The sequence below is a fragment of the Caloenas nicobarica genome, chromosome 1 (genome assembly GCF_036013445.1).
Source record: "Caloenas nicobarica isolate bCalNic1 chromosome 1, bCalNic1.hap1, whole genome shotgun sequence".
Lineage (NCBI taxonomy): Eukaryota > Metazoa > Chordata > Aves > Columbiformes > Columbidae > Caloenas > Caloenas nicobarica.
In genome coordinates this window covers 27,505,014-27,649,192 of record NC_088245.1, presented here as the reverse complement: position 1 = coordinate 27,649,192, position 144,179 = coordinate 27,505,014, and the positions used below count along the sequence as shown (strand labels likewise).

The following is a 144,179-nucleotide window of genomic DNA, read 5'->3' as shown; positions in this document are numbered from 1 at the left end:
AGGCAATTAGTTTGATCCTGCTGAAGCCCGTCATTTAATTATCAAAACACCCACCATGCGATGTTCTACTATGCTCCCTCTGACTTACAGAAAGGGTTAAGGATGCAGTTGGAATTATGTGTCAGCTTGCGTTACGTCTGGGATAAAAATGCTTCAGTGAGTAGAGGCGATATTCTGATATGAGAAATCAATTCTAAACATCAGAAATCCAAATAAGCAGACCGTGACACACCGGCCCCAGGAACCAAATTTGTAAAAGTACGTTAGCGAAGTTACTTCCACTTATATTTCATCTGTTTGTTGACCACTTTATCAGTGGAAATGTACCACTGCTTTCATTCTAACAGAAGTGTTTCAAAAAGTCATCTGTTACTGTAAGTGTGGAGGGGAGAGTAACTCAATAAAACTCTCCCTTGAGGACAGCAAAAATTCTGCTTTGACTGAAATCAGTACCAGGCCTTTCACACCAGGAAAGTGCAGTCAAAAAGAAAACAGGGAAAGCACAAAATTAGACAAGCCGACCTCCCACCATCAAGCCAGAGCAATCTTCAAAAGATTTTTTTTTTTTTTCTGCCTGTCTTCTCTGGAAATTTTGGCTGGGACTGAGCTGAGCCAGAGGCTCCAGAAACACCAGGTGCTGCAGTAATGGCAAAGTACTGGGTGAACCCACTTTAGTCCTGTGCTGTGCTTACCAGCACAGCATAAAGCAGCCACCCTTGTGAGTCCTATGGAGCTTATAAAATAAGTTCCCCAAGGGAGAAGATAATTTTACCTGTAAACACTTTTTTCCTTTTTTTTTTTTTTCCGAGAATGAGTGATCTTCTAAGGGAATAAGAGCGTCCTGAGAAGCTCCGTCCTCATTGTCAGAAGCAGCAGTGCAGGCGAGCTTAGGCAGGACCACAGTTGCTGGAGTTTCAGAGGAGTACCAGGCAAAGCCTGTTGTTTCTGGTTAACACCGAGCTTGAGTTGTTGCTGGTAAACATCTGGCTGTTTTGTGCTGCTTCCAATATCACAAAGCAGCCCTAGGCCTCAGCTCACCGGCTGGGTTAAATCAAGCAGGCAGATCCTCTCTTTTCAGAGCAGCACTAGGAATCAGGAGCAGATTGATGACTCTGGCACAATATCTATTAATAAATAAAAGCATCAGGCTTTGCATTTGAATAGGCCCTTTTCTTTGGCAGATCTCAAAGTAATTTCTGAAGAAAGGCAAAGGTTGTTACCTCCATTATGGGGCTGGGTTATATGACAAGTTCACAGTTGGGGACTGGGCAAGATCTTGGCTCTACAAAAAGCAACAGCTGCTCTCCTTGGTTAAATGCCACACACCAGAAGTCCAGAAAGTTGTAATGTCCTGGCCAACCGCACAAAGCTCCTTAGCCAGATGGGCAAGAGCAAGCGCTGGAAAGCTGGTCCCATTACCCAGTCAGTTCTCGAGGTAACTAAAACTTCACAAAAGGCTTGTCCAGAATTGCAATCAAGCAGAGATTTTTTAACACAGCCTGCCTTTTGTTTAGTTTCTCTTGCTTCCTTGTACTCAGTTTTGAAATAGTCCTCACCTTTCTGTAGGCAGGAGTCCAAACTGACCTGCTGCAGGGAATACATACCCTTTTTTATTTGAAAATGTCCTATTGGGGAAGTTTTGAACATGTTTCCATTTTGTGGGTTTTCTACAGGCTTTTGGATGCTTTTAAAACTCCCGACAACACGGCATCCTTGCAGAGAGACCACCCTGCAGGTAACCTGCTTCAATGCCTGCTTCCTCTGTAAACATCATATATAAACACCACAGATGATGTTTTAAGTATTGGGTCACATTACATGTTAAAGGAAGGACTCATCACAGTCATTTCTGATCCTTAGTCAAGATGTCAAGCCAGCATCTCTCCCAAATCCCTTTGCAAAATATAAATAAAATATATTTCTAGTTCACAGTTCATTAAATTACTTTGACACATACACATTAACTTGACCTTTTAGCCAGTGAGCCAGAGCAATGCAAACTATGGTTTGCAAACCATGGTTTGCAAACCACAGCACAGGGTAATATTCACCTTTACAATCGAGGAGAAGAAAGCTGCTTCCCAGCACAGAGGTAGTTTGGAAGTTACACACACACGACACAAACATGTGCACACAAAGAAAACAGGCTCCTGCTGTTGAATACTGGCATTTGTTACCATCTGACAGCTGCTCTGAACCAGATGGGAAACAGCCATTCCAGTTCTGCTGTAAGTCACATCCCAACACCAGCATCACCGCACACTCCCAGGCTGGCATCTCAACTGCAAGGCAGAAGGGCAAGTGGGCAAACGAGCCAAATCCTCCCGCCCCTCACCGCCAATGCCATCCCTTCAGGAAAGGAATGAGGCATATTTGGTGTGGAGAGAAGCAGGGAGCAGCAGACTTTCAGATGCTGCACTTAGAAAGCTCTGGCCACATTCGTTCTGTACACAGGGAATGTCTGGGTCCAGTGTTGACAATTCGGCAGCAATTGAAAGCTGTTGAGTTAGCTCAGATGTGATAAACAGAAGAAAAACAAGTAACAAGTCATCACCAAAAGCAGTAGTTCCCAACCATGAGTCAAGCCTTCTTAGTGAGGCATGACAGCATTAAAGATAAGATACAGAAGAGAGAGCAGAGATACTGCTGAGACTGAAGAACAGAAGAGAGACAACTGTTAAGTTTTTGATGTTTCTTCTTTATTTTCTTTTTCACTCCCAGGTTCACATCTCAGAGAAAAACAACATGCTGCTTGGTAGTAAGGGAGTATAGTGCTATAGATTTCAGAAGGCAGGGACATGGAGGAGTCATGGGTCATGGAATGGTGGAGGAAAAGAGGAAAAGATAGTATAATGGCAAGGAAAAGCTACAGCTATAAGGCGTGCCTAAGACAGATTGGGCATTACTGCTGTAAAAAACCAACCAACCAAAAGTATTAATCTGAAGCATTTCCACATTTCGAGTAGTACAATCAGACAAATCCAAAACATTCTTATTAAAACATGGATCTGGATTCAGTTCCACCCAAAGTACAGTGAAATACTCACCAAAAGAAAAAAAAATTATCAGCCCTTAAAAATAAGTACTGGCAGTTACTTCTCCCAAATTATACCATTCTGGTACCCTGCACAAAAATAAACTGTAATGTGATCATATATAAAAAAAACCTACTTAAACAGAGAGATTTAAAACATAAAAAGTGTTCACTTCTATAATTTTTATGTATATCAGCAACCTGATGCTCATTAAAAAAACCTTCTGTTTTATAAACAAGTGTGCTTCCCCTAGTCCATCAAGTTTCTGATTGTCTCAAGTTCATCAAAGCAAAAAAGGAAAAGCTCATCTCTTTCCCTTTTGTTTGAATTCAATAATCCTATTAGACTTCCAAGACTCTTTCGGTATTCCAGTTCCACTGGATAATAAACATCTTGTAGTTTTGCTTAGTCCAAATCTGTGTCTGTTTTATGTCTTAACAGGTTTTGCCTGGGATTTCTATCTTTCACAAATACTCTGGGGAAATCATAAAAAAATTGGGTATTAATTGTTCATTTCCTGGACTCTTATTACTTTTACTGAGCATCTTCATACTCCTTCGGGGATAGCTGCTTTACGTTCCCTGTCAGGCTTACCAGTGTTGCAGCACTGATGTCCCGTTTGTCTGCTCAGCAGTTCCAGCCTGATACAAACATTAGCTGTTGGCCTTGCCCCTGTACTAAAAATGATTTCATTATTTGCAAGTTAATCATCATTCACCTGTAGGATCGGATGCAAGCCCATAAATTCAAGGGGACTGTATTTCATTGGCTTTGGGGTTAGTCTTGTGTCCACAGTTCCTCTGTTGAAACTTCCATCCAGATTCTGTGCTATTAAATGCCTGAGCTGTTTACAGTTCACATATTCTAGTCAACTCCCTTTAATGCCTTCCATCCAATGTCGGCCGTGTCTAGACTTGAAAAACCTGCGTGCAAGGATAATTGTGGTCATTAAACATAAAGAGAAAGGCTGCTAGTTCAGTTTAGCTGTTTTTGCTTTTCTGGAGTCCCAGGACTCACCTCAGCAGATAGAGGTGAGTAGAGCTCTCCTCCTACATAAGCAGAGCAAAAACCAGCAAGCTCCAGTGGCCTACTACAAACATCTGTCCTTAGATAGCTGTCCTCCCAACTGCTTTAGGCATCTGTTGTAGGATGGGATGACTACGGAGGGAGTCTCCAGATCTGTATTTTTTTCACTGACTACAGAAAGAGCCACAATGACCAGCCTGACACTACGATGGCCAACAATAGATTAAATGGATCCCATCCACTGGATCTAGAGATCTTCTTCAGTGCTACATGTGACATGGCTTCCAATACGAATAAATACTTCAGTCAGGCAAACATTTTTTTTCTTTCAGAATGATGGAGTATCATCTTGAATTCATTTCTGAAGAAGAAAACCTAAAATAAATATTCTCCACTGGGAAACAGTGCTGCCTTCCTTACATAATGTATGATTCAAATGACAGTCTGCTGAGAAGTATTAACACGCAGATGGAGGCATACTGCATGCAGAAGAACAAACCACATTAGCTCATCATCATCTAACACTGGCAGGAACATGCTGCACATGTATGAAGAGATGAATACATTAACCTACTTGTATGCACACAGGCACACAAACCACGATTGTACAAGGATAAATGATATCACCCTCAATATGCAAATAAATACACAAACTTGCATATGGCCCAGACAGGAATGAACAATTAAAATAAATGGCCTGGATGCATAGTCATACAAACAGAACACACATAGAAAAGTAACAATCTATAGTTGTTTCAAATGCTGGTAACTAAAGAAACTATCCTCAGACACAGATAATAGCCAGTGAAATTTTCTCTGCCCGGGTGACTGATGTGGCAATGGTTTGGGTCTCAGCAGAAAGGAGAAATCAACAAATGGCATAAGAAAATGCAGTTGTCGAAGGTATCACTCTGATGTGTATCAGACATGACAGCCGTGCACTGACCGAAAACCTCGGGCGGCTTCTTCTGCCTCAGAAGTCATAAGAGCAAAGAGGGCACGTGGGATGGTGGCTCTGGCAGGGCGGAGGCACCAAGCAAGCTTCCCTGGGATTGCCGGGTCACAGGGCTTGTGACAGGTATGGAAATTATTACTTGTGCAGCCGGAACTGCCAGATGTAGGGACTAGAGACACCAAATATCAGCCAGAACAAAACAAAACAAAACAAAATCCAAAAATCGTTATCATACACCCACAACTCCTGGGGCAGATGCAGGTGTTGGGTCCCTCTGCACCATTCCCCGCTGCTGGGGGAAGCTCGGCTCTCACAGCCCAGCAAGAGGAGGGATGTGGGCAATAAAATCAGGGGTGATAGAATTAGAAAGTGAAGCTGTGCACAACAATCTCTGTTGCCGATTGGCTTTGCACACACGGGGAGGAGCAGGTGGTGGAGCTGCTGTGGTCTGCAGAAGGATGTTCTCCCTGGGGCAGTACCGCTGCAGGGAATGTAGCAGGGTCCCTGAGGGGCGTCCCTGAAGCTGCAGGAAAAGACCACATCGGTCTGAGAAGATGGGTGATCATGGTAAGCTGTATTCATGCAAAATTATTGTATTCAAAAGTTAGATGCAAAGAAAGTGCTGTGAGCCAGTGTAAATTCAGCTATTTGAGGGGGATGGAAAACTGTCCCAGGTTGCCCAGAGAGGTGGGAGATGCCCCATCCCTGGCGACATTCAAGGCCAGGCTGGACGGGGCTCTGAGCAACCTGATCTAGTTGAAGATGTCCCTGCAATGAGCAGGGGTTGGACTCAATGACCTTTGAAGCTCCCTTCCAACCCAGACTATTCCACGATTCCATATGGAAAAACACTTGAATGCCACAAAATAACCGTGGATGGGATTTCTAGAACCAGAACAAGGAAGACTTAAGGGGATATATCAAGGAAAAGTGACAGATGTTTGTGGCCTGAAAAACAATGGAGAAGTAATATTTTCCACATCAATAATAAAAACCGTTTGCTCTGTGCTTTTACCTGAGCAGATCAATAAAGGTTACAAATGTTCTGGATAAAGCAATATATTCTAGCTTAAGTTGACTGTTCAAAATGCCAAGAATTTAGGCAGAGAGCCAAGTTTAATACAAATGAAATAGAAGCCATGGTTTGACTAAATCATTCTTTTGGATTTCTAGACATTATAAAGTGTCAGTGGCTACAGTAAAGAGCACGTCGAGGGCATGATTCATGGGTGTTTTCCTCCAGTTGTACACTGCCTGAACACCCCTGGACTCAATAAACACCACAGTGAATCAGACATGAAATCTGTCAAAGGAAAGGAAACACAAAATGCAATGATCTTTATCACTAATCTGACTATTATCACAGTACACAGATTCTCAAATCGTGATGAAGGACCTTTGTGTCAGGCACATGATTGCCAGTCTTGAGATTTGATTGCAATTTTTGTTTTCCTTGTCATTCTCCCTGAAGCTCCCTGATTCTAGAGTCATATGATTAAATAAAAACTGGTAGGTTTGTGATGGTGTTTTCAAAAGGGACTCTTATAGGACTGCTGGCAAAACCTGAATAATGAGGTTCAGAACTGCAAGAGACAAATAAAAAGACACCACAGTTTTGTTTTCACTGTTTTCAAATGCTCCTGATTTTAAGCTACTGCAATCTTAGAGGCCTTGATACATCATCCTGTAGAGCCTGGAGCACCCAGTGACCTGCCATGTATGTGGTCAAGATTTAATATTTCAGAGTTAGATATTGCCTGTTAGACTCCGAAACAGTTAAAGTTAAGGGAGCATGACCTAAATAAAAGTAATAGAGGTCGACATGGGAAATAACAAGACAAACCAGTAGCACAGATCTACCTCAACGATTTAAAACCTCACTTTGCTGTATTTATTGCTGAGGCCATTAACCACTATGGCCAACTACAAAAACTAATGAGACCATTAAGGGGAAAACTAAGGAAAGACAGAGACAACTTGACTTCTTTTGTAGCCTACTGCTTGTAACTAGATTGTTAAATTGTTAACATTGCCATTTAGTACACATTTACTGGATTTGGGTAACCTCATTGTCTGGACTTTGGAGCTATTAATATAATGTAATGGAGGGATCTCCTTGTTAACACAGCAGATAGCTCAGTCTACTGGGAAGAAATAAGAGCTTGATTCTCTTGATAAGAATTGTGCTAAAGGCTGTGATTCCCATGTTGAAAGAAATGATAGGAAATGTTTGGCTAATTAAATTCAGAACAGTGAGCTATCAACAGACAGTTTTGGAAGTCGCTTGTTGTTAAGTTGAAAACACATTTGACAAAAAGTTGTCATCAGCATTGATTCACGATGCCATCTGCAGCTTGTGACCAGTCCTTTTGCTCATATCATACTCATCTTCTGTTCTGCAATATCTTGAAACAGTTCAATGCAAATCGTAGTTTCCAGGATGGGTTCGTGCCTAGAGGCTTTTCGGTAATGTTGTTTGAAAGAGGTCTGCTTGGGACACCAGCAGCCTGGGGCCCTGAAGAATGGATGGAGATTCTGCAGGTGCCTTAAGAGCCTGGTGACCTGGCAATATGGGTGCCATAGAGGGTGAGCCCTGATCTAATGTTGATTCTGATCCAGTAGTTTTTCTTTTAATTGTTGCATTCAGTTACACAACCAGAGACCTGTTCAGTGCAAACACTATACACTTAGTGCACACATTTCTAGGTGTGTGTGAATCAGAGCATCAATATTCTCACATGAGACTAGATATCCATTTTAAAGTCTTGTTATATATTTTTCAGATTAATTTTAAAGCCAATCTTCAGTCCAAAGCTATGCCTGTATGCTTCGGTGAGATTTATTTTGCACTCGCTGGCAGCAAAAAGTGACAGTAAGTAGTTCTGTGTTGGGGTTGTTCTTTTGTTAGTTGTTAGCCGCAAGGTTTGGAAAGGTTACAGTGGAGCTTCCAGATCATGGGGTATGTAATGACTCTTTTCAACAAAGCAAAAATGGGAGCTTGTGTTGCAAAGATATAATCATCACAAAGATATAATCATCACAGAAGAACTTAACACAAAAACGTAGATGTTGAAAAGTGAAGGAGCAGGCATGGACCTGTGGTAAACCTTCTCTAGCACATCCAGGTGTGCATTCTAGCTCAGAAGGCTTCAACTTAGATGGCTGCTCACCAGTGTAGCTAGTAGTGTACAAAAGAGCTGGGTGATGCTGAAAGCTGTGCAGCTCTGTGTTCCTCCAGGCAGCTAAATTAATCAGTCCTATTCTGGTCATTAGGGGAGTACAACGTGTCTAATAAAAACAAAATCTTGCCTATACGATTTTAACCCCATTCGGAACAGGCCTATTCCTTCAGCAAGGTAGTTCTGATCTTTCTGGTGGGACCAGGCAGAAAAACTTCCTCTATGAGTTTATGGATTGCCAATAGGAAAGCTATTAGAATAGGAGTAATATGACTTGGTGGCTTTCCACGTTTGAGACAATCAAAGTTCTCTGCCCTTTTTGAGTATATCAGTGAGAAAGATCTAGCACCTTCCAGCAGTGAATGCATCTATCAGACATATTCACACTGCAACTACAATTTTTTTGAGAAGTGAGTCCCAAATTCTTATATCTTGGGTCCCAAATTCTTGTATCCTCTGTGGCAGGTAGGGAGAATAACAATACCAAGCTCTGTCAGACAGTCAGAAGGCATCCTTCCTGGACCTTCTCTACAGTGAGTTTTTACTTTTGGTCCCTGAGCTGCAGAGAAGATAAGAGGTGACAGGAGCAGCTATCACTTTTGGTTGACAGTGCTTTGCCAGGTCAGCGCCTTCCAGCTCACAGGGGAGCGCTCAGGCTCTGCAGGTGCCGTGCGCGAAGTCAAGGCTCTTTGCTGTCTCATTCCATCTCTTCAGTAGAGCAGGGTTCAGCTACTCTGGTGAAGATTTTGCTGCATCTGAATCACTGTTCACATACTTTTAAGGGTACTTGTACCTCCAGGTGTCAGTGGGAACCGTAGACCTCCTGTAGCCAAAGGGAGTACATCTCAGCAAAATTGTGCCATGGTTGTGTTACAAGAGTCAACAACATTATCATAGTTTCTGGGACATGCACATCATATTTTTAACTTCTGTTATACACAACCCAGTGTTGTTTTGCTGTTGACACAGTTGGCAGACCTTCACAAAGTGTTGTGCAAAATGGAAAGCTTACGAGAAAATTTCTATGTTCACAAGGCTTGCAAAGGAACATTTTGCTTCTGTGTTTCATTAAAAGTCAAAGGTCCAGAAAGTCATCCATACAGCTAGGATAAGCCTCATGTACTTTAGAGACAAGGGCAGGAGAAGTTTTGAGAGGGACCACTCTGTGAGGTACTTCCCAGCTGTATCCCCATAGCTGGCTGGGGAGGAGCGGGCTGTTGATCTTTAATGCTCCAGAGTTTGTAAGTCTGTAGATGTCCCTTATGGTCAGTTACCTTCTTCTGGTCGTTGTAGTAGAGATTCACAGCCTTCAGTCTCTCCAGAAAAAAAAAGTACTTCCAGGCCAGCTCTGGTCTATAATTTTGCATTTCGTAACATTCAATAGGTAAATAGCAAAAAATGTAGCTTTCTTCGGACCTCAACAGTTTTCATAAAGCAACAACATCAATGTTACTTATTACCTTCAGAAAGCTATTTCAGGTTAACAGGTAACAGACTTGTACATTCAGTTAGAAAAACTGCAGTTTTTCAGCAGTGCTCCACATGTGGACTCCTGGCAAATGTGGTCCTCACTTCATTCTGGGCAGAGTAACCTTTTATCAGCTCACTTCCAGCGGATATGTAGCACCTATGTTTAAAACGGATTTTTTATCTTTCAAGCATGGCTGTGTAGTAACCCTGTAAATCTGGGTCTGCTTGTCTTCTTAAAGAGCCAAGATTCTTTTTTCCCAAGCAATTAAGTGTCACTTAGCAGTCAAGATGTTCTTTCTGCCACACAATATCCTCTGCTACCTTCCTGATCATCTCCTTCCTACTGCAAATATTGATTATGTGGAGTTGAGGAAAAACCGTAGTTAAATGTTTTATTTACATCTTGGAGCTCCTAAATTAGGTGCCCATGTGTGCGGGCTGTCCTTCTTAGGCACCCTGCCAGGGGGAGAAAGGGTCGACTGGAGCACAATGCTGAACTTTCCTTCCAAACTGTTGGGTGTATTACCTGCACCAAACAACCCCTCCACAAAAAAAAGAGGTATTTTTAAGAAAGGAGATGCAAAGCCAAAGAGCCTCAAGAATCACCAGCAGGATTCAGTATTGCTATTGTATTTTTTTTTTTTCCCCTGGAAACAAAGTTTCAGATAAATCAAAATATTCACCAGCAACTTTTTCATTTCATTGGAATTGTAAATTAAAAAGCTAGCTTCAAATTAATATCTTCAGTATTCAAACAATTCACTGTTATCATTTCAGCTTTTCTACTTCATAAAACATGCATCCTCAAATATTACACTGTGATCAGTTGACTAGAATATAGGGATTTCTGCAGAGCAGGACTTCCCTTTTCCAGCCTGCTTTAGAGCTGGCTCTAAAAATGTATAGGTTTGAGAGGAAATCTTTGCACAGATCCGTCTCTCCAGAAGGCACTTCTTCAGGGAACCTTGTGTAAACAAAGCTTATATCTACTAGGCAGTGTCAGGACTGAAAACAGAGAAAAAAGACCTGGAAGATGGTATATTAGAATATGCTTTATGTATTTATGAAATCCTGGTTGCCATAATTTCACTGACTTTGGCTAGAGCAGGTTTAAAATTTATCTGACTGTATGCAGCCTGTACCTCATGCCCAGCTTTGGAGAACTGAGCATCCTCCATGAGGCACTGAGCACTATCCTCAGGGATCCTTTGCAGGAAAAAATTGTAGGCATCCTGGACCAAACACTAGGACGTGTCTGGTAGAAAATTCACCTTTGAAAATGTGGATGTTTCTTTGGAAAACTTAAGTAATGTAGCAAAGCTTTTAAATCTCCAGAAGAGGACAAACTCTAGCTGCTGCCTGCGTCTGTGACTGTCTTTTCATTGCCCTGTGGGGGAGTTATTGTATATCTCAGCACATCTACCCCGCTGCACCCTCCCCTGATGCCTTTGCTAGAGGCACAGGGCTCTCTGGTGTCCCCCGGTCCCCTGGTCCCACCTGAGCCACTCAAAGATGCTACAGGAGGTGAGAATAAGGCCTGATGCTAAACATTTCTGGTCAACACCTGGCTGATGCAAATGCATCTGACCCATTTCAGGAGTCACTGGAAATAGGCAATAACTTTAACTGAGGATGAAGAGAGAAGAAAATCCAGGCTTTATTGTTAGGAAAGGTTTATATCATGGGGGTTGGGGAGGGTGGCTTATAAATGAATGGCTGCTCTCTCAGAAATCATTAAATTGTTGTAGAAAGCTGCTGGCAGCACTGTGTACTGAGATGGATAAAAATCAGAGTCGGAGCTGGGATGTGTTATAAAGAATTAAATTACAAAATCTCTGACTACCAATGTCAGAATTTTTATAGGCTTGTCAATGGAAAAAATAATGTTATTGCTGTAGAATTAATGTTGTTTTAATTAGAAATAATGCTTTAATTAAAAATTATTATTAATTTCTTATTGTAAAGTTGCCATGATTGTTATACTCCTTTAAAATATTTACATTTGAAAGTGAATAATGTTATAATAATATTTGGGTTTTACCTCTTATCATTAGATCTTATTAGTGTGACCCACTGTGAATTGAATGATCTTACAAACGCCTTTGAAAGTATTTATGAAACATTAATGAGTTCTGTCCACAATGCTTGGGGGCAAAAATGTGCTCTTCTAACAATTTAACAGCTGGATAAGCTAAGGCAGGTGGTTTACGCAAATTATTAGAGGTCAACACAGAAAAATAACACCTCTTGAATCCCAAATGCTCTTGTCCTCAATGAACAGCTTCCAAGCTCTTTCTGTGTGTATTTACTTTATTTAATTACAGTTTAAAAGACTCTTCTAAAAGGCTGCTGCCATAGCTGCAGGCAACGTATTATCTGGAAAAATACACAATCATACCCTGATTAAATATGAATGCATTCAAACAGACAAAATACTAGGCAGATGTCACAGTTCTGTAAGAAGTTCATCTTCAGAGCCACTGGATGTGGGACGTCAGTTTTAAAGTGGAAAGGTGAATTAGCCAGCGATAAAAGAAACTTCAGTTCCACAACCACCTCCTTATTTAATCCCATATTCTTCCTTTTGTTTTTTGTATTTAAAAAATCACCATATTAATGGAAAAGGATAGTCTGTCACCCAAGCTTAAATAGGAGGGTATTAGTGATTAATCTACTGCCCAGTCGATTGCATCTGGAATCTGATTATAAATCAGAGCCACGGGCAGTTATCCCATTTTGCTGTTATACAACAATATGGGTAGAAAAGCTCTTAGATTATTATTTTTTAATAAATAGGAAGAGGCAGAGCATGTGGATGTCTGTGTATTTATCTAACTAGAAAAAACCCTCCCCGAGGAGCAGCTCATCAGAGTGCTGTCAGTCACGGCAGGGAGGCAGAGGGGTTGTGGCGGTGGAATCGCAGAGGGTCGTCTTCTGAGTCACACCACTGGTCCTCCTGGCTTTTCTGAGAGCATCCATGTGCCTGGCAGATTGTTTAATGGTTTATAAAACCACCCTGACAGAAATTTAAAGTCTCTTCCAATCTGTAAATGAAGATATACCTTTGGAGCCAGTATTTAAGCTGAGCTAACAAGTCACATTGCTATCGGCCAGTTTATAAATGTGCTGAAGAGCCTTTTGACATGCAGGAGTGATCACATTTCTGAAAGATTGTCACAACATTGGTTATTTAATACTGTACTGAAGTCAAAGACACTTGCCTGCGCAGGGATGTGTTTTTATCACAGATCCAGCATACTAAGTACTGAGTGTTGGCTGGATTGCTAACAGCTGAAAGTAAGAATTAATTTATGCTTCAGGCACTAAAGTAAGAGTCTAGAAAGAAAATCTTGCCCATATTTTGTTGAATATTCAGTCATAGATGCTAGGCCTAGAACATAACCAGCAAGTGATTAAAAAGATAAATACTGTTCAATTATAGTCTCAGTAGTTATGTTTTCTGGTTATTTTTAAATCTACCTTAGGAGTAAAGATACATGTCGTGATTTTTAAAACACAGTTCAATTAAACATAAACTGATTAATTTAAATCTTCAAGAAGCTTTAGGTAATTGTTTGGAAAAGATGAAATAAACATGTAAAATACCTAGAGGTTTGCAATCACTGCAGTCCTCTTCTCTGGGAAGCAAGAATCAACATTCATATCCATGTTGGACAGAACAGACTAATAAAGGAAACCCATCTGAAAGGTTCATTCGTTCTCCAAGCTATGTCTGCACAGCAACTAATCTTTTTATCCAGAAGGTGTCGTGGTCCATTTAATAGGTGGATACCTGCTTATTTTCTAATCACGATGTCTTTACTACTTTTTACTGCACACGGTTCTGCGGAACCATCATAGACACCTACAGGGACACCCAACAGCAACTGCTGCTAGTGATGCAGGAGCTGCAGCATCGTCTGACAGGTTACACAGACACAATCCATGAGGCAGGGAGCAGAAAACTTGACTTGTCCGTGCAGACAAAACACATTTCAGCCTTTAAAAAAACTGCGTCTTTGAGTTTGAGATTTGATGACATCCTAAAGAGTCAGCAAACACGGGAGCTAACGCTGCAGTTTGGATACTCACATTTCAGAGTGGGACTGCCAGTTTGGTTATCTCCCCTCAGCTAATTCTAGCTCCTTCTAGCTCTAGCTCCCAAGGTAGATCTTACATGATATACTCATATATAACAAAGGAAGCCAGACTGACTGCGTGATAGGTAAACTAACAGGTTTACCTATCAGATTAGCAATCAAAATGAATATTGTAGAAGAGCAGCCTCCAGAAATATCCTGAAGGCATAGAAGGATATTTTTTTCCTGGGCACAATACAATTACGTAATACCACAATAAGAAAGACAATTGTTGCATTAAAATTATCCTGGCAGCTGTAGATTTGCTACAGTAGCTTTATGAAGGCAATCAGAAAATGATACACCAAGTCATCTTGAAAGCCCGTAGCCCAATTTGGCCATGGCTTTCATCCTATTGACATCAAAGGAGTCAGTCAGTGAATCGTGTCTGCTCCACCACTCTCACCAGATCAGGAGAAGGGAGAAACCAAAAGACATAAGGTATCTCGGAAGACACAATAGTTTGTTTTCAGGATAAAATCAACTAACATGCCCAAATCTCACCAACTTTCTGTGAATTTGCTGTTCCTCAGAGCTTGTTACTTTTGAAGTAGTACGAAAGTCCTTAATTGACCTGAAAATCTGAAAATTTTATGCTCAACTTCCACTAGCCAAAGAATGCCTTTTTGCTGCTGTGTGGTTAAAAAGGAGCGGAATGGGAATGGGTGTAGAAAGAAATGAATGCAGGGAAGCTAGGAAATGAGAATATCCCACCAAGCAGTTCAGTTTACAGGAAAAACACAAGCTTAACAGAGATCATAAATGCACAAAGCATTTTAGACAAAGCCATAAGGCTCAGCAAATCATTTTGTTATAGGTGGGAAATCTTTGATTCTCACAAAGAAAGCAAAGTTGGCACTAAGCATACCATAAACCCATGGATTTTAAATCCACACTTTGGAGAGAAGGAAACTTCTTCCCAACTTGCTCTTTTTAGCATTGCAAAACCTGGCTGAGGTAGCCTATTGCAACAAACCAAAAAATCCTCAGAGATGAACTCAAGTAATTGAGACATCTGTGACAAAGTGCACAAAAGCGTGAGAAAGCCCCACCTGTGCAAACAGTAACACGAGGGACCTGAAGAGCTGGTTGAAATGGGGACAGGAAGGTGTTTGAGAACATAATGCCAGGACCTGCTGCTGCCATAGGGAAGTCCAAACAACATGCCAGTTCTGAGTTAAATAGACAATATACTATTAAAAAAAATATATAAGACCATATAACAAGAATGAGAACAGAGACAGGAAAATAGACGATGTTTAGGAGGCAGTCAGGCCAAGTCTGAACAAAATAGTACCCAAGCAAGTTAAAAAAACCTCCCATGCAAGGCCTTCTGATCCAGATACCTGAAAATCAGCCTGAAATTATATGAATGCAGTTGTGGCTAATGTAAAATGCTCAGTATTTTCAAACAGCGAAGTGCTTATACTACAGGTTCATTATGCAGCAGATGAGTTTGATCACCCAAGTGCATGTGGTCAGTTCATGTTTTCCAGTTTCTATTGTGTTCATTACTTTGTGTATGTATATCTCAAGCGTGGCCGTTTATAATTTCATCAAGCATAAGTCTTATAGACCTTTCTCTAGTGCAGCACAGAACAGCTGTTTGACAGAATTAGCATTATTACTTAAAAAAAGAAAACTAGTAAATGATATGCAAATCCTTTTAATCACACTGTTTTCTGAAAAGTTTTCACCTAGATTAACTTATTAGTGAGAACTAGCTATTTACTGGACAAAATTTCATGTTTTTCAAAAAGCAGATTACCAGAAATCTAAAGCATAGTGCCGGAAATCTAAATAATCTTTTTTTTTTTTCTTTTTTTCTTGAAAACCCCAAACATTTCAGGATTGTCCCTGTGGTGCTGTGGTGGTTCATGAAAGCTGTAGCTGTCTTCAGTCCCTTCTGTTGCCCAAGTTTTCTAGCTGGACTGGATATCATATAACGAGTCCTACAGCCGGGAAGTCCTACAGCAGGTCAAGGGAGGAGCAGTTTGTTTAAGAAGCTCAAACAGCTGAAAGCTTTGGAGTATAAAGAATGCAGACTACTGCTCCCATGAGATGCTTGAGGTATCAAAACAAAACCATTTTCAACTGAAAACATGAGCTTCATTTTTCATCATAAGGCATAATTTTCATTAAGAAAAATAATTTCTGAGCAGCTCCAAAAACAACAGTCCAGTGGCATACACAGTTCAATGGCTTATTAAAACTGAAGTGAGGAATTTGCATGTTATGGAATTGGGGCATGGCCAGGATATTCTCGGAAAAAAAAGAACCAAGGGACCTTTGCTAATCATCAACAGTCACGGATGCCAATGATAACACCTCATCCAAAACCTGTTACATCCAAAGTCCTGCACCTCCCTAAGACCTTGCGAAGGAGGTAATCGGGAAGGATTCAGGGGAAACTTAGTAACTAATAGATACCTATTTTTGCCAAAGCTGAGTACAACTCCTTTCTTTTGCCAACAAGCAAATGATTCAGCACGTGTACCTCTTTTTCTGTCTGTATTAAGACGGAACAGTCTTTCCTACATTTGATTGCTGGTATTATTAGAGATACTGAATCAACAGTCAAGATGCATATTAGCAGGAAAAGCATCCGACATTTTCAGCACAAACTGAAGCAACTTCCCCAAGTGCATTTTTGAAAACCCAGCTGAGTGCAGCACAGCAAGTCAAAGTACTTTAAGATTACTAAAAAGCTCTTGTACCTTCAACATCAAGTAGCCAAGGTTGTTTACCACTGTGGAATTTATTGGCAGCCATGAACTTGTAAAGGCTCTCAGAAAGTGGGTACTACCTTAGGGTCATATTGCAGCATCTTAATGAAGCTTTTCCAGCAAAATATTTGCTGCCCAATGGCTCTAACGGTCAGGACCTTTCTTTTCTCTCAATGATTTTTAAGCACCCTCAGAGACTATGCAAGAGGCAGGACGAAAGGAAACCGCACAACCCTGAAGAACATCGCCAAAAGTGGGTGACTGTCTCAAGAGCAATCTCCAGCCCCGTGGGCTGGCACCCTGCCCAAGAGCTGCCTTCGTCAGGGAGGTGCTCAGGACGGGTGACCAGGATGGACAGGCGGCCACGAAGCAGCCAGGGAGTCTGTCACTAATTACCACAACAGTCCTAATGCTTCAGCAGCACTGGGATGGAGAAAGGCTGACCGAGGTATATTAAGGAAGGGTTAGATAACAAAGATGGTGGCTTGCCAAGAGTAGAAGCCCAATCCAAAGAGGAAAGCCTATAATAGCTGGTCAAATCTATAGAATAGGTCAAAAGTCTGCAGGGCAATTCCCTCATTAAAGGATTATAGTCACAGACCTGTCTGAAAGAGGGGAATATTTGAGCCTTCCTACATTGCCATTCACTGTAAACTTCCTATTACATTTTCTGGCCCATTCAAACTTTCAAGACAGATTTTTTTTACAGAAATCTGTACTTGCAGAAATAAAAAGCAAACCCAACCAAACAAAAAGGTTAGAATGATCATTTCCAAGCTGTCTAGTGTTTGCTGAGTTGCATTTTTTAAGCAAAATTTATGAAGAGACTATCACATTTATAGTTCATAGTGTTTAGGACTATCTTTCTATATATATTCTGCCTTGGACTCTAAAAGATCTGTTGGAGTCAGACTCCTTTCTTAAATATTTTCTGTCTTCACTGATTAACATTCCCAGCGTTCTTTCAGGTAAGAGAAAGTTCTAAAATACAACCCTCTCTTCCTCAGAAGCTACATTTGAAATTATATCTGCACACTGTTCCCTAAATCCCGCTTGTAAGCGTTCAGTCCTTTAATTTAATTATTTGCTGACAGATGAGAAACACATCAAACCACACACTGTTTATGAATTCATAAACCAGTGTTTGGTCTCTGCTTACGCCATGAGATCAAGACAGGCTTGCAGAGAAGCGTGAGGACATTGATCCTCATGTCATGCTCTCCATCCATGGATGGATGCTTTCCATACACATCCCTGCCTATTAGTTTCACTCAAAGCACTTATGCGCAGGGCAACCCATGAATAAGCTCTGGCCATAGGCTGGTCCAGGGAACCTGACCTTCTCCAGGCTCATCTGTTCGGGTCACTCAAGAGGGCACAGGTGCCAAAGCAGTGATCAGATCCAAGCTTTCCTCCCCAGGTGTATCTGTCTGAGCCCACAGCAAGGCACATACCTGCTCATAAACAACATGGAGGCTGGGTTGAGCAAGGGCTTGAAGCTGAAACAGTGAGTTAGACATGTCAGTGGTTCTTCTTCTATAGACGGCTGCAGCAGGGTATGGCATGTCACTCATCCATGCCTACCATTATTTCCTCAGGAAAGAGCAGGACTCTGTAAAATTCACTTTATTTGCAAATGTATACAAAGAAGATCAGTCAGGTACAGTAGAGAAAAGTATTACTTGGATGCAAACTGTGCTGCTTCTATCTGCCTACGATAACAATAAAAAATACAACACTTAGGTGAAATTGCTGACTCCCTAGTCCTTTGGTTTTAAAATATAATATTGATATTGACTTTAGATCTTGCCTGATTTACTTTAATTTGAGCCAGGCCTCTACAGAAACCTGTTGCCTAGGTAACAAATGTTGTGCACCATAATAAGGCAAATTGCTGTTGAAATAAATAGTAATTATGGCCCTGGTTTCAAAAGTATTATCTTTCTCTTTATTTTAAACTATTCTTGGGTAAAGCTGTAAGCACCGTCTTTGTTCATTCGTATCATCTCATTGTGCAGCGGCTGGGGGAAGGGAAAGCACACACTTGCCTCTGCATCTGCCCTCTGCTCCCCTAGCAGCTCTAATCGTGTACGTATAGATATTTTCAAATAGTATTTATTTCCTCAAGAGTGCATCAATTCGAAGCGTAAAATTCCCGTTAGGAAAGAGCAGGGGTTGATATTATTCCTGTTCAGCATCTCTTACAAGAATTGCTTACAGACAAGCGCCGTAAGTGAGCTTTGGTTTACTGAGGGCTCACAGCCTTTGCCACGCACCCTGCGGAGTCCTGCCCCCACCTGGGGCCTGGCGTACCCCTTCACATCCATCAGGCGCAGGATATGTTCAGCATATATGACTCTTCATCTAACAGTTTGGTGATTCACAGACAAGTATGAGCTCGAAGGAATGAATAATGTCATGCCTAACATTCATCTATTTGTACTCATAAAGTATTTGCACTGGACAAACAAATGTGGAAGGGAATACAGATGACTGCTTTCATTTTTTCCCTTCATCAGTTTTTGGTTGAGTGTGGTGGTGTCAGCTCTCACAATGTACCACGACAAGCTGTAGTGCAGCTGCCCTGTGGGTACCTCAGATTGGCCGTGACAGAGCGGTGACCGTGGGGAGCACTGGTTCACATGCATCCTGGGGCTCCTGTCACAGCACACAGCCAAGCCAAAGTCACATCCCACCTTTCTCCATGGAAAACTATTGCCAAGTAGATACGTGAGGAGTAAACTGCAGCAAAATCACAAGAGACTCTATAACCCCATCACACGTGGGAGTCATCCATCAACACATTCATGGGAAAGGGCTTTACAGCCTCCGTGCTTGGACCTATCACCCACACGGTAGAAGAAGGATGCTCAGGTTATCACTCCACACAACAGCTCCTCTGCAGTCTGCAGATAGGAACTGATGCTCTCCACCTTTGCCTCTGCAGGGAGTGGAGTGCAGAGGACAAACTTATTTGGCTGTAGAAGACATCTGTCTGGAAGGAGTGACAGCAAGTCCATCCCTAGATACACTTTCTACTGACACTGAATTTAATGGCTTGTAAGGAACTAACAAAGCTAAGCTGTGGTCCTTCCAGGCTGCTAGACCTCTGGAGTGGTGGCACTGTCTTTAAAACATTCTTCACCTTTCTTGTGATTTCCCTGGTGTTTCTACCTCTGCCATATGTTTGCTTCCCAGAGCTTTCGGGCATTCTGCCTGATAAACTACCATAGATCCCAATTTAATAGTATCGATGTGACAGCAGCCAGGGAAGTGAGAGGATATGAATAAAAGAAATGTTCAAAATGCCACGTTGCTCAGAAAGATGTCTTCTTCCCATTAGGATGAGCTAAGCCCTGGGGTGAGGGCGGACTTGGCTTTGGGCAGAAGGGCTAAGGCCAGTTCTCCTCTTGGCTTCTGCTGCAGTCTTGGAAGGAACTGCAGCCCACAGGGACATCCTTTGCATCAGGTTTTTCCAGCATAGGTCAGATTTGGTCAAGGCTCCTTTCAAATGGGGCCAGGAGTATATTGCGGGTATCCTTATATGCCTGTTTATGGTAAGCTTTGCACACCTCTTTGGAAATTCCATAGGAGTTTCAAAAGTAAACTGAACTGAACTGAAGCAGCAATTGTGGTGTAAGCTCTGGGACACTACCCAGGCAGTGGGTGCTTAGTCAGGCTTTAATAGCTCCATGCTGAGAATAAAAGGATCAGCCATGGAAAGTGAATTTTCACCTACTTTGGCTACTTTTTGAGACTTCCAAAAATATGCAGAGTATAGATTCATTGCCCCATTGAGAAATAATGACATTTTCTAGAGCTATCAGTCCACATTATTTAGTGAGCCCTGAAACTACTTGAAAAGTACATGTGTGTGCATGCATGCATGTATGTATGTACTGGAGGGCAGGAAGGCAGAGGGAATCAGAGACACCTTATCGGTAAGCATGATCTGTTTTTTACGGAGTTTGACACACACAATCTTGTCTAATTATTCAGAACATTTAACATCACCTAACTCCAGATAAAAATCTCTTTCCTCCTCCCCTGCCCCCTCTTTGTTGAAACTTAATACACAGAGACTAATATGGCACAAAACCGTCTCATAGAGCTTTAAGATGTAAGACGACAACTCGTGACCTTTGCCATTGATTGCCAGCCAAGTTACATACGTCTCAGAGCCTCAGTGGGCTACCATTTGTCACCATGCTGACAGTGACATACGGCTCAGCCTATTGTTCTGCAGAAGTAACCTCAGCCTGGGCTGCTGGTGACGGGGGGCAATTTGCAGGATGCTGTGCTGTGTTCCCTGGGAGACCTTGTTGTGCTGTGTACCCTGGATAATCTGTGGGGTTTGGGAGAGGCCACAGCCATCAGGATGATGAGAGAGCTATTCCTTGGAACAGCTTTGGAAACCAGGAGTGCCGGCATTGCCAGCTCAGAAAGGGTGAACAAACATCATACTTTGGGAAAGGTCATTACATCTTGGATGAAAAAAGGAAAAATAAATAAATAAATAAATAAATAAATAAATAAATAAATAAATAAATGAATGAATGAATGAATGAATGAATGAATGAAATAAAAGCCTTCCTTACCGGCACAGTGTGTTTGTGCGGTAAGATGCTGTTTATGAATCCTGTGTTCTCCAAACTGAGGGCTGCCGAGTCCCTCCTATGCACATTTCATTTAGCCAAAGGAAAGAAACTCTGAATCAGGCTGTTTACTTGGGTGTTGCTGCTCTCCCAGTGTGCTGGCCAAATTTGCCTTGTAGGCTTAGAAAAATAGCTAAAGGCCAAACAGACTGTCACACAGCTATTCTTTGTCATTTGCTGCCCACAATTGAATGGACACAATTGCGAGGATGCTTTGCATTTTGTGAAACTGGAGTGCACACAGTCCAAGGAAATGGGTGCTTAATCTGACTTCTGCTGTGTGGGAAAGTTCTCAGCCTCCAATTACTATCTTCACAACAGTGACTGAGTTTCCTAACTGACTCCTGAAGTCCCAAATTAATGTCCTTCAAACCTCCATTTAACACTTAGAGATACACACACACAAAGTCCTGCCTTTCTGCAGATGAGTATACCAGAACCACCTGTATTTTAGCAACACTGAACTGTTGGAGCACACATCTTTCTTTTAAATCCTAGTAACTCCATACCTAGCATCACAATATTGTGGTCTTTGCCCATCCTTTGAAAACTGACTTGATAACTAGGAATGAATTTAATCCCAAAGAAACCACACTGTGGTGAAGATGCTGGTATACCGATTGATGTCCTGGTTAAGACTTTGCACCTATTTGGGATGGTAGAGGTACTTTCCTGCCAACTGAAGTAAAAGTGCAAGAAAGCCATGTGCAGCCAGATCAATGGTCCAGTGCCACCAGTGTTGTCCCCAGCAGTGGCCACCTCTGATCTTCCAACTCTACCAACCAGCCTGGTGGGTCATCTAAATAAAGGTACTCTCAGTTCTTCCCAGCTGAGGATGCACCTGATCACATGCATAAAATATTCAGAGGAGGCAGAGACTGTCCTCCTACGGTCTATGTGAAAGCTCTAACTGCTGATCTTACAATGCAAATATTTATGCAATGCCCAACAGGAGCAAAAGCAAAAGAGCAAGAACAGACAGAAACACCTTGGAAATGGGAGATCTGGAATCCCATCCCACTGGGCAGTGGAAGGATTTCAGTGCTGAACCCCCTCCCCTCAGGTGAGACCCCAGACTGCCAAGCTACCAGAAAAAAGAGAAGGAAAGCTCTCCAGATTGATTATGAGAAACGAGGTGGAGGGAGCCCACCTCCCAACTTGGCCAAGGTTTCCAGTCTTCCAGCCCATAGAGCAGTACCCCAGACATGGTACCTTCCTATCTTTTAGCATCCTAGGCTGCCAAGTTTGTCTCACATGTGATTCTATATTTTAAAATGTACAAGCACATACACTTTGGTAAAAGAATAAAAGCCTTAATTCTAAGTGCAAATATTTGTACTTCTGCTTCTAAGCACTATGGTATTTGATACTGCTCAAATTAAAGTCCCAAATGTTAATCTGAGGCTCTAGTAGCAGCAACATGAATACAAGATTTCTTCTTTGTTTTCCCAGTGACCTTAACCGTTCCCTCTAGAAACAAAAATTCTTCCCTAGGATGCTTCTGTGATTTCTGGCTCGTCAAAGGAGTATTGCTGTGATAAATCCAGTAGGAACTCTCTTGTCACATGTAAAAAGACTGACCATTTCTCTTTCTTGTGTTTAGCCATCTGTCATTGCAGAGTGAGGAAGGGAGCTTGGTGGGGTTTTTTCTATTTTGCTCATTGGCCTTTTACTAGGGAAAAACCCCATAATTATTAATTATTCTGAGTTTTGTTATCCATGTTAGTATTTTCAAACTCTAAAAATAGCTTAATTAGCTTAGTCTCCCTAAGAGAGGCTTCAAATATTTTAACAGTAGAGTAGCAATCAGAAGAATACAATAAAGGCTGTACCATGTCAGACAGATAGGTTGGTCCATCTCAGTATCTATCTGACAACAAGCTAACATCGGAGGCCTGTGAAAGGGTATTGAAATAGGGTTAGCACCCAGTGACACCCCCTCAGCCTCCAACAATTTGCAGGTGCTGAGATTCAGTTTGCACATAGTAAACCTTGGTGGGTTTTTCCTCCTTCGTTTTTTTCAGGAGAGAAAAGTCATGCGTAAGACTCAGAAATACACTGAGGAAATGAGACAAATATCAGAACTCTGTTAAAGTCAATAGATTTACATTTGAATAAAGCTGGTACTACAGAAAAAAATAAAGGTACATTTTCAAATAGACTATGGAAAGGCAGAAGAAATTGTCTTGACTGGAATCAACAGGAATATGTCATGGTATTGTTTTATCCATCTTCAGGCTGACTCCCAGCTTCAGAATGTAAACTCGAAGTACTCTATAGTTTTTCTATATGCTGTTGAACATCTGCAGCCTTCCATTTGATTTTATTTCAATGTATTTGGGGTGTTTTTATCAGATAAATAGTGAGATCTATAGCAGTACAATTGGCTTTTTCATTTCTGTTCGAAATCAAGCTAACACCTTCTGTATATAATGCACATCCTTCAAAAAAAAAATACTGCCACTCATGTGCATTAGATAGGGGTTATAGTAGAAAAGCCAAACCATCTCAAAGAAGACAGTCAACTGATTTCTGCCTCCCCTGTGCACGGAGATGCACCAGCGGTAACACCCCTAACCAGGGTGCTGGACACTTCTGAAGAGGGGGTGTGATGGCCCCACTATCTGCACCCTCCATTCCCTACTCCCAGAAAGCAGGGAAGCAGTGAGTGTGCCTGGCTTGTGACTCAGCCTTGAGTGCCTTGCAGAAGTCCAGAGGGGCAGGTAAGAAGCCTGGCAGCCACAGATGGGACAATCTGGAAAGTGGCCCTACAGTACTGGCTGGGTCTCTGCTACTCCTCTGCCAAGCATCTCAGGAGGATTATCTACAATCCATCTACTTCTGATGATATGATTGGTTATTGTGTTGCCCTTTCTCTTGAGAATTATCCAAAGCAGACCTATACCAGCAAGAACGGATGATCATGTTGAGATGGATATGACAGAGAAATGCATATTTTTACTGTCACAATACAAAATCAAACTGTGCTGTCCTCCTAAGACTCATTGTATACGTGATAAAACTAAAAAAAACATCCTGAGAAAGGAGAAGATTTGACTTCTGAATGTCTTGGTGATGCCATAATCCTAGGATACATCTCCACTATAATCACTTTGAGTGTTTCCAGTCCTGAGAGATGTTTCCAAGCCAGTTTTATCTTAGTTATGCTGAGTACTGACAACAACAGAGCTAAGAAGGCATGGACTATAACAGGTCAAAATGCTTAAGGCTTCTGGCAATTTTACAGTTCATAATGAAGCTCATTACAAGAAGGGCAGTTCCTTCTTGCTGAGAACACTGATCATTAAGTTGTGTTGTGTAAAACATGAAGCAGAGGTTCAGTCCTGGGTATAACCATCCATCAACTGCTGTCTTCTGAAACCATTTCAAGAGTCTTAGCCCAGTTCCAAGTGAACATGTTCAGACCACTGGAACACTGTCACACCTTGTACCTTCTCACATTTCCCTTGAGCAGTTCCAGACTGGCCATCGTTTTTCTCTGAGAAAAAGTTTCTCTGTCAGAGCATCACAGTTCACTGGTGCAGCAGTGTTAGGGAGAATGTAATTATGTTCTTCAGAAAGAAAGAAAAATTCATACTTACGGTGACATTGCTTCAGCGAGTAAAACTTTAAACAAACCCTCCCTGGTTTAAGACTATAAATAACTCAAATATCTAAACTTCTTATGCTATGACTGCCTGAAATAATTTTGTTTATCTCCTGTATTTTTTAAAGTAAAAAGAGCTTTTGTGAAAAGCAAGACAGGGTAGCCAGTAGCAAAGCCTTATCCATGAGCTTAACTGCATCCTTAGAGCTGAAATGTAATCAGAACTTTAGCTATACAGAAAGTCAATAAATAATAATGGTAGGATTAGATTATGTACCTACATAACATGAGGTTCTCTAGTCTTCACATTCAAACAAAGGTAAATTACTTAAGCAGCCATCTACTGAATACCGTTCCCTTCATCAGGAAAAAATAAGTGTGTGTAAATATATACATTTTGGATATATTTATAGTATGCATAAAGGTAATTTCAAATGAAGAGATGCTGGCAAGTAAATGTGCTGATGACAATCCCTCTTGTCCCAAACTGTGTCTTACAACACCCTCTATGAACCTTTTTATGGAATACCTGTGTACAGGTCTCTTGGTGATATTTCAGAGGAACTAATTAAAAAAATATTCTTTTTAAAATGGTATGTCTTTCCTGTGATAAAGGAAAGATTGGATTCAGTAGTGAGCATAGTGGTGGCTCTTCATGCAAGTGTCTTGAAAGAGAAGTCCTGCAGGTAGTTCTATCTGATTGTATAAACCAGTTACAACTCATACTGCATCATTTTATTCTGCACATGTTTTCCTGCATTTTCTGGAGCACAAGTTAGAATGTATCATGGAAGATGTCAGTTATAAATGCATAATTATTACTTGGAACTTCTTTCTAAAACAGAACATCAAAATGGCAAGATCAGACTCGAGATGACAGTCAAGTCTCCTTGTTTATTTCAAGTAATAAAAAATCAGCTAATACTTAAGCTAATTAAAAAATGAGCAGTGCTAAGCTCAAGGTATCCATCCTTCTCACATTTGCATCATCTTTGCAGAAAACAATACTCTTTTTAGGAAATCAGGAAAGTTTACTTGGCAGACAGTGTATTTTCCTCCAGAAAACCATTATTTTTATACGAAAAGGCGAGTCACAAAAAAAATTACTAAATCATTCCTCAAAACTCACTTTAAAAAATTATTCTGTTTATTCAAATTTACAAGCCTTCATTTCTAAATTGAAGTATTGCAATGTATAGCAAAAACCACACTGCCGACTTCCATGAAGCAAGATTACGAAATATCTAATGCACTTCCAAAATTATTTCCAGCTCTCTGATTTCTCAAAAATACTGTTTAAAGCCTAGTTATTGATCATGAAAATTTTTCTTTGTTATCAAAGCCTGCAACAAACTATTTTTATGGTTGCCTAATCATATAAGTCCTTACTGCTTTCATAAAAAATATTGTGCCTCTTCAAATACTTAATTACAGTTGTAAGATTCAAAATATTCTTGCAGTTATTACAGTTTGGTTGGACTTCCACTTTTGCCTGCAGTGTTTTATTTATTTTCTTAGTTTCTTTCTCTATTTTTTGCCCTGCAAGGTTCTTTCTGGAATTTATGGTGTCATCCTGCCTCCAGACAGACTTTTACAGCATGTTCCCACTCTCTGAAGCATTATGCTAGTTTCTTCAGTTGATGTGAAGCGTTGCATTAACCAGTGTGTTTCTAACCTGCAGTGCTGGGAGTCAGCCTTGACACAGCCCCTGCCCTAAGGAGAAATTAGCCCCACAAAGGCTGTTTTATTTATCGTGAAGCCTTGCAGCACAGCTTTGCAGTCTCCAAGCACCCTGGACCAAACCTGCTTGTTAAGAGGTAAAGTGTGCCCCCGGGGGGAAGTGATGAAGACGAAAACTTGAAGCCGTCTGAGGATGCTGCTAGTGGCTCCTCACTTCATCCCACCTCTGAACTCAGTCACCCAGAGCAGAGGTCCACACGTCCACTTGCAGAGCTGTCAGGAAGTAAATACCAATTCTGGAAAATGCCACAGGAAAGCTGAAGCCGCAAGACAGCTATGTACCATGTCTGATATCTGTTCTCGGAGAGTCATTGCTGACTTATCTTTTTATTTACATTTTTCTGAGTTGGATCTTTTTTTAGGACTTGGAGTTATGACCATCCTGCCACTCCTAGACTTCACACTTTGAGTGAGGAGTGCATTACAAGCTGACTCCATCTCTCTTAAGGAGAATCATGGGACCAGCCAGGTTATGTCTCAGGTTTTCCCTTGCTTATCTCATATGCTGTAGACTTGTCCCTTTTCAAATAAATTTGTTTTCCATTTGAGTGTTAGTCTATGATGGCTCTCAGGACGGGAATCAGCACCAACACTAACTTTCTAAGGCAGCTTTCCAGTTGTTGTCTGGGCTGCTGAGAGCATGATAAAAGTGAAGTCAAAAGTAGGCAGAATGGTTGCTCTCCAGATGGATCCATCTCTCTTCATTGACTACAGACAGGATTTGACTAGTTTACATTACATACCAGGCTTTCACACTCTCGAAATTAGGTGCGGTGAATCTCATTTTCAGCAATTACAGGAGCTTGAGTTTTATGTTTTGAATTCTGAGGTGATGAGGTCTGTGAAAAGCAGCTCATCAATGAAATCCAGGGATCTATGTCAGCTTAACAGCTCTGGTGGGTATAAACAGGAGGCAGATCCAAGCACCTGGTTCCTTCCAAGCTCCTTGCTCTGTACAGAGGTGTTGACCCAACACCTTTTGTCTTTACCCCAGGTTTTAATCCAAGCACACTCTGGGCAATCTTCTCACTGTAAGTATTTCAAATCCTGATCACAGGAAGGATAGTAATAGCAGTGGTTTTGAATGGTTAGTAAAAGTCTTCACCAAAATAGCCTACGAAGACACACCAGTATAAACCAAAGCTCTTATTCAAATTTTAGCCCTTAAGCCCACCTACACACACAAACAAAAAATTTTACTCTCCTTTGGAAGTGCCTTGAGAATAATGAAATTATCTCACTGCAGACTAACAAGTAGACCAATTTTTTTTTTAACCTGGTATTTTGCAGTGAGGATGCTGACTAACCCAGTCGAAAGCTGATAGCGTGCCAGTACTTTCCCATAATTTCCCTTGAGGGATAAACAGATTCTCCCCAAATTGACTGAGAAAGCATAAGGGCTAGGAATTACACAGCCAGATACATGCAATATATTGTATAAACAATGAAGAAACAACTGTGTACATGTGGGTGTGCAGTTCACACCCAGCTTGCATTAATTTCTCTTTTGAGACCCAGGTGACGAACTCTCAGACTAACTGTGAATGAAAACATACTCCAAAACAAATCTGTATATTCTCAAAATCTGAAATGTTTTATTACTATTAAGGAAAGTTTATTTGTTCAGAAAATAATTGTTTTCATGGACTTCTGGGACTGACATTAAAACATGATGGAACTAGAAAAAGGTTTTGGATATAGTGACAAGGATTATGTTCAAAAAGAGGCTGAGCTGATTAGGATTTGCCGGCTTGGAAAAGTGGCAATGAGGGGAAAATGTAAGAGGTACAAAGAAATGAAAGTATCACAAAGGAAAAGAAAATGTTCTGTATTTCCAAAAACACAGGTGAAGAGATCAAACAAAGTTGAAAGACAGCAGGATTAAAAAATACAGGAGGAAGTGTTGGAGGTTTTTTCCACACATATTCTAGTTAAATGGTGGAACTCATTGACAGAAAACACTGAAGGCCAGAAGTATAATCAAGTACAAAATGTGACAGGAAAATTGATGGAAGAAATGTCCACCAAGAGCAAGAAAACAAAAGCCTGAGGAACCAGCAGCTGGCTCAGGAAGTCTTCCAGCCACAGAGTATTGGAAAATGGTCAAGAAAACTGGGGAAAACCTCCCTGTATGTTTTCCTTGTTCTTGTGCTTCTTCCCCAAACATACACTGTAGGTGACTGCCAGAAGCTTGATATTTTTTGAGGGACTTTTGTCCTGATCTAATATAGCAATTTTTATATACTTACATAGTTGGTGTCTCTCCCTGGACCTCTGCTTTGTTGCTATGGCTATAAATATTTTCTGAAGTTTCCCAGTGTAACCATACCTTCAAAGTGCATTTTGTCAAAGCTAGTGAATCTTCTAATATTTCCCAGGTCTATTCTTCGCAAGTTATCTATCAGTCCTTTTGTCTCCACAAATTCACTGACTTTGTCATTTTGAGGACTCTGATCTATATTTCTTGATACAAGCTTTTGGATATAATGAGACTTCCTCTTCACATGTGTTCTTTCTTAAACCTAGTCAAAATAGAACGAATATTTTTTGGTGAGAGAAATAGAAAAAATATATTTAGTGATATTCTTGCCAATATTAAATAATTAAATTGCAGTAATGAGTAGGCATTTTATGAATAACAAGTAAGGCAAAAGCAATGATTAAAATAAATAAACAGAAAACTCCTTTCAGCAATTTGAGGACCATGTTTGATGCAATACATTTTTTTAACTAGCCAGCAATGTGTGAGTATGAGTAAGATGCAAGAGCTAAAACCAAAACAATAAGCCAGTGTTCAGACTTACAGAAGAAGGAAGTATGAGCAACTTCAAAAGCAACTGAGAAGTGGTAAATAGAGAAAATAGTAAATGCAAATAAATCACAGCTGCAGAGGGAATTACAGAAAGTTAAATGTTTGATGATGTGAAATCTAAGTAGTTTAATTCTAAGTGCTAATTATTTCAAGTGCCTTTTGCAGCATGCTGAGTCTAGTGAAACAGTATGAATCACTGTCTAGCCTTAAATATGAACCATAATGGAGCTTATGCCAGTTATAGTGTCTGTTTTCCCATTTTTCTACTAAAGCAGTCTTCAGGCATTGTTTATTTAAGGGATTCAAGACCCTTCCCCTAGCTTCTGCTTTGTCTTTGTACAGCACAACAGCTTTTCTTTCACAAATGTCTTCATAGCTGTCTTCCAAATATGCAGAAGTGCTATTTTTCGTTCCCCTACAGGTAAGAGCTGTCTTGATTCAAATATTGATATCACTGGCTTATTACAGCTGCCAATAGTTTGGTCTCAGAACAGATTCATGCCACACATCAAGCTGCAGCAATGTTTTACAAGAGGCTCTGCTTCAGACATCTGCTCCCACATGTATGGGATTTGGGCATCCTGGTGCCATTCTTGGTAAACTCAAAAAGCAAGGACAACATGGAAATTGCCATAATATGGATATTTTTTTTTCTCATGCCATGATTCATTAGGCAGTAACTGATGGCGTGCTGGAAGAATGGTTCAGATCCTTCAGGAAAAAAGAGATTCCGCTGTTTTTTTTCCCTTCTTCATGATTCATTTAGTCCAACAGAACAAAACACTTCTCAGTCCAGATTATTTATACACCAGAATACCAGACGTGAAAGGATTCTTGAGATGCACATATCTCAGACTTTCTCAGAGGTGAATTATAAAATTCAGTTTATATTACAATGAAAAATTAGACATGGGCAAGTCTTTTACTCCCGATATTAGGCAGCCTTCAACAATTTTTAGAATAATTTAATCCCAAGCACAATTAGCAAGCATTGCTGCATCTCAGTATAGCATTAGCTTTTGTGGATACTATAGAGGAACTGTGTAAGTGGCAAATTTAGACAAATACTGCTTTTGAAGCACAGCTTATGTGAGAATATGCCTCCTGGCTTTCAAACAGAAAGAGTCAGGAACTGAACTTATGTAGTTGCTTATATAAATCACACTAAGATGCTCATCTATATCGTTAAAAGCTTAAATATTTACAAAAATATGGATTTTATATTTCAAAATTCTGTGGGTAAGAAGTGAGATATTACCTAGCCATGAAGTATGACACACGTTTATGCCACTGTGCAAATAATGATGGTAAAATATGATCTAGATATTAACTCAGAATCCACGAGGTGGCAGTGTCATAGTTTTCTTACTACCGCACCCTGAAGCATTAATTTTCTTTTAAAATATCCTAATGTCACCGTGATATTTATCACCTCAGCTTTGAAAAATATGGGGAAGTATTTGAAACATCTCCCTCATCTCCAAAACCTGACAATGAAAAAGTATTTTCCTAAGAAAAAGCAGAAACTGTTGTATAAAAATGGGAGCTGGCTTCCTGCGAAGCATCTGTCATGTTCCTGGGTGTACAGAGCTGGGGTGTCTGTGGAGGCTTTTGAAGGATGCTGAATTTGGGCATGATCATATCCTGCAGAGAAATCAGAACATCATACCCTGAAATCAGCCAGTCCTCAAAAACTACTTTCATTTACAGCAGAAAAGTAAAATGAAAAATTAACGGCAATTTCTCCCTATTTCAGACTTATTTAGAAAGCCTCGACTTTGTTATTTAGCAAAAATACTGAATATTAGACATATGTTAGCTTGTATCAGATCTCCTTAATAAAAAGTTCCTTATTTAGAAAGTGGAGTATAAAATATGTCCCCACGTTCATGAAAATATATCTGCATTATTTTTTTTATAAACACTAAGTATGCAGACCTACTAAGAATATCTAAAGGGAGAGATACCCTTGTCCTATTCTAGTCTTACCCAGGAAACACAAGTCCCTATTGCAAATGAAGGAAAAGGTCATGCAGAATTTAACGAGTGGTTTCATTTGAATTCCCTGGCTGCGGTTGCCTTTGCACCCGCTGTGAGGTTGCTCGGGGGCTGTTTTGCCCTGTCCCCAGGGCTGGGGCTGTGGCCATCACCCTGGCTGCTGGCCCTGTGCCGAGGTGGAGCCGGGTGGCCCACGCAGAGTTGCCGTCACATTGAGAAGATTAATGCAATTGGATAGATCGCATCCGTCAGGGTCTGTCGGATTCCCAGGAGGATGATTAATTAATGTAATCTTATTTAAACACAGTATCAATTCCTTACTTTTCTACATCCAACGTGAACTTTCCTCCCTTATTCTCATAAGCCCTTCAATAAATGCCGGGGATATAAGGCCTTGAATACTCAAATGGGGCTCTTCTCAGCAGAACTGGTGCTGGGATTTCCTCACCGCCTCTCAGAGCAAGACCCACACTGCCTGCTAGCTCGACCTGTCAGCTCCTTCCAAAACGGCCAGCCAGGCTCCATGGCAGCTGCAGTCCTCTTCTTGAAAACTCACACCTGTGATGGTACCCCTTCCTTCTCTCACCACTCCGCAGTGGGATTTTCTCTTTCCTTTTCCAGCTCTCCACATGACTCTCCCTCTTATTCCCCTTCTCTGGTCTCTCTCCCAGGGTAATCTCACCCACACATAACATGTCAGCCATGGTTCCCACGCTCTTGCTGCTCCAGACTAGACCTCAGCTCAGTGATGAAGGCACCTGCCTGGAGGTGCCTACTTGCACGTGTCTGCGTGGGAGCTGGGTGCTCAGGCCACACCGCACGGAGGTGTCAGCCAGTTCAGGAAACATCCAGACATCTCAAATGAGTCTCATCATCTGCAAGACATACTTTAACCCTCTGTCCAAGTCAGCCTTTCAGCTTCTCTATGGACATGTCCCATCTCCAGCAGCTTGGGTTAAGACACATCTTTCAGCCTTCCTCTGTCACCTGTGTCCTGCTGCAAGCCCAAGGCAGACCACCACCTCAGACCTGCCTCCAGGTGCTCACAGGTTTGGTCTGAGCGAAATCTCTGTAGCCTTTCAAACCTGACACAGGCGTTCAGGGCAGTGGTGCTCAGCTCCAGGAGCAGGCGGGGCTATCAGGACAGGCAGAACTGTCTCTGAATCCCTGCAAAAGGCACGGAGGCTGCTTCCTATCCAGGAAAGGGGCATGTGAGGTTCACACTCAAGCCAGTGAAGAAAACATCAAAGTTTGATAAGGAAATCTGTTCCTGGAAACTTTCAAATTTAAAAATGGCAACCTGCTCCATGTAAAGTAAATGCTGATTAGACTACTGGAACTGCCAAGACATGAAGAGAAGGAGAGAAATAAAGTGGTCCATGAGCCAGAATTCGTCATCTCTTGGTGTCCATTTAAGAACTATCTCCAAAACTACTGGGGCAGAAGTCGACTGGTAGTCCAAGTGTACCTCATTAGCCATGCTTTTAATGAAACTTTAATGAAAACATTAACTATCACAACTAGTGAAATTAACCCTGTATACTTTTCTGCATCTTTAATCTTAAAAAGAAAAAGAGAGAGAACACTACGGTGAGGTCTAATGTTACCTTTCATAATGAGAGAAAACATCAGCAGCCATGAGACAAGAAATTTAGAAGTTTAGGAGCTGTATAAGGGTTGGTTTTCTATGTTTTCATCTGTGGATTTTGTCTGCTTTCTCCCTCAAAACAAAAATGGCCTGCTTCAAAATCTCTTGAGCAATATTGAAGATAACAAAACTTAGCTGGAATATTTCCACTGATACTTAATCTAAATTAATTGGTTTCAAAACTTCTTGCATTTGCCTCGGTGCTTCCCTGGCAGAATGCAGGCAAAAAGGCTGGGTTCTGACTGCTGGTCCTTAACCGAGACCCAGATAAGAAGCATTAGATGTCCTGCATCTTGTATGTAGTATATGAAGAAAAATAAAGCGATTCACATTTTAGATGCACTGGATTACTTTCTCGGACATTTTTCTTTGTGTTACCATTTGCTATAAAAGGAAACCACACTGTCAAGATCCTCAGCTTGGGCATCTCAAAAGGCATGCGAAGTGAGCTGGGTCTTGTCCAGGTGGGGGGAGAGGCCGGGAGCAGGGGCAAACCCACCCCTAACGCAGAGGTCACCCCACAGCAGGGTGAAGGGGCTGGAGACCTTCCTTTCCTTCCTAAAAAGAAGCAGCCTTTCCTTTTCATCTCCAGCCACACCTCCACTCCGGCCACTCCCCTGACATGTTTGGGTTGAGATTAGGTCTCTTCCCTGATTAATGCCAATGGGATGTGTGCAATGAGACACATCGCAGCCTTGTAAGATAACGTTAACAGTTATTACATCATTATTGTCATTAAAGGGCACTAACACACACCAGCAAAATGTTCCAAATACATTTTAGCTCTGAGAAAAGCATTAAAAACTACTTTAAGATGTAAAAGATCTGCCTAGGCTTGCACATCAAGAGGAAATTGAAAACCCCCAACAAATGGCCAATCTTCCTGTATTGCCTTCTGTGTAACTTGTGAGAATTTCACAGAACTGATCCTTTATTTCTCAGGGGACTGAGAGGATGGGCTGAAGTGACCTGGATGCTTCGAAGTGGCCAGCTGACCTCACAAGCTGAGTTGACCAAGGTGACCGAGGTGACCTCCTTCATCTGGTGACCAGGATGCTCAAGGCAGATGATCCAAATAACTCTGATTTCTTTCTTTTTTCTCAAGAAATGGTTGCATACAAAAGTCCCTGGATTTCACAAACAAGCAGCCAGCTATATAAGCAAGTTACTAATGTATAGATATACAACAGAATACTGGCAAAATGAATATTTTCAGAATCAGCTTCATAATTGAAGGCTCCAATTTCAAAGCTGTCTTTTAAATTTGATTTTCACATGAGGCTTACGTCCCTGACCTATTTAAGCATCAAAAAGTGTTTCCTTTAGGATTTTTGGACCTTCAAAAAGATAATTCTATATGAGACCTACTTTCCTCCCTCTGCGTCTCTAGAGGTTTCCTCCCTGTTTTACCTTATACAAGACAGTGGTTTTCTCTGTTCCTCAGTCCCTTGTCAGTAAAATGAAGCTAATAGCACTTCTCAGTGATGTTTTTGAGGGAAGATTAAGACAGCAGGTGTTCGAGGTGTTCTTCAGTACATTAACACGGGAGAGAACTATAAGGGGGAGAGCATATGTAAGAAAGAATAAAGAAAGGGTGAAATCTTCCTTGTATCTGAGTTGGGAGTCAAACTTTAGGAGCTAATGTGGGAGTCAATCAGAGCTGGATTTGTCCTGATGGTAATTGCAGCTTTTATAGGATCATTTAAATTGTCTGTCAAATGAAAATATTTCTGTATAATGAGCCTGCTATTAAAAACACCCCTGCCAAACTGAGGGCAGACACGGTCACCATACCTATGAGGGACTGGCAGAGATGTGGAGGTACCACCGAGCTGGGTTAAGAGCAGCACACGATGCCTGAGCCTTCTCCGGCCCTCCGCAAGCCAGCTGGGCAGACTGGCAGGGTGAGTACTGCCATTTAATTTGGAAAAAAGCATCACCTTCCAGTGCCTCACTTCTGATGTACTCATTATATGGCTGAATCTCCTGAGCCGGATCGGTTTTGCCATACTGTTCCCCTCTCTCCTGCTGCCTAGTTCTTGGTGGGGTGCTTTTGTTCTTTCTTAGAGATAAAACTAAACCTATGAAAGTGAGCAAAATCACGAAGGTGTTCTTACAAAGTCCACATTTTTAACTTTGAATTTTGCCTTTGTTAAAAAACTCTCAGCAGATAGAGGAAAGTGAAACATAAAATTACAATGCTGAAGTAATCACTTTTAGTTTGGCTCAGTATTACCTAGAAACTACTTGTTTCATTTCATTTGAAAACGTTCCCAAACTCAAAGTTAAACTTTAAACTCACCTGAGTCCTTGCTGGCATGTTAAACATGCCTTCTCTCTGGATGTTACACAGCAGGGTTACCCACTCCCAAAGGAATACGAATGGTAGAATTCCAGTAATAGTACAAGGACACTCTGATTTTCACTCGTTTTTTTTCTTTTTTTTTCTTTTTTGTGGAGCAACATATTGTTATCAGTGTAGATGTATTGTTAAGGGCACAAATATTTCCTGGCTACATGTTATGGGTGTGCTTCTGCCTAATTTAAAATAATGGGATTTTAACGTTTACCTCATTCTCCATAGTATTAGATGCATAATCAGCACATGTGTCTAATTAAATTATGAAAGTTATTGAAAGGAATAGTCTCCTATCAAGATCCTTATGAGTTGGGCTGTATCCTAAACCAGCCTTTTGAGATACAGTTTTTGGCAAATACCATATACTTACATCATTACAGAATCAACATGTTATTCTAAAATTGACTTAAAAATGCAGATTCTTTAATAATAATGAACCAAATCCAGGCCTGACTTACAATAAACTGGCTTGGTCACAGAATACATTTCTTTAAAAATATATCTGAATAGGTATTGTACATAAAACACAACACATTCTAAACCACATCTGGGAAATTGTTCATGTTTAATAAAATTAAATAAAAAGGCTCTAAAATATTTTAGAACTGTGTTCTTCATGGCCACGTAGAAGACAAATCTGATACACTCATATGTGAATAGAGGACCAGATTTTCCAAATCAAAAAATAATTTTGTGTATAAGCCCCTAGAGGTGGTGAAAAGATGATGAAGAAAACTAGACACAGTTCTCCAAAACTAAGGAAAATTCCCACTATAAACTACACCACTCGAAGGTTTTGCCAAAGACCTCCACGTTGGTAGTTACAGCAGGCTGAGATGCAAGCTCCCAAGTCTGCAAACACTCATGTATGCAACTGATTTCGTTACCAAACACGTTTTGTAATACCTCCTCTTTCTTTCTACTTGACGCCTGGCCAACGTTATGCCAAGTAAATATAGGTCAATACAGGATCTATTTTCTCCTACATTCCATGGTGTTTTATGGAAGTTTTACAATGACACTTTCTGGTTTTAAAGTGCTTTACTCTCATATGTTGAAATATTATTGAGGAAAAATATTTGAGCTAATCTGATAACAAAGTGCTACAAATGCAAGAAGTAAGCAGAAAATAAAGGGTTTTTTTTTTTCCAAATCTCTCTCAGTTTCCCTCTGAAATAGTGTTTACAGCAGCATTACCTTAGGCAGTAGCGTCCTGAGATGCTTTCAGATGAAGGCAAAATCTGAAGGTAACAGTTCTCTTTCAACTTGCAGGAGCTCACCAACGCTAATATTTGTGCAAACGCCACCCTGCGGAGCTGCCTCGTGGCCTGCGATGATGAGCACAACCACAAAAACCAGGCTACAAATGCCAGTGGCACTCGGCACCACCAGACTGAGGTATGTGCTTTAGGTATCTGATTTTCCCTAGTGAAGCTTCTGTCCTCCAAAGGGAGGCTGAATCAGGACAGTGTTTGTTCATGTGTGCGCACACGTGTGTTAGTACAGTCACACCCTTCCCCTGCTCACCAGGTGCACACATAGCTGGAGGCAGGATTTGTCCCCGTGCTTTTAAATAGGCAGATTTTCTATTTCCAGTGGTCTGGCTGCCATGCCCTTTGTAAACATAACCAATGATCTGAAGGAAAAAAAGAAAAGGCTGCACCTCAGTCACTAGAACCAGGCTGAAAAGAGACTTCTGGAAACTTTCTAACAGTTGGTCCAATGATAATCTTGCAACACGGGAAGTATTGTATTCAGAGTGATTTTACTACAAGACAAATGCAACAGGTTTGCAGACAAAATAAGGGAGGGAAATGTAGTTAAATTTTACCAAAAATAATGGCAAGAAAGAGCTATACTTATCAGACCATTTTAAGACAACTAAATGCGCAATACCAGTGAACATGTGAATATAATACACAGCAAATTCCTCCCTTTGTAAATATCTGACTTTTGAATATCCTCGGGTTCTTTTCCTGTTATACAAACAAATCTACTGTGCCAAAGTAGCATGTATATGATATTGGGGTTGGTTTTTGCCGCTTTGCTTGAAGCAGTTCACAATGAGCTATGCTAGAGGAGTGTGCTGGAAAGCCTTTGTTTCTGTTGTGTGAGCTCAGTGAATGCATCGAGGGCTACTGTGCTTGTATCCATTTCAGGGACATAAGCATAAAATCATAAAGACCACTCAGCCTTCCACCCTTGAAATGATTTCTTGGTTTTGTACACTCAGAGATACTCATTCAGGGATTTAACATATTTCAACAACATTAGGAAGGGAGGCAAGGCTAATGTGGGGAGCAGCGCTGCAATCCACACGGGCACCTCCCAGGTCCCCTGATGCTTTCAGAGGGTGAGGTGCCTCCTCAGTTTAAATGAACGTAAATCTTGACTGCGGCAAGCTCACCCCACTCCTCAGTCTCTGACATTGTCCTTTCGCAGGCACTAGCACTCATGTTACTGCATAGCAGATGGATTTGAAAATCTGATCTCCCTGTAAACGAATCTTTGTTCTTTTGAGTGATTAATTTTTGGCGGATTCCTGACCTTCATGCACCAGTTTTCCGCATGGTCACTGAGGGGCTGGGACTGGCACAACAGGGACACAAATCCATGGCAATCCAGATGCACTAACCCTATCCACATTTTCCTGTTCTCAACCAATCCAGTTAGTTGTTGCCTACACCATTTGGATTTTGGAATTGCCCAGTTGTGATGTTCATTTACAACCAGAAAGACAAATAAGAAGAAAAACCCCATCAGGTTAAAAAACTATTTCCCTTTCCTCAGTCAATAAACAGAAAATAAATCACCTGTGGTCCACAGCACAATGAGTGCAAACACCTTCAGCTATGATCTGTGTTTCCATACAAATGGAGAGCTGCCCAGGGTAGCTCAATGGTTCAAGATTAGGATTTCTAGCTGGGGACTTCTATTTCTGGCTTTGCAAGGGACTTCTGCAACCTTCAGCCACAGGCCGAAACAACTTCTGGAGCTGTTGCCGACCCCCTTGCAAACAAACAGAAAGTATTTATTTAGCTTGCAGAACCTTAGTTAATAAATGCAGGCATAGTTAATAAATGCCTAGATAATTAATAAATAGCCATAAAGCGCAGTGATGATCAAATCTTTGGAGCCTACAGATCTATTTTAAGTAGCAATTGTGATATTAACCTGGTTTCCAGAGAGGCAGCACAATGGTCACAGGCATGCTTTCTCCAGAGCCCAATCCCCCCGTCAGCACTGTCTGTGCCTGCCCACCATGTGCTTTTTGTCCTCAGGGAAGGCAGAAGTGAAAGATGGATTATGCGCGAGTGACTTCAAGGGACAAAACAGTCACAGGGAACTGTGCCTCAGGCACAACCCCTTCCTTGAGCTGCCCCTGGCATTTGCAGGCACACAGAATCACAGAATGTTAGGGATTGGAAGGGACCTCAAAAGATCATTTAGTCCAATCCCTCTGCCAGAGCAGGAACACCTAGGTGAGGTTACACAGGAAGGCGTCCAGGCGGGTTTTGAATGTCTCCAGAGAAGGAGACTCCACAACCTCCCTGGGCAGCCTGTTCCAGTGTTCCGTCACCCTCACTGAGAAGAAGTTTCTTCTCAAATTTAAATAGAACCTCTTGTGTTCCAGCTTGAACCCTTGTTACCCCTTGTCTTACTGTTGGTTGTCACCGAGAAGAGCCTGGCTCCATCCTCGTGACACTCACCCTTTACATATTTATAAACATGAATGAGGTCACCCCTCAGTCTCCTCTTCTCCAAGCTAAAGAGCCCCAGCTCCCTCAGCCTTTCCTCACAAGGGAGATGCTCCACTCCCTTAATCATCTTTGTTGCCCTGCGCTGGGCTCTTTCCAGCAGTTCCCTGAATGCTGCCTCCCAGTAAACCACGGTCTGCAGGAATTACACATTACCCCAGTAGGCTGTTGCACTGGTATTTTACCTTAGATCACTGGTCTGTAAGGCAGTCAGGTTGGGTGGAGTCATCTAAGGCTCTTTTTTTGTATATCACCCTCTAGGGAGGCTCAGACTGAGCTATTGTCAGTCCAGGTTGCAGGGTGCTGTGGCAGGAGGGTACCCAATACCCACCACTACTAAGCTCAAGTCTAGAGATCTTTGTCTCCCGTGCTCTTAAGCATTAAATTAATTCCTTTTCAGTGCCTTGCTCCTTGTGAAATTATTTACTCATGAGTAAGCCCTACTAAAGCAGAAGTCTCTGAAGTCTCACAATGACATTTGCATTTTATATCTGCTCCCAAAGGTGTGAATGACTGCAGCAGAGGACAAAGAGCAAATCCACTGATGCCACCATATAGCTATGATGCCATATAGTATAGCATGGTTCTACAGAAGAAATGCATATTAGACACATTTTTGATTCTGCAGGTTTAAGAAAAGGTGGTTAGATCCAGATTCACAGTGATATTTAACTGTCCTTATTGAAATTATATATGATTTTGATACCTAGGTGAATCTGGTCTTTGGACTCCATTTTGCTACCTGTAGTTACGACAAAAAATTTCTTAAGCTCTGTGACACAAGGCACCATCGAATCCATAGGACTGAACTGGGACCCTTAGTGTGTCGAGAGAGTTCTACTGCCAATGCATAGAAATATAGATTTTCCTGTGTTTTCATTCCTTATCTTTACATTTGAAAACTCAGCTTAAACACAGCCTTGCAACTCATTTTTCTAACTGTATGTTTGTATCTTTAGACAAGTGATAGTGTTAGCTCATCAGCTCCGTATCTTGAAATACGTCAGGGCTGGGAAGCATGTGCCAATACCCTCCCCAGCATGTTCCAGTTCCCTTGCCGAATAGATCACCATGACAGACTCTACACTTTTGAATGTTTTTTTCCAGTGTTGTCAGCTTTCTAAAATGTGCCCCACTGTCATAATTATGCCAGATGCCTTAAAAGTGTGGAGAGGACCAGCTCCTTTCGGACAGGAGAGAGAAGCAAGGAAAAGTTATTAAAAAGCAAAACAAAATAGGATGATAAATAAGAAGGTCGTAGGTTTTTTTCACCAGTTCCTGCACCTTAGGGGTGCTCCAGGCCTTTGAGAAGCTGTTCGTGGTGCATCCACCCCATTGCAAGCAAAGTGAAGAGAGTATCTGAGGATTATCAAAGCCCCACTGCAATGTAGTTGTCTCGTACAGCTAACCTAAAATAACAGGGCATCAGCATGGTCAAAATGGAAAGGAAACATCTGTTTCTCCTTTTTATGTTAGTGACAATCCATTTGTTAGCTTTAGAATAGCACAGGCTGTCCCACTGATAACAGCCCAGGCGCTGGCTGTTCAGCCCAGGCAGGTGCATGGAGAACTGTGGCGCGGACTAAGAACAGATAACGCATGGGCTATCCTTAAGAGGATGAACATCAGACTCAAATCTTAATCTTTATCACTTACTTTCAAAATTAATGACGAAGATTCTTCCAAGTCTGATGTAACTGTACAGATGCACACTGGTTAACTGATCACTAACTGAAGCCTAGTGAGTGGTATGATCTGACTGTAACCACGCTTTTCCCTTCAGGGGCTGGTACTGCATGTGTTGCTTCTCAATCTTCCTTTTCTAACTACTGCTGAGTATTAATTGAAGTAAAGGTCATTGAAGTAAATGGACAGGTTTTCAGGGACTTCAGACAAACAAGATCAGATCAGTCAGAACATCTGTACTGCTGGTTAGTTTTTAGCAATCTCATCTTTCAGGAACCAGGAGAAGGGGATGGTTTTATTTTCATGTGATATAATCTTTAGTGTGTTGCTAACATACATGAAATGAGGAGGCATAAGTACAATCTCACCTGCAGCCATCATACACTTTTCTTATTAAAACAGGCTGTCTTTTTTGCTATCCGTTGTCAGTAAAAGACACTGCAGAGTAGGAATTTCACAAGTTAAACACATAAAAGATTCCACACTGCCTCCATCGCACATTTGTTTTTGTGAAGAATTGGTTTATAGCTAGGTTAGATGTCTTCATCACTAGTGCCAAAAAGCCCATAGAAAAGAGGAGACAGATAAACAAATTATGAAAGTGCTGCTGATGCAGATTAGTGGAAGGCTGGCTAACTGCAATTTAAAAGCATTTTGTTCTGATGTACAGCTTTGTCTATATACACATCACAGTGACATCCCAGGCCTTAACCAAATACATACAATACTTTATTTAATTTTCCTTTCAAAATGTTTTGATGTAAGCTCTGACATTTTTCCCATGGTTAATCATGAAACTGGGCAATGTTTCTTACAGTTCCTCGTACTTTACTCATGCAAAACACTCATTGGTTTAAATGGTATGATTAAGGGGAGCAGACCTGGGGCCAAAAATGGACAAATGCAAAGAGAAAATAGATGTCTCCAACAACTTCTATTGGAATATGGAGCCTTTCACTTAAAATCTGGTTTGAATCAGTAGCTGCTGAAACTCATTACCACAACAAAAAGATGGGTCCTCTGGTGCATGCCCTGGTGTTGAGACTTGCAGTCTCTCAGCAGCAATGCAGGTGTACATGCCGCTGTTTGGTGCCTCAGTTTCTCAGCACCTCTGAAAGATGATACCATCTGCCTTGCAAACCTTGGAAGGGAGATAGCCCAGTGCTTGCCATTTTATATCCTATAGGAAGCACATATGGGCGTAGATAGCTATTTGATGGTCTGCACGAACCGAGGTCGTGTATTCTGAATTACACGTGGACAGACTTTCAGAGCGCAGCTGGCGCTTTGACACTCTGACGGGGACAACATGGGCTGAATTTGTTCGCCACTACACATCCTGTGGGGCACGGGGACAAGCCTAGAGATGCCCAAGCCTTGCCCTCTCAGGGTAAGGCTTTAGCATCACTCAGGTGTCGACGCCCGACGGTGCCCAGGGGCTAGGAGCGCAGAAGGGGGCTGTGCCTGCATGCCGCCGGCACCCGCTCGGCCTGAAAACGTCCGGATGCAGGACAAGGGCCACCAAGGGCGGCCGCGGCGGGTCCCCTCCTGGCTTTGCGCGTCTGAGGAGACACAGCCACCCCTCCTGCCCCCGGACCGAGGGAGCCTGGCCGGGAGGGGTGGGGGGAAGGAGGGACGGAGGGAGGGAGAGAGGGAGGGAAGAAGGTGCCCCCTCCCTCCTTCCCCCCCGCCGCGCACCCGGGCTCCTGCGATGTGGTGAGTCACAGGCAGGTCAGGACCGCGCCGGAGGGGCGGAGGGAGCCGAGGGGACCGGCTGATTTACCGCTGGGAGCCGCCACCAGCGCGGCGGAGGCGCCGGAGGGAAGGGCGCCGAGAGCCGCCCCGCAGCCCAGGTGCCGGGCGGGAGGCCCCTGCCCGCCGGGGCGCGCAGCCCCTGCCGCCCAGGTAGGGACGGCAGCGCGGAGCCGGGGGGGCTGAGCCCGCGGTGGCAGCGGCGGCTGCGGGGCGGCAGGGAGCGGGCAGAGCGGCGCGGGGTCTCGGAGGTGCGCCGAGCTGCGCCCCGCCCCGCCCGCGCTGGGCCGGGCTGTACCGGGTGCCTGGGCGAGGACCGCAGAGCCAGCCCGCCGGGGTGCAGCGCTCTCCCCTCCGGCCGCGCTGCCGGCGCGCAACCCGCTCCGGTAAGGACCGGCAACCGCGGGGAGGACGGGGTGAGCCGGGCAGCGCGGGGAGGGGGATGAGCCCGGAGCGGGGGAAGGACGGGGAGCGGCCCGGGTGCCGCGCTGAGCCGCGCCGTGCCCCGCCCGGGAAGTTCGCGGGAGCGCGGCGTCCGCGGCCGCCGCTGCCCTCCGCGGGGCTCGCAGCCTGCGCGCCGGGCGGGCACCGCGGGGGCAGGTGAGCCGCGGTGCGGGGCGCCGGCACCGGCCCGCCCCTGCCCGGCCAGGCCCCGCAGCGCGCCCGGACCGAAGGACGCCCGCGAAGTCGCTGCCGCGGGCCGGGCTCCCCGGGCCGGTCTGGCCGCGGCCCCGCGGTAGGCGGCTTGCGGTGGCCGCGCCGGCCGAGCGCGCTGCTCCCCCCGCCCCTTCCCGCTCCGCGGGTGCGGCGGCATCAGCGGCTGCTGGCGGAGGGTCTGTCCGCAGCCGCAGCGGGGGAGTTCCAACTCGGAAACGGTGGCTCCGAGGTGCAGGTCTGTGGTGGCCGGTCCCGCCGCCTTCCGTGAGGCTGAGGTCTCGGGGTGAGCCGGTAGCATTCCCCAAGTTGGGGATTCGCACTTTGTGGTTGTACAGCGTTGTCTTCCTTGCACTCATATTGCGGTTTGGAGGGGTTTTTTTCACATTTTTCAAAGCAGAATTTGCTTTGAATGGTAAATAATTTACACCATATAATGGCATTCCACCAGCGTTTTCTCATCAGCATTAAATTAGCTGGTCTTTGGCTTTATAAATATTAAGTGGACTCCGTAGAAATTGGAAGTTTTGCATATACATCTTAAAATAGGGATTTATAGTCGAGTAACAGTGCTGTTTAACAAACTGCGTGTTTGTAACCTGCAGGAGGTTATTGAAGCTGCAATGCCTGCTTTTCCCAAAGAACCTGTGCCATGTGTGGTAGTTCATTTGCTTTCATCCTACAGGTGCTTGTTGCATTGTGCACCAGCAAAAAGAGGATGATGTCTTTTTTTTTTTTTCTCTTTTGAGATCGGAGAGGTTTGGATTCATAATCAGGCACGACAAAGTGTCTCACATGTTTCTCTAAGAGCTGGTTAAATGTTTACAGATCATTGACTGTGAGAGCAAAAAGCTAGCCTTTGGCAGGAGCTGCATGTTGAAAACTAAGTTAGAGAATGACTGTATCGCTTGTTCCTTGTGTGCCCTAATCCTTCTTCAGCACTGTATGATTCTTTTTCTGACTGTCTTCTAATATAAACTGAATCATTTGGAAAAAGGAATATTTTATAAAACATTCATCTCTCTATTTACAGAAAAGAGAGTCAGCTTCTTCGCCTTTTTGGTAGGGAAGGAATGAATTGTCTTTCTTTACTATCTTATAGGGCTTTTTCTTTTATTTATTTATTTTCTCCAAAGGAGAACCCCTGCATAGCAGTTCTTTATCGGTAAACTAAATTGCACATGTTTTGGCTGGAGAGTGGTTTGTGGAGGTGTCGTTTGCTCAGGGGAGATGGCAGTGCAGCCTGTAGATGAATGGGAGCACACTGAGTCAGGGCAAGCCAGCCAGAAAGGCAAAACTCAGCAGAGGTTCGATGAACAGCTGATGAATGCAAAACTGAGTGGCAAATATTGTCCTCCCGGGACTGCCTTTCCCATCCTGATCTTCCTGCATTTATAGTTTTCTGGTACCTTAGCTGATGACCTGTAACCTCCTCCTGCTGGTCCAATGCAACTGAAGGTGCCAACCCACCTACTCTCATTTTTCTATGATCTGCAAGCGACTGCTCTGTGTTTTTCAACTCAAAGAAGAAATTCAAAGCCTGCTGCCTCCCAAATCTGGCTTCCAGGACTCCAGACGGTAACTGGCACAGCTGGCTACAGTGCAAGAGCAGCAGCCTTGCCTTCACAGCCGCAAAGGGAACCTGATGCTGGCAACATGCTGCTCTGGGGTAGCCAGAGAGCCTGAGCTGTAGCAGCAGGAGTCCCAGACCTCTGGACGATCTGCTTTGTACCATGATTGCTTTGTGATGGTGACGTGTCTAGATTTGATTCACTTCAGGCAGAAAGCAAAGAAAGGTTCTGCATCTCCATGTGCGTTTGTGGAATATCTAGTGTAAGGGAAATCCTGATAGGGCTCTCTCAGCACTACAGAAACACGCGTCATTTTTTGAGTGAGAAGGCGACAGAGTAGCTGAATCGCGTTCCCCGAAACTACAGAAACACGAAACCCAGAATGGAGTTTCAGGATCTATTTGGTGCAAAAGAGAAGGAGCGGGCTGCAGTGTGATACTTCAAACAAACCTTCCTGAGATTTTTGGGTTGCGACCACACCTCGGTGGCTGGTTCCTGTGAAACCCTCGTGTCCAGACTTCCCATCCCCACCTCCCCATTCCCGCCTCGCTGGCTGCCCTTCAAGCCAGTGGCACAATTTCATGTTTCATTAGGCTGTTACCCTCAGCTGAACCATCATCCTGTGCATCTTGTCCGCCGTGGCCACAGCCTGTGATTTTTGCCTCCCACACAAAGTTTGTGGCCAGTAATTAAACCCGTGGTCATGCCACAGCAGCTGCCACATGGTCCCAAGCAGCACGTCATCACTGAGGAGGCAGGACCACAGCTCCACCGAGGACTTCAGGGATGCCACCTCTTTGCCTGTCCCTCCCTGCATGGACAAGCCAGGAAGGTTTCTGTTGTTGCCCCCTTGTGAAAATGTTGTGTTTTTCTTGGCAATGGTTTTAACAAATCTATATCTCATACATAGCGACTGATGTGAGCACGTTAGCAGAAGCCATTTTTAAATCAGTTTCCGTACCCAGGGGAAATGTACTATAGACAGGGCCTTCAGGAAACGAATAATTAGGTGACCTTTTTCCCCCCAGAATATCAGGTCTGTTTTATGTAGAGCTGTTTGAAGTCACACAAATTCTCATTACTCTCCAAATCTCTAACCTTGCCTTGTTTAAGATACCTTTTAGGAAATCAAATCAGTGTTTCAATCTAATTTCCAAAGGCATTCAAACACATGGTATGTGTGCTAACTTGTTTCCTCTAGCATTAAAAAATCTAGCAAATTGCCAAGCTATTTGCCTGCAGGAAAACTATGATGTTGTATAAGAAGATAAAGTATTGTTTTCCTACGGTTTTAAACATTAGAAAAATAAAGAAGAGGTAAAGTTATCAGACTGAGTTGGTCTAGGATATAACTCCTTTGAAGGAAGCAGTGTTACCAAGTAGGTTGCCTTTTTTTTTTTTTTTTAATCTGTTCTGAGATTTGTGAGTCACACTGTGATCTTTTTGAGTCACTTGATGTGGCTGGATGGTGACCGAGTCTCCTTGGCTCAGATGGACCTTCCTTGAATTAGTTGTGATTGAGTACTCCAAGTATCAGAGTGGAAAACTGAAGTGGAGATAAAGAATGTGAGTGTTTTATAACCCTCAAATTTTAAGGGTCTTATAACCCTCATATTTTAAGGGGAGGCTGTGTGCATAAGCCAGACACAGTGTGCACATGGTGCAGACAAGTAGGCAGTGGGTGCCCTGGAACCTCTTTCCTCCAGCTCTCCCCCCAGCACACCAGCCTCCAGGGAAGCAAATGCCTCACAGCATTTCATTTTTCAAGCAGGTGTCAATAGCAGAAGAGTTTCTGTAATGCTGAGGAGTTTAATAACTCAAAATACTTAAAAAAAAACCCTTTTTCTTTGTGCATCCTAAAGCTCCATGATAGGCTCTTCTGCTTATCCCAAGAAAATGAACATGCAATTGTCCTTTTGTGTGGAAGGCAGTGGAAGGGATCTCATTTGAATTCATGATAAATTTGGTTGCAAGTGCATGCAAAAGGAAAATTGCCAAATGCTTTCAGAAGATTTTCATTTCGCTCAAGTGTTCACACCACGGCCATCGCCATGGTATTTGATAGCTATCCATTTTGTTGTGTGTCTTACAGCTTTAACCTCTCTTTGAGGGGTCACATTGGCATATCTTTTTTTTTCCTGTAGTCACACAGAAATAACAATTTCTGTGTAAGTTGCTTTCCTCTACAATAGCTCTTTCATTTTGACGTTTATCCAACTAAGCAGTATCAGAATATTTTTGACATGTACGGGTACCATTTCTGCGAAGGATCAGTGACCTAGCTTGATAAATCTAAAAAGTCAGCAATATAACTAAATATGTGACATTTATTGAAATTCATTCTTTGCCATGGAGCTACTTTCTTTCAAAAATATTGAGAATAGTAAGGGATTGCATCTGCAATTTGATTAAATCTACAGTTGTTACCATTTACCTTCTGAAAATTGATTCCCTCCCCTCGCTGTCCTCCAGCTTGACATGCTTATTGATTAAAAACTGCGCTGCCCTAAGCCAGCGTATATTTGTTAGTGTTTGTGTGCTTCCCATGCAAGTTTGGACAGGCTTCGACTGTGGAAGCTGACTCTATTCCTAAGCTATTGGAAATGGTAAGGTTCCTTAGCAATTGTTTTAAGCTATATGATGACACATCTTTGAACCCCATTGTACGAACAAAAAATACCTTCTGACTGGAGAGAGGTTTCCTGTTTATGTGTGTGTTTGCTGGAATTAAGCCTTCCCCTGTGTGTTGGCCGAGTATTTTTTTTGTAATCCAAAATGGCAACATGGCAAGTCACCTCCAGAGTTTATTTTTTGGACAGGATACACGTCTTTTATTTTCAAAATAGCATGGCTCTGGAGTTGATGATGAAGCATAGGGGCCTCTCAGTTATACTTCTACAAGCCGACTCAGTTAATTGAGGTGGCACAGTTATAAAGACAGCTAGATTTAGGCAATAAGTAATTAACTTTTATTGACAAGTTTATACAATGTAAGTTCACTTCCCACACAGGAAGTTTTTGGCTTTAGGCAGATGTTCTTTCAGCATAAGGATATGAAATTTGCCAAATGCATAATTTATTTTCTAAAATGGCTAGAGTCATAGCTTTGGTCGTGACTGAAGAGGGTCCTGTAAACTGTTCTGATTCTCTTTATGGAGTGAAGATTAGCCCAACGGGTGGCCTCTAGGCAGGAGCCCAGCTGCCGGAGGATTGCATGCGGTACCTGGAGGGCTTTCAGCTGTGTAGACGTGGGCAGGTAACCAGAAAATAGGGAACATAAGACCGTCCTGCCTCTTGCTATCTGGGGTGCCTAGGTTTGTGACCTTGTAGCGTGCCTCTGCACCCTAGGTGCCATAGCTGAACCCCCTTCAGAGGGGAGAGTTGCTGTCGGGAGACTCAAAACAGGCATTTTGCCTACAATGGTAACAAGGCTGGACCACCCTGAATTTGGGCAGTAAAGTTATAGTTATTTATTAAATACAGTGTTAAGGTTTCTGGTTTGCTTCAAATGATGCTCATTTTAAACAACTGTCTGGGAATGGGAGTAACCTGGACTAATGGACTGATTACGCTGAGCATTTGTTAGGGCTGAGAGCCACATGGCCCCAGTGCGGGACGCCCATGTCCCAGCTGTGCCAGCTGCTGCCCCTGTCCACATCTGGCAGAACACTGCCCTCAGCTGAGTGCCAGTCCCTCCATCACCCACCACAGCAGCTCGGACCTACAACACGTGTGCGTCTTAAAGAACTTGGTTTCCGTACTTCCTTTGGTGGTGGTGCTACTTGCCTGGTAGGAACTATGAGCAAGATCGTGGGCTCATGGTTGTCCCTGGGAGTTCTGCTGTTGACTCTTCATGGACACTGGGTTTAGCTCTGCCTTTGTGTGTGTTTGCACAGTATTTTCAAAATGGATTTCCTCTCCTTCAATAGAAGATTGAGGTATCTTTTTCCACGTTACATTTTTCTCATTAATATTTGTACAAATTCATAATTCCTGCAGGAGCTATTAACTTTTGTCTAAATTTTGTGGAAACAGAAATCCTATCCGAGTATGTCTAACGAACAGATGAAAACAATTACCAGCTGCAGTTAGAATTCCAAACTTATTTATTTTCCCCTTATTTTAGGAGATATTATTTCTTTTGTTTCTTTGTTTATTTTTTAGTTTGTTTGAGCTGGATGCTGAACCTCACCTTTCATTTCATTTTTTTTTTCATGTTAAAAATGTTCTAGCTAGCACGGTTTCAAGCCTGGTAGAGGTCTGTTGTGCCATGTGAATGCCTAGAGACATACGTGGGTTTTTTGTTGTTTTGTCTTCAGCTTTATCATGAATAAGAATGCTTTCTTGATTGGTTTACCTGAACTAAATCACCAAAATTTCAGGACCATTAGAGATATTTTTTAAGACACTGGGGTTTGCTCCTTGCTTCTCTCTTCGTGAGCCTCCCCCCCACCTCATGAATTCTGTGAGGATAAAGGTAGCATGTTTCTAAGTAACCCCAGCCTTTGAGAAAATTCTCAAATCAGTGGGTTGTCCCAAATGCATGACTAGAAAATAACTTGCTTTGCTCTGTAAAATTGAAATAACTTCCCAAGCTTCATCTGTCTTCAGATATATGCTGAGGTAACTAAGGCTTGGATTTCTCTCTGTCTTTAAGGCTGTTGTACAACCAAAATTGTATTACGGTTTCTGTTATAGGAATTATATATCCTGTTATCTGTTATTATAAATACTTGTATCTGTTATGGATATCATTATATAGTTTTCATGTGTCCAAAAATACCAGATTCTATTGGTTAGATCTGAGAAAGTAGGATAAAGCAGAGAGAGGCAGCTTTACTGAAGACAATGAAAGGTGTTGGTAGTTGAATTCCTGTCAGAAGTTGATTAATTCCTCTTTCCTAATGTCATTGAAAATGTTAAATGGATTACTGGACTTATATTCAGTTTTCCTGTCTACTTCCAGAAAGTGGTTACTAATTTTAAATGTTATATATTACTGTCCTGCAGAACCTTTGCTTAAACTCTTTAGGTTTGTTGCTTTTGCTCTTTTGATTAGAGGCCAATATTTTTCCTGGGGGAAAATGTTTCTTGTTAATACTCAGTATTCGGTATCATTCTTGCAAATGCCCACAGCTGCAGTAAAAAAAAACCAAAAACAAAACAAAAAAACAAACAAAAAAACCCCCACACGCAATATTAATACTGCCTTAAAAAGTAGGTAGCATGTGAACAGTATGGGACTCCAGTGAAGTAGTGAGCTAGTGTGAAGCTCCCTATGTGATTAAGCACTTCTGCATCAGAAAATAGAATCCAGTGTTTCGCTGCATCCTTTTGCCTTATCGGAGGATTAAAAGTTCTCCTTGTCTGAGGATGTCCTCTCCTGTGACATTCTCCAGATCCTGCCAGGTCTCCAGCTTGGCTCATCAGTCAGATTTCTACAATGGGAAAATCCCATTGAATCTGCCCAACGTGAGAACCTTACTATAAGTTTTTTATCTATCCTATGAAATTTAATATCAATTCTGTTCATGCTTCAGAGATGCAAGATGTTAAAACCCCATTTCATTTTCTCTTCCATTAAATCCCATAGAATTCAATTACTTCTATTTATATCAAATTCCATTGGATTTTTGTCCTTATTATCCTGATCTTACGTATACAAAAGAAATGGATTGCAAGGCATGTCCATTTATTAGAAGGAGATTATTCCTTCTCTTTCATGGCTATATTCAGAAAGACCTGACCAAAACAGTTTGTTGGTTTTTTTTTTTCCCTAACTATGGCAAGCTGCATGAGAGGATTAGGTCTGAAGGCAGAGTGTGCTAACAGAAGCTGGGAGAGACAAGAGCCAGCCAGGAGATAGGTATAAGTCACCACAGAGTACATGAAATCACGAAAATCATTAATGACCTTCTAATTGCAAAACCGAATCCCATGTTTTTCCTGCAGGGCTAAAAAGGGACAACACCATGCATGGTCATTATCAGTCAGTAGGACTGTTTGCCAGTTCACTGAAGTTTTCTTCCCTTCTGAAAACACATTTACAAAAATAAGTATGTGTTTGTTCTTCTTCAGATGTAAGCTGCCACGATAAAATCAGCTTGGGGAGAGCTCAGAGACATCTTTGCTGCTTCCTGAAAATTGCTGTATGTTGGGTTTTTTTGTTTGTTTTCAAATTGAGAGGTTTTCATCTAACATGCTTTGAAATAACTCCTTTTATGCAAATAACACCACGCTTCTCTTGTAAACTAAACACAAGCTGGGCCAACCTCTGCCTGCAGATAAGCTTGCGTGGCTTCCAAAGTTTCCCTGACTGCTTATCTGAGGAGAGTAAGCACCCAAAATCCCCCCAGGACACAAAAATAAGGTAACAACCAACGAATAGTTTTCACAGTACAAAAAGCCTTTCAGGAAGCAGTAAGGAGCAATAGGAGGTGGCTAAAGGATAAGAAAGTACCTCTTTCCCTTCTGCAAAACACAAATCTGAAGGTGTGTTATTTACTGAGACCTCCTTCACATGCTATTAATAGGGGTAAAAGCCCATCAGTTGAATATGTGACTGGGCATGGTTTATAGGGATTTCAAAGACATACGAAAACATAATGCCCATGTCCATTAGGTAGTTACTTGGAAATGTAATGCAAGTTAATTCAGTCTTTCTTCAAAGAGTGGTGATTATGTTCATTAACAATATATAAGATTTTTAAAGATTTACTCTTCTGCACCTATCATCACTGTTAAGCTATGCCTTCTACATCTCAGTATTTGCCCTGTATCATCTATTGCTCATTTTAAATGAGGCAATATTGAGATTCTGTCATGTCAACAGATCTTCTGCCTTGCCAGCTGTTTTAAGCACCCTGTTTTCTAGTCCTTAGTCAGCTCAACTATCACAGGAATCAATGAGAATAGTGTTTACATAAAGACTGTGGAGTCAAGTCCTGGAAAAGGTAGCGGCTGCACAGTAATGTAATTTATCCTGGCAAACTTTAGGTCCAAAACCAGGGTTTCATGTGAAAGTCCAGGTGCTTAAGAGTTTAGATCTGTCCCATCGTCGCCCCCAACAGCTATATCTTGCTCAAATTTAAATTGCTCGAGCAATCATTAATCACATGAGCAGTCCATTTTTTTAATCTGGACACAATATACATGGTGCTAATAAGCAATACAATATAATTTGAATATTTTAGCTAGGAGCAGGGCTGTAAAAGAAAATGTTCTTGTTAAAAGACCTTTGTTCGGTGCCCAAAGTATTGAATTCAGTCGTATCAACTACTTAACAAAACCTCATGCTCAGGAGTAATTGTTATAATATAGTCCTAAATTAAAAACATACATTAACTGACATTTCCAATTTTACCACTGCCATTTTATTTTGCTTTTGGATAAGCAGACGAAGCTTAAACTTATGGGTAAGATCCGGAGAGGCTGCTTTGGCATCTAAAATGGGGTTTAGAGTGAGTTCAGGGCATAAGTCCAAGAAAAGGGATCCAGAAAGCTAACACTTGCTGGCCACAAAGCTCTCAGGTGCTTAGATTAACTGGTGCCTGTGCTTTTTGCTGAGTATTCCCTGGATCTCACCTGAGCTTCAGCTCTGTGGGAGAAAAAGTCATGTGGAGCAGTAAGAGGCCCTCGGTCCTGGCTGGGTTACAGCTCCTGGCGAAGCTCATGTGCAGTCCCCAGCCAAGATGGAGCCAGGCACCGCAGATGGGTCCTGGTGCTGACAGGAGGCCTCCTGTCCCAAGCTAAATGTCAGGCGGGGCCTGTTACGATAGGACAAGGGGTAATGGTTTTAAACTAAAAGAGGGGAGATTCAGGCTAGACATGAGGAAGAAATCTTTTACGAGGGTGGTGGAACACTGGTACAAGTTGCCCAGAGAGGTGGTAGATGCCCCATCCCTGGAGACATTCAAGGCCAGGCTGGACGGGGCTCTGAGCAACCTGATCTAGTTGAAGATGTCCCTGCTCATGGCAGGGGGGTTGGACTGGATGACCTTTGAAGGTCCCTCCCAACCCAAACTGTTCTATGATTCTATAAATCCCTGCTCTTCCTCCTTGCCCGCTCGGTTCCAAAGCGTGAGGACCACTTTGCTTAGGAGGATTCATATCCACACCTTCCACTGTCTGCATCTTCTCACAGCAGAGGAGGAAGAGAGTGAGGAACAGCCATCAGGGCAGGATGCTGGATGTCTCAAGGCAGAAGGACAGGAGGGCTGGTGGCACAGAGGGGCAGAGCCAAGCCCTAGTCCCATATTTGGACTTTTGGCCAACCTGTTCATGCAGGGGTGAAGGTCACGGTTTTTAATCAGCCCCTTTATGTCAGGCACTGTCCTACAGCTCAGCCTCGCTGCGCTGTGCCTGTTGTAAACACCAGCACTAAGCCCTCTATATTTTGGAGGTGTTTTGTAAGAATGAGCTGATTTATCCTCATGTCACCCCTATGAGAAAGGTAAATACTCTCTGAAGTTTGGAAACAGCCTCTGCTTATCTCACAAACTCCTTGAATCTGGCTCCAGATTTCCAAAGGAGACACTCTGGGGTCTGAAAAAGTCCAAAACCTGGTACCATGTCCTGTATAAACAAGTGCCCCTGAGAGCAGCGGCTGCACATTTAAGCTTGCCCGGTCTCCCCAAAATGAGAGGAGGGGACAGGATGACAGAAAGTAAATGAGACAGCTGAAAAATCTGTTCAGAAAAAGACAAACAAAAAAACCCTGTTAGCATGAAAAAACTCAGACCACTGAACCATCCCTAAACACCTTCTTCAAACTATTGAGCTTTTCAGCATCTCCTGAAGGTCAGCACAATATTTCAGAATAAAAGCCGTGGCTGACGGACCCTCGCTGAGGGAGATCTGCCAAAAAACACGAGCTGAGGCTGCTCCAGATCAGCCACTCTACTGATTGCAGCTGTGACACTGTCGCCTCTGGTGAGAGCCGGGATGTCAGATAGGCTGGTCCCAGGCCATTTCGGGATTTATGAACACCAATACCGTAAAGTCCTTGGAAGCAGATCATGAATCACAGGTTCACAGCAAGGCAGCAGTCATGCCAATGAGCCATCATTAACTCAGTTTCTAAACTGAGTGAAAGTAGGGCATCAGTTAAAGTGCATTGCAATAACATAAACCTGCAGTGACAAAAGCGAGGTCAGCATTAAAAAGAAAAGGTCATAACCTCCTAACCAAACACAAATGGGAAATGAGCACTATCCTTGACATTGCTCCTGTTTGATTATCAAAAAGCTGCTATGAAGCTAAGTAGACCATCAGGTTATTAGCTTTGGTACCAGATAAAGGATGTGTTCTGCTAAGCCAACACATAAATACAGACTTCATTGCTTTCACTGGGTGGTTTACAAACGCAGTCAATACAGTTTTCTCTGTAGCCATTCTGTGGGTCTGCACCACGTGTTTTCACGGGGCAAAGACCACGGAGTTAGTTTCGCATAGATGCAGTTTTTGTTTGGCAGGGCTAGTTATCTCAGATACATTACATGGTCATGGATATACTGCTTGTGGAGCCAGCTTGGGCATGGAGTGCAGTCCACTTTCCAGCACTACATATAATACATGTGGACAAATCACAGTATTGGTCTGTCATGTTTTGATTGCGGGGTGACAATAAAACCGTGGCAGATGTATTGTTAACCCTCGCTCCCTCCTCTTCCCCCTTCAGCCCCTCCCTCTCCCCCCTTCCCACTAAGGACAGGCAATTGGGAGGCAAAGGACAGAGAGAAGAGAGTTGGAAAAATTAAAAATGTTTTACTAATGCTACTAACAAGAAACAGAGAAAATAATACAAAATATACAAAACCAATCTTGAAAGTCCCGGCAGCTGCTCCAGCAGATGTGGGGCCGGCACCCGAAGTCCTGGACTGGACTCTGCAGCCAACCGGAGCCGGATTCAGTCTGTCACTAGGCCTCAGTTCGCAGGGACAACTCGCAAGGTCCTCTCCCAATGTTGGCCATAAGGAAAAGGACAAGATCCTCGTGATCTCCCACTTTTATATGAAGTGTGACGTGAATGGGATGGAATACTTTAGTTGGTCAGTTTTTCAGTTCACCTCCTGCTTGCACATCTCGCGGGATGCATCATTATCAATGACCTTGCATTCCATTGCTATGTCTACCAAAACATGTACCTAACTTTCAGGAAAACTGCAGTTAGTAAGAAGACTTTAGTTGACAGGGAAATTCACTAAAAGAGAAACTTGTTTTTAACAAAAGCAGGACATGGTCCAATGGGCTGTGCCAGGACAGACTGGTTCAGCAGCCTCACAAAGCTCCTAGATGCAAGGAGTGGGCTTGAAGGCAACATAAAGGCCTCTGTGCAGTGCCGACACAGGTCCACAGGCAGAGCTCTTCTCCTTTCCCTGGATAAGGCAGCCCCCAGCAGCCCCATTCCAGCCCTTCAGCAAGTTCTCTCAGTCTGAGGCCCAGCTCACTCGTACAGATGTGCTGATCTTGCTGGGACCCTGCATGAAGTTTGACTGTGACATCTCAGCTTGACAAGCTATGTATCAAGCAAGATGTCAGCAACCTATTGGAAATCCTTGACCTTAGTTTTTGTCGCTAATTTGCCTTGTGGCTGTCAGATAGACGTTGGCTGAGAAGGGTGAAGTCACGGCACCCAGTGGCATGCTTTATGTGTGCCCGCCGAGCAGAAAAGCCGCTGCCTGACACCATCCTGCCAGCTCTTTCAGACAAAAGAACAGAGCCAGCACTATTGCTTTTGCTTGGTATCCTAGGTATTTGTACCACACCTTGGAGGAATTCAGGGACTTGTCGGGTTTTAGTTGCTGTTATTATTATGCTTATTATATTTACTATGACATCAAAAGGAAACAGAATAATTTAGTGTGCATATGGATCCTTTGGTACAGTTTTCGTATAAGATACTTTATTATCACTAACTGTTGATGTACAGAACTTTTTTTTTTCTTGAAGAGATTAATGTTTGGCTATGAAGGGTAATTGTCTCAGGGACTCCTAAGAACCATTAGCACCAGATGACAATTAAACTGCAGGAAATGCCCTGCATCAAGATCATTCATAATTGCTGTTAGAACATTTAGATCAAATCTGTATGCTGTCTTGGTTACTCACGGCTATCTGCCTTTTAATCTTTTCCATTTTATGACCCATGCCATTCTTTTAATTATCACAGTATGGAAGGCTGTTAGCTTTACAAGACAAGAAAGGCTTCCAAAATCTGCTCTGCATTTCAATACCAGAGTTCAGGTAGATAGAAGTTATAACCATAAAGTGTAAAGTAGAAAATCTAAGTAAGTGCTGAGAGGAGTTAAGAGAATTGAGCTAAAACTGTGCGTCCAGCCAGGTTTGACAACTTGGCTCTTTAAGAAAGGAGGAATTACATTCCAAGGAAATTACACTGTCCCCATTCTGTAGACAACCACAAAATGCTCAGACTCATGCAAAAAGTTGATCAACAGGATCAACTCAGAAATATAAGGAAACTGCTTCCTCCTAATGTAAGGTGTTTTTATACACACCAAAAAGGACACGCATCTTTACCTGAGCTTGTGTGACTTCCTTGGTGAACCAAGGCCCATGTCTGCATTTATTTCAACTGACTAGTCAATAAAGGTCTTTGCTTTGCATATGCAGTGAAAGTACCTTAAGAGATTAATTAGTCTGGCCAAATGCATGAAAAAATGGGAGTGAAACCCAAATATTTCCATATTCACTCACCTGAAATGGAAGACCAACCTTACCCTGTGTTATTGGTCATGACATATACAATAACAAGCATAACATTACACAATAGCGAGGATAACATTATTCAACCCCACATACAGCTCCTTTTCTACTTGGACTGAACACTTGGACTGAATAAGGTGTTCACATGTCAGTTGTCAGGCTGAATTATTTGCTTTAGATGCCAAGCTTAAGTCTGTGCTAGAACTGGGTTTATTTTAGTGCCAGTGTAGTGGTAAAGAGCCACAATAGAATCACAGGTATATTCTTACTGAAGCTCCACAATTGCTGACTTGTGTTTCACATAAATGGAGTGGATCAATAGTGTCGTGTTGTTCAAAGTTTACTTTCTATTTTCCTACTACAGCAAACAATATAATTTATTTTTTTTAAATCCTCCCATCTTTATGCATCCATATGTGGAAACCTGTCCTCCTGTATTTAGAGATCCAAGTCCATCTGGAAATACAAGCATAAACAAACAACGAAGGACCTACCTTATTGTGGGTGTTTCCTCCCCATTTTTCAATTATTCTTTGTATATTTTGAACTTCTTTTCTAGTTCCTGTTCTTTGTGGAATTGATTCCTCAGCCCTGAGAATGAGTACCACTTACTCACATGAGAAATTTCCCTGAATCCCAACAAATGTGGTATACCACCTTTTAAATTAGTCTTTTGAGCAATGCATAGCTCTCGATCTGCTCCACTCGTTCGTAATATATCAGTGAGTGTTCACTGTGGTTTGTTATGAAAGAAGCTGCGATGACATTGTAGCCCATCACAACAAAAAATGATTAAAGAAATCCAGTTGTGCTACAGACCCAAGACGTGAGTTGGCTTTAGGATGTTAAGATCTGAAGCAAGTTTCAAAGAAAACACTCTATGCTTTATTGCACTGCAAGACACCTACCAAAAAAAATGCTAAATGAGTATAACATTTTCTCCACTGCAAAGGACAGATTAGTGTTCTTGTGTTTTAATGCCTGTTAAAAATAAATGTGGCAGATGATGAAATGCTTCTATTGATAGCTGCTGTGAATTACAATGGTATATTGGACCCACTAATGGACCATGTATATTAAAGAGTGTATTTCATGCAGGGAGAATTTACTCTTTTTTTTAGTATTTGAATATTATAAGAAAAGGCTTACAGATCAGTTGAACATGCTAATGAAAGCAATTTCTTCTGACACAGATGACTGCACTGGATATGCAGAGGATTTAGTTAATGGTAGATCCTCCAGCAATTGTCTAGGCTGTGCCCTGCCCACCAGTTCTTTACTATTGGCCATCTGCATGCACACACACCTCTTGGGAGTACCACAGAAATCTCCCAGCTCTGTTATGAATGAATTTATGACATAAATCACCGCTACTAAGTCCTATGACTCTATACACTGGGAAAATGCATCGTGTTAGTGTACATATCATGCTGCAGGAAAGGTACGTTTCCATCCTAGTCAGGCTAAGTAACCTAAACCAGAGTTAAAATAGTGCTGAAGACAAGGGAATATGGATTTGAACTCAGATTAGCTGTTTGAAATCAACTCGGGGATCATTTGTATGTTTGTTGCTGACTTTCTCAAATTTCCTTGTTCTCTCTGATATTTTGATTCAAGGTAGCTAATTCAGGTTAACAATTCTGATTTAAGAATGTTTTTAATCGGTGGGCATAGAAAATAGGTTAACCTCAATAAGTGTTTCACATATAACCAATCTTGTCTACAGATGCAATCGGTTAACTGAAAAGTTTGATGAAGACACGTCCTCTGAGAGCTTAGTCTGTTGAAGCTGATGCCATGCTGTGACAGATTAGCAACAAGAAATTAAAGTTGGATGGACGGAGCTGTTACCATCTTCCCCTCTCAGTTGCCCTGTCCTGTTAAATGATGCTCCTGTCTCCATGGTAGGCCATCTGATCCACAAGGAATCAAGTCCTGAACTGGCATGGATTTTGATTCAGGATAGTAAAGCAAACTGAACTCTCAGGAGCAGTAATCAGTATGGTTATCCTCTATAAATTTGCCACCACAAGTCTGTCAGAGCCCATAGTAACAAGACGTACTATCCCACAGGAAAAGATATAAAACTATATTATTGAATATTTCCTTAAAGAAGGGGAAAGGCTATCATTTCCTGACCACAGACTTCGTGAAATATGAATTAATGTGACTCTGCTGTTACCTAACCTGAAAATACCTATCTGAGGACTAAATGTGTTCTTGTACAAACACGCTGTATGTGGGATATGCAGGAGCCTGTCATTTCCTTTTCTGTAATAAAGCAAGGAAAGAAGAGATGCACCGACCAACCTACAAACACTTGCTTTCCTGTCAGTGTGTTGTCGTAGCTTGTGCAGGTCCATGGAATGCTTTGTGATCAGAGTTAAATGGGACCCAAGTTCTTGAAATGAGGGCTAGGAAAACAAGCATGACTGCGTTTTCTGGCTTCCTTGCATATGACAACTTGAACATTATTCCACAATAAGGCCAGGTCTGACTTGTCAGAACGGTGGCAAACAGTGCGAAGAAGAGACATGATGTTCAATGTTTACAAATTATCACCCAGCCCATAATTAGGGAGAATGAAACTTGTAGGAAAAAGATTGCCATTGGGAAGCTGTTAATGGCACACAAACACTCAAGACCAAGCCTGGTGGGAAGCATCCCCCGTAGCACTTGAGGTTCGCAGGCACACTGATGTGACACATCATTACTAGCCACTTGCAACAGTTGACCAAAATCTATTTTCTCATCAGTTATACAAGCTGGTGTCTGCTGAGGGATGGAAAAATGAGCACATCATGACACAGGCTTTGAAAATATCTCTTACAAAAGAAATAATCCATCCACAGCTATTGCTTGCTGATAGTTATCACAGGCCAAAGCTTACAAGTCTTCAGTAGACACATGAAAGACACACTGACACACAAGTCACGAGGAGGTCACAAAAGAATCAACAGCATCCATCATTCAAACCAAGTAGAGAAACAAAGGGATTACTTGTTTTCCTTTTGCAACTGATAGGCAGCAACTAGTTTTTGACCTGTGTTCGAAAAGTGTATCTGTAGCCAAAGTATTTTGTTTCAAATTCAGCAAAACTCTTCAAGTGCTTAAGTTCAACTGAAATTACATTTGAGTATGTGCTAAGGAGAACTGGGACTGTTGGATCCTTAAAAAGAGGTGAAACTGAATTTTTATTTCTCCAAGGTTTTCCTGCTTCTTCAGGATGTATTCAAGTTAAGTGCGTTTGCAATGACCTGGTCTGGAGGTTACAAAAAAACCCCTCTGTGCTGCAGGCTGCAGCAGTGGAACAGAAAAAGACCTTGGTTCAAATACAGATAAAAAGAGGTACCAAACTTCATGGGAATCTCACTGAGGAGTCTATATGATGTGAGGACTGTGAAAAAACAAATGCCTCAAGAAAGGAGTAGCACACTATACTCTTCACATAACTCCTATGTCCTCCCTAAGCTATAAATGTCTCGCAGTAGAGCATGTGTCTTCTGATTTCAGGCACCTTGAGGAAAGATGCACAGTGTGCTGGAGTTGTGCATTGTGGGCAGCATAAATCGGAATGTAAATCGGAGCCTGATCTTCCCATAGGTGGGAATCAGCAGATTTCTGTCTGAGAGGATGCTTGAAACACCTCAAAAGCATACAAAGGAAGACACGATGATGGAGCTCAGATATGAGAGCAAAGCTGACTTGGTTTTCATTTATTGCTCATGTTTTCCTCCCTGTAGTGGTGAAATACAGTATCTATTGTTCCTGGCATCCTTTGCATTACACTGAATCCTGCCCTTGCTCTTGCTGTTTAGCTCTTTGCTTCAGATCTCATTTTTTAAAGGAGTCTAAGGGAGAATTTTCTGTTTCCAGAGCACAGATTCAAACCAGCACTGTTTCAACAACTGGGTGTACGCAGAGTAGCCTATCCAGGGATACTGGCCTCACATCCCAAGATGAGGTTTCAGGGAAAGAATAAGACAGACAGTATTTATGGTTCTAAATCCCTCTGCAGTGGACACTGGTATTCACTGTTGAACAGCTAGGCAACCTCTTTTTCAGACACTGGAAGAATGGGGAGGAATGTAAACTGAAGACTGAGGGGCGTACTGGGTGGGAAATCTATTTGGGAATATATTAAGAACATAGCATAGAGTATACTGCAACAAAGTAGGTGCCTTTCAAGTGACCTTGCATCTTTTTCCTCTATTGGTGGCTGATCATCCTCATCCTCATCTGACTACTGTCCCGCCTCTGCTGCAGTGCCACCTCTGTTGTGTGGGTTTAAACCTGTTGCAGGAAACAATGTACCTGCCTCTGTGTTGTGTCAGAAATAGAGCACTTTCGGAATTTTCTGCTTAATCTAGCATTTGTCAGGACATGTTGACTCGTCAGAAGGGAATCTGCAGGAGTGTATCAGTTTTAGCAGTTTCTTGGGTGGAAGTGCTGGCTGGAAGGAGGCACAGTCAGACCAGGCTCCCACTCCTCCCATTGCAGGGACCTTCGCTCGGCACCAGTGAGGCAGGGACGTGGACACGGTTGTTCTTGGATCGAGTGTGACTTCTGGGTGTTGCACACAAACTTCGAAAGCTCTTGATTTCATCCCAGCACAGAGCAGGAAGAATTCCATAATAGCAAGAAGTTTCAGAGGATGAGAAAATGTTTCCTGCCCTACACGGTATAAAACTCTACTGGTCTGTGGGGCTATTTTCTAGTTATAGCAATATCCCTGCTGTTTTTTCTTTTCTTTTTCTTTTAAACTTAAATCCATGTCTGATTTGTTTCCAGGACTCTTTTATCACTAATTAATATCAGAACATGTTGTCGATTTGAAGGAAGATCTTAATTTCTCAATACCAGAAGTGTGACTTGTTCTTACCAGCTAATACTTGCGAGTAGCCTCTGTTTCTGATTTTTATCCCCAGCTCTCGATCATGGTTCTTATCAGATAACAGGGAGGAAGAACAGTTCTTTGTTTCCAAAACCTATTATTTTGTGTAATTAATGAGGTCAGCCACAGAAAGAGTTCAGTGAATGCTGAAATAAAATGTTACAAGGAATGCAGGAGAATTATTGATGGATTGTTTTAACCAATCTAGTGAAAACACTGAATTTATACACAGCTGAAACAGCTCTGTTTTATAGTCACCTTTTCATTTTGCTTCAAGTCTTAATGAAATAAAAAGTACAGATTCCTATTATTAGTTTGTAATTTTCAAGCTTGTCTATTTTAAAACCTTTCAGTGGTCATAAGCATTTCTTGATTAGCAACAATTGCGTAACTATAGCCAACATATAAGTATTTTCCCAAAGAATGTGATCCTATTGCTGTTAGAATGACTAATTGTTTTCTCCATGAAGAAGCTAAATTGGGCTTAACAACTGTGTCATGACATTAACAGAAAATGTCTGGTGTGACAGGGCATAGTGTGGACGCTGCACCGAAACGCTCATAACCACAGTTCATTTAATTGATCTTCTGAGGGGGTGAAATATCACACTAGTCATCTGCCTTTGGTTTTTCAAGCCACATCAAACAATTGTGTGGAGAAGTGAAGTAAAAAAAAAAAAAAGGAAAAGAAAAAAGAAAAGTGGTAGGTTGTTTGATTTCATCAGTTAATGGCTGTAGGTCACTTGATACCCCTTTGTTTGAAATACAGTGATACGCCTGTATCTTGTAAAGGTTCACCAGAGTGACTTACTGCTGTGGTACAAGGCCTAAAATAAAACTTGCACATGCCAAGCACCACATGATGCATAAAATATTCTAATAATATATTACAAAACCTTGTCAACACTAGGGAAAATGACTATTCCAAGAAGTAGAGCTGGCTGAAGAAAAAAACATTCTTTTTTCCAAACTGGGACCTTATAAAAGACAGTGGTTTGGGGAGCTGGAGAGAGAGAGGGGGGGGGCTTGTCCTTCCTTTGGTCTGGTGGAGAAAAGTCTCTTCCTTGTTTAATCAAAAATGTCAACAGAATAAGAGAAGCCCACTTCCAGCTCAAATATTCACATTATTTTTTGTCTTTTCTATTTCTTATTTTTGAGCAGCTGTGTTAAGAACCACCTCAGCCCCTTGAGGAACTTGCCAAATATCTTATATCCACATGCTGAAGTGCTGCAACTGCTTTGTGTGCAGTTGTGTCCCGAGTATCCTGAGCAGCTTCGCTTTCAGCTACCTGTGCACCATCTTGCTCTAGATTGTATCATTCAGCTGGTTTAATGCCAATGTGGAAATACTCATCTCTCTTCTGCTGCTATACAACACACTGAGGGCTCTCGCAAAATTCATCATAAGAAAATCCTTCCGTGCATTGTTCTGAAAGCAGTGAAATGGGTACCCATAAAGAACAGCGATCGTAGCAGTTTCTAGCGCAGGACTGTTAATGACACTAAGCAAGATTACGACACTTCTTAAACTGAAATAGTTCAGCTAATACCCGCAGCCCAGAAACGGTTTTCTGTTGACTGATAAACTGATGTTTTAGTAGATGAAATATAACCTCTCTTTCCTTTAAATATATTTTGACAGATTGAATCTCTGACAATGAAGCCTTTTACTGCATATCCTTCTGGTTTTATCATATTCCTGTTTGCCTTGCTGCAGAGGAGCCATGGACAATGCAAAGAAGCAGCTAAAAAATCAGAGATTAATTTGAGTGTAAAATATGATCTTCCTAACTTCATTGCGGAAACGCCGATTCAGAATGTAGTTTTGTACAAGCATCATGTTTATATTGGAGCAGTCAACAAGATTTACGTACTAAATGAAAGTCTCCAGAACATTTCTGTGTACAAGACTGGGCCCATTTTGGAGAACCCTGACTGCGCACCGTGCGAAGACTGCAAAGATAAAGCCAACTTATCTAACAGCGTATGGAAGGATAATGTCAACATGGCACTGCTCTTAGAAACTTATTATGATGATCAGCTCATTAGCTGTGGTAGCGTGTCCGGAGGCGTCTGCCACCGTCACATCATTCACCCTGACAACCCTGCTGACATCGAAAGCGAGGTGCACTGCATGTATTCACCCCGGGTGGATGGAGAAGCAGATAATTGTCCTGACTGTGTTGTAAGCACTTTAGGAACCAAAGTTTTGGTGACTGAAAAGGACAGGTTTGTCAACTTCTTTGTTGGAAATACTGTGACATCTACGTTTCAGCCTCCTTATGTGCTGCATTCAATATCGGTTAGAAGGTTAAAAGAAACACAGGATGGTTTTGAATTTCTCACGGATCAGTCTTATATAGATATCCTCCCTCAGTTCCGTGACTCGTATCCCATTAAGTATGTCCATGCCTTTGAAAATGATCACTTTGTCTATTTTCTGACTGTCCAGAGAGAATCTCTTGACTCTCAGGCTTTTCACACTAGAATTGTCCGCTTCTGCACTTTAGACTCAGAGATGCGTTCTTACATGGAGATGCCTCTTGAGTGTATTTTTACTGAAAAGCGGAGGAAGAGGTCCATCCGAAAGGAGGTGTTCAACATTTTACAAGCTGCCTACGTAAGCAAGCCAGGTGCAGCTCTAGCCCACGAAATGGGCCTTGGGTTGAATGATGATATTCTCTACGGTGTTTTTGCACAAAGCAAACCAGACTCTTCCGAACCAACCAACAGATCTGCTGTCTGTGCTGTCTCCCTGCGAACCATCAATGAGTTCTTCAACAAGATTGTCGACAAGCAGAACATGAAATGTCTCCAGCACTTTTATGGGAAAGAGAGCAGATACTGCTTGAACAGGGTAAGCAACAATTTCTTAACATTTTGGGACTCTCATTCTTTCTTTGCCTATTGCATTGCCAGGTAGCCATCCCTAAGTTTCAGTTAGAAAATGTAAGTCCCTGATCATTTCAGATTACTCAACGTTGCTGATGATTCATCTCTGTAAGGATTAGTTCCTGTAAATTGACTGTTAAAATCACTGAGGTCCTTCTGGTGCTAAGAAAGTATTAGTGAAACTAGAAAAAAATCCTTTTTAAAAAAATTTATAAGTAATTGTTTTTCTGTGTTCTTGAGAGACTATGATGCAGATAAATGGAACATTTAAGCAGTGTTTCTTTCAGTATCTTAAAAAAGTATTCATTAACATTCATATCCATGTGCACTGAGGTGTCCCTGAAAATATCACTCATATTTTAAACTGTGTTAACACTGAGTCACTGCCCTCTTTAGAAAAAAATGAAAGAGCTGGTTTGGAACAAGCCATGAAGAGCCAGATTTTTATACAGTTACTCATGCCTAATACATAAACGGTCCCACTGAAATCAGTTTTCTTAATGAAAGAAGTGCCTGTTAAAAGTGTATCTGACTGAGGATACTGGTAGTCGCAAATGGAAGGGTTGCCTCTCTGTATACTGTATGTTCAGGTGGTTGATGCTCTCCAACCATCTAAAATATGTGAGTTAAGGAAGCGCAGAAGTTATTTCTTCCCTTCTGGCCAGTGTCTGTGCCAGTGTCAGTTCTTGTAAAGGAAATACAGCATCTGGGAATGGGGTACTTCTAACGTTTATGTTGAAACATGAAACATTACAGCTTTGAATCATACCTGCTTATGCAGCAGGGCCTTAAATCTTCTGTCTGGGGAGCTTACTTTTCTCAAATGCAAGAGAGCTGGAGCTCAGAGGTGGCACACTGTCCTCTGCCAGGGGGCAGGACCAGGCCAGTTATGATGGGGGGCTACTCAGCCACATGAGCTGGGATGAGGCCTGTGTCAGGATGGAGCAACAGCTCAAGCTGCATTTTGGGCTGGATGGGATCTGTCACGTCCCATTATTGGGATGGCTCCTGGTGAGAGTGGGAAGCACAGGCCTTCATCACCCCTGTACCACCAGAGTCCTCCTCAGCATGGCTGCCCAGCGCGGGGCATCATTCTGGGGCAGTGGCACAGGCCTTGGTTGGACCTTGCATGAAAGGGCTGCTCTTCACTGCCAGGGCTGAGATGGAGGGTCTGGGAGAAGCATCCATTAGACACCTGCTGTGGCTTCTGCCCAGTAGCAGGAATGTGCTCAGCAGAGCAGCTGGACCCAGTCTCAGCATCATCACAACCACCTTGGCATTGGGGGGACAACTACTTGTCACAGGCTCCAGGTGTTCAGCTGGTGCAGCAGCCACGAGAGACGTAGCATTTTATTCTCTTTTGGGGGGGGTAAGGCAATTTTCAGGAACTGAAAACAAATTAGGAAGCATTCAGCACAGTAACTTCTTATCTTTCTTCACTGTGTTATTGTTGTCCTAATTTTTCATTTCAGATCTTAATATCTTTTTTTTTCATTTTTTCAGTTCATTTTTAACAATGAACATTCTTCTTCTCTGAAAGTACTTTTTTCCTTATTCCTGGGGCATTTTATTTGTGACTGACTGTCTTTAAAGCTTGTGGCCTTTAACTTATTTCATTCTGTTCTTGCTTATACACCTGTTTCATAAGGTGATCTTTTCATAGCAAAGTATACCATTAAAATATTGACAGAATAAATTGCCGCTTTTCACATGCTGCGAAGTACTTTCCTGTTTCAAAAGCTTTTCCAGAGTCTGCTGCTGCTTTGCATATCAGAACTGAATGTCTTATGCTGCAGACGGTTTATTATAGTTGCCCATTTTCAAGAAATGTCATCAAAACTCTGATTTCTGCTACATTAAATTGATAAAGGGAAAAATGTTTCCGTGATTTCTTGTGGTTACTTTAAATGGCATAAAGGCAGTCATAAATTTCTTTCCCGATTGTTTGCTTAACACCGAAATATCAAGACTGCCAAGCTTTGCCCTTCCATTTCCTTTGCTTTATTCCAGAGGACTCATTAAGGCTCCAATGAAAAGTGTCCCATGAGGTTTTCTCAGGTTTCAATTGACCAAAAAGATTGACAAGAATTTGCCACGCATCCTCTATACGCTTGTTTTTCTCAGGTGTGTAAAACAGACCAGCAAGGTTGGAAGGTGGCGGAAGGGAAGAAGCAGGCAGAAGAAGGAAACCTGTTATATTTTATGTTTGCGTCAGGAATGTCAACTCTGGTCTTCCTTGATTTTGCTGGAGATAAAATAATAATTAAAAAAAAAAAAATTCCAACCCCCTCAACTCTTCTTAGGCCCTTTTTTGTATATCATAAAAATGTACATGAGGGCATAACCCATTTTTTCCCCTTAGTAAGTCACCTTCAACTTAAAAGAAAGCTTTTATAAACTGTGAGAGTTTGTCACAGTTTATTTTGGCAAAATTCAAAACTTGCTTTTTGTAATGTAGCCAGGATGATCTTTCTCTTTGATGTTGAAAGAATGAAACCACAGACCACTGATGCAAGTGAAAGGCACTGACCACTGTGAGATTAAGTCATAGGCCAGTGAAAACAGTAGAGCAGTGAATATGATATACCGCTAACTTCAACATTAAAAAGAAAAATGAGCCTTTAGCAATGTTTGCAAGGAAGTGCTATCTGATAATTTACAGTTAGAGTCTGATTGATGAAGCCCATTTCATGTTATCAAAAAAAGTCCCACAAGACAATTGTACATAATTTTGTTGGGCTTTGGGTAGTCCATCTTTTTAAGTGGCTGTCCCTCAGGACTGTTTAGTCTGAGGCTGCTAAAGGTAGAATTAGACCAGAATAAACCAGAATAGAATATCCAAAACATTTCCTGAACCTGTTCTTCTGAGATTTTAAGCATTTTTTTTAAAAATACTTAAACTCATCTTGATATTGTTGACAAAATTTCTTAGTTTCCTAAAGGAATGAAGTTTATGTAGTCATGCTAGTCTATGCTTGTCTTTCTGTTAGTTGTCCTGACAACTTCAACAATAAGAAATATTAAAGATGTGAATCCAGGTGTGAATCCAGCGATAGATCCAATATACGCTCAGGCCGTGGAAACCAACGAAGTGTAAGGAGCCCCTTTATAAGCATCAGAAGGACTCACAGGGATCCGAGCAGGTATTGCTCACCCATGGGAAAAGTCTCCGTCAGAGCTTAGTTGGATAGCAAAGTCAACCAACCGCAAGTTACAAATCTAGACACAACTATGCTTCACTCATTCCAGTGCTCATGGAAAACTTTATAAAATCAAAATAAAACATTTCCAGTTGCGTTTAAGTGAAATACATATGTCAACACCTGGACTCACTGAAGTCAGGGTTAGGAAAAGTGAGTCCAATTGCACATCTGATTCATATCAGATGTACCTCAGCGGAGCTGTGACCAGTTAGCACTTCCTAATAATTTCCTTCAGTGAAGAGCTGGCTGTCACTACCATGACAGCAAGGAGGAAACAGAACTGGCTTTGAATTAATAGAAATATTTGGAGTCATAGTAAAGGGGTTTTATTGCCCGTGTCAGGACAAAGATATCTGAGAGGTAGCTGCTGTGGAGCGTTTTGAATCACTGTTCAGGAAACTCCTCACCCACAATGAAGAGAAAACTGGATATAGGCTTTTAGCAGAGTTTATTTGGTCACAGTTAGTCACTATCAGCCCTGGTGCGCTGCTCCTCAAAGCAGAGTACTTGGATGAGGACACAAATTCTGCTTACTTCATTTGCAGATGTAGTCCAGTAGTACGCACCTCTGTCATGGATTAAATATGATTCTCCAAGTGAGGAAGATGGGTTGAGTTTAGCCTTGACAATCTCAAGTATACGTTTAAGTTATTATTAGTTAGATCGTGATCTTACGGGCTTTGTTTAGCCTTTCTGCATCTATTATGTGCTAAACAAATGTGAGCCTAATTCTCCTCTGATTATACCCAACTTCAATCACTGTTGAGTTCCATGAAAAAGCACTTCTAACAATGAATTCCAAATTCAACTCTGTAAAGTTCCTTTGGTTTTATTTCTTCTACAGGTAAGTTCAGGTGAAAGCCTAAAGTACTCCATTCACCTTACAGGAAAAGAGAAAACCACAGACAGGTTTTTGCCACCGTGTTCCCAACAAGTGTCCTAGAGCAAGACAAACTGGTCACCACTCCTGTCAAATGAAAGGCACAGATATTTGGAAGAACGTGAAATTAAAACAGAAGATCACCAAAACAAAAGATAAAGTGACAGCAAAATAAACACATGGTGATGCTTCTTTATTACCATTACACACATGATAGATGAGTAAAATTGGGTTATGCTTATATTGTAATGGAAGAAAATAATTGCTGCCTTCTATCAAGAAACCACAAAGGCACTTATTGATCTGTCATCCTAAGGGTATGTCTAGGAATATTTAATAAAATAAACAGAGACAAATAACTCTTTTGAGGCCCTGTAACCATAGTATCCCACACCATTTGGCTTAAAAAATTTTGGCAGGTTTAAAAATAACACCACATCTCTCTGATTAGGAAGGGTTGATGGGGCTTGTTTAGATAATCTCACAGCATGGAGGAAATGGGTTTTTTTATATTGCAAGTAGAATGTGCCTGAATATTTTCCCTAAAAGTCAGGCACCGGAATCCATTGGATTGGCTCAGTAATTTATTCCTCTGGAAATGCTATATCAAGTGGCATACAGCATTCTGCCTGGCACAAAGCCTGCTCCCATCCGTACAGAGTTTTTGCGAGCTTCTCTGCGGGTTCTGACATCTCAGAAGAATCAACGGAGAGGGACTGCGTCATGGGCAATGTGCACTGGCACCCTTTAAAACAGGCTTAAACCATAGTAGGAAGGCGACAGGCTGCATCCCCGTTCCCGTTCTGCGCTCACTGCCTGTTTGCTGAAAGCAGGTGGTACCCGGAGGGTCCCCGTTGTGCCCTGTACGATGCATCACAAGGCTGGGCGTGCTGACCCCCCAGCTCCCCTCCGCCACTCGGTACGTGGCCGTCCACCCACCGGGCCATGCAAGACCTGACTGGGGCAAATAGCATGGCCTAAGGCAGTGGTGTCAAACTCATTTTCACCGGGGGCCACATCAGCCTCATGGTTGCCTTCAAAGGGCCGAAGGTAATTTTAGGACTGTATAAATGTAGTAGTTACTGCCTAAGGGGTTGCAGAAAGAGTCTGAGCTCCAGTTAAACTGCATATGAGGGTGGTGTGGGTCTGGGTCTGGGTACGGGTACAGATGTGGGTATGAGTGTGTAGGAGATATGGTATGAGCATAGGTATAGGTATAGGAGCATGGGTATGGTTATCTCAGGCTGGGCCTGATTCAGCAGAGGTGTAACTATTGAGGTGAGGGCTGTTCTGTCCCTGGGACTGGCCACGTGGACACCACCATGAGGGAGTTCCCCAGAACATGGCGATGCAAGGAAAAAGGCAGGTTGGGGAGTTTCTTTGGAAAGTACTGCATCGTCCTGAGCAGTAAATACCTTTGCAGACTCTTGTGAGCCTCAGGAGCTATGGGATCCAGGGGCTGAGTGCTGCAAAAAATACAGTTTTCCTTCTCGTGATGTCCTGCTAGGGGCCTGTCTCTGTTTGCCTCCCAGTGCTGCTGCTTGGTGTTTTATCATCTTCTTGATGAAAGCTGGATTTCTCTGTGAAAAACTGGCATCCCTTAAACTACCATTTTCTGCAAAGGGCACTGCTTTATCAGCCAGAGTTACTAATAATGTTCCATTTCCAGACTTTTTAATCAAATTTTTCCACTGAAGGTAGGGTTCCCTATTGGTTATTAGTGTGGAAGAGTGACTCCACTGCTTTTGTCTCAAATTGCACAGAAATAATTTCAGGCAAAAAGGTTTTTGGTTTTTTGTTTTGTTTGGTTGGTGTTTGGTTTGGTTTGGGTTTTTTTACCATGGATCTCTAGATTCTCTGGTCATGTGTTCTTTATGTCTCAGAGTTTCAGAAAGCCCTTAAATAATGCTAAAGACTAGAACTGGACACAGAGTAATTTTATTATCTTATGTAACTTTGCAAATTTGAAAACCTTTACAGTCCCGCAACAAGAGATGTCTAAAATGCAGACTAGCAGGTATGCAGCATTAGAGACACTGACTAGAGATGTGTAATATTCAGATCTAAGCCTCTTTTTCTGGGTTCAGACCAAATTCTAAGGCTCCTTTGCCGTGGATTAAGTTCCTGTCTCATCTGCTGATGGCTATTCTGCAATGGGACTGTGTCAGCCTCTCCTAAAAGAGTTTCTTGGATTTCTTTATAAGCAACTCCATGTTCCAGAGAAAGATAAGCTGAATCTGCAGTGCCCTGCATGCAGATCTAAGTCCTGGATTCATCCCACCTGGCTTGGGTAGGTAGTTGAGACGTCTAAGTCAGCAAAGAATTTTCCTCAGGTTCTGCCGCCAAACGATGAAGAGACATATAAATCCTGACGAAGCAGACATCTGCCTTTCAGCTCATTCAGCACCAGCCTTACCTCAGCAGTTTCTCTACTTGCTCTATTTGATCTGACTCAGGACCACATATTGCCGTCATTATTGCTCACTAAAGCAGCAGTGGGTAATTATTATTCAGGAGAGTGTTGTGTTACTCAAACTTTCTAGGTGGCATGTGGGTTTCTGATCTCACGCAGCTTTTGCATCAGAGTGCAATTACTCCTCATTTCCAAACATACAAGTAAAACCAGAGTCAAATCCCACAGTAAATTAGAAAAAAAAAACTGCTAAGGAAGAAGATCTATGGGATAAATGGTTCAGAAAGCAAGTGTAGGTCACAAACGAATATTACTTGCACTGTCTGTGGGGTGGGTGAAAACGATTAAATGTTAGAGGAGGAATGACTGTGGGAGAAGTGACAATGAGAGCTTCATTTTCTGAAGGCAGATGTTACCTTGCTTCTGTACACAGCCTGTGGAAATTAGGGCAAATTGTGTGATTTTTCTCCTACTTTCCGGACTCCTTTCTGTCCCACACATCTCTTGCACCACTGTTTGGCTAGACTTGTGGTTGTTGTGCAATGTTATCTTGGAATAAGAGTCTCTACTCTCAGCATTGTCTTAGGATAACTGGTCTACTTGGAATTCACAGCTTTTCTATTTCATCACAGCTTCCGTGTAAGTAAGGACTTATATGAAAAATGCACCTGATGCACCCTACAAATGTGCAGCAAAACTGCTTTTATCAACACAACGTATCTGATGCACTATTTTTTTTCTTCAAAATGTGCAATTACTCAACGCCTCTCCTTTGATAATCTGTATACTGAGTTAAATGTTAAATTAATATAAGGGAAATCAGCAAAATACAAAGATTACTTAGGTCCATTTTATCTGCTAAATCAATAGGATTTACTTAGTGCTAATGCACTAACCAGATTATGAGAACTAATGCAGCACTGTTCAATGACAAAAGCAAATAAGTCTTTGAATGATCTTGACAATAGAACATGTAATCATCTTAATTTGTATTAACTAATTACATTTAACATGGATGTCTTTTTACCTATTACCTTAAGTGAAGCATCAATACAGTAACTTCCTTCCCCGTTCTTATTTTAGCAGTGAAGTAAATCAAAGCAACAAGTATTAAGAGACAGTGGGATCACACTATGTAAAATCTTACATCCATGGAGTTCTTTAAAACATTTCTCTTTCTCTAGAGTTCATAAAAATTTGTGTAATCTTTCCGTGGACTTCAGTGGGCTCTAGATCAAGTCCTTGAAGTAGAAAGAGTTGCTTGAAGGTAATTAATTCTTCAACAGTTCCCTCTAACTTGTTCCTGATTTTGCAACAAGTAGTATTTTGAAGGGCTGGTTTCCTGTGTAACTCGGACCGTCTCCAGGCAGTAGCAACACATAGTAGTGGCCACTGCGTAGTCAGGATTGCTTGATTGTTTCCATCTGAAAGGACTGTTTCCAGTTGCTTGCTCTTTCTTCACATCTCCTGCTTCACAGTTGAGATTTGAAAAGTTTATTTTCAGAAAGGGAACATACTTCTCCGGTATTTTGCAAAAAAAAGTCTTTGAATTGCTTTCAAATACATGAGGAATATTGGGAAGAGGAGGAAGGAAGAAGAAGGAAACAATTCTTAAAACAAAAAGAGGAAGAAGCTCTTTTACCTTTTTTAGTGTAAAGCTTCAGTGCCTCAGCAGAAGTTCTTAGGAACAGGAGATCCCAGTCCCCTGCCCCAGGCACTTTCAGTTCTCCGTGAACGCTGGACTGAGTTCACAGCACCTATACCCTTGAGGAGTCTTTCACTGGTCAAGAAGAAACCAGAAACTTGGTGGATCTGCTTCTATGGGAATTGTTTAGGACGTAAATATTCATCCACTGGCAAAATTGAGCTATTCCATTCCTTTATTTTTTTTTTCCCCTTCTTTAGGATTACAAGAAGTACTTGGTAGCGGTCTCTGGTGCTAGTGTGCAGAAATCTGTTTTACAAAACACATAGCATTTTGAATACTGTGTTTTCAAATACTTTTCTCTTGTGATGTGACTTCTGAGTGATTTCTGTTCCACTTTCCAAGACCATGGGGTTCTTGAGAAGAACAAGTTAGCTGTTTGACAAAACAGGGCTTGAAGAAGAAGGAGAAATTCAACACACCTAGTACCTATCACAGCCTCATTAACATGGAAATTAGCTGTCTTTCTGTGCTGTGAGAGCAAAAGGTGGAGTACATGCTGCATATCCCCAGCAGACTGCTCTAGTCTAGCTTCCATGTAGTCTCTACAGCAAATAATAGCTGATTCATCCATTTGGGATACCTTTTTTGAGGACTTACTGACTCTGTCAGTATGAATATGTTCAATATGAAAGACCCAGTCTCTTAATTGATAATATTTGATAAAGGAAGTGAAATGGGAGAATATGGATGTAATGCAATCTTGGTGCCCACAAGGAAGCCTATTTGTGTGCATTTGGCCTGCTGTGATACAGTACCCATGACCAGTACTGATCTATGGCCACCTCTGCTTCATTTCCCACAACTGCTTCTCTTGGAAATGCAGCAGCAAATTTTGGGAACTCACACTGCAGTTTTGCTGACCCAGAGGGTGAAGAGTCTCGCTGTGGACTTGCAGCTGATCACGTTGGCAAAAGCCAACATGCTACATCCAAAGAATTTCTGTTTCTCATGTTCCTCAGTTCTGGCTGGCTTCTCTTCTGCCTGTTGTACAGCACAGGAATTTGCTCACAAGAGATTCTTCTCTCGTCAATTACTTCCAAAAAATAAATGTGTTCATGTTTTTTCCATGTATAATCATTGAATGTGCTCATAACCATAAAGAATTCAGGCACCCTGTGACAGTTAGCTATAGTGAGAACAATAAATGTGATTATGACTTTTTAGGATTGATAGTAGTAAAATTTTGTCCATTTCACAATCTTTCTGTCCTGGAAATTGCTGAGGAAATAATATTCTTTTGGGATAGGATAGTAGAAAGCTATTTATACGTTAATCCTCTTCTCCATTATGTTTTATTGACTCTGACCAGCTATGGCATGAAATCACATGGGAAAGGAGAAGGGAGATAGTCCCTTTGCCAAGGGAACTGACAGAAGAAGGCATGAAGTGAAGAGTCTGTAAATGTGACAGAACTGAGAAAGTTTGTCCTGGTTATTTTTCTCCTCTTTCCATTTTGTCAAAGAGCGATAAGTACAAGGATCTTAGGAGTCATCTCTGAGTCCAGCATTAAAAAGACCACTGTGCAATAGCTGGGAAGATTTATGAGGTTTATGAAATGTAAGGACTAATTTCTTTGAAAGATAACAGTGATAGACAGGCCCAATTTATAAAGTCCCTCACTTTTGTTTACATGGGACTGGGAAACAGAAAATACAAGTTCTAACTCCAGCCCTCCAACAGATCTCCGACATGATGCTGATCAAGTCACTCATCCTCTTCAGGCCCTGACTTCACTGAGTTGTTCGGGCCAGAATTCCACTTCTTGTATTTCACATGGAGAGAAGAAGCAATCAAATGCACTTCTTACCTGAAGAGAAATACTGCAAACTACCCAGAAAATTCAAATGTATTACAGAACAGAAAAACTGTATTGGCTAAAAATAAACAAGAAAATTTAGAGAGGAAAATCTGATAAGGTTCTTCTGTGTTCCTCACAGTTACTCTTCCTGTTTGGAGTCTGCTGTGCATGTAAATTCTTCACTATTATGTGCTTGGTTCCAATAGGACACACTCCTGAAAACTGTAGTGTTATTATTCATCCTAACTCACTGACCTCCACAACAGAAGAGATAAGCAACTCATACACCCTCTCTGGTTTTAATCATCTTGGGAATCAATTTGTTGTGTAGAATCATTTATGCATTCAGTCTACAGCAGTTTCTTTGGAAAATGATTTTTACTGTTTGCAGATATCAGGATCCAGCTCATTTAGCAGTAGCTCATTTCCCCCTGCTCTGTGTTGTGCCACAGAAATGCTCAAAGGAGAAAAGTTGTCGGCACTTGTGGGAGCCTACTGCTCTTGAGGGAGACTCCCTCGAGAGGATCCATAGCAGGAAACAAAAGTTCATACTTAGGAGTTTGATTCCTGACAGCCAACAAGTTAAAGGTCATATAAACAAACCAGCAGGAAATAAGACTCCTGCTTATTCCTACTTTCACTTGAGTTCTTCTTCGTAACTAGTATTTTACAACTGACACTAGGAAATTTTACCTAGTTACGTTCAGACCATTTCTCCACTCGGTCAAATTAAATTTTAATTTTAGCAATGTCCTCTAAATCTAAAGAGATGTTCTGCAGTGACTAAGTCATTAATTTCTAATTTATTCAAGACATGAAACGTAACATCAAGACATTACACATAATATCACTTTCTAATTGATCACTGCACTTAACTAAGAACTTTTTTTTAAGGTTTTGGCCAGCTCTAGAAGGACAAGCCTGGCAAAGTGTTTCTCCAAATTGCAGTCACTGCAAATAACAGAAAAGCTCACAAAGTCTTTGGTTAAAATTTTGAGGTTTTTGTTCCCTGAGTCTAGTGTTCAGATTAGAGACTAGACTATGGTAAGTTCTGACACTGACCTAACTGGGTATTTTTTTGAGATTTTCATTAGTGGCTTTAAGATTTCCTCCCTGCTTTGCACTTTTGGCTTCAAATGTGCAACTCTGTCCGAAATATTATTTTTATGCTCACTGAATATGATATACACATCGTCAGTTAACTGCCTAACAGCGACAGCTCCCGATAGCCCAGCTCAGTGATGTCGAGAGACTTTTTTTGGCTCACTCATTCTTCTGTGGACCGAATCCAGGGTAAATTCTGTAACACTACAACTTCGCCTATGAACAAATAAGATAGCGCTGGTTATCTCTAACCCTTCTGGACAGGGCCAAGACGCAGGGCTTGCCTGCACCTCGTTGCATTCCAGTGGCACACCTACGCCAGCTTCACAAAGCCCTCGCTGTGAATCACAGGCGCGATTGGCACCTCCTACAAGAGAAGCGATATAGCCCAACACAAGCACTTTCCCGTCCTCTAATCGTCCATTTCAATAGTTGTGTGATTTGTCACTGGCACTTGGCATAATATCCAGAGTGCATCATCTGACATCGGTTATTTTTCCACATTGACAGCCAAATGGATACTTATGTGTATCCTGCGAGAGAGGGAGGGAGGAAGGGAGAAATTCAGGCTTCAAAGAGTTAATTTAAAGCAGCTTCTTTACCAAAGTTTTCTGTGTTATCAATCTTCCTTTAGTTTTCTAAGTAGCCTTTTAATCTCTGCATTTCTTCTCAAACATCAAAGCTGTTCTATTTTTTAAACGGCTAACCTTACATTGTGGTTAATCCATGAAGCGCCAGGTTTTGTAAGAGAGCCATATGTGGAACAATCTGCAGGTTCTTGGGCAGATACCCAAAATTACAACATCTCCGAGAACGGCTGAGCTGACTTTGTGGCTGAGCTGACTTTGGAGAAGCTAAGAAAGGTGTCGGGGCAAGCAGGGAAATCTACCCGCTTCTTAAAAAGAGCTTGAACAGGGTTTCTTGAGGCATGTCAGGATGTTCAATTGTATTGAGATGACTCCATAGGAGGAAGTACTTTTTCGAGGTTAGCACAGAAACATCTCTCCCCAAAGTTGTTTGCTTATGGAAAAAAAAAAAAAAACAACAAGAGTTACAGCAAAGAGCAGAGATCCCAAGTTGGGGGAGGGTAAATTCAGAAATCTGCCTTATTTCAAAAAGCATGAAAACTGTACATCTTTCTGCACTTGAAGTATTCATACTCATTGTATGAGTAATCGTTGCACAGATGTTTCAGAAATACTTTTAGTTTGGGTGGGATATCAGTGCAAAAGAATAAAGCTTTTAGCCTGTTTGGTGGCCAAAACGAAGAAAAAGCTAAATTTGTCTGTTGATTATTTAACCCAGTCAAATACTGGGTTAAAAAATACTTAAAGTGTATTCAGCGTTCCTAGTTCAAAATATTAGTTCAGTTCCTGCTGAGCAAAACACACCATGCATTAACAGTTAATACCAAAACCGAGGCAGCAAACCCTTTAGCATGTGGATGACCAACCTGTTAAGTCACTGCTGTACCAGATCCAATCTAGAAGCCCGCTTTCTCTGTCATGAGGCAGTGCACAGAGATTTCAGTTGCTCTTGTTTGGTCTTACACAGGTTTTTACCTAAATGATACAGTAAGTTGACAGGGCACCTGGAGAAAAGCTGGTACCAGTTCTGACCGTAACTCCTCAGGATCACAGAAAACTTCTACCCGACAGTGCTGTTGCTGTGCACAGTTCAGAAACGTTACAATTCAACAGTAAAGGACTGAACTATTAGCTTGAACGTTTCGTTAATAGCATTTTCAATGCCTTGGTTTTGTTTTGTTTTTTTCAGAATTCACCAGAGTTAAGCCAACAAGAAATTTTTGATTCATTTCTTGCGTTCTCGTAGTACTTTGAAGGAAAAACATCTGAATCTAGAAAATGGGAAAATAAAATTTTACTCCTACATGTTCTTTAAGAGTATGCTCCAGATCTATTCCATTTAGTGTAAAGACTCTGACTGTCTTTAAAAGGATTAATTCAAGCTTTTTAAAAGACTTTTTTAAAAACATGTTCATAACAACAAAAAAATCAATTAAAAATTAGGAAAATGAAGCTCTCTATTGATTTCAGCAGAGAGAAACACTGTAAAATCCTTTATAATCACAGTGGGAGCAAGCTAGATGACTTCCAAATTTAAACTGGCTAGAAATCCTTAAGGGGGTTCCCTGTTATTATCTGTATGATCTCACCAAAACAGATGATGTAGTATCAATAGTAATGGAATTATCAGTTAATAGATTACTACTGAGTTGTCAGAACAGCAAGTTATATTCTTCTTGAGAGATAACTTAAAGTGTATTGTTCAAGAATTTTTCCAATGAAAGTTAAAAACATATCATCTCTTATTCCCAAACTGAAAGAGAAAATCCTGTCAATGCAGCAACCAATGTAGCATACTCAAGACATACAGAGATTGGACAAAATAGTTCATGAGCCATAGATGATCAATACAACAGCCTAAGTAATTATAAAAGGCTGGCTTCCCCATAGTTTCATTTAAATGTACAATCAGAAATATGTTTTTCCTGGCTTATCTCCCTTTTCTCTTTCTCCATCTTTTTCTCCCCTTTTCTGTCTTATCACTGAAAAAGGTGGTGAAGAGAGATTAGAAGGAGAAGGATACTGGAAATTGTTATTTTAATGCAAAAAAAAGGTTAAAAAAATGCAACATTTTTAGAGAATTATTTTCTAGGAGTCACTGTTTTAGAAGCAGGTGTGTTGCTTGGGCAGGCTCTGCAGTCAAAGAATGCTGAGACCCTTGAAGAAGCAGCATTATGGAAGTCACTAAGAGAAAGGACACCTTGATATGTATGTGGTTATACGCATATCATCTGGTTAAATAAAGACCCTATGTCTTATTCCCAACAGACAGGATAAAAAAAAAAAGTTAAAAGAAACATTCCCATAACATTAAGAATTTGTTGCCTTCCTCATGAAACAGCATAACTGATGAAGCAATTAAGTTTGAAACATTTTAAAATACTTTTGGTCAAATGCATTTGTGCTAAATGACTTCATTCTGACAAAGATCTATGCCTACTCGTAAAGACTGTACTCATCTGTACTTCATTTTCAAACAGGCTTTCTCAAGAAATGCTTCGTACTGCAGAGCACAAGACGATGAATATCGCTTAGAAGTTACGACTCCTTTGCAGAGGGTTGACTTGTTCATGGGCCAGTTCAACAGTGTCCTGTTAACTTCAATATCCGTCTTCACCAGAGGGAACCTTACCGTTGCTAATCTGGGCACTTCAGAGGGGCGCTTCATGCAGGTAAATATTACTATGAAACCTTCACAACGAAAAAAAACATACTGGAGTTTAGCAGGATGGCGAAAAGGGAGGAGCAATATTACCCCAGTTTAACAGGGCATTATAAAATTGAAATTGCTGAGTAAAATGGGGCTTTTGGAATATAAGCAAAGTGCCAAATAGAGCATTCAGCATTTTAAGTGTTTATATGGGCTTTGTGGTTTGGAACGATGTTTTTGGAGCAAATTCTACCATGATTTCCACTTAGTCCAGCTGGCTCAGTTCACAGAGCAGTCTTGGTCCATAAAAACTAGATGTCTTTCAAAGGAAACTAAACTGTAAGCTCTGTCTTGGGTGCATATCAAATATGCTCCAACCCTAGCTGGGGCAGAAAGGTCCAAAACAGTGACTGATTCTTCAAACAGTTTCAGATATACACTTCATATGGTCAGTTGGTCTAGAGGATCAGATTAAACCTAGTTCAATGTAAAATGCCAAGATAGCTCATAATGTAGAAGCAGGAGCCCCAGCATCAGTTATTTCTATATACTGATCCACTCCGCTGGCACCAAATGACTTGGTGTATGTACCTATAGCGTACGAATCACAGGTGTAGAACTGAGATTAGCTCCTCCTCCACCTACTTTCAAGTTTCTCTGAGTGCATCTTAGATTTTCAGGCTCTTGCTCATTCCATTCTCAGTTCTTTTGGACGGCAATTCTTCCTATCCTAAACCAGGTTTCCCGTAAGTGGTAAATCACCCTCCTGAGGATTCTGTCTCACTCCACTCAGTACATAACTAATCTAGACAGGTGGATTGTACTATATGACTTCTTTGTAGGTGACTAACAAAATAAATCTAACCCATAGAGCCAACAGTCTTTTAAAAACTTGGCAGTCAAAATCAAACATCAGAAGAAAAAATACTTTGAAAGCACCAAGGGCTCCCTCTATTCACCCATTTTATTACAAGCACTGTCTTCTTGCCCTGATGTCCTTTGAGAGCTTGGCTTCTCCAGCTGCCACAGAGTCCAGCCTGGTTGTGCCTCTCACCCTGGATCCCTCTTGCACCCAAGGACCTGTGTCCTTTTACTCTCGTTAGTATTATTTGTCTTCTAGTGGGCTTCTTGCAATATTGGCAGTCTTTGGCCCATCTTGCTGTGTAGGCTGCAGAGTCACCAAAGTTAATAGTGTTCTCACCCAACCATCGTTAATTTGAACCTGATGAGAAGACCACCAGCTGCTGTGCCCTTCCAGTTTTCCCATTTACCGTAACCTCCCGTTGGAAAATACTTGGGCATGTGTAACTTTTCATAAAAACAAGCCTTCCCTTTCTTCTCTCCCATCCCCTCATTTTCTGTCCTCACCACATGCAGTAAGTACGGTTACATATTGTCACCAGTGTATGCACCCGTTCTGTGCAAAGGGATTCCTATACCTCCACTTCTGTCTTCTGCACACAATGGACACAGAACCTGTCCCATAATGCAAAATCCATAATGCTGCTACAGGGAAGGAAGCCAAAGTGATTCACCACAAAGCACAGATGAAAAACTGGAGAAAATCATGTTTCTCTTTCCCCCTGAAAGACAGGAATTTAACAAAACGTTCAATGACAACCCTGCCAGTTTTACCTGAACTTCCCATGATGACCTTGGTAACTTTAAGCTGTTGTCTTCAGTGCAGGAAAGGCAAATGCTGAGAGCTACACACTGAGCACAGGACCAACCCACGCCCTGCTTTTAAATGTAGATACTAGTTCACACAGCGATTTGTTTAACCTTTCTGAAGCCATTTCCTTATCTACAAAATACAGTTAATAACAACTACTGTCTTGCAGCATTTCTTCTGGGCTGTCACAAAGCTTTTAGGAAGGTTTGGTGGAAAGCGCAAGGCAGCATTATTTTTATTTGTAACATTCTTTAAATTATTCATTCAAGTCCTGCACCACACAGTTCATTCAGACATTTACCCAACTCAAGGAACAATTAAAATATTTCCAGAATACATCTCCTATTCCAGGTTCAGTTATGGATCAAAGAAAGGATATTGTGTAAACTGCACATTGCCATTAGTAGAAATATTCTCATCATTGAATTAGATTGGCTTGAGCTACAGGGGGAAGTCAGCATTGGCCTCATATTGTAAGAAGTAGGAGCTCTTTCTTTGAGAGTTTGCTGCAACCAGCAGGAGAATAATACCTTTAATGACACTACCTCCAAATAAAAAGGTTAGTATTTGTTTTGCCTTTAAATGATCTTGAAAGGGATACTAGATCTGTAAGATACAGAAGAGACAGAGACAGCTTTTTGGAGAATTTAATGTTCACTTACATTAATTTTTTTTTTTCTTACTAATAGCCATCTAGGAAGTGCTTTCAAACATGTTCATTAGCAAATGCCCAACTAAAGCAGATTTGCAGTGTTTCTATGGAAATATAGCTATTAACTGCAATGAGATGGAGATCATTAAAAATTGAGCTATTAAATGACCATTACTGAAGTAAAATTGGTTAAAAAAATCAGAATAATCTAACAATGACTTAATTTATCCAAAAAGATATCTCCAAACATTTCCTCACATTTTTTAGCGAAGAAATGTAATGATGTTCTTTTTGGTTACATTCACAAATCTAGTGGAACATATTGCAAAGAATCCTCAGTTTTGCGGTTATTATACACCTCACTTTTGCACAGTCATTTACGCTCATAATTTTAGCTCTTTGTACATGCAAATATTGAATTTTTCTGTGTAATCCCCTTGTAAGTTGCAGCTAGTCAGAGTTGATCATATCCCTTCAGAGGTAGGTATGCTTTCAAAGAAAATCAGTTGCCAAATTCTACCTATCAGGGAACCTGTTTCAAAGCTGGTTATAATGTATTAATATCTTGCAAAGATATTTTCATGCCAATTATTGAAGAGCAAAAGAAAAAAAATTCGTATATAGGTTTCTAAAATTAGAAAATCAGCTCAGCCCTTCCAATGAATCCAGTTCATCTTGTATCCTCTTTGAAATACCAAACCTTACCATATTTGGACAATTTAATTTGTGACAGAAATTTCAGCAGTAGCAGTCATCCATGAGATTAAAAGAAATAGTAGTACAGTACCTCTATCTCTGACACCCTGAAGTGCTCAAATATGAAACAGCTTGGTGAAAGCAATGAACACTTAATTTACGTTTTTGCTGTATTAATTTAGGGTTGGCTTTAATTGCTATGAAATATTTTGTGGGGGAAAAGAAGATGTTTAAAACATAGTGATCATGCCACCCAAATTGAATTGAAGCTCCAAGCCTGCGCTGTGGAAGCCAGTAGGTGCAGCAACAAGCTACTAATACTCAACCTGAGAGAAGTTTATTTGCAAATGTTTCTCATATTTTCTCACTATACTTGCTTATGCTTGATCAGCAGCCAACCGCTTGACTCTCCTTCTTTTCTTTCTTTTTTCTTGCTGTCTTTCATCTCCCTTTACGCTTCCTTCTGTTCATCACTTTCTGTCTCCCTATGGATGCCTCATCTCTGATTCTGTTTCCATCTCCATCCGTTTTTCTCTCTTTGTCACATGGCTATAGCACAACATTGCCGCAAAAGTCAACAAAAGGTTTAACATGTAGTTTCTGAGAAAAAGGTTTTTCCTTCTGTAGATGATGGCTACCCGATTCTGGAGTTTTGATGGATTTAGACACGTATCGCAATGAATAGTTCCTGTCTTTACAAGTGATTCCACTGAAACTTATTATTACCCATCAAAACCGTGCTAATGACCCAACTCAGAAAATAGCCTGTATTTTGCTTATTTTAAAAAAGTCCACTGGGGAGCCAGTAATATTCAAAATGCAAAAGCAGATATGTTTTATCCAACCAAGGAACAGTCACCTGTTGTTTTCTGCTTGTGCTTTTAGTTTGATTAAACAGAATTATTCACTTAAACAGCTCTGGAAAGCACTAATACTGGAAAGGAAATACAGCCTTCTTCACTAAATGTTTATTGTTTGCAGCCAAAATCTAAAACTAAAATAAAATTGATCTGGATGGTCCAAATACAGAAGATTCATGAGTTCTTTTAAGGAGGATAATTGAGGCCAGGAGGTGAATTCCAAAGCTCTCCTGGAGAGTAATTGCAGCCCATTGACATACTGAGCGTGTTTTGGCTGCATCAGAAATGTTAAATCTGTATTTGGCCACGAATAGATCGGAGTTTGAATTTTACCAAATATTGTGGAGTTTCTGTTACAAAACAGAGCAGTAATAATTTTTCTAAGACAGCTGACATGCATGAGACGGAAAAGAAAAATGGTTTTACTTCCTTCCTAAGCTGGAGCCTGACAACAAGCTTTTTTTTCTCCTTTTTTTTTTTTTTTTTCTGTTGAGAAGTTGCAGCTGTTTCGGCCTTTCTTATTGTGCTTGTTTCCAGAGTGTGACTGGGAACACAGGCCGAAAGTACAGCTGTTGGGTGCAAAGTGAATCAGGTATTTCACAGTGGTTATTTGATTAGAAAACAGCACCCAGTCACACTGCTGTAGTTGGGGAATCACATTTTCAGCTGGTGCAAAGAAGCCTTATGCTGCTCGAGCCAAAGAAGACACAGTGAGAACACAACTCACAACTGGAAAAGACACTTTCATTACCAGCCAGTATTTTGGGAAATTACAGTTTGTCAAAAGAAAAACAGAAACAACCAAACAAAAGCCACATGATATATTAAGATAAAATATCTTCTAGTTTTCCTCAGTTACAAGGTGATTTTTTTTTTTTTTTTTTTTTTTGCCTGGAGCTTGGTATTATTTCAGAGTGCCTTTTGAGTGATGAAGAAAAGAGCAAAGTTCTTCAGGAAGGGGAAATCTTTCTGATAGCTCTGGGGAGAGCGGGATATGGGAAAGTTTTACAAGATTTATTCTGGAAAGCTCACATTTGGTCTGGCCTTAACAATGAACAAGAGACTGACGCCTTTGACATATGCAGAGGCTGGTTTTCAGCGTGACACTATCTTTGAAAGCAGAATGCTGCCTGTGCTTGTATGTGTTGCACGTGCTTGTACTCCCTATGCTTGAAGCTGGCCTCACCGAGGTAAAGCCCAAGCAAATGCACTGCTTGTTGGTGACTTTTCTTCAGGAAGAGAGTGATGGAGAAGGTTTCACTGTGTGTTTTACAACTAGTGTGGGCAACCGCTCTCTTTAGATGCAGTTCTGGCAGCAGGGTCATCTCATCCTTCTGAACGTACCAGTGGAACTCAGTGCACAGCGGGGCAGCACTGGGCTGTGTGCGGGGTGAGGAGCTCCCCCATGCACCCTCTCACCTCCATGAGGTGAGACACCCATCCTTATTGCTCCTGGAGATAAGGGTCTTCCCATGGGTATACATACACCCTGAGATGCAGCCTGCCACATGCTGGCTGCAGCCCTGTCCAACCTCGCTGGACATGAGCCAGCTCTAGCTGAGAAGCCAAGCATTAGCAAAACATGGTCACGCACTGCCATGTCTGAACAGATTCTGGAATGAGAATGGCTTAGGGCACGAGAACCAAAGCGTGATGGCACAGATAGGCCTCGTCAGAGTAGGGCACATCACACAACAGGCTGCTCACCCTCTTCGGGGCCTCTCTGCACTTGTTAGACACAAAACAATACAGAGTAATAATAATAAGCCTTATTCCAGGGAGATATTATATCCCAATATTTGTAACCGTATTTGTAGCTCAGAAAGGGCGTATGGAGTCAGAATAAAGGTTCGAGGAGCACAATCTCCTATCTCTGGCAGGGGGCTAAGATCGATAAGGGAGTGGTATGAGGCAAGTAAAAGCACACAGTGATACTTCGCCCAGTACCTTCTTGCTTCTGGAACTTAGCGGCCCAGAAATCTCTGAGCTGGAAATTGCACCCGTACCTGGTGTTTAGTAGTCCTTGATGGACTTCTTTTCCATCAATTTTGCTTACTGTTTTTTGAAATTATTTGTTGTTTTGTCCTCTACAGTACACTGTGACAATGACTTCCATAATTTCATTCTGCTTTGAATGATGGAGAGCTTCCTTTGGGGTTGCCTTAACCTCCTGCCTTATCGTTTCATTTTGGTGCCCTTGATTCTGTCTGATTAGGAATAGGGACTGGGCTTGCAGAGATGAATGGTCTGGGAAATTTTCGCATGCTAAGTACAGACCTGTTGTCTTTCACATCTAAGTAGACAGAACATTTAATAGTCACACTCATTTTCCTGGAATAGTTATGATTAAAAACAAACACAACCACCACCAGCAAACTTTAGCACACACATCTCATTTCCCTGAAAAGAGAGAAATTAGCATGTGTTATAGCTGCTTTCATAGATTACATGCCAGGGAACATAACGCATGCTACAGAAATTAGTATAGACAAAAATAATCACATCTGCTTTTTATTTGTAACTGCAGTCAAGGCTTGGAAAAATGTGTCCCAGAATTCAGCAAGAAGAGAGCCAAGCCTTCAGCATTGCTCTCCTCTTGCAAACAGCGAAATGGCAAGGCCTCGCCCCTCCAGGAATCAAAGCTCAAAGCCATGGTGCCTCTCAGCAAAATGAGTTGACACAGAGCAAGGGAGTACAGAGCTTTGCATCCTTCAGCATGGTCATTCAAATCCAGTTAATACCACAGCATACTGGAAGCCATTTCTGCCTTCAAACTGATCAAATATATTTCGCTCTAGTTCCTGTCCCACTAGACAAATGTAATCATGACAAAACCCACCAGTGCAAGTAGCAAGCTGTGTTGGAAACAAGTGCAAGGAGGTCAAGATACGTATGTGCACAGACCTTAAACCTTACAGAGCCAGAAGGAGGGAAGAATGATGGGATGCCCATGGAGTCATTCCAAAGGCTGTCCTCAGTGCCCACTGCTGTCTTGCCTCTGTGGTCCAGCAATTCACCTGGCTTTTCCGTACTGGTAGTCTGACCTATTTAAAGCTAAATGCAAACTATGCACACATGCATTTGTAGGAATGCAAACAGTTGCAATCTTTCCCACTTTATCATTTTTTTGACCAACAGAAAACTGGCAAAATCTAGATAAGTAACATCTTCGTATCTATAGCTCAGCTTCTAACAGTTTTATAATAGCAGTTCTTTCTGTGGTAAAGAATGTATCTTGATACTCTCCAAAAAATATGAAATATTGCATAATGCAAAATCCGTATAGTAAAATTAAAATTAACACCTGGTGCCAAATAACTGTTTTGAGAGCACACATGTTTTAATATTCAGTTTGAGTAGAAAAGCCTACACCCTTCAGAGGAGATCCATTATGCTCTCCGTGGATTAGAATGATATACAGCATTTAGAGAGGTACATATGTGCCCTTTGCAAGGCTATGCTGCATATCCCAGGGCATTTGAGGCGTTACACAATAAAGTTAACCCTGAGCCTATCTCTGCTGGGTAATGGCCTACACCTGCCAGACATCTAGGGAAAAAATAACAATATGATACTTAGATGGGATTGCTTTTAGAAGGCCTCTCATTTTTGCAGAAGAGATTTCAACATGCAGACAGTAACATTTGTAATTCAATCCTGCTGACTGAAAGAACTGAGCATCAGAATGATTTTTAAAAGAAACTGTTGCATGCTGGTTTTCAAGTCAAGTTATTACAGTCTTAATTTGTCATATTATGCATAAACGAACCTCGAGTCAAGTCTTCTTACTTAACATTAATACTAGCTGATGGCAATGAAAAAATATTTAAATTAATTATTTTAATGTTCATGGACCTAAATGATCACTGACTTCCAGTATAAAGGATATATTAATTAATATATTCATTAATTAATTAACTCTTGGCTGTTATGTTCACAGGAGTAGTTTAAGCTATGCTAAAAGACCTTGTACTTTGGGGGTTTTCTCTTACACAGAGGGAGATAAATGTTGTGTTTGCTTTGAGAAGGATGTCTGGGGTTGTAGTTACTGATAATGAATGTGATTCTCAGAAGGGTTATTTGTAAGAACATCAGAAGAATCACATGGGTTTTAACGAAGGGTCCATCCAGTTCAGTGCTCTGTCTCCAGCGATGGTAACAAGTGGATGCCCAGGGACCCAAGCAACATACGTAATAGCTCCTGCTTCAAGCCCCCAACCATTTTCCATTCTTGGGATTTCCTGAGCTATTGGGTTTTGTCTGTTTAGCTCTTTCCGTGTACATGTGGAGTTTCCCTTTGGATGTGTATTCTTGTGTTCACAGCCTTCAGCAAGGAGTCCCATAGGTCATCACACACTGCTAGGAAGTCTTACTCTTTCATTTCCTTCGAACTTGACTTTCACTTTTGTTATTTGATGGTGTTTAGTACTTTTATTAGCAGAGAATAAATGAGCAGTCTCTACCCAATCATGATTCTGTATGTCTTTTTCACAGCGTTTCCACACCTACCCTACTCAGTCATTGTTCATTGCAGCCTTTTGATCATCTTTGTTACCCTTCTCTGAACCTTATCCCATTTTAACATACTCTTTTTGTCATGAGGCAACCAGAACTGCACAGAGAATTCAAGGTTTGGGCAAGCCATGAATTTGTATGACATCAGGACATTTTCTGATTTGTTCTCTAATCCTTTTCTAATAATTCCTAAGTTTTGGGGTTTTTGACTGCCACCGGGCAGTGAGATGATGTTTTCATGGAACTATCTATCATATACCGCTTTAAATTCATCTTCTTTGTTATATTTCACCTGCCATTTTATTGCCTTGACATGCTGTCTTATAAAGTCCTTCTGCCATCCTTCATAATCTGTCCTCATGCTTATCACCTTGAATACTATCAGATCATCAGAAAACTTTGTCACTAGACTGCTCAACCACTTTTTCAGCTCATTTATGGGTATGTTGAACAGCATGGATCCCAGCACAGATGCCTTGCAGAACACCTCTGGTGACTTCTCACTATTGCAAGGCCTGACCATTTACTGTTAACGTCTGCGTGTTCTCTTTTAGTCAATTATTTATCTGTACAAGACCTTCCCTCTCACCTAATTGCTTGAGTGCAGGCACATAGATAATAGTTTCATTTCTCTTATGCTCTGGAGAAATGCTTGGGTTTTAAATTAATGATTAAAATGTAAAAAAAATCAACACCACCACCTTAAAAAACAAACAAACAAACAAACAAATCAGCACTTCATAGTCTTTGTAAAGAGAAATCCTTCTGTAGTACTAAACCATTTCCATGGTAGAAGTAGCCTCCGTATGGTGATGTGTCCATAGTAAATTAAAGCCACACTGTGCACACATCAACCCAGTCTCAAGCAATAAAAATCAGCAGTTTCTGAAAACAACACCGGAGTCCTAAGTAGCTTCTTCTTCCTGCTGGAGAAGCTGTCTTCAAATTGCCTTTTTCTTCAGGGTTGGGTTGGATAAGGGTAAGATAGAATTTCAAGGACCAGGCTGATGCGTGCAGAAACCACACAGTTATATAGACCAAAAAGAGAACTTTTGCATCTAGTATGTGTTACAGCAGCATTGTAAGCTGGTAGATTAGTTCCAAGCAAACTCCAAACTTTTATACCATAGTTCCAAATTAGTTAGGAAGTGTAATTTGAGCTCCCTGTATGTCATGGGGTCAAAGTCTATTCGCTTGGGCTCTGAGCAGCTGATTTGACTATCAGCCGCAGTAAAATAAAGGTCAATCTGTGTTTAAAGTACCAAATAATTTTTCCAAGATTGTAGAGATGGGATCCAAATTTTAATGTATTGCTCTGAGGTTGCAACACAGATGTGTTTAAAGGGTTAATGCTGTGGCTCAATCAGAAAGAATGCTTGGCAATAAGAGGAAGCCTGGATTAATGATAGAAAAGAATTCTTAGCATTTTATAGCAATGGGTATTCGAGATGAGACACGGCTAATGATCAACTAAAAAGGTATTTGCAGCTGTGGTGCTACCTCTCTCCTTAATGCCAACATTAATCAAGGTTTTTCATGCAGCTTTGCAGTCCATTCTATTTTTCATTGTCCTGAATATAAAAACAGAGCTCATGCCTTAATACACCAAGTCAGAGCCCATACTTCTGTGTCACCAAAAATGATCAGACCTTATCGATTTCTAAAAGGTGTACTTTCTGTACTGAAACAAACCCACAGCAAAGTCTTTAATAAAGCCAGTTTCATTTTAAAGGGAAAAAAAAAAAAGCCTCTTGTAGCCTCAACATGTAAATACCGCTGGGACGTGAAATACTTTCTGTCATGAATTAACTGCTCATATATTTTATTTAAGTCTTGAATTACAACAAAACATCAGCTGTAATTACAGCATCTCTAAGTCTAGTTTTGGAGTCAGCCATCTTGTTGAAAGGCCTTGGCAATGCAAAAAGCCAGTGAAATCGTGTAAGTCAATGTCCTAGCTGTTCCGATGCTGCCTTCGGAGTCAGAAGAAAAGCTTCATTATAGTGAAAAATTAAACATTTGACATACAAGTTATTCCCCGAATGGCTTCAATCTTTTTAAATAATGAACCCCATTGAATCTCAACTCCTCAGCAAATGTCGATTATCTAAATTCCTTAAGTAAACTACATGTGATGCAGCTTTTGAAACATGAACGTGATCTTCCCTCATGTAAACAATCCTCTGCCTTTGTTGCCTGATGCTATCACACTGGAGCTCACATCCTTCTGGATTGCAGGCCCAAGCCTATAAAATCTTGCTATCAAATATCCATCCCAATCTGCAGATGCTTTATGCCTGTGCTTAACAGCCATGACTCATCCCATTAAAGTCAACAGAGTTACAGTAGTAAAGTTAAGCGTGTGTTTGCAGGAATAGGCCCAAATTCTCAGAAGTATTTAGGTAACTCAAGATGCAGAGAGATGACTAGTGGGGGAATTTCATACCAGTGTGACTAATCTCCCTAAGATCTCCTAAACTCAAGAGGGAGAGAGAGGGGTCTTGCAGAGGGGCTTCAGGACAACTAAATTAGGCTCCTGTTTTGGAACATCTTCCAGAGAAGCCTCCAGCTCTCCCTGGCATTTAAGAGGTGCTTTGAGTGCTCTGTCCTGGACACCCAGCTCCCACAGAAGTCAGCAGAAGCCAGACCTCGAGGTGCCCAGCCATGTCTGTGGCAGTAGCCACCTGGCCAGCCCTGGGAACCCAGGTCCACGTGCCTGTAGCTCTGTAGAGCTGCTCACACCACCACCTGCGCCTGCCATAGCTTTGCACTCTAATGACACCATGTGCATCAAAGCCAGATACTATTGACACAGGGTAAAGTTTACTTTTCAGACTGAAGGACTGCAGTGAAAATAAAATGGAAATACCTTTGACTTTTCAAAGCCTGGAGTTTTAAGATTATTTTAAATAAACATTGAAGATAAAATGCTTCTTTCTTACATGTACAGGACTAAGTAAAGGACCCATCATTTTATGGTTGAAGTTAAAGAAAAAAATATTTTACCTGAAATTAAAGGACTAGAAAACATGCGATGACTCCTTCATATTTTAATAAATACAATGTATTTTGAGGATCCTCCAACAGCCATGATTTTGCTGTGTTAAATAAAGTAATTTTATAGTGCTTTAATCAGATCATGATGGAACATTATGCAGAATATTATGCAATGTAATGCAAAGTAATTAATGCAAGCAGAGAGGTGGTAGGAATGTGAGACCACTGAACTGCATGCATTTGTGTCACACACTGCCTGCTGATTTTCCCAATTTCTTTCTTTCTTAGATAGTGGTTTCCCGTTCAGAACCCACAGCTCCGCATGTCAGCTTTCAGCTAGACTCCCACCCCGTCTCTCCCCAAGTTGTTGTTGAGGATTTGTTAGCAGATGATGGCTATACCCTGGTAGTGACTGGAGAAAAGGTGAGTGGTTCATAATCTAATCCTTCTGTGTACTGTATAAACCTGCAAATTTCAGTAAGAGCAACTATTCACACTGCTGCTTTATGCTCTGTATCCTCTCAGCCTTGCCATTCCCTTGGGAACATTGGAGGGGCAAGTTTCCTCCAAGACTTTTTTCTCCCCCCTACTAAACAAACTGATAGCCTAATATTGAGAAATGTTTAAATAGTGTAAGAGCTGTGATATAAACCAACGAAAGCCAGGAAATGCAGATTTTAAGGCTGAAATTCTGTCCTTAATTCAAGTGCTTGCAAAGAAAAAAACACACAATGGCTCAAGGAAAGAATAGTGCTCACAGTTTCCTGGCTTTTGTTCACTCGTGTCATAACATTATAACTTTTGAAGGAGGGGTGTCTGTGCAAGAGTTATGTGGGTGTGTTTAAAATTGGGAGTCAGTGTTCATAGTAAGGTTTGAAGATTGCTTTAGCGTGTAGTCTACGAAGGGTTAATAAGAGATGAAGAGCTGTCATAAATATGCTATTGTCATAAGCAGATACGCATTGTAGAATGGGTTTAAAACATCAGCAGATAATATTACAAATAATCCTAAACCATAATCGTAAGCAATAATTTGACCCCTTGAGTTCTATAGGAATTTACAGAAATACATCAGCCATTAGTAAAGATAGTTATTAATCATTTACTGGAAATGTATGAGATATTTATACGAGTAATCTTCAAGAAAATGTCCCAAATAAGTTCAGGGAAGATACTGAAGTGTAAAGAAGTATCATGTACCTATATAGTAGTGTAATTATATACTAATTTTAATATTTTGACTAAAAATTATCCTTATATATTTAGAGTGACCATTATCATAACTATCCTGGTATTTTAAATACTATACATTTTAATTAATATTTTAGGTATAGTTTAGGTTTTTTGGTGATGGGTGTTGAAAAACAAGTACACGGGCAGTCATGTGCTGTAAGTGTGTCAGATATTAATGCAGCCTCGCCAAAGTCGAAATATCCCTCATGCCTATTTTTACAAATGTATGAACTAAGACATACTGAGGTACACTGTTTTTTTCCAAGAACTGGTGCAGAATTGGGAGGAGCACAAAGCTGTTTTCTTTTTCCATCAGCAAAAAATGCTACCTCGCTGTAAACACCAGATGCTGGTAGTAACTGTATATAACATTAAGATGCCTTTAGGGTTTCTCCCAAGTGAATTTAAAATCATGTCAGTTAAATTACTTATAAGATCCTATAATTACTGAGCTAAAGAGAAGTCGAACTGCGGCTTGCACATCTGAAATCTGAGTAGCACCGCAGCGCGTTGCATAAATAGAGGCTCTCCTTGCCGCTTAGCGCATGTATTAAAGGGATCTGTACACCGTGTCTTTGCATCGACAGATAACGAAGATCCCGCTGACGGGGCCGGGCTGCCACCACTTCAGGTCCTGCAGCCAGTGCCTGCTGGCTCCTGCCTTCATGCAGTGCGGCTGGTGCGGCCAGCAGTGCCTCAGGGCTGCCCAGTGCACCGGCGGCGCCTGGACCCAGGAGACCTGCTTGCCTAAGGTTTATGAGGTAAAACGGTGGATTTCTCACATTTATCTCTGAGGGAAGGACGCGGTCTGCACCCTGCAGATGTTTTCTGTGTATTTTTATGCCATGATGATAAATGAAATATCAGCTCTCCTCGGCTTCCCCTCAGCCGCAGTGTCCGTGGAGCCCCTGGCTGGATGCACGTACTCTGAATGCTGCGGGCTGGGGTGGTCGTGGTGGACAGGTCTGTCTGATCGTCCTGGCTTGCCAGGGGAGAGGCTCAGCCCAGCATAGCTCTCATGGTGGCGAAACAACACGGGTCTGAGCCAGCCTGGCAGGGCTCTGATGGGAAAGGCCAGTCACAAAAAGGAGCACCCATCCCCTCAGACCCCTCTGGAAGGGAGGAGGTGCAGGAAGGCACTTCCTGCCCACAGCTGCCACAGCCTGACACAGCGCGGGAGATCACAGAATCACAGAATGTTAGGGATTGGAAGGGACCTCAAAAGATCATCCAGTCCAATCCCCCTGCCAGAGCAGGAACACCCAGATGAGGTTACACAGGAAGGCGTCCAGGCGGGTTTTGAATGTCTCCAGAGAAGGAGACTCCTGGGCAGCCTGTTCCACTGTTCCGTCACCCTGACTGAGAAGAAGTTTCTTCTCATATTTAAGTGGAACCTCTTGTGTTCCAGCTTGAACCCTTGTTACCCCTTGTCTTACTGTTGGTTATCACCGAGAAGAGCCTGGCTCCATCCTCGTGACACTCACCCTTTACATATTTATAAACATTGATGAGGTCACCCCTCAGTCTCCTCTTCTCCAAGCTAAAGAGCCCCAGCTCCCTCAGCCTTTCCTCATAAGGGAGATGCTCCACTCCCTTAATCATCTTTGTGGCCCTGCGCTGGACTCTCTCCAGCAGTTCCCTGTCCTTCTTGAACTGAGGGGCCCAAAACTGGACACAATATTCCAGATGCGGTCTCACCAGTCCTCATCAGTCCCCATGCTGGCTCCAGCGGTGGAGGAAAGGGTGATGTTTCCCTGCGGGGAAGAGTCCTTCTCTCCCCCACCTAAGCTCTGCAATAGTGCTGTCAACCAAAACACCACCCTGGGGGAGATGTCTTTTTCCTAATGCCCCCCCCCCGATTCTTTGTTCCACTGAGTCCACTTGCCACCAAGGGGGACGAGCCTGTAGCAGCAGCCTCCCAGGGACGAGGACAATCGGAGGCTGCTGCCAGCCAGCTCAGGCCCGTAAAGGGTGTGCGAGACCCGAAACTGCATGGACAAGCAAAGAGCTGTGCTGGAGCGTTCCTGTTTTAATTTAGCTATGGTTAATGTAGGGTTCGCACTGGCTGCCCATACGTGTAACCAAATCATCCTGTGTGGAGTGTGACATCGCTGTGAAGGCAGAGGTTTGTAGGGCAGTTAACGGACTAGAAAACTGAGGGAAGGACAAGCGTAAAACTTTCTGGTAGCACTTATACCCATGCATTTTTGTTAGTGCATTTAAGCTACACCGCGTAGTTAAAAATCCTTTTTCCTTTATGGGCATACAGCTTATAAACAGAGATGAATATTTGACATGCTAAACTCTCAGAGAGTAAGCGAGAAAAAAGGGGGTTTTAAATTAATAAGGTACTTCAACCAGGCAGATGATTTCATGTGCAACAACTTTTTAAGGAGTAGACAGGCAAAACTACTAAGAATCTAGAAACAGATCTAGAAAGACATGTTTATGGGGTTTTTTTCCTTTTCCATATTCACCTTTCAGATACATAATGTAGGACTAACACAGACAAGTCAATGAACAAACAATGAAGCATTATAGAAATTAAACCCAAAATGGATGGAAAGGGGCGGGGGGGGGAGGGTTGCCTTGCCTTCTATTACCATTTGCCTCTGGACAAAGGATATGTAAAAAAGTGGCTAATGCAGAATGTGAATAGTTTACTTTCCCTTTATACAAGAACACATTTATTTCAAAAAGGCTGTATTCGATGATCAAATAGGCCTTTCTGGCCTTAGTTTGTATGAGACTGTGAATCACCAATTCGAAGGGGTGCACTGAGAATTAGTCCTGATACATTTTTATATATCTCTGCAGGCCCAAGCCACTCACGTATCCTGCACAGCTTGTTTTGTGTTTCCTAGAGCTCACACACAAGTAGCATCCTTAATTTTTTTTTTCCTGGCAAAACTTGCCAGCGGTGGCTGCATATTGCCATGCCTCCAAAAAGATTTCTAAGTCTCTGAACTGCTTAGTTTCTGATTTTTGGAGATGCTGAGCCCATATAGCCCTCTTTAATTTCAATTATGAGTGTGTGCACTCAGCAGTTTTAAGAACCGAGCACCTGGAGCCCATGCAGGCAGAGGTGCTGACTGAGAGGTACATCCCCAAGTCTGCCTTTGTGGTCCCTGTGAAGCCATGGGGAGGACTCATCCAGGGAAGCACACTGGGGATGTGGGGTGCTGGGGGCAGGCATGGGGCTGGCTGTGTTCTCCCCCTCATGCCTGGCTCAGCCCTGCCTGCTCAGCACAAGTCCAGTCTAGCCCTGTAATGAATATGGATCTATGGCACTGATGGATCTTAAAGTGAATCTCGAATTACAGCATGCCCATGTTGGTAAAAGTTGCTTCTAGAAGGCTTGTAAGGAAAAAAAAAACGCAGCTGAGTACTTAAATCCCTTTGGATTGCTAGCTGTTAAGACAGATTTTATGCTCTACTGGACCATGACGTTTAACATTATTACTGAAAAAAATATGAAACAGATTATTCATCATCTTCTGATCTGTCTTTGAATCCATATGCATAAAATATGAGAAACAAGCTTGTTTTGTTCCTAACAAATAGAGGATGACCTGCTTTGCATAGTATCTGAAATTCAGTCTGAACCCCCCTTCTTAATATTTTGCAGCTTTCAGAGGGACAGATCGCTTGAGATATGTCATATGATCGCTTTAACCTGAGGGGAACACAGAGCTTCTCTCAGGGTCTGGTCCAATGGATGTTAGCTAGCTAAGCCTTCAACAAAGTTTTCCCAGGTTATTACACAGAGTGGTGTGCAATGGAAAAAATTAAAAAAAAAAAAAAATAAAAAAGGTATTTTCCTCTTGGGAGGACGGCAGAGAAGAAACCCAGCATTTTCCTGTGGAGTCCTGCACATCCTTTGTCTCTCTGCCCCACTTTAAGCACGTTGCTTTGGAGCGGTGGGTGGCGGGGAGCTCTGCTTGGGCACCCCCTGCCACAGACAGGGCAGTGGGGCTGGCACCGGGACACGTCCCCCACAGCCCGGCTCCCACCCACACCTCGCACCGTACCCCACTCTGTCCACCTCTACCAGCAACCAGGCATTTTGTCAGCCTGGAGAAGCCATGCTGGAGGAAAGCAGGGGACTCAAGGGACTCTCCTTGGAGATCACTTGGTGCTGGAACAAATTGCAGGCATCTGCATGCAGCGTTCAGGTCAGGCTGAAAGGTGAACGGCGTAAAAGGAGAGATAAAATTGGTCTCCCTTTTGATTCTTTGTTGTGGTTAAAAACCTGACATGGTTTGTTGTTGTTTTCAAAGGGAGCCATTTTAGCTGGTGTTTGTCTCAGATGTGTCAAGAACATTGGGCCTTCTGCTGCCTGTTCAGATTGGAGGTTTTGCTGGAAATTTCACATGTGGCCAATACATGTTCTTGCCTCTTAATTAAAATGAATGGGCCACTGAAACTTTAATAAATAGATACTTTCTTCCAACAATTTACAAAGTATGGAAGTGGATATTAGCATAATGGCTGTCAGCATAAAAACAAAGGAAAACACAATGGTTTAAATTTTTCCAAAAAGAAAATGAAAAGTTAACTTTCTCTTTCTTAACTCAAAGTCTGGAAAGCAGCAAGGACAAGCAGAATGGCAGGTCTTGCAGCAAGATTTGCACCTTGTTGTCAGTGGAGTTTCCCTGCTATAGAAAACTTTCGAATCCTGAATTTCATAGCATTTGTAACTGATTTGGGTTTTGCTTACTTTCTGTTACTACCTGCATGATGTAGGCACACAGAAGGTGCCAGTGTATACTTCAGTTCAAAGTCCAGGAGAGGAGGTTCACTTTTCATTCCTATCAACTCTGCCAGGAACAAGCTGGGAAACCATATTTGACTTTCAGTGGTTTCATCATACAGAATAAATGGAACAAAAATAAAGACATGAATAAAAACACTCTAGAGGAATTTCTGCAGAACTTAAATGCAAAAGTTTAAGATTTGGTTTATTTTTTGCTATGTACTCAGAGGTCTTGCCTCCTAAATTTGCTGGCAGAATGTAGTAAAATACTTTTACTGTCCTTCAGTTAAGGCACATGGGCTGCCATCACAAGTCTCTTTTGGTAGACAAGATTACTCAAAGCCAGTTAAGTGCCCTCCTTTGGTTTTTTTTTTTTCCTCTATGAGTTTATGAAGCCTGATTTTAATGCCCTGACTTTGCTAACTTATGGATTAATTTCAAACTCTTCAAACCCCACATGTCAATGCATTATTGTACAAACCATGGAGACATCCTGTACCCCCACTGAGCAATTTCAGTTTCTGCTAGGGTTTTGTTACTCCAAAAATAGATAGTGTGCTGAGATATTAAGCAGAGTGGAAAACTAGGATCTGAAGTCAATCCAGATTCTGAAGAAAAGAAAAAAAAAAGGGGGGGCGGGGGGAAGTAAAACTTGGGAATAGCACAGACCCCATGGGGCACAGCACTGCTCCACGCTCCTAGCTGCAGTGTGGTGTGGCAGGGGCTGTGTGAGCATCACTCCTTTTTTATGGGGTTTGTGTAAAAGTGCTGTTCCTGCACAGGTTCCCTCTTCTTCGGTCATTGAGAGCTGATTCAAAGCTCATTAAAACAGGAACGATTCCTGGCTTCAGTGCATTTTAGATCAGACTCTTTGTCTGTTTTCTAATGGGGGCAGTAAATTTCCCCATATAGAATATATGGTATAATTCTTTGAAGTATTCTTCAGCTGCCTTTCTATCTACAATAGTTCGTTTGTGAGAGTCTTGAAGTACAGCTATAAGAGAGTTGAAATGTGCTGTCTTACTGGATTTCCAGATGAAATAATAGCCAAGTATCACTCAAACACTTTCCTTTCAGCTTGAAAATGAAGTCGGGTCCTTTGAAAGGCACAGCTGTATTGCATTTTTAGGAGCAAAACTACTATCCCTAAAGCATTAAGTCTAAGACATTTAGGCACTATGACCACAAGTATAAATTCAGTCTTTCCTTCTCTGTTGTTTGTCCAGTGGGGCTGAATGCTTGCAAAATTATGCAGTGTTGTCAAAAGACCACATAAACCCTGAACCAATGTCTTTTTGCTTTTTTTTTTTTTTTTGTGGCAGTGCCGACGAGTACTTTTACTGAGTTTTGTAAGACTTCTATAGTGTTCCTACATTTTTCCCACCATTGTTATATTTTACCGGACAATTTACAATATACAGAAAAAAAAGCATTTCCTTTGTAGATTGTCTCTGTGTTTCTGAGGGGTAGTTTATTTTTAACTCGGAATTAGAGGTGACCAAATGTAAAAGATTTAAGGAAAGAATAGCAGAAGTCCTGTTAACTTTATCACAGCCAACGCGGTATCGGATTATGGTGTCTTTGAAGCCACTTCACTCTGAACCTGACTTTCATCAAGCTGACAAAAAAATGGCCATTTTGGGGCTCTTTTGTGTTCAGCATTCAGCTTCTAACAAAATAAGTACATTGTATGTTTAACATGCCAGAAATGAGATGTGAAAGACAAGAACTGCAGGACTTAAAAGACTATTACAATGCACAGCTTGTTCAGTGCCCCTAAACACTATCCTTCAAAGCTTTCTGGTATAGGTTTTGTTATTTATTGCTACTGTCAGAGAAAGCTCATAATGTGACAAATGAAAGGTGAAGAACAATTAAGATGAATGGTAGGACATAGTCTACCAGAAGAAATGTGTTTCTGAAATTATTTCTTTGCACATTCTTTAACTCAGTTTGAAATTCAAGAAAACCTGAAGTAACTAACACAATATTTTTTTAACAGATTCTCCCAAGCAGCGCTCCCTTAGAAGGCGGGACAAAACTGACATTGTGTGGATGGGACTTTGGATTCAGCAAAAATAATAGATTTGAATTAAAAAATACAGTAGTCCATATTGGAGGACAAATTTGTGCTCTGGAAGCAAAATCCAGCAATAAAAACAAGTAAGAAACCTAAAATGTTAATTTCTTTTTATACAGATGTTCTTTATCTGGTACGGATTTTTTTATAATATGAACATTCAGTCTATAAGTGTCATCTCCGATTCTGGAATTTCAAACAGGAAACAATCCCTTGGTTCGATAAGCTCCCCAAGAAAAAAGTGCTCAAAATGGAGATCAAATAAATCTAGTTAATGCCGATAGCTCCTGCAGCAGCTTTTTCTGGTTTGTCTGCGAAATACTGTTCAACATCTGTGGGAGCTGGCAAGAACAAAAACTATTCAAAGGTTTGAAAAGGGGGCAGGTTCCTTTGGCCAGGATCCTGCTGGGCTCAGTTATGTCACCTCCGTCTTCCTGATCTCTGAAGCTGCTGGAGAGAAATGTGAGAAGATGCAGGCATTTCGTCATCCAGAGCCTTGTGACCCTCAGCTGCACCTCTCCTCCTCCTCCTCAGAAATAAGTATTTGAGAGAGTGGAATAATGGCTTAAGTTTACGACAGAGGTTATTCCGGTTGCTATCTCAAAAAAATAGGAACTTAAATGAATATCCTCTCTCAGTTCAGAGCATATGACTATCTGCTACCAAATAATGTGCAAATCATGGCACAGCTTCCCTATTCAAATACAGAGCAGCAAAAAGATCACCCTCCAGAAGTACCAAGCACTCTTCCAACTGCTATTCTGAACAGTCTTAATGCAAACAAAATGATTTAAGGAGATGAGCTCAAATATGAAACTGTAAATGTAATGTAGTGCATTACAACATGCTGCCATAAAAGTTCAAGTTTGATTTTTGGTAATATTTAAATTTATACAACAAACTTGTGTATATGATGCGTTTTTTTCTAATCCCGTTGTCTGCCAAACTTTGGCAGTAAAGGAAAATTCCAAAAACCAACTCAGCCATTGAATGGGAGGTATTTGTTTTCTTTAGCATGCTTCTTTTTTTCTGAAATTTGTTTGATATACTAAAACTATTTTCTCTGGCCAAGTATAAACACCACAGTGTTTGTATTTAGTATTAAAGAAGATGATGACCATTCTTTTAGCTGTTATTTCTGAAATGTTTCTGATGTGCATAGATGGACAATTTGAGATTGAAGTGGTTCTATTTAAATACAAAAAATCAAGCTAGAAAAAAAATATAATCCCATTTTTTTCCTTGTTTTTCAAAGGCTGGAATGCACAGTCCCTGCTGCAAAAAATCCAAGTTTTAATATATCCAGTAGTGTTTCTGTTGGACATGGCAAAACATTATTCAATACATTTTCATATGTGGTAAGCACTATGATTAAAACTTCATTGTCAAAATTAGCTTAAATATTAACTGGAAGGAGACTCCTCGTGAGTCCAAGCCAGTATGGCAATTCGGTATTCCTGTTTGCTTTATTATTTGTTCATGGAAATGCTAATGAATGTTTTAGGATTCTTCCTCTTCACATTTTGAAAATAATTTAACAACCACTGTTTTTATTTTTAACCCCTCTCAGAATCCCATAATAACAAGTATCTCTCCCACCTATGGCCCCAAATCTGGAGGAACATTGCTAACTGTAGCTGGAAAATACCTAAACAGTGGAAAATCCAGAAGGATATTTGTTGGTGAGAAACCATGCACCTTGAAAAGGTAAGGTACTTACTAAAAAGTGATGCCTTAAATATTGAGATGGCTTGATTAAAATGTCTTGGAGTGAAAGAAAAACCTCAAATGTGCATTGCTCTCCTTATGTTACATATCGGAGAATTGATACTGCAGTAAACAATCAGTTCTGTATTACATCCTGAGTTTAGGATGTCTGGAAGGTTCCTAGAAAGGACTATGGTTCCCTGGAAGACTTATTTTGTAATGTCTTCATTAGCCTCATTAAGAGGTTGCATAGAGAAGTAGCAAATCAGCTTCTAATGGACCAGAAACTGCCCATTTCCCAGCACCAGCTCCCACACTCTCAGCCCACTTGTATTAGCAAGAGCTGCTCGCATCTCAAATAGCTTTAATCACTACGCAGTTCATGCAGGAGCTCCCAGTGAGCATCCAGTGGGTGCAGGTTACCATTTCCTGATGGTTTGGTTGATGGAAACCTGACCAGCATGGGAATGTGTATCCCATGCAGAGAAGCAGCTATTTCTGAGGTACTTATCAGTGAACAGCCTCCAAAACAGAGGCAGCATCAGTTTGGGACTCTTCTTGGTATATATAAAATTGTTTTGAGGATTAAACTGGAATTTCTTGTGGCTCTGTACTGCTTCCAGTAGGAGCTCAGTTAAGAATCTTTGACTTGCTCTGTGTGGAAATGCCTTCAGTCCCAAGTGAATGTGAATGTTAAATACCACGCACAGATTCTCTGCCATGGGCAGACAAGCATTCTCAATTTGGTAGCAATCCTACCATGGTGCAAATCCTGCTTGATCCTGTCTTCAGGTAGAAGAGGGTGGCTCCAGAGCTGTCATCTCTGTGGCCAAGGGCAGAATCTGGCCCACTATGTTCCAGAAACAGGATGTCCAGCAATTCCTCTAAATTTTGAATCTCTCCTAATGATATTGGAAAGTCGTAGTGGTGAAATATCCCACTTGCAGAGAACATGAGGAAGCAGTAGCCTATTAGTTAACGTCAGACTCCAAGTCAGGAGACTTAAATTTTATTCTTTGCTGCTAAATGATTTATTGTATGCTCTTGATCAAATCAGCTAAATGTGACTAAATCAAGAAGGGGATTTAGGTATTCAGATAGGATATTTAATCACTCCCAAGATCTTCAGCACTTATGTTCAGTCGCTACTTAATAGTTTAGGGTGGCATTTATTGATGTCATCGTCTCATCTGGTCAACTAATGGACTAATGGACAAATCAAACCCTTTTGGGAATGATTAATTGCATGGGCACATAGTGATAGGACAAGGGGTAATGGCTTTAAATCGAAAGAGGATAGGTTTAGATTAGATATGAGGAAGAAATTCTTCACCATGAGGGTGGTGAGGCACTGGAACAGGTTGCACGGAGTTGTGGATGTCCCATCCCTGGAAGTGTTCAAGGCCAGGTTGGATGCAGCTTTGAGCAACCTGGTCTAGTGGAAGGTGTCCCTGCCCATGGCAGGGGGACTGGAACTGGATCTTTACTGAGGGGCATGAGATGACAGCTCAGAGGCAGAGATCTGCTTTGGTCAGGTGGACCTCTAGGTTGTGAACCATAGTTGGGGCTTGTTTGGTAAGCATCCCCAGCACCCCTCTTTCTCGCTAGCCAAGTTGTCTGGAGACTTCTACACAGGTCTTGACCAGTTTCTCAGGGCACGTATTTCTCTGCCTAAATTGGCAGCTTTCCCCAGTTCCGAGGCCAGCTAGATCAAGGTTTTACTTTTGCCTTTAAAAGATGGTAAAAAGCTTCTGGGTATGTTTGAACAAATCACTAACTCCTACAGCACACGATGAACACCACCTTCCTGGAAAGCTTCAGAAATGGCAGCAAATGCCCCTTTCGTCTAATTTGGAGACAATCCTTTGAGAATGGCCTAACCTGGAGGCCTCCTGGATGTAGGTGGGCCCAAATCACTGAAAGCAGCTGGTAAAGTTGCATTTGCTCCTCCAGTCAGTTGTCACCCTTCCCTCTGATGTGCCCTGCTCCCTGCGGCCACGGTTCATGTGCTTCAGGCGTCAGGATCCCTCACCCCACTGCTGCCTGCTCACCCACTGAGCTCAGTGTGGGAGGAGGACTTCCAGGACCAAGCATGACAAAGCAAGAGAAAAGCAAATATCCCAGAGACTCTGCCGCTGTGCTAAATTCAGCCAACTCTTCCTGAATTTTCAGCTTCTCCTCCCTTCTCCTTGCCCTCTGGCTGCCCCTCAGCAGTGCCTGGAGTCAGCAGGTGCCCCCAGGGCAGGACGTCTCTGACATGCTGGCACCTCCCCCACTGGCACCTTTTCTTGAGGTTTTTAACACAGGGTAGATCCTGTGGGTTGGAAAGAGAAAGATGTTATCCCTTGGTTACAGCAGAACAAGTCATTCTCCTTAAACCTGGCGTGTGCTGTTGTTCTCCAGGGTGGAAGCTGCCTTTGCTGGGTGCAGGGACTGACATGCCTGTCGCCAGCACTGGGGAAACGCCTTCCATCAGGCAAGGGGCAAATCAACCAAATTAAGATGAATCTTGAGCCTAAGAAGTGCTTTTGCTTTGTCTACCTCATGCCATGCTTATTTGTTGCAATATGTTCATCCAGTGGGGGAATCAGTGATGTTTTTTTACAAGTGGATCCTTAGGGTTGGAGCTCACTAAAGGATGGTGTTTTAAACCGAGTACATGTTATATAATGCTGACAAGCAAGCCCTTTTCTCTCATTCCAGCATAACGGGGAGCACGGTGGAGTGCTACACTCCGGCACAACGAATTCCTCAGGAATACCGTGTGAGGGTGGGAATCGACGAAGCTACCCGAGCCGCAAGCAGTCATTTCACATACAGAGAAGACCCCGTTGTTTTAAAAATTCATCCAGCCAAATCTTTTCTTAGGTGAGTAAAAGTTTATAATAGAAATAAGAGAAGTAATGAATGAAAGAAGAACGGCTATGCTGCGCAGCAATCTATCAAAAGAAATTGCATTTTTATCTCTATCTGCCATGCCAATTGCTTCTATTACGGTGCAGTTGCAGAGGGCAGATCATTTCCTTTCAGAGGTGAAGGAGAAGGGGGAAGGGCACCTCTTTTCTTTAGGTGCTTTAACTCCTAGCTGCTGCTGAGCATACCTGTGGTGTCCTGCTGAGATACCTGCTCTACAGCTCTGTCTCCTGTACTGCGTCTGGACATTACACTGATTAGTGAGGAAAATCATTTAATGTGACAAGTCAGCAGCACTCAGGAGAGCAAATGGATTTTAAAATAGTCTAAATCCAGCGCTACATAAATATTATGAATATATATGTATGGTAGTATGTGTGTGTTTTTAAGTGACATATTTATGGTCTCAGTAGCTCTAATCCAAGCCATCTGCCTTTGCCAAAAAAATGTCAGCAGTAAAAAAGACACCTTTTGCAGCACCACTGAAAGCAATATGTTAGGTTAGTGAATGCTAAGTGCAAGTATACACTCTACTTTAAAATGTACACATTTGTTTTATATCCTTGCATACCACAATTTAAAAAATTAATTTTCTTCCCTTATATTTGGTGAGTTGTTATAGCAAGTGTAAAATTTGTTTCCCAGAAAAATAATCTCACTGCTCAGAGCTATGTATTTGCATTCACCCCATATATCCCTAATTCTGGTTTTATGTTGTCATTTACTGTAAAATATAATTTGTAATTAAGATTATCATAGTAGATGTATAATTATCCTACTCATCTTTTTTTTTTTTTCTTTTTTTTTTTCTTTTTTTTTCCATTTTTCCTAGTGGTGGAAGTACAATCACAGCTCAGGGAATTAACTTGAACTCAGTGTGCTTTCCTCAGATGGTGATTACTGTACCTAAACTGGGAATGAACTTCTCTGTGGTGAGTCAGTCTTGGAGAAGGCAATCTGTTATCTTGTCATCTTTGTGTGGTGAATGGCACAGAATTTTCAGTCAAAATACTTTGATTTTTCTCTTGAAACTTCGGGGCTTCCACCAACATTTTGGTGTTTTCTGCACAGACTGTTTCCAATGCATAAGCAGAACTCAACAACAAATTTGAAATTATGCCGGTGGTAGAATAACAGTTTCCAAGGAACCTCTTCCAAAGAAATAAGGTTTTTACAGTATCTGATAATGAGATATTTCTATTGCAATTTAAAAATGTTAATTCGGTGACTAAACACAGAACAATGCAATACAGGTATGTCAGATTACATGGCAAGTTCAAGTATTACTGTGATAGATAGGAAAGATATTCAAATGGTGACTGTGGTTATAAAAGGGAAATTGAACAAGCATTAAAGAAGGAGGAAAAGTAAATATGTACAATAAAAAGTAAGTATTATTTTGAAGAATTTCTGATCGCCAAATTACCTATTGGGGTAAATGTCTCCTAATTTATCCAAGTTCAGCAACTAAGTCTTAAGAGACCTTTTTTTGTAGTTGAGTACCTGTGCAGGAACAGAGGGTCAGTCAGGGATCTGAGCCTTCTTTTGTTACCTGAGTTGATAATACACAGTGTCTAAATCTAAATAAGGTTTTTGGATATGACCATGTGATCTACTTTAATTTTTATAAGGCAAAGATGAGTTGGTTAGATGACTGGCGAGTTGTCCTGGAACTGTTTCCTGTAAGCTTTTGCTTACATATTTGTCTTGCACCTTCAACGTTTTCTTATCCTGTAAGGCCTGTTTAGCCTAACTGAAGCTAAATTGACCTACACTCTTTATGACATGCTACATTACTGCTCATATTCTCAGCTTATTTCTAATGATCATCATACACTATTTCCTGTATTGAATTCTAAGTATTAGACCTAGGTTTGCTCAAAGCATTTTAAATGGTATGTCTGCAAATTTACAGTCTTTTATAGCTTCAAGGTCATAATATTTTTCATGATCCTGATTTGTACAATATTACGAGTGTTGGGACCTGAATTTCAGCTGGACGTAATCGTGGCTTGTAATTTAATGAGTTCAGATTTTAATCTGAAAATCAGTGCCCCTGCAATGAAAGGCAATGTCCAATGTTATCAAAAAGACACTTTACCCATGAGTTGGAAAGCAAAACATTTCAGTGAAATCAACCAAACTCAGAATTTGTTAGGTTTTCAGTAACGTAGGCATGATTATTTCTGTGTACAAAAGATTTCCAAATAAAAGATCATTGCTGAAATCAGCTCTGTAGATTTTGCTTTGTGTGGATTCGAGCAGTCTTTTTTTGAAGCAAAGATCATTCACTTGCTTCCTCTGTTTCTCTGTGAGAATACCTAATATTGTTTCTCTTCAGGCCCTGATTCTGCATACTTTGCTTGTCAAATATTTGGGACTTCCTCAGAATTTGAACAGATTTGAAAGGTTCTGAAGTTTTAAAGAACTAAATCCACTGTTTAAAAGTAACTGGCAACTCCAGGCAATGAAGACTTTAGAGTTTACTCTCTCTCCCAAATACTGGGGAGCAGCCTTTCCCCTGGGGAGTGGTTTGCTGCCATCCTGCCCTTTAACCTGCTTTTGAAAAAAGACATGGACATAGACAGTCAGAATTATCTCCCGTATTCTTTTTCTTTTCCTACCTTGCAGTGTGGGGGATATTTGCCAACACACAAGAAGAGGCAGATCTGACCCTCCTTTTCCATGAGAATACCTGTCCTCTGCCACTGCTGATCTCTGAGAAGCTGCCCCAGTGTAAAAGCCGCTGTACACAAGTTCATTCTCCCTGCAGAAGGGGTGGAATATAACCTCGAACAGATTATAATCCAGAGTGTTTTATACTTTGACACTGCCCTAGCAATATGTTTTGTTCTACTGAAAAAATTAAAATCTTCTGGCACTCGGTGGCTTTCCCTGCCATTGTGGCAGCCCAGCTCTGCTTGCCATTTGTTCTGCCATTAGTCTTTACCTTGAGCTTATTTCTCAAGGAAGGGTATTAGTTCTCAGGGAGGAGGGGAAGATTTATAAGTGGCAAAACAAGATTGCACTGTGTAACAGAGGAAATTGCTCGTGGAGGATGCCTATGGCTGCAGCCTGCCCCGTCCTGCGCAGGAGATTCTGGGCCCTATGCATGAGCGATATGCCAAAAAACCAAATTTTCATCCAGTCATTACAAAAATAAACAACCATGAGGCACTATTTCCAGCAGAGGATCCAGAGCACTGGCATCACCAGCTATGCCGTTTGTAAATGAGAAAACAGGTTGTGGTCCTGAATAGACTGAACCCAGACAAACAGTACAATACAAACCAGAATTCTCTAGGAGTCCTATAGCTGAGGTTATATATCTTTTTGCTTCCCTAGTTTGGGAGAGGAGAGCTAGAGCTGAGTCATTTTTTTTTTACTTCTTATTTAAGCCCTTTTTCTTTTCAGTTTTCTCTCACCAGCCTCCTTCAAGAAGCTGCTTTTGTCAGCATTCAGAAACTTTGGCTCTTGGGAAAACCAAAGCCAGCACTGAAACACATCCCAAAGCATCAAAGGAAAGTACAGCTGGGAGGGACCACAAAGACCTGGCCTGGCCTGCTTCCCTGCAGCAGGAGCTAATGTAGCCAGACCATCGCCTGACAGATATTTGTCTAGGCTGTTATTAAAGCTTCTTGTGAAAGAAATTTCCCAACCTTGCTTAAACAAGCTTTGGGGAGAGCTGCTCTACCTGCTTACCTAGTGGTTTGGAAAGACTTCTTTCTAATAATTAACCCAAATCCTAGCTGCTAATTAGATATCTGCTTGTTTGACCCTCAGTGGACACAAACAACAGATTACCGGTCTCTCCTGCTAATTTTACATATTTGGCTACATTATGATTCAGCCTTTCTCTTTTCCAGTTAAAACAAACCAAACCGGTTCAAATTCTCCCAATAAGTTTATTCCCTAGAGCTCTGCTCATTCTTTCTGCCACCTCCCAGACCATCCCCCATTTGCCTAAAACTGATGGTGCCCAATTTAAAAGAGGTCTCACCTTCTCCTGTCAGCTCTCTGTCCTCAGATCCTTAAATCACTCCCTCAGGATTAATTGTGGCCTAGAGCCCTGATGGAGTCACAGTGTGAGCGGAGGGTCACTTTTGTAGGCAGCCGGAGCTGCTGGGGATGCTCTGCATCCCAAAGCCTCAGGGAGCAGAGCCAGCTGATGCGCCCTGGGGCATTTGATCTTCTCTGCTTGTTTCTTTCCATCCCAGTGGAAGAGATGAGCAGTACAACTGGTATAAGAGCTTTTCTGGAACAAGTCTCCGTAAGAAATGCAGTTTCACAGAGACGGAAAAATTTGGGGGGCAAAATGCCGATCTCCTGTAGAAGAAACATTTAGGTTGAGCTTTTCAGTTCTAACATTTGAAGTTCAGTATTTCCGAACCTTTTTCTTGTATAATGCAAAGATGCCTTGCTTCAACTTTATCACTTTCATTTCATATTTAGTTACATTTCCTTAAAATTATTCAGTACTGTGTTCACACTACTTGTGTTTATATTGCAATCTATGTTAACGCTATCAAAATAATACATTTTGCCTTCTTCGAATTTCGTATTTCAACGCATGTAAAAAATGTTCTCGTTGTTGAACCATATGTTTCAATGCTTGCAATGTGTTTCTTTTTAATTTCTATTTCATGAGTTGTTTTGATCATTTGTTCTGACAAGGAACAAAAAAATAGGGATTTACACAGTGCTGCATAAATTCCCCAAAGCTCTAAATAATGCATAAGGATACACAAACCCTCTCACTTCTGCACACATGTCCAGTTCCTGTGTGAGGTACACAAGGGGGGAAGCAGCTCATTCCTTCCTTTCACTTTGCATTGTGCTTGTAAAAAAGCTTTGCACAGTTTGGAATGGTGTTTGATCAAGTGTCTTCTAACCTCTGCTATAAGTCATGCTAGATGATTCTTCTGCTTCTGGAGCACTTGCAGCCAGTATTTTCTCTTTGAAAGCCTGTACTATGCATTGATTCCCCAACAGTAAACAAGTGGTCATTCGGGGATTGTTTACTGTAGCATTTCTATTATTCTAACCATTAACTAATTTGGATATATATTCCCACTGTTTAATCTCTTCTAACCATGAGTGCAAGGTTGCAAAACTGAGGAGAAGCACCTTTTAATGTATTGCCTTCAATAAATGACCCTGTAGCTATGCAAGATCATCTCTTTCCACAGACTTTTAATTATCTTTTCAGTAAGTAGTCTCTTGAATGGTCTTCAGCATTTCTTAATTGCTCCCTGCTAGATGCCATTCCCTGCTGTATTACAGGAGAATTTAAAAATACCGTAAAGTTCCTTAAATGTTTACAAGTGCATGAAAAATCCTTACTCATAATGCTTATCAAAATGCCTAGAATTCACCTGTGAATGTCTGTCTTAGATGATTACCTAATGACAGAAGAAATTGCCTAGAAACTATGAATGTTGAGTGTGTGATTATTATTGAAGGTATTCCTGACTACTTATCTGAAGACACCCAGCTGAATCTTCTATCTGTGTTGACTCTGTGGCACAAAGCTGCCCAGAAGCCCAGCAAAGCATTTTCCTCATGAAGAGGAGCCACTGGCTTTTCTGTCTGTGCTGATTCTGCATCTCATGCACATCTCCTGCAAAAGAAAGAGTGCAGCAGGGGGTGTCAGGGAAAAGCCCATGCTGTGAAATCACCAGGGTGCCAGGGATGTGGTGCTAGCTGGTACATTGACCGTCCCAAGCCCAGCGAGTATTTTAGATTCATGTTGTGCAAAGGACTGACTCTCAGACACAGGAGAAGGAGAAATTTTACTCTACCTTCTGGTCCAACGATCTGATAGACTACAAGTATCATCTCCCATGCCTTCATCCAAGAAGACAACTGGAATAAAAGTGCTACCAATTCATTAGCGCCATGCATTGCACTACCTGAAATGGCAGCAAAAACCCAATGAGTTCTCTGAAAAGTCCTCAAGATACCCTCCTTGAGTGCCACTGCTCAGTTTCTCACCTACACAAAAAAGCCTTCTGAATGGGCTTTCCTCGAGTTGGACCTGAATTCTCATCTCTTTCTATTGAGAAATCATCCTTTGGCAAAGATGGATGGAGAGTCTCCTGGTCTGGTTTTAACCTCATTCATGTTTCATTACTCACTGGAACTCCAAAAGTTTACTTTTTATGAAAGGATAAATTGGCCCTTTTCTCTCTTCTGACTGCTACAGATCCTGTAATACACATCCAGCTGCCCCTCTCTTATCTGGGTCAGCTGCTGGGAGACCTCTGGAGCTCAGAGATCCTCCCTCATACTTTTTCTGTTGTTCTACCAGACGAAAAAATATTGAATTGGGCACTGAAGTTCAGATGCTGTAGGTCAGGTTTGAATTAATTGCCTCAAGGGTCGTATTTTACAAATGAAACAAGAATACATACCTTTAAGTCATGAGTCATATGCATTGTGCAATGGATTATTGTTCCCTTTGGGGTATAGTATTTACTTATGCTTGTGAAATGTTCCATAATTTTTACATCTTTTCTTCCTTATTGTCTTCAGATGTAGATTATAGTCACAAGAAGAAAGCAGGCTTAGCTTTTAAAGTGAAGGTACTTTAAAAAGCCTAATTAAATAAAAGTTAAAGGTGCTGGGTGATAGGCAGTATCTTAATTGAGAAGGCAATAGATTGAATTAGGGTTTTTTTCTTGTAGATCCTCAATCCAATATTTCTTGAAAACTAAACCATCATATTCTTCAATTGCTAAAACCAATTTCAAGGTAAAAATGTCATGTCAAATCATGTACCAATAAGGGCATTGCAAATAAGATTTTTCTTGACCTTACCAATCAGTCACATTGCATCCCCTCCAAAGTGTATTATTAGATTTTTATCATTTTCTGAAAGCTTCCTCTTCAGAGACCAGCCTGATAAAGTAAAGTATCTGATTCTAATAGATAGCCACAAACAAAGTTATGAATACCACTGCTATTCATTTAAGGGACATCACTACTCTACAGTAGATAAAAAGTCTAATGAATTTACATTAATCAAATAAATATAATGATTATCTGGGACATATTTGGTTTTATAATTGTATTTATTTTAGTAATCCCTTTTTAGAATCGACACAAAATGATAGATATCTTTACGAATATTCATAGATCATGGAAAAGTATGGCTTGATCATCTATTATACTAATGATTCATCTTATTATTACCATGCTGATTCAAATGAATTTCTAGATCCACGTGATATAACAAAGCCTGAGATATGGTCAAAGGTGTATAACAAGGTATTCAAAAGAGGAAGAACAGTCTAATACTGTAAGAAAAGGGAGCAAAAATCTGCTTTGTCTTGTGTCCCATGGATTACCTTGTTTTCATGGAGGATGCACAAATGTTTCTGAATTTGTGCTAGGAATCTAAATGGGCTGTTAGTTGCATGGGTGCAAGTGCCATTAGCATCACTGAGACCCGCACCAAGCTGTTTAACCGAGTGCCGAACTCACAGCTCGCAGACATGTAACCCTTGCAGTAGAGCTCTAAAACTCTAGTGCTCAGTTTCAGAGCCTTGAACGTGTTTCTCAGATTCAAGATTTCACAATATTATGCACAGAAACATGAATTGCTCTGGTGATAAGAAAAAGTGCTGATTTGTAGATAGCTAATTTAATCCCACTTTTCAAGCTAATGTGGGTATATAACTGATGTAGCTTGAAAGGTTATGCCACTGATTTGAAAGGGCAAAATTACATTGCATTAATTTAGCATATTAGAGACAAATGTAAACTAATTTCACAACTTCTTCAGGCAGCATTTTATAATCAGAACCAATTTAATTTGAAAAACAAAACAGAAGAATATATATTTTTTGGCTTTCTCTAGATGTGCGAAGGTATTCAACAGCACTGGTGATTTTCCAGGGAAAGTTCCTGTAGAACAAATGTAAGATTTATGATCACTACGAGCTAAGCCCCACTCTTACCAGGGCACATGTCAGCCACTCTATTTATATTAAAAAAAGAAAAAAGTGTAATCTCTGCTGTCAGGGCACAGTGTACAGGGAACTACTTACAGAAGGTTTATATAGTCAGAAGAGAAATGCTTCTGCGAGGCTGAAACAACTCTGTTTGTGCCAGAAGTCCTTCAACCATATCCACAGTAGGCAGCACGAAAGGGAGGCACAGGGAAGGGAGGACATGAGACAATCACAAACAAGCCACTCTGCAGTTTGCATGATGCTGCCCAGCACCCACCTGCCTCCCATCGATGCCTTTGAATGTGCTGTTGACATTATAATCAAATTAGTTATGTAGAAACCTTCAGAGTCAAGAGAGAGAAGTCAACCCTTCTAGAGCACCGTTAATCTAATTCAAACTGTTGTCTAAAACAGATCAGATGAATCCCACTTCTAGGTGACCTGTTTCCCTCTGCTGACTGAGGGCAGTTCAGACAACTAACTCCAGTGCAGGTGTCTGGATAAAGGCTGGATGAATCCCATCTGCAAGGATTCCCATTATCCCTGCAAACTGCCCAAACTCCACATCAGATCAGGCTGCCTGCAAACCCCTGCTGCCCTTGCTTGCCACACAGTGACCATTGCAGGAAAGACCGGTGTCTGTCTTCTTGTCCCCCGAGTCCTGTGCCAAGGTGGCATGGGTTAGAGGGAAGCACCCTGGCCAGACATTTCACAGTGGATCACACCCCTACAGCACAAAAGAAGCCCTGGCAGGTCTTCTGCAGTGTGGGGTGTACCAGCAGCTTTCCCCCAGGAGACACCTCTAGATCAAGCCCTCATGAGGCACAACGGCAGAGTGAGGGCAAGGGCGGCTTCACACCCCTTGTCAGGTGTCTCCTGTGCAACGAGGGGCAAACATCTCATCCCCGCTGGTCCAAGGAGTCACAGTGTGAAGCGTGTCCCACATTCAACACTCCTAGGAGGAACTTGCATGACACCAGCATACCGAAGTGCCAAATATCACATCTCTGGAGCCCTACACATACATTTTTTTGAAAACAGATACACTTTGCTGAGCTTTCATGGCCCAGAACCCCATGGTGGTTTTGGCTTTAAAGTGCTTTCTCACAGCATCCGTAGTCTTTCTGGAAACATAGCGGCTTAGCTACACTGTGCATAAATGGTGCTTTATTTTTGTTTTCCATTATTTCGGTCAGATTAGTTGACCCTGTTTTTACCTTCTTTTTACCCTTACTATTGGCTTTGGTAACAAAAAAAAGTAAGAGAAATCCGTGTGGCAGTCACTCCGACATAGGCTGGGTAAGCTGAATTATGGCTGCTTTGTGTCCCAGTACAGCCCAGTACATCAGGACAGCCTTCTGATAGTCCTTGGCTTTGGAAATAATTTTCCACTAATTATCTGCAAAATATTTACTTTAAAAGTGCTGTGAACAATCAGGCCAGGAAGCTTGTTTACTTGAACATTTCCTCTACAAGAGTGAAAACACCATTGACATAAAGATTTTAAAGTTTTCTCCCAGCTCTAAATAAACGTTGTGTAGCACTGATCAGGAATTTGCTTTGCTTAAAGAAGAACAAGACCTGTGGTGTTTATTTTTTCAATATATGTGTATTGTTATAGAACAGTTATGTTCTATGTTCAGTGACTTCCTATGCACGTACTTACTCAATTACCTCTTTCTTTCTTACCCACAGGCATGTAGCCACCGCTCTAGCTCAGAGATAATCTGCTGTACAACTCCTTCACTGAAAGCTTTTAATCTCCAACCACCCTTTGTAACCAAAGTGTTCTTTATTTTTGATGGTGTCAGCTCTTTGTACTTTGATTTTGATTATGTAAATAATCCTGTATTTAAGCATTTTGAAAAGCCAGTGTTCATCTCAAGAGGCAACCAAAACGTTCTGGAAATTAAGGTAAGAAATGTTGAAATACTTTTTTTCTATTATTCTGTTATTTCTATTACTGCAAGCACACATCAACAGTGCAGTGTGGAACAGACATTTTGATGAAATAAAGGAAGCCCCAAGGAAGCACAGGCAGAGGGAGATGGAGAGCAGTGTGTTCAGTACTGCATTCATCCAAGCCCCCAACTGTCACAACTTAGAAGATACAGGGCGGTTGTTGGCATCAGGTGGGGTGGGAGAGGGGCTTTCCTCATCCTCATGGGAGGACCACGCTGAGTCAGCCTCTGGTTGTGACGACCTGCGTCACCAGTTCAGGATTAAACATGGCCATCAGCCCAGAACCTGCAGTGTGTGGTCTGCACGCAAGTCCCAGATCTTACTGTCACAGGGCTCTGCGTCCTTCCTCATAAAAGATGCGGAGTTGCCTTTAGAAAGTGGCCTAGCAGCTTTGGCTCTCTAGAGCTGAGGGAAACTCTGGCCTGTGCGCAAAGTCACTCATGAGGATCCATCATCACTGTAGCCTAAATATTTACAGATCCATGAAAAATGCAAAGTTGATGCTGAGTGCTTGTTAAAAAGAGCACTGAGCATGGCCTACACAGCACTGAGAAACATCTCTTAGGAATTCAGGGTCCTTGCGGGCACAGGCTGCTCTCTACTAGAGTGCTGCAGAGAAAGTTAAATCCATTTTGCAAGAGTCTGATTTCCTGAAATCTAGTGCTTTTCTGAGTATCAAATAGGAATAGCATAAATACAGGTATTTCTGATTTATAATGAATGTTTATGAAAATGTATTATTATGCACATGAAATTTATATAGAATATCTATAATGTATATAGAATATAATCTCTAAAAAATGCTTTACGGAAGAGAAGCAGCCTTAACGCTTTGTGTAGCTGCTCCATAGCTTTGTAAGCCCAAACTCTTTTCCCCTTTGACAGCCATGAAAGCTTGAAGCCCTGAGGTCTTTCACTCCAAGATGGTCCAGCGGGCCAGCTCCTGAGCTGCAGCAGATCAGAGGAAGTTACCTCAGAGCCTCTGCCAGCCATGTTGCGTTCCAGTCAAGCTCTCTTAATATTGTTCTGTCTCCACAAAGTGTTTTGTGAAAATTCCAAAGAATAATCGGCCTGATTTTTATTTCTTTGTTTCGATTTTCTACTTGGAACTTGTGGCCGTACAATCATCCCTTCCTCAATGCAGAGCAATTTTCCTATTCAGTTATGGAGAAATGCTAGAAAGAGTTCTGTTGTACGGGTCAATGGAGAGCTGGGAATATAGAGCTGCTGCATGGCTCAGTGTTTTCCTGGTCATGCATATCAAATGACTGGAAAGAGGACTCATTTGAGAAGAATCATAGAATAACTTAGATTGGAAGGAACCTCTGGAGGTCTTCATAGTCCTTGCTCAAAACAGGGCTATGTTAAAAATTAGGTCAGGTTGCCTATGGCTTTGTCTAGATGAGTTTTGAAAATCTTCAAGAATGGAGATTTTTACAGCTTTAAAGAACTCAGCTCCATTAGCCCTGTATTGTGCATCCTGGGTTTTAGCTCCCTTCCCAGCTCAGTGTCTCTCTGCTGTACTTCCTCTAGTTTGTCAGTATCTCTCTTGTCCTGTGGGGATCAAAATTCCACACAATTCTCCAGGTGTGGTCTCACAAGCCCTGAGTAGAGGAAAACAGTCCCCTTCAATCTACTGCTAGACTATGCAGTGAGCCTTCATCACTACAATGGCACACTGCTGCCTCATTTCACTTTGTTGGCAACAAGGACCACAAGTTCTTTTCTGTAGGGTGTCTTTCTGCCTTGCTGTCCTTAGCCTGTCCTGGTGCATGGGGTTATTCCACCCCAGGTGCAAGACTTTGCATCTGTCTTGTTGAATTTGAGGTTCCTGTTGGCCCACTCCTCCAGCTTGCCACAGTCACTCTTAGCAGTGGTCCTGCCCTCTGATGTATCAGTCATTTTCCTAAATTTGTTGTAATCTGAAAGCGCGAGGACAGTGCATCCTGTCTCTTTGTCCAGTTTGTTCATAAAGATTTAAAGCAGTATTGGTCCCAGTTATCAGCCATTGAGGAATGCCACTTGTTAGACTTCTAACCTTTGAGCACATGGCCAGTTTTTCACCTACCTTATGGTCCATCCATCCAGTCCATAACATCCCAATTTGTTTTCAATGCTAAGAGAAACTCTGTTGCAAACCTTGCTAAAATCAAGGTAAATATTGTCCAGTGCTTGCCCTTCATCTAGAGAACCAGTCATCTCTTCATAGAAGGCAAACAGGCGGCTCAGGCAAAATCCACCCTTAGGAACATACGCTGGCTGTTTTCAGTTGCGTTCTTGTCGTTCCTCTGCCCGGAAAAGCTTCCATGAGGACTTGCTCCATAATTTCACAAGGATCGATGTTAAAAATTAGGTGATTTGTAACTCTCTTCTTTTACTCTTGAACCTTTTATTCTCCCTGAAGGAGAAGTCCCTGGTGCTATTTATTGCTGGGAAGAAGCCATCCAGAAGGGAAAGGCTGGCTGAGGATTGTCCCACTGACAACTGACCAAAGTCACAATTTTGTAGCATTGATGTCACCTGTAGTCATGGCACCCGAGGCAGAGATGTCTACCTAAGGCTAATGCCCTGATTATTTCCTGGCAACCAACTGGAGAATAACGTTAGTAAAAGCTGGCCTCCTAGAAAAAAACATGAACAAGCACCAATTTAACATCTTCCTCTAAATAGAATTAGTTATAGTGGTATGCTTCTACCAAAACACTGAGGCAACTTTCAGAAATTATAGTCAGGAGCCAAAAGATCATTACAAGTCATATTGGCAACACTTTTCCCTCGCTCTGTAGCCGCATTCAAAAATACCCACACACAAGTTTACATGCCTCATGGTCATATTTTGTGCAGTAATTAAGCAAGCTCAGCATGAAATTAAATGGCAGCTTGCTTCAGTGAACAGTCTGTTCTACCAAACCAAAGTTCTTTTATCTTTTTCTTAATTAGTTTCAGAGGGGCGGAGGGAACTTTTATCACAAGTTTTTCAATCAAACTAATCTAGTGTGACATCTTTGGCTTTCATCAAATGACAGTGAGTACCAATTGAAAGGTTCTGTTTGGTTTCCCCTGATGACCATAAGATGTTTTTGTGAGAAAATGTTACACACAAGAAAACATTAAGTCTTCTATCTAAAACACAGTCAGGTCACTGTGTGCCACGAGTGCCAGCCCTTCTTGTCTTCAGTGCCAGCCCTTTTGTCTTCCACACTACTGAGCCTCTCAAGGTCCCACATCATCACTGTCTTCCTCTGCCAAGTATGTGTCTCTTTGAAGTCTTTCAGTGCCCATCATGCCCCAGTCAGAGGGGTCACGGCAGAGTGGTTTGAGGCACTTCTCTGCTTCAGCACCGTGAAGACGCCACTTTAGAAGTGCTCCCGTCTCCTGCCAACACAGGAAGATCTCAGGGCAGGAGAAATTCCGGTGTTTTGCTTTTGGGGATGACCCAAGACCTGAATCTGCTCAAGAGGACAGAGTCTACTTGCTGCCTCCTGCGGGAGCCACTGACCTGGACTTGCACACCGGCCTGCTGATGGCCCAGTGTGTCCTAGCTGTGGGAAAAACAAACAACAACAACAAATAATCACCAAGTAAATAAGGAAAGAAACAGCTTACCTCAGTCTACCCAGAGGCCTGGCCTGGTCAGGGGTTGTGCTCTTGCACCAAGCCGGTGCTGGGTCTCTGTGCCTGCTTCCAGAGGAGGCCTAGGAGTGGGCTACTAGGTGACTAAATCATATTTATAAATATAAATCTTCCACTAGAGAAATAAGTAGCACAATTGTCATTTCATGTTACACATCACATCTGAGATCTTGGCTGTCCTCTGGCACATCTGCCTTAAAACTAAGAGTAGGACAAGACTTACTAAACTGCCTACTTTCTCCCTAAGCCAGTAAAATGCATTCTTAGTGAGAGAATCTTAAGGAACTCTTCTTGTCTATTTATAGGTCACTCTATTTTCAGTCTTCTTCCACATTACATAGAAGATAATATTTCTCTCAATGTCTGGTCCTAGAGAGTGCAATATGGATACCCTGGTATTTCTGAGCAGGCTGAAGTGGAAGCTCTGCAGCTGCAGTCACTCCTCATTCTTCCCAAGTCAACCCGCTCTGCTTAGGAACCTAAAAATTCTTCTGACATCAGTCTCAAAATTTCCACGCCTTGGTTTGTGGTCCTTCTACTGCTTCTAGACTTTCACCCAAATTATTCCTATCTCCCTAAAGTTGTGAGGTAGCTGGTCTATCAGATTGGTTTGCAACAGCTTCTCAGTCCAGTAACCAGCTCCTCTAGCTCACGTGCAAGGGCATTGCTCAGCAAGAAGGGAGTAATACAGAATTTAAAATAGCAAATATTGTTTCCCAGTTCTCAGAGGAGTCAGTTTCCTCCTTGTCTTAAAATCATAGGCAAATTTTGTGGGCCTTAAAAGAGCAAAACCATTACTGAAAGAGTTTTGAAACTCTTAATATATTAAGCTATTATACTGAATACATTTGAAACTATAATACATTAAAGGTAATATGATGGTAATAGTTAGAAGTAAAAACTACGATCTTCATTATAACTGGCTAAGGACCACCACAGGAAATGTCGGTATGGTTTTTTTTTTATCCTTTGTGTAAGTATCAGTTTTGGTGGAGCAAAAGTTGTAAGATTTCGTGTAGAAGAAAAAGTGAGGCCACTCACTCACATTCTCCGGGACAGTACATTTATCCTGGAGATTGAAAATCCACATTCAATTCTCTTGAGGTACCTCATTCAAAGGGAAGATTTGAACATGAATGGCTCACCATCTGCAGCAAGCCTCCATACTAATAAGCAATAAACATTGAATATTTACTTAATTAAAACTGAACAGAATGGCTCAAAGCAGACAGAAGATAGAGTGCAAAATGGACTTTCTTGGCCGGCAATTAAAAGCACTCACCTGGGGTGTGGCTTTGCCAGTCAAAAGAGGACATTAAACTTGCTCTCCCATATTTTTATTAACATTTTCCCAGGGTTCAGTCTGATTCTGCAGCAGACCCAAAACATATTCCTAAGTAAGAACTTTTTGCCCCTCAGAATGTGATTCTTGTTTTCTTCCCCATCTATGAGGCCTCTTACAAGTGTCACCCATGGCGCCTTCCTCCTTTCTCTTAAGAAACTCCCAGATCCAGCCCACATAAACAACTTACATTAGTGTTACTCCCCGCCCTCCCTTCTCCCCTTTTGCTCCTGTTTGATATGCCTGTTCTTTCATCTTTAGATGGGCTGCACACAGGGTAGGGCAGCTTATAAAATACTGATGCACTCCTGACCACAAAAGATCCTGAACTTGGCCTTCGGACACTACTGCCATGATATCAGAAGGAATATTTCATCCAAGTCTAGGATGTGAAAGCAGGTTTTCTGAGAAGGGAGTGCACTTTTCATGCTGTCATCTTTATTACCAGGGTTTGTTCTTCTTTGGTCTGTGGAATGTACTTTTAACAGATTTGTGCATTTTAATGATGATAATTAATTAGTTCTTTTTGAAAGTTTCACTTCTGCTACCATAACCACTTGCAAAACAAAATGTTTGAGATGCCTTTAGTTTGTGGATGATATAATGCCAGTTTTGTGTAAACAGCATGGTCACATAATGCTTCCTTTCTTGTGCAAATTATGCAAAAATCTAAACAGGACCAACAGAATTTTTTCTCTCAGACATTTACATTTTTAGAAGTCTGTAAGGGCTGTCTGAGTATTGCTGACGGCAGATTTTATCCATAAACGTTATCATCCCCCCCTGGCCTGTATGTCAAACTCCCATTTACATGAAGAAACCTGATACATGCATATTGACAGGGCAATGTAAATTTGCTTTAGTCTTTTATTTCACATTTGTTTTTCCATTAAAAACGTTTTCCAAGGTAATGAAAGGATTTTTCTGAGATGGTTATGTAATATGAAATTGATTTTTTTTTTTTCCAAGGGAAATTATATTGATTCAGAAGCTGTTAAAGGAGAGGTGCTAAAAGTTGGAAATAAAAGCTGCGAAAACCTCCTCCTGCAATCGGAATCAATTCTGTGTACGGTTCCCAGTGATCTCCTCAAATCCAACAGTGAGCTAAATATAGAGGTGAGGCAGCTACACCACACATGAGATACTAATGCCATTTTTATTATCATTCCCAATATCACTATTGAACTTATAAACTTGAAATTTAAGCCTAAAGCTACGTTTACAGAGATATCTCTATCCCTGTTCATTTGGGAGGGAAATTCAAATAATATCAACTATTTTAAAAGAAATATTATCAGCATTGTTTTTGTTACCTGTTTGCACAGAGGCTTTCTGGAGCTTTAGGCACAAACCAGGACCTAAACTAAGCACAGAAATAAAATTATAGTTATTAATCCAAACACAAGAGGAAACGTATGGGAAAGAATGGGAGGCTATATTGGAGTAGGTCTACTTTGGAGCTCACAAATACTTCAGAAAAAAATTCTGCTGCAGTCAAGAGGATCAGATCCTTTCTGAAAGAATTTTTTTGTCTGCTTTTTATAATTTCAACTCAATTATTTTTGTAAGATGCAGACACTTAGTACAAATGTTTGAGTTCTAAAATTATTGTTCTAAAGGTGGTCTCACTAGAGTCATTCAGAGTGCTACTGCAAACTTGTACTGTAGACAGTTTTGACCTATTTATTCATAGAATAAGACACAAATCTTTCAGTATCTTTGAGTTTTTCACTGATATAAAAAAAAGGAAAATCACAAAAGAGGGGATTACCTTTAAACTATAAAATTTTATGATCGTAGACTCCGATTCACTGAAAGCAGTGGAAACTTTGCCAGTCATGTAAGCGTGATTAGGATCAAAGTCTATGTAAGCTCTTTGGAGGAAGGACCATCTATTTTTTCTATGATGTCTTTGTGGCATTCATCTCAATAGGATCCTAGGCCATGAATGGTATTCCTATATGCTACTGCAATCTAAATTAATAGTAATAGCTAATTTGCCTTATTAATACAGTAAATATTAATTTATTTTAATATTACTTTGAAAAGTACAAATTGAATTTCTTGGATGTATCAGGCAAACTATAAAATTAGATGCAGCTCTCCTTTTGGCATATTTGTTTCCCAGACCTGTAAATGCCTTGTTTCATATAATACTTGTGCATATGCTGCATTTGTGCATATGTGCAACTGGGACTGACACTACATTCAATCAGTTCTACTATGTGATAGCTCCTTAACCTCTAAGAAACAGATATGCATGACATGTATTTCCTGTGTAGAAAAGAAGACAACATAAAGGGGTTAAATAAGGTTTCTGCTTGTTTACTGGCAAAGAGCCTCAGAAATTGCAGTCTGCCCAGTGAAGAAGAAAATTTGCTCTTTTGACGGGCAAATCCATCACTACAGTACCCAGAGGAATGAATTCCACAGGAGGAAGAGAAAAGATGGCCAAATGCATTCCAACTGACTGAGCTAGCGCTGTGTGACCTGAAACAGTTTTTCCCTGTTAGCTGCTCGGTGTTTGTTTGGTTGTTGATTTTGGGGATTGTTTTTTTGTTTTGTTTCTTTAAACTGTTGACAAGCTCAGAGCTGGCAAGGGACGGGCTCACGTGACCTTGGGAACTAAAATGCAGGCACGCTGTCAGCAGAGCATTTGATGTTACACCACATTTATGCCAGAAGGACCCATATTAAAGACATTTGGGCTAGGGTTTTTTCAACATATGTCTCAGCCCATATATGCATAGGCCCATACATTTCCCTGCACCATTTGAATAAGAGTATGAATTTAGTGTTTTGAATTCACATGTGGTAGCAGTGGGACCCTGTTATCCAGAGTGTGTGTGGGTGCGTGCCGTGTGTGTGGTGCAGCACATACAGAGCTGTGTCGCTATCAGAGTTCTTGAAGGCATGTAATAAATCATAAAAAAGTAGATTTGCTTTCGCATACACCAATGTAATAATTTCTCCACTCCCAGTGTCTTATCACAGTATAGCATCACAAAAGCAAAATTTAATACATATGGGAGATATCAGCTCATGCTTTTGCGTAATAATCTGCTTCTTTCTTGTCTTTTGAAATCATCACGCTATTTTTTCCCTTTTTTTTCAGTGGAAGCAAGAAGTTTTGTCAACAGTTATTGGAAAAGTGCTGATCCGGCAAGATCAGAATTTCACGGGACTAATTGCTGGAGTTGTTTCAACATCAGTTTTAATTTTGATCTTTATGGTGTTTTTCCTCTGGAGAAGGAAGAAGAAACAAATTAAAGGTCCATCTTAGTCAATTCCATCAAATAATTCCATTGTCTTATCTTAGATTTTAAATCTGACATCAGTTTATGCTTTGCTTAACTGCCATGCAATGCCCTGTTGTAACCTGTCAGTAGACATTTCACAATCAAGTCCTGTGTTTGCTTGCATTTCAGCCCTTGGCTCTTGCCTGAGCTGGGTGAAGGGCCACACTGTGCCAAAAGGAGAAGGATTTTGGAGGAACTCTGAGCTATTCAGAAAACTTAGTAACTTCTCTTCCCCAATCAGCCTTGGAAGAGGGGACGTGCAAATGATGTGCATGGAATCATGAGTACTTCAGCTTCATCCTATTGCTTTGTAGTCCTCCAGGCTGTGCCTAGGTTGTGCAAGACAGAGCGCTGCATTGTCCTGGTCTCCTGCTCACCCAAATCAAGAACTTGGTCAGAGTGTGCCTCCTCTCTGGTCCCCATGTCTGGGTTTTCTTCCAGTGGGAACCACAGTACTACGCAAGGGGAAGGAGGAGAGAAGCTGCTGTACAACCAGGTCTTGTTCTGACACAGTATCACAGTCAGATCATGAAGCTGGCCCCAGAGGCTTCAAAGCCATCTTGGATCTTCCACTGTGGCCAAGAGCAGAGCTTTGACACAGCTTGTGCTGTTCAGGTAGCTGAAGTTCAGGTCCTGTGCATGGCTGCCTCAGCAACAACCTGACCTTCTCAGCAGAGCAGAATATCTTAAATAAATACCTAAATGAATGCTTACACACAGTAATACACGAGGATTTTCCAATATTTCTTTCTCCTCCTTCAGATCTGGGAAGTGACCTCGTGCGCTATGATGGCAGAGTGCACACTCCTCACCTGGACAGGCTGGTGAGCGCAAGGAGTGTAAGTCCAACAACAGAAATGGTCTCAAGTGAATCTGTAGACTACAGATCAACTTTTCTAGAAGGTATACCTCTATTATGAGTCTGTCTGGATGATACGATTTTATAAATCTTTTCATGTCTTCACATTGTAGCTATTTTGATCAACATCTTAAATCCACTTTTCCATCTGGTTTGTCTGTGTCTCCATTGTTTAGCACTTCCATATGGTCACAGGTTTGCTGTTTGAACTGAGCTTCTCAGGTACTTCCTAAGATTAATATACAAAGGAATTTTATTTTTACTCAGGTTGGAAGAATATATAAAATAGCATTAGTAAAAAATCCTTGTAAGTATTCTCCACAGGAGCTGGTGGATATCATAATTTTGAGTTATCATGGGGTTCATCACACCATGCACAAATCCGCTCCGAAAAAGTGATTTTAAAGATAGCGTCAAGTGGCTGGAGGTGTAGTATGACTTAGTGACTTCATGCAGTCATTATAAAGCAGTTCTGTCACCTCAACATGGGAAAAGAAGTTTTGTAAACTGATATTCTTTTGTCTGTTCATGCTTTTCCTATGAAATGGCATGTTGTATGATGCAGAAATCTTCGTTTTAAAAATTATGCTAGAAGGATGTGAGAACTGACAGATCAGGTGTCCATGTGTGCTGGGATCCCAGGCTCAGAAAATACACTGCTCACTTTCAGGGCTGTGGCTGTGAGGGAAGAACAACAGTACGCTGAATACATTTCTGTGCCTTATAAAACCATTTTAGAGTGAGTATTCTCCAGAAGAGCACTCTGCTGCACTTGTCATACCACTTTAAGCTGAACATATCCTTTAAGACATGTGGAGCCAGTGTTCTGTGATTACCGTTAGAGTCTTTAACTATTAGGAGTTACCGTATTATGATATTTGAGATATCACATGTATTTGTTAGTCTTGGTATAGACACAGTCTTGTACTATTTCAGGTGCTGCTGTATATAAGTCAATAGAAATCACTCCAAATCCTTATTGGACCTTTGCAATCCCCAATCGTGGAGCTATTTGAGAGGCAGCCCCGTTCCCAGCTTCCTTTATGATTCTTTAATTGCTGCTGCCAGCTCGCACAGGAAGTTTCTTGATTGAAAGATTCCCAAAAGAAAAGGAAAGCCTGTCCCACTGGCTAGAAGAGAAAGTGGTACCGGAGGCAAAACTGTGCAAAGGTCCTTGGTGGAAGGTAAATCTGCAGTGGTCCTGGGCCACTGTGCACTGGGAAAGCACAGCAGAGAGCGCAGCAAAAGAGGAGATGCATTCACTTAAAGTTCCTGTACAAATGTTCAATTACCATTAAAAAGGACAGGAGCATTAGAAAACATGCAAGTTTACATGTAGCACCTGTAAAAATTATTTTGCAACCATGGCCAGAGTATTTTACCACGATTATTAAATATATATTTGCCCTTGGTGATATAAACATAGCTCTGTAAATGTAAGAGTTTGTATTTTTGCTTATAGATAGAGCAGCACTGTGTTTTCCTCAGCAGCTAGTGATAACAGCCCTATATGAAAATCTCCCAAGTTTTATACATATATAAAATTCATATATAAAATATGCCTGTACAACATATTTTAGTGATAAAATATCTGATAATTTGTGTTGTCAACTTTATTCCATTTTAAAATTTTTCACCCTGGACTAAATTCTGCTCATTAACTGCACTGGAATCATTCCAGACTGAAATTTGCGTAGATTAAACTGAGTTCTTTGATTCTATTACACCAAATGCTAGAAAAAATATTTTAAACAAAAGCGATTTAAAATACCTGAACAACATGCTGTGGACAAAAATAATTTTATCAAAAATACTCCTTGCTTGACTGAAACATTTTGATTTCTGCTATTTTAAATCAGCTGGCTCATGTTATTTTCATGAGTAGCACCAACTGTATTATCTTCAGCAGTTACAGGATATGAATCACCTCTAGGCATTTCCCTGGTTGAATATTTACCATTGGATAAATATAGCTAGTCACCAGCAGTTTGGAAACCTTCATGAAATGTAAAGTTCTCTACCAAATTAGAACACAGAAATAATAAAAGGTTTCACATTTTTAATTGTTTACTACTTCCTCCTCCCAAATCACTGTCATTTTTCCAATTTACTCTTGTTACTCCCAATTACTAGAAATACTACAACCTACACTTGGCAAGACGTGATAAGGCTTCATTCCATCCCCTCTGAAAAGTGGAAGTTGTGCCATTTACTTGCATAAAAGTACAGCTGAGACAAGCATAAGTTTCTAGTGACATGGTTTTCCTGGAGTTTGGCAGATTAGCAATGCATATTTTCATTTTCCCTTTGTGATCAAAACTTCGGCAAAGCCAAGCCACTTCCAAACTGATAAACTCAAACCTCGCTTACCAATGAAATAAAACTCTTCATTTTCCAAGAAGTCTGAAAGGATTGTAACAGTTTGTGTTCATTTGCAGATCAGTTTCCAAGCATGTCGCAGAATGGATCGTGCAGACCTGCCCAGTATCCTCACTCTGACCTCTCCCCAATTCTGTCCAGCGGAGACTCAGATTTAGCCAGTCCACTTCTCCAAACTAATGTCCACATTGACATCAGTGCCTTAAACCCTGACCTGGTCAAAGAAGTGCAGCATGTGGTTATTGGTGCTGACAGCCTGATTGTGCACTTCAGCGAAGTAATAGGGAGAGGTGGGTACCACAACTCTTACCATGCAAACTGCTGTTCTTTTTGCACACACGGTCATTATAAACCATTCTGAATAAGTTGTCTACATGGAGGTTTTTCAAGCTTTTAACCTCTTTTAGCACTGCATCCCATGCACCTAATCAACGGGGGAACCAAGGGGCTCTCTTTCAAAGTTAGAATCACAGAATCACAGAATGTTAGGGATTGGAAGGGACCTCAAAAGATCATCTAGTCCAATCCCCCTGCCAGAGCAGGAAAACTTAGGTGAGGTTACACAGGAAGGCGTCCAGGCGGGTTTTGAATGTCTCCAGAGAAGGAGAATCCACAACCCCCCTGGGCAGCCTGTTCCAGTGTTCCGTCACCCTCACTGAGAAGAAGTTTCTTCTCACATTTAAGTGGAACCTCTTGTGTTCCAGCTTGGACCCATTACCCCTTGTCTTACTGTTGGTTGTCACCGAGAAGAGCCTAGCTCCATCCTCGTGACACCCACCCTTTATATATTTATAAACATTAATGAGGTCACCCCTCAGTCTCCTCTTCCCCAAGCTAAAGAGACCCAGCTCCCTCAGCCTTTCCTCATAAGGGAGATGCTCCACTCCCTTAATCATCTTTGTGGCCCTGCGCTGGACTCTCTCCAGCAGTTCCCTGTCCTTCTTGAACTGAGGGGCCCAGAACTGGACACAATATTCCAGATGAGGTCTCACCAGGGCAGAGTAGAGGGGAAGGAGAACCTCTCTGGACCTACTAACCACCCCCCTTCTAATACACCCCAGGATGCCATTGGCCTTCTTGGCCACAAGGGCACAGTGCTGGCTCATGGTCATCCTGCTGTCCACCAGGACCCCCAGGTCCCTTTCCCCTACACTGCTCTCTAATAGGTCATTCCCCAACCTGTACTGGAACCTGGGGTTGTTCCTGCCCAGATGCAAGACTCTACATTTCCCCTTGTTATATTTCATTAAATTTTTCCCCGCCCAACTCTCCAGCCTGTCCAGATCTCGCTGGATGGCAGCACAGCCCTCTGGCGTGTCAGCCACTCCTCCCAGCTTGGTGTCATCAGCAAACTTGCTGATAGTACACTCAATTCCCTCATCCAAGTCATTGATGAATATATTGAACAGTATTGGTCCCAGAACTGACCCTTGAGGCACTCCACTAGATACTTCAGCGAAGTAATAGGGAGAGGTGGGTACCACAACTCTTACCATGCAAACTGCTGTTCTTTTTGCACACACGGTCATTATAAACCATTCTGAATAAGTTGTCTACATGGAGGTTTTTCAAGCTTTTAACCTCTTTTAGCACTGCATCCCATGCACCTAATCAACGGGGGAACCAAGGGGCTCTCTTTCAAAGTTAGAATCACAGAATCACAGAATGTTAGGGATTGGAAGGGACCTCAAAAGATCATCTGGTCCAATAGATGAAGGGTTGAGCATTTGATCAGTTGGAGAAGACACTAGAGGGAGGAAGATGTTTGTCATTTAATGGGGCTTCTTTCAAGTTGTAGACTTGCTGGTTCAGCCTCAGCTGCCTCACTCACCCTTTCCCAGGCTACAGAAAAGTTCAGCCAGAGCTTCTGAACCTTGAGGCTGCAGAGCAGGAGTGAGACTGCAGTGCAATATTGCACGAGCCTAAGGCACATGCTTAAATGGCAGGGGATGCCAAGGTGAGGACACCAGCAGTCTTAAACTCAGAGCCTGAGAGCTGGCAGGATCGCTACATGACACTGAAAGCTCCTGCAGTCATTCCTGCATTCAGTACAAGTCCCCATGGGCCAGGTGAAATGCAGACACCCCTTTCTGCGCCCCCCCCCAAGTTTTCCTCAGCTCTGAGCAATTCACTGTTTGTTTCCTCCTGCCAAAGGCTCTCTGTTCCCCCTCATTCGTCTCTCATCCCAGCTGCACTAATTTGTAGCTTCTGATTCACTTCCCCTTATTTTTGTCCCTGATACAGCAAGTCTCCTATTTTTCTGAATTTCTCCCATCACCCCTTTTCTTCTACATCTCTGTAAGCAGGTTCCCTCCTTCTTTCATAGCCCAAGCCAGTATTTCTGTTAGGGGCATTTGTTAAACTCTGTACTACTGAGTACCAGTTAGTAACCCAAGTAGAAACTGGATTTTCAGTATTTCTGCAGATCAGGCATGAAAGATCTCTTGTTGAGTATCAGAATACTGATAAAAAATTGGCCATAAATGATATTCCTAATGCCTTTTCTGCAGGAAAAATAGCCACAAATCAAACAAACAGTCAGTGTGTTTCCCTTCCATGTATTACACTTCATCATCCCCAAAGCAAGGGTGGGCCTTGGTCTTTTCTTTCTTGTTTCAGAAAAGGCCAAGTAATTTCCCATTTTTTAAATGTTGAAAAATATCAGGAATGACACCGATATAATTAACGTTTTTTAATTTTCTCCTCCGTACTAGAAATGGGCCAAACCCAAAAATATTTCAGACACACCCGATCCAAGCTTTAGGATTTCTGCCCAGTCTCCAAACAATCTGTGATCTGATGGGATTTTAGTTGCTTTTATAAAACAAACTTTGTATTAATTTTACCCCAAGCTAAAATCAAAGCCAACTGGGCTCTCACCAGCGCTTATGACTGGAACGTAGTAGAATTAATCAGATAGTCTTGTTCTCTGCAGAACTCACACTTGACAATAGACCTAGTTTGTTTTCTAACTGCAAATATTAATATTTTTCAAGTGTCCAGTAAATAGTACATCTGTGAAGGAAAGCCACCATTACATGTATTTGATTTGATTTGGATAATTCATGCATGTGCCTGGAGCTCCCAGTTCTCCCTGTGTCCCAAACAGGTCAAGTTGACTTCTCATAGCAGGTTTCCCCGCTCTGCAGATTACCCTGTCTCCTTGACAGAAAAGCACAGGATCAGGAAGGATTTCCATGTCCCTGGCAGTTTATTTCACTGCTTAGACCATCAGCACAAAGGCAAATTTCACTCATCATCTTGTGGTGACATTTTGCAGTAGGAACTAGGTCATAGCAGAGCCCCCAGAGTGCTGCGTAGTGATGTGGTCAGGCTGTGATTGGTAGAGCAACTCCCAAAGCTTTCATGGCCAATACACCAGTTTTCATACTCAGCATTTGCCGTGGAATAGCAAGATCTGCGAGACCGTAAGCCCACAGTGACCTTCCTTATGCAGCTTTCCACTGAAGAGGCATCAAGGCTGTATGGTCCAGTGGACCACTTAGCGTGGGCTTACAGGCCACTGGGAACCACCAATCCAGTGGTCACATCAGCTCCTTCCAACTGCTCTCTTGTGCCTTCCAGTACCCTGCTCTGACACAGATCTAACAGGAGAGCACGGTGGGAATGAGCTGATGTGGTTTTTGTGTGCAAGAACATGAAGCATTTGTGGTGCCAGCCTTGTCATTATTTATACACTCCATCTAGGTCAAGAAATATCAACTATGCTGCAAATAGAATTTTCATTGTGTGTAATCATGGTTTTATGTAATTATAGTTTTATGTGTTAGTTATGAAGCATTCATTACAAGCGTTGGGAACTGGACAGAAGTAGAGTGTGATCACTTTCCCAAGTATAATTGCTTCCCAGCGGAAAACACCAGAAAGCTAATTTTACTTATTAAAGCTAATCTTTCTAATTTTTTTCACAGGACATTTTGGGTGTGTGTACCATGGAACGTTGCTGGATAATGATGGCAGGAAAATCCATTGTGCTGTGAAGTCACTGAATAGTGAGTTACTAGTGAGACATTACCATAATTCCAAAGATAACCAGGGTGAACTAATTAATTACAGTGAAGTGTACTTTCACACATAAAGATTCTTAGTTGCAGCTGGATCAGATTTATCTCTGGAGCAATTCCAATTACTTAAGATTACCAGGAGGCATTGGTATATGTTTGTGCATCAAATGAAATGCCCATGTATTTCCCCTACAAAGAAAAGGATAGAGGAAAATGAGGGAAAGGCAGTGTCATTTTTTACTTTACTGACTACTGAAGATTTGTTGTTGGAAGTTAAATTGCTTAAGAGCAGGCAAAGCTGCTGGAAAAACAGGAAGAGACTATAAAATTTAATAAAGGCTTTACTCAAGTGTTGTTATTCAATTCTAAATAATTCATAATAAGAAAAGGAGAAACAGAATTGAAATCACCAATCAAATGCATTTGGTCATTGTAAGAAAACTGATGCACTGCTAGCTGTGATGTGGGATGTGGGGATCACGTTTGTAGTTTCTCCTGATCACGTTTTTGTGCAATGACATGCTGTACAGAAATGAACTGTTGTTTGTTTGGGTTTATTTTAATTAATTCATTTTATTACTGGATTTCTCAGGGATTACAGACCTCGAAGAAGTAGCTCAGTTTCTGAAAGAAGGAATAATCATGAAAGATTTCACTCATCCCAATGTTCTGTCACTCCTGGGAATCTGTTTGCCCAACGAAGGATCCCCCTTAGTTGTTCTTCCCTACATGAAACACGGAGATCTTCGAAACTTCATTAGGAACGAGACTCATGTAAGTACACAGTGAGGTCTACCAAACGATAATGCGAGTCTAGCCAGGCCCTGCTCCAACACCACAGGTTAGAAGCTCTGATAATTACATTACAGCTATAACTTGCTGCTGTTACTACACCTTAAACTTTAGCACTTGCCTAGGCTGGCACCAAGCCCGACCACAGCGCTACCACTCCTTCCCTTCCCCCTCAAATTCCTCTCTAGAATGTTTCCCAGAAATTATCAGCAATAAGTATTTCTCATTTCCCATCCATAAGCCTCTTTATAAACAGATGTGTTTATGAGATCTAAGTCAAGGGGCCCAACCATCTGCTGGTTTAAACTGGCATGCCTCTGTTGACTTCAGCAAAGCTCTGCCAGGCGTCACCATCTGCTTTCCATCTCCTAGGTAAGGGATCTTCATGTCCAGCTAGAGACACAGTCCCATTATTATCCATGTTTTTTCTTCTTATCTTAAAAGAGAAAAACAGCAATTGTTACACAAACTATGAGTACTCTCTTATCAGAGATTTTCCCTATTTTCATTGAAAGACTGGAGATTTCTCAAAGGTGCCTCACTGCTTTCTCTCAAGGATGAGACCACAGGTCTAGCCTCAGGTAGCGTAAGCCCACTTTATACTGTCGCATTTCACCCATTTCACAGTGCTAGGACAGTGTAAAGCGACTTCTGAACCAATGGGATTTCACCCCTGCCTCTTTGGCAATCAACAATAGCCAGTAAAATTTAAAACCAAAATGCATCTTGACAAATTGTTGGGGCCGTTAAGCTTTCTGAAGTAGAGATCTCCTCCTTTTTGAGCTTGTTTCATTCTACAAGCACCAGGGACCTTTTCTGTGAATAGTGCCATGGTCCTTACTGAAACAAATAGAATAACGCCACAGTTGAAGGGATTGTTCCACAGAGGAAAATGATATTGAGCAACGTCATCAACACAAAAATCTGTGGGACCTTACCATTATGTAACAAGTTATGCTGTTGGGTAAAAAGAATTACAGGTTATTTTTATTTATATCTTTAACATTTTCAGTAAGGCCTAACCCATGCATTGTAGACCAGCAGAAAGAGTTACCAGTCTCTGTGGAAAACCTTCTTCTGGTAACTGCTAAGGTCTCACTTGCCTTTTCCATTACACCATACTGACGATAGCTTGCACTTATTTTGCCCCAAATAGGACTCTCTCACTTCTTGGTCATTTCCAGCTGATGAGCTCCAAGTTCATAGTTAGCATCTTCTATGGAGTTACATGTTATTACTGTAAGTTCACAAATGTCAATTTTGTGTATCAGCTGTGATGCTGAGGTTTCAGCATGCTGTTCTATAATACCTCCCAGCCCAGGTCATGCTGCTTATGCTGCAAACTCCACTCTCTGGAGTCTCTGATTTCTTAAAGTGTGTTTCCTCACTGGAGGTAAGAACTTGACCTAAACTTAACGCCAGTTTTACTACAAGTACCAACCTGTCTTGATCATTCTGGTGGCAAGATAGGTGTGTCAAAAACTGAGAGTCACAGCAGAAAAACAGTCTGCTCCTTGGGCTTCTGCAGTCATTGCTTCATCACAAATGTTTGTATTTTACAGAACCCAACAGTAAAAGATTTAATTGGATTTGGCCTTCAGGTCGCAAAAGGGATGAAATACCTTGCAAGCAAAAAGTTTGTCCATAGAGACTTGGCAGCAAGAAACTGTATGTAAGTACAGACATCTAATTCCAGACACGTTATCACACTCTTCTGCATAAGGCAGCGAGATGAGATAAAGTTTCCAGGTTTTTGCTTTTTTAGTCAAAATAAGGTGTTTTTTTCATTGCTTCATAATTATACTGATGTTTGTCTTGCATACTGATGAGCTACTCAGCTCGCTAAGGGCTCACTTCTCATATATAAACTCTTTTCGAGTGTGGGAAATAAGAAAATCTGAGGTGAAAGTGTAGCCTCTCAAAATCATTGGTGAGAGAGTTTAAAAGGCATCTCCTAAGGGAAGTTAAACTGCTGTTGTCTCAACTTGCTGTGCTTCCACCCAGCCTCTTCAGAAGCACCACGTCTCTGCTGCCACACCTAGCAGGAGGGAGAGGAACAGGAGAACTTTGTGAGAAAAACAGGAACACAAAGAAACACCAGTGAGACCTCTTGACAGTAATCTTTCATTACATGAGTATGAGCCTGCTTTGGCTCAATTGCGCACACAAATTAACATTAAAAAATCAGGGCATGCAAAGAGCCTTGCTAGTGTCTGGGTAGCCAGACACTTCAGTTTACACAAAGACTGATACAGGAGTTGCCGATACTATTATACTGAGTCATCACTTATGTTGTGAATTAATGAGGTACAGGATTAAACGTTAGCATTTATTTTTAGCACATCATAACCTGGAACTCTGGCTGCAAAATGGTTATTCACCTGTGACATCAGATTTCTGATTCTTTTTCAAAGGGTATACACTTTTGCAGCTGAACAGCCTCTGAAAAAGAATGTTTTCTTGCAGCTGCTGTTTTTTAAGGGGGAAAAAAAGCCACAAGCAACGTGATTTTCAGGTTTCCTAAGAAGAAAGGAATTGGGTTACTGGAAGTCCTGGTTCATCTAATCGAGGTCCAAATAGTGGCAACAGGACATTCCTTCTGGCCTACTGTCTCTTCCTATGGCAAGGAGGGAAGAGCTATCAGGATGACTCACATTGCCAACTGAATGGCTGCTTTTGTACTTCTATTAATATATGGCTCAGCACTTCAGAGCCTGAAGAGCCACTGCCACGTGAGAGGAAGGTGTAGGGCTCAAGACCCACATTCCCCAGTGGCCACGTGCAATCCAGCATTCAGAAGCACATCCCTTGCCACAGTGGCAATGTCCTTCAGAAAGGAAGCCGTGATGCAAATACAGCTCCCCTGGACTCTTGACTCTATTCCAGTATCCTTGAAGAGGTGCAGGCATCTGCTATGGCATAAACTGTCCCTTGTTGACCCATCAAAGTTCTCTCCTCCCTTCATTGGTATTGGTTTAGTTATTCAATTAGTAAATACAGCAGATGGTTGTGTGGCATTTAGAGGGACTTCAGCAGACCAGACAGTTGTCCAGACAGAAACCTCATCAATTCAAGACAGGGAAATGCCACATGTACAGGCTGAGAGAGATGGGATTATTTAGCTTGGAGAAGGCTCAGGGGGATCTTACCCGTGTGCAAAAATACCTGATAGGGTGGAGTAAAGAAGGTGAAGCCAGATTCTTCTTAGTGGTGCCCAGGGACAGGTCAAGAGGCAGTTGGCACAAATTGAAATAGAGAAAATTGCATTTAAACATGAGAAGAAATGCTTTTATTGTAAGGATGACTGAACACTGGCACAGGTTGCCCAGAGATGTTGTAAAGTCTCCATCCTTGGAGATATTCAAAACCCAGCAGGTCATGGTCCTGGGCAACCTGCAGTAGCTGACCCTGCTTTGAGTGAGGGAGGTAGTGGTGAATGAGGTCCTTTCCCATTTCACCCATTCTACAATTGTGCAATTCTGTAAAGATGTCCAAAAGCAGGTGTTGGCTGTAGCTAGGTCTGCACATAAAATGAAAAATAGGCTTAAGCATACTGACGCCCATGCTCTGTCTGTTTTCTGACAATGATACCGCTTATCAGGACAAACACCAAGCTTAGGAGAAGCAAAGCCAGGGAGATCTTCTGGTATGGCTTAGCTGTAACCCCAGCAGAACTTTCCTTATACGATCATTCTTTCCCAGTACCGACACCAAACACACCCTTATTTACAGGACTACATTGTAATATCTGGGCAGTCACTGAGATACTGATGGGTCCTTCCTTATCCAAATTGAGAGTGAATACGAGAAGTCCTGCCTTGACTTGGAAATAAAAATGAGAGGTTTCTAAGGATGCAGAACAAGAAACAGCTGTGGAAGAAATGATGTAGCACTCAACCAGGATGTATCTTTTTACACAGAGCAATTGTTTTAAAAGAACTGTAGTTCAAATTATATTATCAAAACAATATCAGTAATTTCCTGAGTTCATTCACTGTGTTAAATGGGTGTCAAATATACTTTGCTGCAGTTTTTGTTTCACTGTTACATTAGTTAACAGATCCAAGATAAAGTACTGCCTTCCAAAGTCACAGTCTCAAAAATGCAAGTCACTCATTATAATCCACCATCACTGTGAATCTCGCCTGATCAGTTGCAGGTAATACTTCTTGTCATTTCTCTAGGTTGGATGAAAAATTCACTGTCAAGGTTGCTGATTTTGGTCTTGCTAGAGATGTCTATGATAAAGAATACTACAGTGTGCACAATAAAACAGGAGCTAAACTGCCAGTGAAATGGATGGCTTTAGAAAGTTTACAAACTCAGAAGTTCACAACAAAGTCAGATGTGGTAATGTACAAACGTATTTGTATCACATATTAATTTATCTTATACTGCCTGAGGCATCTCTCTAGTATTTAATGAATGGACTAACCCCAAACCTTACATTTTGATCTAACTTTAGTTCACATAAGAATAAGAGACTTTTTCTACATCCAAAAAGGGTATTTGTCCCAATCACAAAGCAATAAAATGTTGATCTGATTATCTCTTACTGGTCAGGAATGTGTTAGGAGTACAATCCCACACCAAGGAAAACTAAGGACATTCCAAGAAGCCAGTTTGGAGCTGAACCCTCTTACAGGAGGGGGTCTGGAAAGCTTGACAAAACAGGTTAACTTTGACACTCGTAAAATTTAATAGTTCTCAAAAATACTTTATTTGCTTTATAAATACTCACTGACTGCCTACAGCAATCTCAAGTATTACCTGGCCATTTATGAAAAAAAAAATTGAAGATGAAGTCATTACTTGGCTGGATCACTTTGTATCTTAGCTCTCCTTTCAATCCAGATCCAAATTAGCCTGTGATGCATAGAATTTTCACCACATATATTCTCTTCTGTATGTATCTTACACATGGTTAGTCAGATCATCAGCTCATGTAAATTGGCAGAGCTCCATTAACCTCAAAAGAGGTCTGTCAATTTACACCAGCTAAGTAGCAGGCCTATGGGCTTTTATTTTCTTTCATTTACTTAGTTGAGTTTCTCTGGCTCTAATTTAAGTGGCTCCTCAAGTCCCTACAGCATTTATTAGCCCACTTAAAAGAAAGCTGATTGCAGTAAAATAACTTTTCAAGGGGAAAATCCGTGCCTTTGAATGCTTAAATCTGTCAAATCATGTTCTAAAACCGGAATGTAAAGCTCTCCAACCCTATCACTTATTATTTATTTCTTTGTTTTCTTAGTGGTCCTTTGGTGTGTTGTTATGGGAACTCATGACAAGAGGGGCACCACCTTATCCTGATGTGAATTCTTTTGATATAACCGTTTACTTATTACAAGGAAGAAGGCTGCTACAACCTGAATACTGCCCTGACCCACTGTAAGTAAATAGTTTGCAAAGCCTTTTGCAAATGCTGCTGATTCTGATGTTATATTAAGTGAGACTGTGGGAGGAAAGGGTTGGAGTTTTTTTTCCTTTTTACAGGATTTCATAATTGAATACTTCTTTTATCTGAATGGCAGGTATGAAGTCATGCTGAAATGCTGGCATCCAAAACCTGAGATGCGTCCAGCATTTTCTGAACTTGTTTCAAAAATATCAACAATCTTCTCCACGTTTATTGGGGAACACTACGTTCATGTCAATGCTACTTATGTCAACGTGAAGTGCATTGCTCCCTATCCTTCTCTTTTATCATCACAAGAAAACACAGACATGGATGTTGACACATGACGGGTATGTCTGAAACTGAGGAAAATTCATTCTTAGTGGTATGAACAAAAAGCAAACCATTTTGTCCACTCACTTTTACTGCCTGGTCTTTGTGAGAACACTGTTGCACATGTTTATGTTGTTGCCCAAGTTGCACTAGTACAAGGACATGATATCACTGCTTAAGGCTATGGGATTCTATAAACCATAACAGTCATTTCCAGGTATTTGGAGAACTGCATCAGTTTACCAAATGGAAACGCTGTGTGCTACCACCCAGAGCTAGTTCCCACCAGCTCTCATTAATGTGTACTCAGACCCAAGAACAAAGATTCATCGTTAATGCCGTGAAGGAGAAAGTAGAATACCAATCAGTACAGCTGGAAGGACTGTTACTGTTGCATGTACTTTAGGATAATGAGCAGAGCAGAAATGGTTTTGACACAAAAGGCTCAGACAAACGACAAGCATTACAAGAGTTTAAAATGTTATTTTCCTCCCGCACAGTCCAAAGTTTGGATTTTTGCACTATATCAACAAGATTTCTTAGAACATAGCCAGGAGAGCCAGCCTTATGGTCAATATCTGAATAGAAATCAACATCAAAACACTGTGTGCAGTAGAATAAGTATGTCAGCCTTGCCAGTCATCTGGTGTAGTCAGACGGTACATAAAATGAAGGGAAGATGATCTAGCTTAAAGCATGCCTAGTGACAACTTTATCCCAACATCCAACCACTTCTTTGAGTAACTGCCTGTATCGACAGATCTCTTGCTGAAAAAATGCAAAGTCTCCATTTATTTCAATAAAGAATTAACCACTCTCTGAGAAGAAAAGCTCGAAGGCCTCCACACTAAATGCCAGGCTAATCCCGGGGATGTAGTAACATGGGCTGCGTGGCTCCGGAGGCAGAGGAGCCAGGCCGGCTGGCAGCCCGCTGGAGCTGCCGGCTGGTGAGTCACAGGGCGAGCAGCTGAAGCTCTGCCACCTGCCCTGGGGTGGAGCTGCCGTCGGAGATGGGTGAAGAGCGGAGGTGCTGCAGCCGGCCCTGACCTACAGAGACGCTGCCCAGCGGGAAGGTGGGTAACTTATTCCTGCCTGCCCTGGGGAGCTGAGAAGACCCATCAAAAGAAGAAAACGGCCTTAGCCCGTCCCCACCTCGCCCCCAGCCTCTTCGTGGATCACACAACCCAGTGAATTATGATACCTACTTTTGATTCTAAATTACCACCAGAAAAACAATTTTGAAAAGAGGTAGTAAATAAAACTTCATTCATTAGAAAAGAGTGCTATAGCTTTAGGGCAAGCATCACATGTCATTTCTGTTCCTGTGGAATTCTGTGCATACTACTGTATAGCTTGTTTAGTATACGATAGAACTGGGTTTGTTGGTGTAAACACATAAAGTATTCTATTTTTATATTAAGAAAAAAGGTTTATTTTTAATGACATTTACGAAGTTTGGTTAGGCCATAAAATACTGCACTGTGAACATTTCAGAAAATGTATGTCAATGTACATGATTCATAAATTGTAGCAACCTTACAAAAAAACCGTGTAAATATTAAAAAGGAAAAGAACTGATAGTAAACACACTCCACCCGAAGTATAATATCTCCGTTGCTGCAAGCCAACCATTTTAAGATCCTTAAAGAGAGGTGGTGCAGATAAAGAACTGATAGAAGGGAGACATATTGTTCTTGGGAGACAGCGCTATAACCGAAAGATTTATAATGAGGGCAGAGTGTGTAGGCAAACTATGAGCAGATAATATTGTATTGTGTTTCATCACCACTTTCATTTCAGAAACGAACTTTCATGTCTGCTGAGAGCAATACTACTTGTAGATTGCTCGAGGACAAAAGGCTTTGCTGCAGGCAAAAAAAAATCATCTCTATGGTTGTTAAAATTGCTAAGGAAGTTTGTGACACATAGATTTGGAGAAGATACTCCAAAACTTGTACATACATGCTCGAGGAACGCTGCAATGTGAAACAGAGGACGTTTTTACTATTTATGAACTTTTGCTTAATAAAGTTAATGTTGTGTCTGGGACACCTGTAAGAATACGTGATTCTGACAAAGATTTGATGTTAGTAAGTTCATATATCTGCAAAAGAGCTGAATGGTACTTATGTTTATAGTTGTTGTTATGACCTAATAAACATGTTATTAAAATGCATTATTGTAATACTTTACACTCCGAGTGCTGTAATTACTGTTAACATTTGGCTGTTAAGCTGATAAAAGTCAATACGCTTTTTCTGACTAACATAGGAAGAGCAGCCTGTGGAGAGAGAGGAAACAACTCAGAAACATAAAAATCTGGAGAGTGCCCGAATAAATCAAACATGCTGTTCATCAGCCTCCTACCCATTAATAGATGCCTCAGAGAAAATTGCAGAATATTGTGTCACAAACAATCATGGCACAGCCCGTTTGGTTAGAAAGTCTCTTCCCTAACCACAGGCTGCCCCCATGCAGACCTTAAAATTCTTTATGCGCTCAGTGTTGGGGGTGACATTTGAAGCTCGTAATTTTGGCATCATTAAGAGTCGCTGCTTGGCCCAACAAGGATGTCAGCGCTTGTGCTCATCATCCAAGCTCCCTCATCAGTTGTGACCCACAAGAAACTTGAAGCACCTGAAGCCACGTCCCTCATGGTCATCCATCACGTTTCATCTCTGCGAGGTGCTTTGTACCTGTGACACCTGAAGTGAGAAGGCATTGCTGTCCCCAGGGGTCTTGGTTCTTGTGGGAAGCAGGAGCCAGCCCCGCTCTTCTCCCACGCATTTCGTCTCCTTTACATTAGATGCCTCCCACTGAACTCGCAAGTTCACTTCTGTGAAATGTATTTTAGGCAGGTACCCCAGCACACTGTGACATGCACTGTCCTGTGCCACTCTTAAGCCAGACAACACTAAAAGCTCATTTCTCCAGTGGCTTTACCTCAAGGGGACATTTTGTACTTAACTCACTCAGAAATACTTTAATGCACAGTCTCAACTGATTAAAAACATTTATATGCTCTTGTAATTTCAAAATATCAAGCAAACCAACATCAAAACACATTTTCTCCAGACACATTTACTTCTTCACAGAAAATGTATATGCTCCGTTTCAACTCCAAGCGTATTTTAGGGAAAAAAGTCATGGAAAACAGCAGGTAAGGATGAAAACATTCTTCTGTTATGTCACAAACCAAATCCAGCTAAAAGGTCAGACATTTTTTATTCTAATTATTTACATGTAATTGATTTTCCAATACGTTTTCAGGATTTCTCTGAAAAGTCAGTAAAAAATCTCCAAGGTTTTACCACAGTCAGCTATTAATACCAGTCTTCAATCTAAACCAGCATCACACACAGCCAAATGACAGTCTGAACTTAAATACCAGATTTGTAACACATTCCTCTGATTACTTCTCGTGATTTCTAAGGGATGCAATATATTGCATTTTTGAAAGGGTCAACAGAATCACAGGCTTCTCATACTCAGTTTTTCATCCTGGTAACTTTGTTTATACCAGGTACACACAGCAGCAGATCTTCAGCTGACTTAGACTGGCATCCTTCCCTCCACATGAATATTAACAGTGGCTGTGGCCCGTGGTCAAAAAATTCCATAATAGATACCCTGCACAACAGCCAAGAGATTAAAAAAATAGGGAGGAATATCCTTGCCCCACAGAAATTTTCCTGTTGATTTCACACAAACATTTTTTCGTGCACTATTAACCAATTTAAATAATCTGCCTATATTAAGCAAGGTTTTTAATACATCCAACAATATTAAAGGTTCCTAAAAAAAAACCAAGGAAAATGGTACACTGTACCATTGGGTTGCTAAGGGTTTGCATATTGCAAATATTCTGGCTCTCGCATTAAATTCAGTCATGAAGGATGGACCTAAATGCCTTACGCAAACAAATGAAGAGGAAAGGTACTTTGCAGTTTTTGTTATGCTGACAGAAGCAGTACAGGTGAGCAACTACAAAAGGGCATCAAAATAATTTTAAACCTAAACATGAAACTCTCCCTTCAGAAATATCATTTCTGGAATTCGGCCATAACACTATATCACAGGAAAAAGTCAAAGCAGATAAATGAAATACAAATCCTAATGGGTTTTTTATTCACTAAACAAAACATTTATTCCTGAGAAATTCCAATTTCCATTGTTTTTAACAAATAGGTCATGAACTGAGTATTCCGAGCATCGAAGAAAGACAGAGGAAATCTTAGGGTTTTGCCAGACGGATTAGTAAAAACATTTACAAGAAACTGTGATCTCACAGGCAACGGGGAGAGTTCAGAGCAACTTGATTGACTCAGCAGACACCGGTCCAGAGATCAGTCGCACACCCTGGAACTGGAACCGTGTGCTCTGACATTAAACCTGAATTTGCATTTTGAAATCCCCATCCACCTGCTAACGCCCAAGGTGTAACCGCTTCCAATGAGGATGCCGACAGACTATTTTTGCTGATTGAGGTCGAGCACTTGTGGCCGCTCCACGACCTCCTGAGGGACAGAGAGACAAGGTTTCTCTTCTGCAAGGAACCCTGCTTGCCTGGCTGGTGTCACTGTTCACGTCGGTGCTTTCCTCTCCAGAGCTGGCTGCCTCCTCAGGACACACCACGCCCGGGGAGACCCTCAGCGAGGGCAAATCCCCGTCGGGTCAGCCCGGGGAGACCCTCCCGGCTGAACAGAAACCAGGTGCCGTCCGGCACTCTGTCATGCAGACCACGCTGGGCTTTTAGTTTTTCAGTCGTTCATTTATTTGGGGTTCGGGGGAGGAGGAGAGGCACTTTCAGATTTCTTTTCCCCCTGCTGCCAGCTCAGCCATTCCTCCCTTGCTCTGGGGTTGGCAGAGCGACCTGCCAGGGCTGCAGCCTTAGGAGGCTCCCGTGTCCAACAAAGGAGCATGGTTGTATTTAAGGATTTCAGTGAATACAGCCAGAAACCGTAGGTTGGACTCGATAGGATTTTGTTTGCACAATCCAAGGTAGAACACCAAAGAAGGGTGATGTATTTAATTTGGTTTCCACGCACTTTTCTCTTTCAGCAGTAAGCACTTTGCCACAGCCTGGCACCGTCAGGAGGTTCAATAGTATCTGCTGAACGTCTTCTCACGTTCCTTACGATGGTTTAACAGGGAAGTCATCCTCGCTTGGGCCTCTGGGGCCCTGCGCGTTTCTACAAACTCTATGTAATAAACACTTGCCAGAGTTCTAATTACCAAGCGCACGTTTAGCCCCTCTCTGTCATAAATGACAGCTGAATATCCTCCTTAGGACGTGAAAAGTGCTATTGCCAAAAACTTTAGGGTGCATGACCAAACATGGACACCTCAGCTGCCATGAGGTTGCAGCTCACTGGGGCAGCTGGCATGCTTTGCAAGTGCAACAAAGCTGAACACGAATGCTAAAAATACAGTTCGAGCTTTAATTAGGAAGGAAAAAAGGCCGTCAGACAACAATGGTATATTCTCTATCTTTCGTGCAGCTCAGAAAAAAATAAAGGCAATTTAAGAAAGACAGTGGAGCTGCAGCCCGTGGAGCTCGTGGTGCAGAATTCATGGCAAACACGTGCGACGGTGTGACAGCACGTGTACCCTGGTCAGCAGGTGGGACATCACAAGAATTGAGTCACATCCAACTCCAATTGTATGCTAATGGTTTTCTTAAGAAAAGCTCTTTCTTAGAAGAGGTTACCTGCTACGGGAAGGACAGCCATCTTCACAAGTCAAAGACGCTCTCACCATGTAACTTTTGCATTTTGTAGAGAAATGTAATTACACTAATAACTTCTTCATTCATTTTCAGTGACTGGAAATGTATTGATCAAAATTAGCTTGTCTGTTAAACCACCAGCCATGCCTGCGTCAGATACCTGCCACCTGGCCGCAAGAGCCGTAACAGCATGCGAAGTATTTCCCTCTCAGGTCAACGGCTCAATAATTGTAAAAACGTTCCTGTGTCGCTTGTGTCCTCTGTACACGTCTGAAGCACCAAACTGCTGCAGATATTGGCAGAACTTTCGAACCAGATCTGAATCAGATGGGACGAGGGCAAAAGTTTGTCAGGCCCGTGCCAGTTCCCATGAACGCTGAATCCTGTACTGAAATGATGAGAACAAACTCACCTCGTTGACAAGTGTAAACCTGGGCTGCCGTATGAAATGCAGGTAAATACAGGGCAGATACAGGTAAATACAAGCCAGGACTACTTCCACTTCTTTTCGTGAATATTAAGTTTACTTGAAAATATCCTGGAAAAATATATGTACGTATGCAACAACAATGATAAAATACATTTTGTAGGAATCTTGATATTAATTTATAGCAGCAGGGTTTTCTTAAGACCACCACGAAAATACAAAGTAAATTATTTTAAAATATGTTTAAGTCTATGTTGTTTATCTGGGAGAGTGAATGCCTCCAAAACAGATCTGACAGCCTATTTGGATAAATGACTGGAATTCTCTTCTATTAGCCATTCTGAACATCTTGAATAGGTTTTGTTTCTTCTCAAAACTGAGTTGGTTGGGGAAGAGTCCAGGGAAAATTATTTTGGATTATTTGGCAGTAATTACAGAATCCTCTGCAGTACTTGAGGGTTCTTCTGTCCACCAGAACTGATTTACCAGGTACTTAATTTTTTTCTTGTCTCTAATACCTTCACACTACCAGAAAGCATCATGTTATGGAGGTTATGTGTGCAAATATGTACACAATATTATTTTCTGCAAACAATCCTGAATAGGAAGAAAATGTCTGTGTGGTGATGACCAATATAAACAAATCCTTATCTCTGTGCTGAACAAATCATTATCAACACAACACTTTTCCCATGCACCCCCTACCGAAGTTCCTCTAGTACTTTCCACCACTGCATTAAAATTTATGTAGTCCTATATTTTACTGCATAAAACCTTGAATAGTGTTAAAATAGTAACTTCATTGCAGGGAAATTGGTGGCCATGAAGTTTAATGGCCAGTAACAAACGTCCTTCCTTAATGAAATGCTTGGTTTAGATCATATTTGCCATATTGTACTTATGTGCTAGTCTGCCAAGCAGATATCATAAACCAGACTCATTCATAATGTACAACATACGCGAGCAACACTCTGGTATTTTCAACCTGAATTGAGATTACCAAGGTCTCATTTCAGTGAAAACACACACAAAAAACCCCCCTTCCTTTACCACTTGAATAAGAATACAGAAATTTTGTCCATCATTCATACACGCAGCCACAATCAGGAAATTAGAGACTGCAGTGAGATCAAAGGATTTTACTGCTCAAGGGACCTAATGCTATTTTTTACAAGTTTAATATCACTGCTCCCTACCCCCTTACTTAGTTATATACTACCCCTAACAGCTAGGTCGAATTTTATGAGGAGCACTTCTGAAAGCTGGAAGAGCTTTCTCTGGAAAGAAGCCATCTGTTTGAAGCGTTCAGCTCCCTCAAGATCTGAAATGCTTCCCAGTGTTTTTTCACTTCCCAGATGTATCGCAAGCTCCAAATATCTAAGCATAAAGTGACAGACTGGAAGAGCTGCAAGGGAACTCCAATTTAGTGGCAAAGCACAGCTGCGAGGTAAGCTGTGCCCGTCAGATATAGGGGATCTGAGCAAGAAGCTCCTGCTTTGGCTTATCTATGTTTTGCAATGCCAGTGTTGTATTTTTCGTGTATCTGAAAAGTATCCACAACTTCAGACGCTCATGTTGCAGAGTGGCCTTTCTTTAGATACAGATTGAATATATAATGCATCCTCCCACAGAGCCAAGCTACACTAGAGAATATGAAAGATGTTCCTCAGTCTACAATAATTTATACTTCAAGACAAGGGAAAACTGATAAAAGGCTGTTGAAAGAGAGGCGAATCCATCCTACCTCTGTGATCAGCTGAGATACCATCAGTACATTGTCCAACATGAAGCTATTATCCAGTAACAGGGACCACAGCATACAGCTCAGAAATCAATCACTCTGAGGAGGACTGGTTAAGGAAATTAATACCAAAAAATTGCTCGTGATTAGGAAATACGGAAGAGAATACTGGGAGAATTCTCTGTTAGAAATACCATCATAAAAGCCTCCTTGTTTCCTTTCTTGATGCTTCTAATCAAACCCCCCGCTGTTTAAACAGCTAGTGACAATTTCAGCCTGCTATGGTAACGCCTGACAACAAGGCCTGAAGAGGAAAGCTGACTGGAGAATCAGTAGAAAGAACCAATTTTGGAGTTTTCCTTTGTAACTGTGGTAAGAAGAAGTATAATGAATGGTACTACCCACTTTGGAAAGAGTGCTTTTCTTCAATAAATTTGAAAGCACTTGCACAGAAATATAGGGCTGGAAGAATTGTCAGGAGATCATTTGGTGTATCCCATGTCACTAAGAGAGGGTGACCGCACCTAAGCTGCCTTGGCAAATGTTTGTCTAGTGCTTTTTCTTAAAAAAAAAAAAAAAAAAAAAAAATTTTAAAAAATCACGACACCCGCCCCCCTTCTTTGTCCCAACACTGGCTACATAGCCAACAAATGACTGTCATGTTATTAATAGAAAACTTTTAACCAAAGATGTCCCACCTTAACTGTCCCTCTTCGAAGCTATAAAGTTTTCTTCAACCTTTACTCATATCCTTTATTTTCGAAACATCTTAACTTTCTTCCTGTAGGTTCTTCCCAGTCTACCCACATTTCTTAAGTAGAGTGTGAAGGATGAACTCGGTACTCTCAAAATGTACCACTTCGTAGAGTGATTACATCAGCAGCTCTGTTGCTCATGGCTAAAAAAAGCCACCAGTGATACAATCCAAGCAGTCTGGAAATGCAAGGAACTACAGTACATGACATGCTTAGAGGTTCCGTTCACAAACAGATGAAGATTGGGAACTATGGCTCTAGGTGTGAACAAGGCAGATTAATAACTTGTTCGAGGATCTTTCTGGTTGTACAAATTAGATGGGTCTGCAGTTCTCTTAGTCGTTTGTTTCATTTGGGTTTTTTTTAAAGTATATATCCTACATTTGTCTCAGGACAATGTCCCTTCCCTAACTAATTCTTTTGTGATTACCTTAGTTGAACCAGTGCAGTCAGGACAGCTTCCACCCCAGGAGCTACAGCAAAGCCAGGAGCAGGAACTCTGTTACCTGGAACCCAAATCCTTTAATCCCTTAGCCCACATTACTCAATCAAATTCACTTAAAAGAATGATAATTCTTCATATTTTTGAATGCATATGTATTCTGATGTTTCGCACACACTTTGTCTCTATTTTAACTAACTTGGATCACTTAAATTTGAATAACTTGAATAATCCCGCCGGGCAGTGCCAGAGACCTAGAGATCTCTGGCTTCTAAGCCGAGTGCTGTAAAGCAAAGAATTTATCGAGCATTTATTCACGAGATGGGTCAGGCAGAAGCCAGGCCAAATGCAGGGAGCAGAGCAAAGCCAAGAGCACAAAAGAGACACTGTGCGTGGTGTAGTAGGATG

General features: G+C 41.5%; 1 protein-coding gene across 1 annotated transcript; it reads left to right on the top strand.

The window, feature by feature from the left end:
- The first annotated feature begins 42,849 nt into the window (after positions 1-42,849).
- Positions 42,850-136,788, top strand: MET (MET proto-oncogene, receptor tyrosine kinase). The gene is made up of 21 exons (XM_065631779.1): positions 42,850-42,931; positions 63,031-64,245; positions 78,454-78,645; positions 90,304-90,438; positions 91,836-92,009; positions 98,007-98,167; positions 99,340-99,442; positions 99,655-99,791; positions 102,495-102,659; positions 103,537-103,636; positions 112,355-112,573; positions 118,566-118,712; positions 120,712-120,868; positions 121,658-121,798; positions 124,193-124,423; positions 128,066-128,146; positions 128,751-128,932; positions 130,513-130,622; positions 133,135-133,300; positions 134,202-134,338; positions 134,482-136,788. The coding sequence occupies exons 2-21, from the start codon at positions 63,046-63,048 to the stop codon at positions 134,690-134,692; spliced, it is 4,149 nt and encodes a 1,382-aa protein (XP_065487851.1). The 5' UTR covers positions 42,850-42,931; positions 63,031-63,045; the 3' UTR covers positions 134,693-136,788.
- The last annotated feature ends 7,391 nt before the right edge of the window (positions 136,789-144,179 follow it).

Excerpts from the sequence above, each read along its gene's own strand:
- MET (XM_065631779.1), top strand. The coding sequence starts at position 63,046 with ATGAAGCCTTTTACTGCATATCCTTCTGGTTTTATCATATTCCTGTTT. Across the intron at positions 64,246-78,453 it reads GCAGATACTGCTTGAACAGG|GCTTTCTCAAGAAATGCTTC; the intron begins GTAAGCAACAAT and ends ATTTTCAAACAG. Across the intron at positions 121,799-124,192 it reads CAGATCAACTTTTCTAGAAG|ATCAGTTTCCAAGCATGTCG; the intron begins GTATACCTCTAT and ends GTTCATTTGCAG.